A 144,179-nucleotide genomic window follows, 5' to 3' on the forward strand; every position below is an offset into this window, starting at 1 on the left:
CACGTTTGATCCAAAGTTTAATCTATTTGTTCTTTTAGGTTTTGACTTGGATCTCCTGCGGAACTTAACACGTTCGATCCAAATCACCTAAGTTATTAATTCCATTAAATATTAATTTCCATAATTGGTTCCCAGTATTGACGTGGCGAGGCACATGACCTTCTTGGATATGGGAGCAACCACCACCGACTAGACAAAACCTTTTAAGGAAAGCTAATATTTAATTTCCTAAAATAACTTTAGGTTAACCGAAAGGAACAATCAAATCACAAGGAAAAGAAAAAAAAATAAAGAACACTGTTGGTGCAATATCCCTCAGGTCAAGGTTGACCTGGGTAACCAAGCTGAGTCTTGGTTTGGGTTTAGATGTTTGACAATAAGATATTGATTGAAGAAGAGTCAAGTAGGTCAAGGTTGACTGGATACTTGATCGGAAGTCCTAACTGGATGTTAGGCAAATGAAAGTCTTGGTGAGTGAAGCAGGTGAAGTCCCGTGAGTGAAGAGGCAGTAAGGAAGTCCTAGTGAGTGAAGCTAGGCGGATGGAAATCCCTAGTGAAGCCTGTGAAAGTCCTAGTGAGTGAAGCTAGGCGTATGGAAGTCCTAGTGAGTGAAGCTAGGCGGATGGAAAACCCAGTGAGTGAAGCTAGGTGAAAGTCCCGTGAGTGAAGCCAGGGCAGGAAAATCCAGATGGATCAAGGATGATCGGACATCCGTTGGGAAGTCCAAGTAGGTCAAAGGATTGACTGGATACTTGGCATGAAAGAAAAGTCCAAGTAGGTCAAAGGGATTGACCGGATACTTGGCACAGAGAAAAGTCCAAGTGGGTCAAAGGGATTGACCGGACACTTGGTAAGGGAGTCCTAGCAGGTCAAGGGAGTGACTAGATGCTAGGCATGACATACCAACAGGTCAAGGTTGACCGGATGTTGGTTTGGGAGGTTTAGGACTTGGTTTTGGACAAAAACCAAGTGCTGGATCGATCCGTGGATCGATCCAGGCTCTGGATCGATCAGTGGATCGATCCAGACCTGTCCCAGCGAACAGAGAGCTTCTGGATCGATCCGTGGATCGATCCAGATGTCCCAATCGATCAGTGGATCGATTGGGACGCAGCTGCTTCGCGCGATAAGCGCTGGATCGATCCGTGGATCGATCCAGGCGCGTTTCCAGAGCACAGAGGCGCTCTGGATCGATCCGTGGATCGATCCAAAGCCTCCCCGATCGATTGGGAACATTCGAATCGATCGGGATCCGACCGTTGGCGTCGTTTATAGCTGCAGGCGTTCGATGGCTGCGCAAGAACTTCATAGATTCATCTCAGATCTTCACCAGCTCCTCCACAACTCTTCTCAAGCTCGAGATCGCCAGTTCTTGAAGGATCTTGGAGGCTCTTCCAAGTCAAGAGGCGGATCAAAGCAAGAAGAAGAAACTAGGGTTAGGGTTTGTGCACTCATTGTAAGCTTGTAAGCTTGTATTTCTTTACTACCCTTTCTTCTTCTTGTATTGAGTCTTGTAGGGCTTCTCCGCCCTTGGTAGTTACCATAAAGGAGAGTTTTATTAGTGGAGGGTGTGTGTGTAGGTGTGGATCCTTGGACTAGTCACCTCTTGTGAGGTGGATACCAAGTAAACCAACCTTGTTAGCGTTGTGTGATTTGTTTCTGTATTTTCCGCTGCGTATTCTTGAAGAAACAAGCAACGCCAAGCAACGCTGAGCACCGAGCGAACGCGACGAGCTATTCACCCCCCCTCTAGCTTCTTTTGGTCCTAACAAACACAACATCGAAAACAAATTCGAAATACTAGAATCGCATGCCTCTTGTATTTGGTATTATTTCCAAAAATAACTAGTATGATGCGGAAAGGAAAAATACTAATTATACCTTTTAGAAAGACCTCTTGATCTTCTACCGTATTCCTCTTCTAATCTCGGACGTTGTGTGGGCAACGATCTTCCGAGATGAGAACCACCAAGCACCTTCTTCTTCCTTACAAGTTTCAGCCATCAAAACTTCTCCTAGGATGAAGAGGTTCGGCCACCACCACCATGCTCCAAGGGATGCTAGAAAAGAGGCTTCTTTTCTCTCCTTCTTCTCCTTCTTAGTTCCGGCCACCAAAGCTATCTCCACCATGAGAAGGTTTCGGCCACACAAAGGAGAGGAGAGGAAAGAAAGGGCCGGCCACACCCAAGGAAGAAAAGAGGGAGAAAAATAATAGAGTTCTTCTTTATGAAGCCTCCTCTACCCCCTCTTTTATAATCCTTGGTCTTTGGCAAATAAGGAAAATTTAATAAAAACTTTCTTAATTCTTTTTCCATTGAAAAGGAAAATTTATTTAATTAAACATAATTTTCTTTTCATCATGATAATGGCCGGCCACCTTTAATCCCTTAATTAAGGAAATTTTAATTCACACAAGAATTAAAATTTCCTAATTTGCTTCCGGAAATTTATAAAAATTTCTCAAATAATTTTTCCCTTCATGGTGGTTAAAAAAGAAATTTTATAAATTAAAATCTTTCTTTTAAACATGTGGATAAAAAGAAAGTTATCTCTAAAAATTAAAATCTCTTTCAATATACAAATAAGGAAAGATATCAAATCTTTTCTTAATCTTTTGTAGAAACTTATAAAAGAGAATATTTAATTTTTAAACTCTCTTTTAAATAATGAACATGTTTAAAAAGGAAAGTTTTCTTAAAATTTAAAATCCACCTTTTAATCAACAAATAAGGAAAGATTTTAAATTTTTAAACTCTCTTTTAAACATGTGGATGATTTACAAATAAGAAAAGTTTTTAATAAAAATTAAAACCATCCTTTTAATCTACAAATAAGAGATTAATCTCTTCTCTTAATCTTTTGTAGAAAGCTATAAAAGGAAATTTTAATTTTTAAACTCTCTTTTAAATCATGATATCCACATAAGAAATAATTTTAATAAAAAACCCTTTTAATATTCTAGTGGCCGGCCACCTAAGCTTGGGACCCAAGCTTTGGCCGGCCACCTACATGGCTCATCCACTTGGTCTTGGCCGGCCCTAGCTTGGCCGGCCCACTTTGATGGGTAAGAAGGTGGGTATAGGTGGGTATAGTACTCTATACTTAAGAGGCTACGATAGGGACCGAGAGGAGGAATTGATTTTGGTCTCCCGATAAAATTAAGCATCCCGTACTCGCCCCGAACACACAACTTAATTTTATCAATAATAATTCATTCCACTAGAGAACTATTATTGAACTACCACACCAATCCCAAATTACATTTTGGGCTCCTTCTTATTATGAGTGTGTTAGTCTCCCTGTGTTTAAGATAACAAATGTCCACTAATTAAGTAAGTTACTGACAACTCACTTAATTAATATCTAGCTCCAAGAGTAGTACCACTCAACTTCATCGTCATGTCGGACTAAGTCCACCTGCAGGGTTTAACATGACAATCATTATGAGCTCCTCTTGGGGACATTCTCAACCTAGATTACTAGGACACAGTTTCCTTCTATAATCAACAACACACACTATAAGTGATATCATTTCCCAACTTATCGGGCTTATTGATTCATCGAACTAAATCTCACCCATTGATAAATTAAAGAAATAAATATCAAATATATGTGCTTGTTATTATATTAGGATTAAGAGCACACGCTTCCATAATAACTGAGGTCTTTGTTCCTTTATAAAGTCAGTATAAAAGAAACGACCTCTAATGGTCCTACTCAATACACTCTTAGTGTACTAGTGTAATTATATAGTTAAGATAAACTAATACCTAATTACACTACGACCTTTCAATGGTTTGTTCCTTTCCATCATGGTCGTGAGCTACTGTTTATAATTTATAAGGTACTGATAACATGATCTTCTGTGTGTGACACCACACACCATGTTATCTACAATATAAATTAATTGAACAACTACATTTATCACAAATGTAGACATTTGACCAATGTGATTCTTATTTCTAGATAAATATTTTATACTAAAAGCTAGGCTTTTAGTATACATTCTAACAATCTCCCACTTATACTAAAAGACTAAGCTGCCATATCTGCTGCCATACATCTGATTCCCATGCATTTCAAAAAGCTCTTGCCTTAAGGACCTTAGGTTATCATCTGATGCAATCTAGGCGGCAACAACTTCTCCTCGTTATACAATTTCTCGTATTGGGTAGTACTTGCGCTCTATTGTGTTTACTTGCCTTATAGACTCATGTTTTCTTCGAGTTTGCTACTGCACCACTATTATTACAATGAATTGTAATAATCTTTGGACAAACCAGAAATCATATCTAAGTCCATCTTGAGGTTATTGAGTCTTTTAGCTTTTATGGCTACCTCAGAGGCTTGCCATATACTCAGCTTCTATGGTGGAGTCCAGAAAAACACCTATGCTTATCACTCTTCCATAGTTATGACTTTTCCTCTTAAAGTAAACACAAAACCCCGAGGTTGACTTATTATTGTCCCTATCTGATTGGAAGTCAAAATTCGTGCAACCCACAGGGACCTAATTAACTGCCTTGTAAGCTAGCATATAATCTCTAGTACCTCTAAGGTACTTTAATATATGCTTTATTCAATGTCCTTGTCTAGGTTACTTTGATATCTGATAACTATGCCCTTGGCAAAACAGATTATGATCTCGCATAGCATACATTAGGCATCTATTTCAAGCATAAAGAACTGCCTACATGTCCTCAATCTCCTTTGATGTCATCGGAGACATCTCTTTAGATAAAGACACTCCATGCTTAAAAGGTAGAAAACCTTTCTTGGAGTTTTGCATGCTAAAACGAGCTTGTTATATAAAGCTTGAGATAAGCACAACATTCTTTTCTTGCGAACCTTGTTCCCAAGAATATGTGCTTATTTTCCTAAGTCCTTTATAACGAATTGCTTGGACAACCATACCCTTACTTCCGATAACACCTTGATATTGTTTCCAACTATCAAAAATGTAATCTATGTATAGTACAAGAAATACCACCACGTTTTCATCACACCTTTTGTATACACAAGACTTATCCGTTTACTAAATAAATCCATAGGTCTGGATAACTTTGATAAATCAGATTTTCCAAGACCTTTGAAGCTTTGTCTCAGTCCATAGACTGATTGAGCTTGCACACAAGATGCTCTAAGCTCTTTACAATGAACCCTTCTGGTTGCTTTATATGGATGCTTTCTTCAAGACTTCCATTAAGGAATGCTGTCTTGACATCCACTTGCCAAATAGATAAAAGAATCCAGATAGACTTAAGCATGGCTACCAATGAAAAAGTTTCCTTTTTCATCAAGCCTTGCTTTGAAAGTTTCTACCTTCCTGTCTATCCCTCTTTTCCTATTATAGACCTTTTTATACCCAAAGGCTTTTACACCATTTGGTAGTTCTACAAGCTTCCAGATTTTATTAGAATACATATATTCTAATTCTGTTATTCATTACTCTTTGCCAAGATGTTGCATCTTTATCTTGGAATGCTTCGTCATATGTCCGGAGATCAGGTTCATGTCCTCCTAAGATCGAGTCCAAAAACTCTCCCAAAACATGAATCTTTTTAGGTTGCCTAACAACCCTCCCACTACGACGAGGCACTTTCTGCAATTGTGTATCATTTGTGATACGTGTTGCAGTTTCCTTGTGGTATCTCATCTTGTACAGTTGGTACTAGATTAGACATGTCTTTTATTATTTCCTTAAGAACAAATTTTCTTATGGGCACATAGTTTATTACATAGTCCTTTTCTAAAAATCGGTCATTGATGCTAACAATGACCTTCTGATTTTTAAGACTATAAACCTATTTTCATTTCTCTAGGATAACCCACAAACAAGTAAATTCCTGTCCAACTTATCATTGTCTCTCTTCTGCATATGTGTTGGACTACCCGAATCCGAATATGCTTCGAAATAGGCTTACACCTATTCAGCAATTCTATATGAGTAGAGAGTTCTATCTTTGGAAGGTACTATATTCATTTCCGTTTCCAGAGTATATCCTTAAAATGATTTTGGTAATATTCTAAATAACTCATCAATCTACTTATTTCCATAAGAGTCCTATACCTTCCTTTTTCTACACCATTCTGTTGGGGTGTACCAGGTGCAGTTAGTTGGGATTGAATCCCTACTTCTGATAAGTGACTCCTAAATTCTCCCAAGAGGTACTTGCCACTACGATCTTACCATAGTGACTTTTACTTTAACATTTCTCCGCATCAGCCTTGTACTCTTTGAACTAATCAAAGTACTTAGTCTTGCGGCACATTAAGTAAATTTATTTGTATCTTGAATAGTTGTCTATAAAATAGACGAAATATTCAATACTACCTCTTGTCTGGATAGTCATAGGATCACACAAATCAGAATGAACCAATTTCAACATACCTTTGACTCCATACCCCTTAGACTTAAAAGCTTCTTGGTTATTTTTCCTTCCAAGTAAGACTCGCAGGTTGGAAAGATTTCCACTACTAATGAACCCAAAAGTTCATCAGCTACCAATGAATCATACTCAAGTTAATATAACCTAGCCTTAGATGTCAAAGATATAATTGGTTCATTTCCGAAGGTTACTTTCTCTTAAAGTTAGAAGATGTGTTACTAATTTCCATTTGTTGCATCATGAGAGTTATTGGATTTATAAATTGCCAACCAACGTACTAGAACAGATAACTTCCCTCTTTTTCTTAATAACAATTTTGTTATTAAAAGAGATAGAATATCAAGTTCTTTGAATAGTTTAGAAACTAAAAACTAGTTCTTTCTAAACTTGGTGCGTAAAGACAATTACTCAAAAATCCATGTTTTATTCTTATCAAAAGATAAGCATCTCCCACTGCAACAGCTACCATTTTTACAGTAGTGTCCATGTGGACGGTGTTTTAATATTCATTTAGTTGCCGGGTTTCCTGGAACCCTGCAATGAATTGCGGACATAATTAATGACATATGTATCTACACTCCAGGTTCTGGTAGATAACACCACTAAACATGTTTCAACTAATGAATTAAATGTTGGGACCGAAAAGTAGCTAGAGGGGGGGGTGAATAGCTCGTTGCTCGCTAGGTGCTCGTTGTTGCTTGTTTCTTCAAAGATGTGCAGCGGAAATACAAGAAACAAACCACACAACGCTAACAAGGTTGGTTTACTTGGTATCCACCTCACAAGAGGTGACTAGTCCAAGGATCCACACCTACTCACGCACCCTCCACTAATAAAACCCTCCTTTTCGGTAACTACCGAAGGCGGAGAAGCCCTACAAGTTCACACTACAAGAGGAAGGGGAAAGGATACAAAATACAAGCACAAAGCTTACAATGAGTACAAGAAAACCCTAACCCTAGCTTTCTTCCTCTTGCAATAGATCCGCCTCTTGACTTGGAAGAACCTCCAAGAACTTCAAGAACTGGCGTGGAGAGCTCTGTGGAGTTGCTGGTGAAGATCTGAGCTCTGTCGTGGAAGCGATGCCGAAGGAAATGAACGCCTGCGGCTTAAATCGACGCTAACGGTCGAATCCTGATCGATTGGAATCCTCCCAATCGATCGGGGAGGCTTTGGATCGATCCACGAATCGATCCAGAGTGCCTCTGTGCTCTAGAAAAACGCCTGGATCGATCCACGGATCGATCCAGCGCTTATCGCGCGAAGCAGCAGCGTCCCAATCGATCCACTGATCGATTGGGACCTCTGGATCGATCCACCGATCGATCCAGAGCGGTTCTGTTCGCGGGGACTCACCGGATAGATCGGCCGATCGATCCAGATCTTCTGGATCAATCCAGATCTGCTGGATCGATCCACGGATCAATCCAAATCTGCTGGATCAATCGGCTGATCAATCCAGATCTTGGTTTTTGCCCAAAACCAAGTCCAAAGCCCCCTAAACCAACATCTAGTCAACCATGACTTGTTGGTACATAAGACCTAGCATCCGGTCACCCTTGACCAGCTAGGACTCTCTCACCAAGTGTCTGGTCAATCCCTTTGACCTACTTGGACTTTTCTCTTCTTGCCAAGTATCCGGTCACTCCCTAAGACCTACTTGGACTTTTCTTCCTCGTGCCAAGTATCCGGTCAATCCCTTTGACCTACTTGGACTCTCACTAGATGTCTGGTCAACCTTGACCCCTCTGGATTTCTCCTGCCTGGCTTCACTCACCAGGACTTTCCCAATTGCCTAGCTTCACTCACTAGGTCTTTCACCTGGCTTCACTCACCAGGATTTTCCTCCTGCCTAGCTTCACTCACTAGGTCTTTCACCTGGCTTCACTCACCAGGATTTTCCCTTCTGCCAAGCTTCACTCACTAGGACTTTCCTCCTGCCTAGCTTCACTCACCAGGACTTCCTTCTGCCTGGCTTCACTCACCAGGACTTCCTTCTGCCTGGCTTCACTCACCAGGACTTTCAGTCAAGTATCCAGTCAACCTTGACCTACTTGACTTTCCTTCACAATTTTAACTGGTCAACTTTGACCAAACGAAAATTGTATCAACAATCTCCCCAAATGAACAACTGCACCTGCATTGTCCATATCATCTAAACCCAATATATTGTCAAACATCGAAACCCAAACCAAGACTCAGGCTTGGTTAACCAGGTCAACCTTGACCTAAGGAATATTGCACCAACATTAAATACACCTATATTGTTCTTAATTCTAAGAAGATAGTCTACCTTAATGTCCAAGTCCTATTTCCAATCATTACAATTGAGACTACTAAGTCTTTTCTATAGCATGATTACTAGGGGATTGACAAACATTTTAAATCCTAAGAATCTCAAAAATATTTGGTCAAGATCAACTCCTTAAAATCCCCATGAATTTTGTATGCTACGATAGTGTGAACGTATACAAAATCGAAGAGGAGATTTTATTCATTAATTTTATTATCTCGTCAACTTTACTTTATGACGAATAAAATTAATAGTTGATCTGTCTTTGATCAAATATTTGGTCAAAACTTTTTGAATTTAAAAAAATATTGATTCCTCAAACAATATTATTTAAATTCTCCAACACCTCAAACACCGTGAATTTTGCATGCCACGTTAGTGTGGACGTATACAAATTCAACATTTGTAAAAGGAGGGTTTTAACCCATTAATTTTATTATCTTGTCAACCTAACTTTTTGACAAATAAAATTAATAGTTGGTATCATTTGGTCACACAAATAATAGCAGTGACTCCGATGGGGAGGATACTATTAGATGTGTCTAAGTGTATACCATTACTTGACACTAAGTCCATTAATAAGATTATGCCCCTTCCGTTGGGGAAGATCACACGCTCTTAATTAACTTCCTATAGTCATCCAAAAATGGAAGTCTGTTCTAGTGATCCACAAACAAGCTCATCCGTTATGGAGGAAGGCACTCAGAGCCAACGCGCAAGCTTGTTTGCATCACTTACAAACCAGTAATGGAGACCATGGGATTTACTTAAAAATCCCTCTCCCACTTAGTTATTTATAAATGAGGAATTTTAACTATGCTAGCCTACTAAATATGTAAACTAACATGCACACAATATAAAAGCAATAAATAGAAAATCTAATTTTCAACTATTATGGCTTTTATCTCTAGTTGTCCTCCGTGTGTTGTCATCCCAAGCTGCTGCCATATTTGGCCACAGCCACCGGGTCTAGCTGTCGCATCCATCTTGCTCCTAGTTCCGCTGCGCCTCTGGTCCTTAGAAGGTTCCACGCTTTGCAAGATTCGATCCGCGACATAAATAGAATTTTACATTTTGATCCTATATTCCTCGAAGGAATGTACATGTAAACTAGATCGAACATAAAATAAAATTTACATCCATCGATCCTATATTCCATAAAAGGAATGTACATGTAACTAGATCAAAAAATAAAATCCTAATAAAACTAAATACAGCTCCTGCTGTATTTTATAATACAATCATGCACACACAATAAAATGCCCTTAACATGTCCAAGGGTCCAATCACACACATAATAACTATAAGCCATAATAGTTGGATCCTACATCCACAAAGTTAGCACATCCTACTATTAACCTGCCTAAATTATGTATGACATGTGCATAATTAAACTAATACCAAATACACAGAGGCAAAACTCTAGCTCTGATACCAATTGTTGGTTGCTACTCGGAAAACCTAATGGTTCCACTGTACAAAAATTTTGTACAAAGGTCTGAACCTTTTCCTAGCTACCATGTGTTCTTTTAAATTAAACTTGGATCGCCTGCGGAACTTAACACGTTTGATCCAAAGTTTAATCTATTTGTTCTTTTAGGTTTTGACTTGGATCTCCTGCGGAACTTAACACGTTCGATCCAAATCACCTAAGTTATTAATTCTATTAAATATTAATTTCCATAATTGGTTCCCAGTATTGACGTGGCGAGGCACATGACCTTCTTGGATATGGGAGCAACCACCACCGACTAGACAAAACCTTTTAAGGAAAGCTAATATTTAATTTCCTAAAATAACTTTAGGTTAACCGAAAGGAACAATCAAATCACAAGGAAAAGAAAAAAAAATAAAGAACACAACATCGAAAACAAATTCGAAATACTAGAATCGCATGCCTCTTGTATTTGGTATTATTTCCAAAAATAACTAGTATGATGCGGAAAGGAAAAATACTAATTATACCTTTTAGAAAGACCTCTTGATCTTCTACCGTATTCCTCTTCTAATCTCGGACGTTGTGTGGGCAACGATCTTCCGAGATGAGAACCACCAAGCACCTTCTTCTTCCTTACAAGTTTCAGCCATCAAAACTTCTCCTAGGATGAAGAGGTTCGGCCACCACCACCATGCTCCAAGGGATGCTAGAAAAGAGGCTTCTTTTCTCTCCTTCTTCTCCTTCTTAGTTCCGGCCACCAAAGCTATCTCCACCATGAGAAGGTTTCGGCCACACAAAGGAGAGGAGAGGAAAGAAAGGGCCGGCCACACCCAAGGAAGAAAAGAGGGAGAAAAATAATAGAGTTCTTCTTTATGAAGCCTCCTCTACCCCCTCTTTTATAATCCTTGGTCTTTGGCAAATAAGGAAAATTTAATAAAAACTTTCTTAATTCTTTTTCCATTGAAAAGGAAAATTTATTTAATTAAACATAATTTTCTTTTCATCATGATAATGGCCGGCCACCTTTAATCCCTTAATTAAGGAAATTTTAATTCACACAAGAATTAAAATTTCCTAATTTGCTTCCGGAAATTTATAAAAATTTCTCAAATAATTTTTCCCTTCATGGTGGTTAAAAAAGAAATTTTATAAATTAAAATCTTTATTTTAAACATGTGGATAAAAAGAAAGTTATCTCTAAAAATTAAAATCTCTTTCAATATACAAATAAGGAAAGATATCAAATCTTTTCTTAATCTTTTGTAGAAACTTATAAAAGAGAATATTTAATTTTTAAACTCTCTTTTAAATAATGAACATGTTTAAAAAGGAAAGTTTTCTTAAAATTTAAAATTCACCTTTTAATCAACAAATAAGGAAAGATTTTAAATTTTTAAACTCTCTTTTAAACATGTGGATGATTTACAAATAAGAAAAGTTTTTAATAAAAATTAAAACCATCCTTTTAATCTACAAATAAGAGATTAATCTCTTCTCTTAATCTTTTGTAGAAAGCTATAAAAGGAAATTTTAATTTTTAAACTCTCTTTTAAATCATGATATCCACATAAGAAATAATTTTAATAAAAAACCCTTTTAATATTCTAGTGGCCGGCCACCTAAGCTTGGGACCCAAGCTTTGGCCGGCCACCTACATGGCTCATCCACTTGGTCTTGGCCGACCCTAGCTTGGGTTCCAAGCTAGCTTGGCCGGCCCCATTAGATGGTAAGAAGGTGGGTATGCGGTGGGTATAAATCTCTATATACTAGAGGCTACGATAGGGACCGAGAGGAGGAATTGGTTTTGGTCTCCCGATAAAATTAAGCATCCCGTGCTCGCCCCGAACACACAACTTAATTTTATCAATAATAATTCATTCCACTAGAGAACTATTATTGAACTACCGCACCAATCCCAAATTACATTTTGGGCTCCTTCTTATTATGAGTGTGTTAGTCTCCCTGTGTTTAAGATAACAAATGTTCACTAATTAAGTAAGTTACTGACAACTCACTTAATTAATATCTAGCTCCAAGAGTAGTACCACTCAACTTCGTCGTCATGTCGGACTAAGTCCACCTGCAGGGTTTAACATGACAATCCTTATGAGCTCCTCTTGGGGACATTCTCAACCTAGATTACTAGGACACAGTTTCCTTCTATAATCAACAACACACACTATAAGTGATATCATTTCCCAACTTATCGGGCTTATTGATTCATCGAACTAAATCTCACCCATTGATAAATTAAAGAAATAAATATCAAATATATGTGCTTGTTATTATATTAGGATTAAGAGCACACACTTCCATAATAACTGAGGTCTTTGTTCCTTTATAAAGTCAGTATAAAAGAAACGATCTCTAATGGTCCTACTCGATACACTCTTAGTGTACTAGTGTAATTATATAGTTAAGATAAACTAACACCTAATTACACTACGACTTTTCAATGATTTGTTCCTTTCCATCATGGTCGTGAGCTACTGTTTATAATTTATAAGGTACTGATAACATGATCTTCTGTGTGTGACACCACACACCATGTTATCTACAATATAAATTAATTGAACAACTACATTTATCACAAATGTAGACATTTGACCAATGTGATTCTTATTTCTAGATAAATGTTTTATACCAAAAGCTAGGCTTTTAGTATATATTCTAACACCTTAAGTAGAATTCACCTATAACCGATCGAGAAATAGGACCATATGTTTGAGTCTTTTCGAGATTGTCTATGGACGGAACCCATTGAGGGTTCTGGACTTACCCCCTATTCCACGTGTAGGATGATTTAACCCTAAAATAGATGAGATGACAAAACATCTTCGGAACATTAATGGGCAGGTGAAACTGGCAATTTTGTATAGCAATACCAAGTACAAAACTCGGGTTGACAATCATCATCATCACATACTTTTTGAAATCAGAGATTTTATTGGGGCTATTTTAACTTATGATCGTTTCTCTGTTAGCGAGTATAATAAATTGAAGGATCGAAAGATTAGACTATGTGAGATACTATAAAAGTTCAATGACAATGTCTATAGGTTGCAGCTTCCTAGTCATCTGAAGACGTCTGATGTCTTCAATGTGAAGCACTTGATTCCTTATTCGATGGATGCTGATGAGGCTACTATGAACTTGAGGGCGAGTTCTTTTCAACCCGAAGAGATTGATGCAGGATCAATCCCACATAACTCTTTGACCTTCAAACGGTCATAACTTTTGACTTGAGACTCGGAATTAGGCTCTGCTTGTAACCACGCATACAAGATTTGAAAATCTATATTTGTTATCAGGGTATCTATAACTACCAATTTTCGGGCTCAAATTTTACCATTTAGGCCTCATCTAGCCTTAAAAGATCTTATTACTATTTTTAATAATTTTTATTTTTATGATATTTAGGGCATTTCTAATAATTATTGGTTATAATTACTCTAAATCAGTGTTCTATTTTATTAATTTTAATTTCAATTAAGAGACTTTTTTTATAGAAAGATCTCTTTTTTTTACAAGATTAAAATTATAGTCCATATATTAAGATTTCTTTCTTTTCTTTATCTATCTTATCTAGTTATATAAAGATTAATCCCTCGATAAATAATATTTTTTTAAAACAAAATTAATTTTTCATATAAGATGGAGATATACATTTCTTAAACAACTAAGATTCCATTTTATGTAAATAAATATATGTGATGTTTGAATTACTCATAAAATTGATCTAATTTTAATGGTGCGCCTCTGTCAACTCTGTGGATAAATCATGGGCGGCTACTAACCTTTGGAATAATAATTAGTACATAAGGGATGTATTTATCTCGGCTTGGCCGATATTCGAATTCCAAATTTTATTAAGGAAATATCTTATATGCTAGTCACTAGATCCAAAGAGATAATTCATTTATTCATTTTAAAATTAATATGAAGAAGATAAATTATGAATGATTATTAATTTTAGAATAATGACAAACACGTATAAAAAATCTAAAAAACTTCCATGAGTCACTCATAGTTCGGTCAATATGTACTTCTCGATTTATCCCGTGACAGCTGCGAAACTTACGCGAGCCGGCCACGTCTTGGTGAATGAAATACCTGACACCTGGGAAAAGAAAGAAAAAGCAAGAAAGGATGGAGGCTGGTGAGTTCGAACGGCTCTCGCCCTCCCGCTTTGTCTCCTTCGCCTTCCCCAACCCCCAACCCGGCGATCCCTACGCCGATCCCCTCCGAGTCGCCGTCCTCGACTCACCCCTTCCTGGACCTGCGCCGCAGCCTCGCACGGCCGCGATGCTCGTCCCCCCCGGCCGCGAGGACGACTGGGTCTTCTGCACTGCCGCCGGACAACTTCAGCTCCTCATCTCTTCTTCAGGAGATCCATCCATCTCCCGTCTCATACTGATCGGTGGTCAATCCTCGTCGACTCTCCCCAAGTGCTACTCCCGTAACGAGTGGGATCCCGATTCGGATCGTCACCACCGGTTCCAGCAACTCCTCACTCCTCTTCTCCTTGCCCTATCCCCAAAGTCCTCTTTTAGCGATGGCCTCCCTGATATTCCGTTTCTCTCCTTCGAAGACGATGTTATTCGTATAATTCCGGTGGAGACGTTGGTCGGTCCCTCCGTAGGAGAGATGCTGGTAGAGGACGTGGTGCTCGATCGGTCCCAGTCGCCCAAGCTGAGAAGGAGGTTGCGGTTCAAAAGGATGCCGAATCTGGTACAGTCCCAAGTGCATCTTCTTCCCGATTCCTCTTCTTCCAGATTTGGGTCATTTATGCCGGAGAAAGGATCGTTGGTACAGCCGTATCTCAGGCCTATGGTTGCTAGTCTCTCTCTGATTTCTCCGGCGGTCGATCTACAGGTCCAGTCTGGTTTGATGCCACGGGTTCTATGTGTCGGGGTGGGTGGCGGAGCTCTACTTATGTCTCTGAGATTAAAATTTGGTTTCGATGTCTTGGGAATCGAGGCCGATGAGCTAGTTCTTGATCTCGCGAAGCGGCATTTTGGGTTGACTGAAGACGATTTCCTTAAAGTTGGTCTTGGTGATGGGCTTGCATGTATCAAATATTTAAGCATGTTGCAGACTGGAAAGATTGAAGACGTGAAAAATGGTGAAATTAGTCTGGAACTGGTGAAATTGCTGAGAAGATATTCTTCTGGATTTGATGTCGTAATGGTGGATTTGGATTCAGAAGATGCCAGCAATTGTGTCTTTGCTCCTCCTTTGGAGTTTGTTGAGAAAGGTGTTCTTATGGCTTTGCGAACCATAATTAAGGAGCATGGAGTTGTGACAGTAAACGTTGTTCCGTCCTGCATGTCCTTTTACAAGCAAATGATTGATGATTTTGGTAGTTTTTTTTCTGAAGTGTATGAAATAGATGTTGGCAACGGAGAGAACTATGTCCTTGTTGCGACAGCCTCACCTGTTGATATTCTTGAAAGAAATTCAGAGGATCCTTTTTTCAAAGAGTTGAAGGAAGTAGTTGGACAAAAGTATGTAGATGCTTTAAGAAGAATATGTTGAGAAAGTTTCTACTTCTAAATTCTAAGGATTCTGAAATCTGCATCTTCAACTCTGAGCAACTTTTTCTGCTTTCTGGCCATGAAAAAGCACTTGTTTTTATTATGCAAGGAAGTGGAGTTCAGAAAGAGTTTACAGATGCTTCTTGAGGATGTTTCCAACTATCTCAAGAGCTTGGCTAACATGTGGTATCTCTTGACACCTTCTTTGTTCATAGCTTTACCTTATTTTACTATGTCTTTTCTTTCTGTCTAATTTTATGTTTAATTAATTTATAAAATGGTATATTATAGATTGGATAATATAACAGGCACTATACATATTTTCTAGAAATGCAAAAAAAGTCATAGTTTTCGTAATATCACAATACAAACATTTTTCATGGTTGTCAAAATAAGGTGATATTGTACACATAGCCCGGGTTGGACCAACATTGACAAAAGTTGATTTGATGTTTCCTAAGAAATCAATTATCTTATGAAGATTGAAGAGTGAAATTATATTTCAAAGCTCGATCGATCAATGAAGTCCGCTTAAGCTTATCCATTTTGATGAGTAATGCTGCACACTTCATACACATGATCAAATATAAATGTCTAAGTTAAATCACATTGCTAAACCATCAAAAAACACTTGCTTAAGCTTAACCACAAAGAGTCATATTGAACCAATGTCCCAACACTTCCCTTGATTTACATCATCAAAATTGAGGAGGAAGGACACCCATCACAATTCTGCAGACTCAATTTGTAGCCAAATCACATTTACTTAAATTGCGCATAGAGTATACATGACTAGAACCACAGTTAAGTGAAAGAGCTTGTGACCTAATCCATGTGACAGAGAAGGTCTTGTTTGGGTGACTTCAGATCATCATGAGAGAGGGATAAGTAGGCTCAGTACATTCCCTCTACCTATATGTAGATTTCTACTAATATTATTAGTTGTGCATGTACAATCCTCAGGTTGATATATTTACAATTATTTGGTCCTCTGCAGTTATAAAAGAACCAAACTGAACCATGGCCATCTATTGTCATTGAAGATTGCATTTCAGATTCATTTTAATTCATAATTGATCTCCTTAACTGTAATGAAAATAAAAATGTTCTCCCAAGCTTGATAAGACTTTTTTTTCCATGACCAAAGTGATGGAGTCAAACTTCTGGATCAATCTGAAAATTTGCATTTGTTTTATGCACCTCTGGACATTGTACACATCAACTAGCCTCCAAATTATCTGGAATTTTATTGCTGGGTGGTTCAATTTGTTAGGTGTTAAGTTCCTTTTGTCTTATGAAAAAGGATGATAGTTCTTGCACAACCATCAAGTTTATTTACTTGCCCCAGGAGTAGTGGAGAAAACAAACCTTGGAAAGATTTGTAGTTTGACATCCAAGTTTAGTATGAGATGTTTCTTTTTTGTCACATTAAATATATGACTGCAAGTTTCTAGCATATCCCCTTTGATATGATAGTGATTTGTGGTTGAATTGCTTGGTTGGTCTGAATATACATATTAATGTTTCAAAATACTGTCTTTGATCACTTAATTTGATAGCTTGCTATTGAGCCAATAGGAACTTATCAAGACTTCACTACAAAAAATACACCAATTAGTGACCAAAATTTCTGTCACTAACGTTTGGCGACCCATTAGCGACGGAAATTTTTGGTCGCAAAAAATTCCGTCGCGAATCCAGTTAGCGACAAAATTTTGAATTAAAATCCATCGCTAAATTTAACGACAAAAATTAAAATCCGTCACTAAAGTTAGTGACGAAAATTAATACGCCATCGCTAACTTAACAACAGTGTATTAATTTCCGTTGCTCACTTAATGATGATGTATTATTTTCCGTCGACGGAAATAAAATTCCGTTGTTAAATTTAGCGACGGAATTCAAAATGTTGTTGCTAATTAGCGACTGAACTCAATTTTCCATTGCTAATTTTAGCAAAAATTTTGGCATAAATCTCCTTAAAATTAATTCAAATCCTGTAATACATTAATCACAACATTCAATATTCAGCATTTATCACAAAAACAACATTTAACAAAACAAACCATCTAACATCTACAACATTCAACAAAAAGCAACATTCAAATACACTTTTCCATAAAAAAACCAACCAACAATCAACCCTTATCCCACTAGGTGGGGTTGGTTATATGGATTCTTTTACGCCATTGAGCTCTATCTCATATTATATCATTATCTATACTTAAATAAATTTTATCTTGTTTTATTATTACTAACCAAGTCTTTTTTGGTATTTCTCTTTTGTCATAGTTTTACATCGCCTAACTGGAGCATTTATTGGTCGTCTAAGTACATGCCCGTACTATCTTAAATGTGCCTCTTGGAGTTTTCCCTCAATAGATGCAACTCCGACTTTCTCCATAATGCTCTTATTTCTTATTTTATCCATCCTCGTATGTCCACACATCCATCTTAACATTTCATCTCTGCAACTCTCATCTTCTGCTCATGTGCTCGAGTCATAGCCCAACATTCAGCTCTATATAATATAACAAGTCTAACTGCGGTTTTGTAGAACTTTTCTTTAAGTTTTAGAGGTAACTTTACAGTCATATAAAACACCGGACGTTCTCCTCCATTTCAACCATCCCATCTGGCAGCAAGTATAATATGATAGGTTTAACAAAAACAAGCACACACATGATTCAAATTTAGTTAAAAAAAAAATAATATGATAGGTTTAACACTACATTTTCTATTTTAAAACAATCTCATATATAAATCTAATGTTAAGCTATATATTAGTTGGATAATATGGATTATAAAGGGGCAAAACTACTTATCGGAAAAATACATAAACTGATAAACACAAGTTTAACATGTTTTTAAAAAATATACTTTGATGAGAGTTTGAATATATGCTGATGGGGTAATAGAATCCAGGTTGTCAAGTATTGACCTTTCTACATGTTTCTTAAAAAATGTAATACAATTAAATATGCATATAATATCAAAATTAACAAAACCATTTTGCATTTTTTTATGAATAATAAACAAAAACACTAAGTTGAAGGTCAACACATATCAGAAAAATTATTGTTATTATAAGTTATTTATCAGTAGCATTCAGGTCTTGAGTCTGCACTTATTAATACTGCACTTATTAATGGAAAGCGAGAGAAGAATTCTTGTATTTGCCACTCTAATGCCGTCTTGACCCGATTTTCAATCAATTGCTCGTTGACCGTCGACTGCTCTAATACCGTGACTCGATCTCTCAATTCTTGATTTTCTTGTATTAACGCTTCCACTTGAGTAGATGAAGAAATAGAACGACCCATGAGCCTAGGAGTCATCACACGATCATATATGACTTTTGCTTGGAGGCTCGTAGAGGGAATTTTTTTTTCTTCCACTTACAACCTCATAATATATTCATTTATAGTATCATCTGATAGTGTATGTAATTCCTCTCTCTCTATAGTAGGCTGAGACACATGTACAAATCAATCATATAATCCTATGTAAAAAAATATTATTAATATCTAATATACAATTAATAAATATAGTCATTGTTAAATGTAAGTGGTAATAAAGTTTATATTCTTACGTCTATGATCGAACATCGACAAAAGTGTCATCCTTTTTATATATTGCGAAATATCTCCCAATAAGTGGGAGGCCTCTGTAAAGTATCAGTCTGCATAAACAAATTTTTTTATAAAATAAAATAAGTTCATTAATAATTTAAAAATTCTTATATAACTTTATTGTAAACTCACTAAGCCTATTGCATTCTCTACAATGGATCTTGATCCAGTCGTATCCTTTGTGGATCTGGTAGTTCGGCCCGTCAATATTTCTATTGTTTCAAGTAGTCAATGAATTTTGCTGCCATTTTTTTGCAGCTCAATTGTTCTTTCATGCAGCCCAAATCTCATCTTGTACATGAGATAACCTTGTTCCCTTTCTTCTCCACTTGTATAACAAGTTCTTGTATAAGATTTTGACAATAATTGTTTCATGTTGCCTTAAATTTTACCGTGTCCCCTTCCTCCCAAATATATTTTTTTTGTAACAATATAAAAAAATAGTGTAAAAAGATATTATATTATATAGTATCAATAATATTCAAATTACTTATAAAAAATTCTCGATAATAAAAATCTTTAAAATCTTAGTCTATATGCCTCCATGTAAAACTAGAAGCGCACTTATGCTCTTTAATTTTTGTTGGTTATGTAAGTAGATACACTATATGACCATTGGGAGTAAAACTACATGAAAAAAACTTTCTTTATTTTAAAATAATAAATAAAATATTAGATGAATTTTAATTACTAATAACATCAATACTTATCAATTCCTAACAATCCTCAACAAAATCTGGCCACTGTGTATTACTATAATATCTGATATAATTATATCTGTAAAATAATATTATACCACATGCACATTCCAAATAATAATCAAGTCAGAATAATAATGTCTTATATAGTAGAAGTAGTGAGATTTATCTGTAAAAATATGCATATCCTAAAATTTAATGTCATTGTAATCATTAACATTAAGAGTTTTTAAGTCTCTATTAGGGTCGAGAGCTTGTGCCTACTGTAAACTCTCTTCTACTCAATCTGTTGCCTCAAGTCAACTATGGTTCTCTCAATTATTGGTGCTTCAGTACTAGTCATTTTCCTTGGACCTACTGATTGATCTGTCAAAAACAGTGATCACCATGAAGCAGATTGGAAGCATTCTAGTGGAAATGTTCCTGGGACCTACTGATTCCACCTTAATAGAGAACGGAGATGCACTTGCTGGATCATTTTAATCGACTTGTTTAGGCTTGAACACAAGTGAATGTGACTATCTAGAGAGTTGGAATTCCTACTCTTTCACGTGATTTTTTTTTTAAATATCCCTAGGTAAGGTTGGTAATCCAATGGGAGATCCAAACAAATAAATTAGTTTTATTAAATGAACTCTTGGAAGTAGCGAATGTTAACTTTATACATAATGCCAAGAAAGAAAGAATCTTTACTATAATTCTATCTAATTAACAAGTATAAATTAGATTTGATCTTTGATACTTTGTGCTAATTCAAATTGGTAGTTCTTTTGATCTTTGTCTACTCATCTTAGTTAATTCACTGTCCATTTCAGTAGTAGCACAACACTGCAATGCTTTTGAGTTCGAATAAACTGATATGATGTTGGAAAACCAATTTTTATAACTTTTGATAGAGAGAGTAAGATTCAAACAACACAACCTTTGTATAAACTTGAAAAAGCTTGCATGAACACAACTAACAGTCAATGAAATTACATTCACAACGAAAACAGTAGCTCAGGTCATCTTTAAGAAGCAAAAATATAATTAACTACTTCTTTAAACTCCTAATCCAAGTAAATATGTCTAGCTCGTAGTCAGTCAAACTCGCGGCCAAGGTTGAGGCTGCGGCTGAGCTTGCGATCAGGGTTGAGGCCGCGACCGAGCTCACGGCCAGGGTTGCGGCCACGGCTGAGCTTGCGACCGTCCAGTGCCCGGCTAGTGCTATGCGCGCACACTACAAGCCGGCTAGGGCACGAGGCTAAGGTCGTGCTCGGCCTCGCGACCTCGTTGTAAGGCCGCGACCAAGGTGAGACTTCGCTGCGAGGCTGCCACCAAGCCGTCGCTAAGAGAGGAGAGGGAAGGGGAGAGGATTGAGCATACCAACGGGATGCATGCCGGTGCTGGAGATCGGAGAGGAGCGTGCTGGAGTTCGGGGAGGAGGCCAATTGGGGAGGATCTAATTGGAAAAGTTAGAAAGTCAATTAGCGACGGAAATTTAATTCCCTCGCTAATTAAATAAGTTAAATAAAAATAGAGATGGAATTGGTTCTGTCATTAAATTAACAATTTATTTCGGTCGCTAATTAGTGATATAATTTAATTTCCGTCGCTAATTCCGTCACTATTTGAGAGTATTCTTGTAGTGTAAGCTTATGCGCATCAGAAGTGTCAGGACAAAGATCCTACCTAGGAACATGGCCAGCCCCGGCCTAGAGGCCGGGCCGTCATGGGCGATTGCCCAGGGCCCCAAGTTTGGGGGGCCCACAATTGTTAATATATATATATATATATATATATATATATATATATATATATATATATAAATAAATTGATTTAAGAATTAAGTTTTATAAATCTTCATTGTTGCACTTGCTCTTCCGCGGCCGCACAAGCTCAAGGCTCAAGTTCTTGGAGGGCCCACAACTTTTAAATGATTATATATATATATATATATATATATATATATATATATATATATATATATATAAATTGTTTTAAGAATTAGATTTTGAAAATCTTACACGGTTGTCTGTTCTCTTTGCACCTGTTCTTCCGCCGCCGCACAAAGCTCAAGCTCTTCCAATTTCTGTCGACGATCTCCTCTTTTGTATTCTCTCTACTTCTCAGTTTTCTCTTGGATTTTTTGTTTGATCTCCTTTCTACCGCGAGATCACGACGACGTCACAGCAGGGCTGTGCCTTGGCCACTTCTCTACACGGCTGCACCAGCACCTCCGGCACACTCCACCTAAAGGTTTTGAGCTTACGGTGCGGAGGTTTGCTAGTTGCGGCGGTTGCGGGTTGTCATCTACTCATCTTTTTCAATTTTCATCCAGGTGCAATTATTCCAATTGATTTAAATTATAATTTTATTCAGTTTATTTAAATTAGAATTTTGCAATTATTGTAATTTTGTGCATTATAATATGTTGTCTAGAAAACATATTTTTCGATGTGAAAAAAGAAAAAAAAGAAAAAGAATAGATGATTTTAGAAAATCTTGAAATTAATAATATTATAGATGATTTTGCATCTAGAAAAGTTAGAATAAGTCATTATAAATAATTTTTACTTTATGAAAAAAAAATAAGGATCTATTTTGATTGTTTCACCCCGGGCCTCCTGATTGTTAGGACGGGGGTTGAACATGGCTGAACTGCCTTGCATGGTACATATTGGACGTGCAGTTTGCTGTTAGTACTTGTTGCTATCCTGAATGTCTTTTTTTTTTTGTAGCTAATTGACATTTATGAATCTTGAGATTTCTAACATTGATTTCCACCATCTTCCATCATTTTGTATGTCTTTATTCTTTTTTGTTAATTTTTATGTATTTTATATTTCTCTAGACCTTAGGCTGAATCTATTATTGCCTCTGAACGTCTAACTGGGCTACATCAATTTGCTCAATTGCATTCAAGAGTAAATCTGATAGGAATTCTATGAGGTTGGCATTCTTTAGGCCCATTTAAGAAGTAAAAAGGAGTAAAGTAAGAATTACAAAATCATATATGGTCTGATATTTATGTACATTTTTTGTGTCACTTATCTTCCGGACCTTGTGGCAACGAAGAGATGTGGCTCATTTTAGGATTCGATAAAATCTATCTGAACCTTTTTCATCTTCCATATTCCATAATTGCTCCATTTATTTTGTTGTATGTATTGGCGCTCCTACATCTTACTCAGTTTCTTATTTATTCTGAATGTTGCAGTTTGGCTGCTACAACGGCTCATTTGTAAATGATGTGTTCTAACTTGTTCTGAAATTACCACGATTATCATTTGTTGTTCAATAGAGAAATTTAGTAATCGTTCTCTCTCGATGGGTTGATGGAAGCTATTTTTAATTCTCTTTTGTTCAGTATTTTTGACAATATTTGTTGTTATATTGAACAGTTGATAAGGTCATTAGGTAAAGAATGCCATCAAGCTCAATCACTTTCTGAGTCAGGAGCCAAGAAGCCACCAGAATGCTACATCGATTCTAAACCGTCAACTGAGCAAAGTATGGTAAAATGACTTTCTAGCACATATCAAACAGTACTTGTTCCATTCTGATCCTTGTGGTCTGTGATCATAGTCTAATTTGTCTTTTGTAAAAGAAAAAACAGTTTCTCATATGCTTCAGTAAATTATAAACTGACATTGTGCCATACCTATTGTTTGATACCACAAACAAAGAAAGAAAACCATAATTATTTGCTATGTACAATGAAACTGCGGATGTTGAGACAATCTGTTGAACTTTTCCTCAGAAGTAAGCCCATCGCGAGCAGGAAACATTGCAAGCAGGAAACAAGATAAATGATTATTATTAGGGGTAGTTGCCGTTACATCCACAAACTTTTAGAAATTGTAGGTCCTAACTGACTTTGAGAGTGTTAGAGGCAATGATTCAAGTGATTCTCCTGCTAGCTGACTCAATACTCTGGCTTCCCTTTATCGCTTCTGCTCCTGTAGACTTTTTGTTTTTGGGCAATTTATATGCTGGACAGTGCAATCTTGGGCAAAGAGGCTTTGGCGCTCTTGTTGTCCTGTCAAATCCTCTTACACAAACAAATCCTGTAGAACAAATCCAGAAAGAAAACCCTATAAGTAAATTCCTCATTAAATGTTCTGATTCTTAGAACTTAGGAACATTTCTAATGATTATTATGCAATTTCTGAGTAACCATGTATTAAGATGCCAAACCATTGCTATTGTATTATAAAATACTTCCATTTCTGCAAATAGGAATCAAGACCTGTTGCCCTAACTTTGTTTTGATTGCATCTGCATATGCGCTATCTTTAGGGTAGTGCTAAGATTTCTTTGGAGATGTTAAAATGGGTGAGATGATCACATTATAGTCTTTTCCAAGAGCAATAGCAGGACTTCAAGTACTCTTTACTCTTTAGACTTGCAATTTTGGAATCCATCAGAAACTTGTTTATAAGTCTTCTACACGTGCTCCCACATAAAATAACTGCGACTTGAGTAGATTCTATATTTCTTAAAACAGTACAAACTTGAGGAGGCCACTGAATTCAAGTAATATCCCCAGTGATGGCTTGTTAGAATTCTAGATTTCCATCAACGAGATTGGTGATCATCCTCTACATCCTGCTACTGGAAGCCTGATTCTTTGGATGTTGAAAAAAAAAAGCAGTTAACACTAGGAGATGCTAAAGTAAATTACGAATTCAATTTCAAACATTGTCAGAGTTGAATTTCTGTTTCAATGTGTGATATTTCCCTGCAAGTTCATGTTCTCTATTCGTGAGTCCTATCAATATTTTCTGTCATCGTCTTCCTTATCAATCGGCATCCTTCTCCTGTGTGTTTATGAGATATTTCTCACAACTTGCACAATACTTTCAATGCTCCCCCGCCGAGAGTTTTCCCTTTGCAGGGTACATTCCAAACATATAGATGGGCAACCACTTATTCAGCAACTGTACTTTGCAGATGCAAGCAATTGTGATCCTCTACTTTCCAACTGTCCTTGCACTAAACAGATATCAGGTATGTTATCTATTTGCAAGTTCATTAGATCTGTAAAAGTTGTAGATCTCGACTTCCAACCCATTCAATCTTCTCCAAGCTTCTTTCACTACGTCGGATCTAGCTACCCTCGTTCACTTACAGATTGTGACCCTCTACTTCCCTAGGATACTTAAGCTAAACGGGGAGAAAACACATGATCTGTTTGCAAGTTTATTAGATCCACAGAAAAGTACAGCCAACTTACCTAGCCCAACATGCGTCTGACTTTTTGACTTCTCAAGCTTGTCTGGCTCGTTTAGCCAATTTAATCTACTTAGTCCATCCAACTCGCTCATCCAATCCATTTGGATGACCTACTTGATTCATCTAGCCTGCCAATTCATTCAACACATTCAGACTGAGTGGATTGTTGTTCTACATGTCTTCCCTGGATCCAGCATACTGCTCGACTAACTAGATTACTTATCCATTTTGCTAGTTTGATTCTTTAGATTTCCTGACACACTTTCTCTAACCAGTTGAGGTCGATGCTCATGAGTTTAGTGTGGGAAGGAGCTTGATGATGACGCTTAGGACTTCTAAGTCTAAGGCCCTCAAGGTTGGCTAGCGTTTGAGTTTCCAATGGATATTATTTTGCAATTGTTGGATATTGGGGCCTAAATGGACCAATATGATTTTGAGGAGGAAAAATCGGAAGCCATCAATTGTTGAAAGTCGTAATTGACTTCAAAATTGAAATCTACGTTTCGCGTAGATAGATTTAGACTATTAATTTGCTCAAAACCGATTAAGGGTGAATGAGAAATTAATGTTCAAAGTCGGCCCAAAATAACGTTGGTTATTCATTAAGGAAATGCAAGGGAGAATAGTCCCACATCGGAAATTTCCGATGTGCATTCTTTATTAATGATGTTGAGTTATTGGAGTTAACTCAGAAAAGTACCAGGTACTCTCTGCTCAGGGGCGAGCAGGTGCTCGCACCTGTGAGCCCGCCACCCGCCACGTGCGCACTGGGCGCTTTGTAGGCGCACTTTGCACTTTGCACTTTGCACTTTGCACTTTGCACTTTGCACTTTGCACTTTGCACTTTGCACTTCGCATCGTCGCGAGGAGCATTGAGGAGCTTAAATTTATGCTCCAGGTGACATTGCAGTGCCTACATGGCACTCGGGTGACGTGTCAGGCTAGTACCTGACATGACAGTGCCTATGTGGCATCCTCGTGGGCAAAGGGAGATGACTGGACAGTTGGTTGGGCGAACGGATGGCAGCCGTTGATCAACGTTGATCAAAGAAGTATGGTGGATCGCTTGTGATGCGATCTAGAGCGTTGGATCACAATGAGTCACGATCTGACGGCTTGGGATGAGACATGATCTGAAGCATCGGATCAATGGATCCAGATCCGATGGCTGATAGATCTGAGGGTCACAACTCTTAGATCTGATGGATGAGATTAAAGGGGCTATGTGAAGGGTTATAACTCTTCAGTCCGGACGGCCCAGATTAATCCACCCAAAGGTCACACCCCTCCCTAAAGCCTCTTCCTTCTGTATAAATAGAACCCTCCAGATTGGAATCAAATCACTCAACTTAATCTTCTCTTCCTCAAGTATTCACTCACTCATCTTGTGCATTCAAGAGTCCAAGAAGCCTACGAGAAGGTTCGCTGGTCTCGGAAGTCGGAGTGCTACGATTCCGAGACGATTGTCGTCGTTGTATCTTGGGAACGAATTGCAACAATCCGTTAAGCACCGTAGCGGAGCAATATCGTTTACGGAGATAGTGTCGAACACTAGCCTCGACGATCAGTTTGCATGCTCCGGAATTTACCGGTTCCAACAGTAATAAGTCATAGTGGATATATTTTGGTAAGGATGAAGAATTTTTGTTATTATTATTCTATATTTGGGCGAATTCAAAATGGTGGATCAAAGGGATCTCTAATCCTATTCGATTTTCGTCCTTTCTAAATCTTTCCAAGTAACCAATACCATGGATGATTTTTTTAGGCCCTTAAAAAATCATCCTTTATAATTTATCTTCACAATTTTCCATCTAAGTAAGCACGCACTTTATAAAGACTATCCTTTATATATAACTCCATGAACATGAATCTCCATTCATAGTTGCAGTATCTTATATTTAAAGAAAAAGTTAATAATTAATATAGGCATGCCAAAATTAGTCCCTTTGTTTTATTGGTCGATATAACTAATTGAAGTAGAAGATTGTTTAATTGGTATGATACGGACTCTATTGATCTTTGGAGCCACTAAGAAATTTTGATAGCCTATAACTATTTCGACAACCACTAGTGAAACATGAATTGAAATAAGACACTAACTAAAAAAAACGTATATACCTAAACACTTTTCCCATAGATTTTATTACAAATTAATAAATTTGAAACAATAAGATTGTGTAACAGAAGGAGGTGTTGTGATATTAAAAAAAACCTAGATTTGACCTTGTTTGGTTCATTAACAAATTTAGGTAAAAATTCAAAGAAAAGATATTTGTTTCTACTTTAATATAGGAAATCTATATACAGCTATAGAAATTGAATACAACCATGGGCTAACAAAACTTCAAGAATGAGGATTACTTTAAAAAAAGTAAAAGGCAAAATTCAAAAGGTGTCTTTTTCTTTATTTAATCATGGGGCATCCATATTTCATTTATTATCAATAGGATGAATATATTTTATTTTTTAAAATTATTTTTATTTTTAGCACATGATTCATAATTACTACAATATGGATACTTCAACTCTGACTAATATTGAATACTTCATCTCTGATCAATACTGGTCAGTATTATGTTATAGCAACAATTCGACTCAATTCAATACTAATAACATTGTGTTGTAGCACTTGCAGTTCATAAGTCTTGTAATATGGATATTTCATCTCTGATCAATATTGGTCATTATAAGTGAACATCATGTTATAGTAGTTACAAATAACAGTTTATTTCTGATTAATACTAATTAATATTATATTGTAGCAATTGCAATTTCGTAGCTATTACAATTGTGTAACAACTATGAGATCATAATTATTATAGTTGTGTAACAGTTCATATTACAAGTGAAAATCATGTTATAGTAGCTACAAGTCACAGCTACTATAATATAAACAGTTTATTCTGATTAATACTAGTTAATATTATATTGTAACAACTACAATTTCATAATTGTTACAATTGTATAACAGCTATGAGATCGTAACTGGTATAGTTGTGTAACAGTTCATTACAAGTGAACATCATGTTATAGTAGTTATAAATCACAGTTACTATAATATAAATAGTTTATTTCTAATAAATACTAGTTAATATTATATTGTAGCAACTATAATTTTGTAACTGTTATAATTATGTAAAAGTTACAAGATCGTAATTATTATAGTTGTGTAATAGTTATGATCTTGTAGCTACTACTATAATATTAAAAAAATTAGGGATAATTTTGAAAAATAAAATATGAAGCAGTGGGATAGAACTTGTTTGATAATAAATAAAGGAAACACTCCATGATTCTAATAAAAAAAACCCTCTTTTGATTTGTACTCAAATGTAAATTTATCTAAACATTGTAGCAAAAGGCGAATACGCTCATCTCCACCAACCCGTCCCAAAGCCAACACGGAGAAGGTAAATCACGGATACCTACTAATTTTTGGAATAGTGACTAACACATAAGGGAGGTATTTACCTCGATTTTACTGAGATTCGAACCCCAGACCTCATTGTGACAACACCTCATGCACCTATTCTAAAAATAACACCTAAAGTCTGTATTTCAAATAAATCTATATAATTTATAGAACTCAACTCTAAACTTGTTGCGTAATGATTTGGTCCCTTCATAAAATGTTCATAGATATATATATCTTAAAGTTAAAAGATTACTATTAAGCTAGTAGATTTTATTTTAGTAGAACTTTTCTGCTTTATGTTAAAAAATTCTCACTAGGAGTGTTCGGTATGGCATATCGAACTCTAAACCCATATATCATATACTGCATCAAAAAATTTAGTATAAAAAAATTCATATTGACACCATATTAAAATTTTGATATATTAAATTTTTGATATTGTATAAATTTATGTTGTTTATATTAAAATTTTAATATCGGTATAGTATATATAATATACTGATACTAAATATCATATCGATATCAAAAATATCATACTAAATTTTTTAAAATATTAATAATATCGATATAATTCAATATATTTTGATATAATATGTACAATATATCAAATTTTTAATATTTTTCCTACTCCTAAGTCTTAATTTTTGATGGTCTCCTTACTGATTTGACCATGATTGAAGTTTACAAGTTATAACGGGTCAATTCTCAATACTAATTAGAAAAATTAAAAGAATAAATTGAATAATATAAAAATAATGAAATAAGATTGCAACACATTTATTTCATAATTAACAAATTAAGGTATATGTTACCTTTATAATTATTTATGATTTCAAAGCTCTTTTATTTTTTTTTACTACTTATCATCTTCTATTTCCTACTAGTTGACATAAGAAGTTCATGTTATTACTAGAAATAAAATTAATTATTATAAAGTATCTAGTGATAAGTTAACTTATCCTCTTAGGTTCATAATAGAGTTTTTTATGTATAATTAATTTAAACATGTTGTGACAACTGCATGCTTAATTAATTAATTAATTAAAACATTAATTTAATTTTAAGTTATACTATATACTACTTTGGTGAATGAGAACTTCACGTAACTATAAAATTATATCAGATTTGGAGGTCATAAGTTTTAATTGCGAAAAATAGTATCTTACAAAAGAAGAGTCTTCTTTGATAAAAAAGATGATTACAATATATTTTTCCTCGAAATTTTATTTTCACGGGAACTTTATCTGCCCGACTACTTTTTACTGTATGACCTTTTAGTGGAAGATTTTTAATTCTACATCTTTACCTATTGACTTTATCATAAATTAGATGTCAATTTTGGTTCCAATGATCCTTTTAGTGGAAGATTTTTAATTCTACATCTTTACATATTGACTTTATCATAAATTAGATGTCAATTTTGGTTCCAATGATCTCGACGTAGATGTGATCCCCCATCATTCATTAAAATGATTTTTCCTCGCTAGAAAGGATGACTTAAAAGAAATAAAATAAAATAAGATAATTTCTCGAAAAATAGAAGACATTTACAATTATTCTAATACAGATGATACCTCGACAGAAGACGATGAAAACATCATACTCCATGCAAGATTAAAGGGCAAAAATGACCTCCTATGTTGCAATGCTAAACACAACATGAGATTTCTCATATACTCAGGGTTTAAAATTAAAAAAATTAAAAAAAAAAAATTCACCTCCCGTGTTTCAATCATTGATGCTGTTGAACCATTATGTGTACTGCCACTTAGCTTCCAAATTTTCCAATAACCGATAAAAATTTTTCATGAGACTGAATCGATTCCCTTTGGAATTAATTGGATACCCAAATAACTAGATTAACAAAAAAGGACAAAAATAAAGATGACGTCCCAAATTAATGGAATAGTCCAGAAACCACATACATCTTAAAAATACCTTAGTTCTAGCAGCTAATTTCTATAATACATATTATAACAAATAAATTCAACTTAGTCAACATACTATTTATATAACACTTTTATATAATTTTTTAATTAAATTAATCAAAATTGTTTTAACAAATTAAAATCCCTATAAAATTATAACAAACAGATTCAACCATTTATTAAAATGAATTTTACTACATGGCAACGACACTCCAATAATTCTCAAATATTTATGATGTATTACATAGCAAATTCCTTCCGGAGATGACAAATCTAAGATAGTTGTTGGGTGATGAGATATTTATTGACAAGCTGCAGGCACTTAACCAGCTAATCCAGCCCGTGGGGACGGGTGATGAGATATTTATGCTTCCGGATTCAATGGTCGATGAAAATTTTTCATAAATCCAAGTTGATCACCTTCAAGATTAACGAAGAGCTAGATACCTGAGTTTGTAAAAAATAAAATAAAATAAATAAAATGATTCTTACTCTCTGTCTGGAAAAGAAATAAAATAAAGTAAGATTTTATTTCTCTGACAGTAAAGATGAAGCTGTCATCTTGACGATCAAGATTTTATTTCTCAATAATGAATACAAGAGGGGTAATTCTTCCAAAACAGATGATATATCCAACATTAAAAATATAATATTTTATTTATTAGTGTGGAAAATATCCGACGATTGAATCGGTATTTTGATTATGTCAAAGGGTTCAAGTTAAAGGTATTTGTTATCTAACATGTGCGAATGAATTTGTAGGAAAGTCTTAACTGCGATTAGGCAGGAGGGAAACCCTAAGAGGTGGTAACCTTAGGTCCTGAGAGGGTAAGTCTAGGTGGTGGAAAATCCTAAGGAACGGTAACCTTAGGTCTTAGGGGGTGGTAACCCTACGTGGAGAAAAAACCCTAAGGGGCGGCACTATCCTAGGGGGTGGTAACCCTAGGTGGTGAAAATTCTAATGGGGGAGGGGGGGGTAACCTTAAGTCCTAGGGGGAGATAACCCTAGATGGCGAAAAACCCTAGGGGCTGGTAACCCTAGGTCATAGAAGGTGATAACCCTAGGCAGAAAGTCCAGTCGGTCTGGAGGACCAGACTGACATCAGGTATGCTCTCCTGAGTGGAGTAGGTGAGGACGCATTCTCCGGAAAAAGGAACAGTATGTGTCGGTTCGACCTAGGGTTTCCAGTCGAAAATTCAAAGTTAGAACCGGACAGTCCGTGACTATCAAAACTTTCATATTATTATGTTTATTATGTGTGCTAACTTTATTTTGCAGGATATGTGGTTGTGTTGTGAACTAACATATTTTGCAGGGACAAATGAGCAAGATTAGCCTCGGATGAACAGTACCTGAGGCGCCCTCATGGAGCTTGAGGCGCCTCGGGTGCAAAGGTGGGATGGCTGCGCAACGGGCCTGGAGGCGCCCTTAGAGACAGCTGAGGCGCCCTGGACGCTTGGTTGGAGGCACCCTCAATGGTTGATTGAGGTGTCTCCAGGTGGATAACGAGCAGGCAGTGAAGACTCATTGCAGCGCTCAAATCGGGAGTAGGTGAGGACGCGTTCCCCGGAAAAAGGAACAGTAGGCGTCGGTTCGACCTAGGGTTTCCGGTCGAAAATTCGAAGTCAGAACCGGACAGTCCGTGACTATCAAAACTTTCATATTATTATGTTTATTATGTGTGATAACTTTGTTTTGCAGGATATGTGGTTGTGTTGTGGACTAACATATTTTGCAGGGACAAAGGCGCAAGATTAGCCTCGGATGAACAGTACCCGAGACGCCCTCATGAAGCTTGAGGCGCCTCAGGTGCAAAGGTGGGATGACTGTGCAGCGGGCCTGGAGGTGCCCTTAGAGACAACTGATGTGCCCTGGACGCTTAGTTGGAGGCGCCCTCAGTGGTTGATTGAGGCGCCTCCAGGCGAATAACGAGAAGGCAGCAAAGACTCATCGCAGCGCTCAAATCGGGATAAAACTTCACCTTTGAAGCACCTCCATGAGGACTTAGAGGCGCCCTCGACAACCTATTTAAGGCTTCTTCGACCAGCAACTAGTGATAACAATTCTCATGTGATCCTTCTGCAACGTGCTATTTACGAGACACTCCGATTAAGCTATGACAAGTCTCCGACGACCCGGAGCTTTAATTCTTGTAATTCTGTTATCGGTATAGCTTTCTTATTTCTATTTTGTAATACATATTTGTACTTTGCGATCTGATAGTGAATTGCCCAAAGTAAACGCTCAACGAACGTGGACCTTGGAATAGGAGTCGCCCAAGACTCCGAACCAAGTAAAAAACACTTGGATCCTTTTTGTGTGATTGTTTTCTGTTTTATTCTGCTGCTTTACTCGTACGTTTTCGAATATGAAAAATGAAAGTCACGAGCGCTATTCACCACCCCTCTAGCGCATCTCGATCCGATACTATTATAATAAAAGATGATTATGTTCATCTCCTGCATCCCTCATAATTCGTCCCCATATTATATGAAGAGAGGTAAATCACGAGATCAACTTATCGACCACTTAACTAAAGGGTGAGAGAATTTTTTTCCCTAAGACATGCACCTGTTAAAAATTAATTTCTTATTTCATTATAAGTCTATCATCCTCTAATTAATTGTACATTCTGTAAGGAATATCATGCTCCATGTGGCAAAAGGCGATTCGCTCACCCCCAGCGTCCCCGCCAACTCGTCTCTAGGCCAACATGGAGGAGGTAAATCACGGGTGGCTACTAGCCATTAGTGCAAATGGCCAAGGCATGAGGGAGATTATGGTCGGTCACGCCGAGTTTCGACCTCAAGACCTCATGTGGCAACACCTCATACTTTAACCATCGTATCGCACCGCCCCGAGGGGACGGAATATCATGCTCCATGCATGTTATATTAAAGGACAAAAATAAAGATGATAGCTTAAATTAATAAAATCATCAAGGGGATTTATCTGATCGCAAAATATTTTTATGGTCAGTCACTTTCAAAATTAGACGATTCAAAAAATTAAATACTTAGATGGTAAAATAAAATAAATAAATAAATAAATAAAATGATTCTTATTCACTGGCCAGGACGAGGAATAAAATAAAATAAAGTTTTATTTCTAATACAAGAGGGATAATTATTCCAAAACTATGTCCAAAGAAGACAATAAAAACATCATGTTAAATCATGCTAAAGTCATCAAGGGGCACTCTCTTTAGAAAACAAATCAATGCTATTTTTTATATAAAAAAAGCCAATGACACCTTAGTATCTTTGTTCTAATGCTATTTTAACAATTAAGAATAATTACTATGTTAAAATAAACTAATTCATCTCCATGAACAAACTTATACATATAACACTTTTATATTTTAAAAAATCTTTACTATCTTAATTAAAATTACTTAAACCTATCAAAATCGATTAAAAAATATTAAAATCACTATAAAATTATTACAGGTGGATTGGGGGGAGGGAGTTAGTTATACATGCAAGGATTTACACCTCGTCAACTCTAATGTTTGATCTTTTGATCTCTCGATCTCAAATGACAAATCTCTATCCATTTACCTCCTCAACTATGCCCGTGTGAGCATATCAATGATTGCATAGCCACTATGTACATAGTCACCAATTCGCTATTACAATAATGTAATAGCCAATAATGATTATTACAATAATTTTACAATGCTTTTAATATTATTGAAGCGATTTTGATGGAGTTTAATTTTTTTTAGTAACTTGATAAAGTATTTTTTTTATTTAAAGTGTTTTATGAATATTTTTTGATCAACTTGAACTAAAAATAATAATTTATAACACATTGTAACAACTAAGATGTACTTATTACACATTATAGCCTTTACTCCTAGTTGTTACAAGAACATTGAAATAAAAATATTTTTTATAAAGAAATATGTTAAAGTGTTGAACTAAAAAAAAAATAATTTACTCTAATACATTATAACAACTACGTTACAATTGTTACTCTAGCTGCTATAATAACATTGGAATAATTTTTTTTATAAAGAAATATGCTGTGCTCTTTTGATATTTTCTAAGAAAGAAATACCCTTTTAATAATTCTGATAATCGGCCCTTTTAATTTTTTACATTAAAATCCAAATGTTATTATTATTTCATATTCATTAGAATTGACACCCTAACTGTTCCATAAAGATCAATACTCAAAAGGTTACTATTATTTCTCACTAATTGGTAAAAAAATACTTCAATTTAAAATATACAGTTTATTTGAGAGAGAATAATGTAAATTAAGTATTTGCTTTTACAAAAAAATAAAGATTTTATAAATGTTCATTATGATATATATAGTCTTTTATTCAGGCCAAAAAAATAATGATTTTATAAATGTTCATTATGATATATATAGCCTTTTATTCAGGAGAATAAATCAATTTGATAGGTTGTAATTGAGCAATTGTGAAGATAGAATAACAAAATTATTCGGTCATTTTAGGAATAAAATTATTTCATTTCTCTAGAATATTTTCTTTTACATTTGGTTTCAGTTGATGTTTTAAAAGTGGTCTTAATCTCCAATATTATTATTATTATTATTATTATTATTATTATTATTATTATTACCCTTCTTTAATACTTGATGCATACTCTACTAAGAGATTCTTACTTTTCTTGATGAATAGAAATTATGGTGTAAAGAATTAATTTATAGCTACGGAAATTAGGAATTGCCTTCTTACCTCGCCAAAAGCACAGCTGTATTTCTTGAGTTGTTAAACCTATCAATTGCAAACAAAATTTGTTGTCAGTTGTTTCCTTTGGAGCAAAATGTTTTCCATATTGTATGCAATTTAGAGTATTAGTACGCTTCTACCCTTAAATATTGTTGTTACTGAGGTACCAAAATAAACTGTCCTCCTTGGAAGGCTCCATAACCATTCTCTAGGAACATCAATTGGATGACAACTACTATCATGATCTGCAAATACCTGTATTGGACAATTGTTCTTAATTAGGGTACAGACAAATAAAGGTAGGCTGGCAAAAGGTATAATTCTACATGTCTACTATATTGACTGAACAGCCAAAGTACATTGATTCTACAAAACAATGCTTTACTCACCTCGTTGACCTGAAAATAGGTGCCATTGAGTGGGAAACTTCCTCGCATTGCTGTTCTACATGGGATCTGTTCATGATAATGTTTTTTCAAGTTCCACATATTGCTGCACAAGTTCATTATTTTTCTTGTTTTGAATTGGTATTCACTGCTAACTTCAAATGATTCACACTTTGTCAAGAGGAGAACAAGAGAGAAGGACAAGTAGACTACCAAAATTGTGCCTCGAACAGTTTGTGCTTCTGCTTCTTGTTTACTGTCGCAGGCAAAGCAAGTGATTTTGTTGCACAATTTACCTGATTCCTGGTAGTTGCAGAGTGTCTCTGGTGGTTCAATGGATTGTGGCGTCTCACCTGTTTCATGTTCATGCAGATGTCAGTAATGTTAAATATTAGTAACATCAAAGAGTCGAGCTTCTTGCCTGGAGTCCATATAGCCAGCAGATATGATGAAGGATCATCAGATTCTCTTCGGTCCAACTGTTAACAATTGAAAATATAAATTAAGGGCGGACACATTCATAAAAATAACATTCATGGTTTAAATAGAACTCACTCCTTCCAATAAAGGATGTGAATCTGGAAGCTCGTATCTGCAATAAGAAAACAAGCAGGTGTTGTGCCACTTGAAAATTCATTCATAAAAGTATTCCAGTTATGATTAGCCTTTAAATGACACTTGTTATATTGAGAGCTAACATACACATGGTGCTCTGTTCGCAGCCGACTAATATTCTTGAGCTTCGTTGTTGGAATAGAAGCAGCTTCTGGACTTACCACCACTAATGCTTTTGATGTGTCATCTTGCATATAGTCATGCAAGTAGTTGCTGAACTCTTCAAAGTTTAAATTAATAGTAGGGATTTCATCAGGATTTTCACAAAACATATCCTCTATTGCACTTTCTTCTGTTTCTATGTGCTCTGGTGTTGATGGCTCTTCAACAATTGGCTCACAGTTATTGCCATTACTTGTTTCTTTCAGGTCTCGGTTGAACTCAATTTGTGGTACATGCATTGGTTGTAAATTGGATTTACAATTTTCATAGGAAGGAGATCTTGTGGAAATCGTCAAGCTTTTCTCTTCGGGCCCTGGAAGTGCTAGTCTTGCACTGCATCATTCATCACATAAATTAGATAATTACAAATTAGATGCTTGGCAGTTCTTCCAATATTTGGCGCATAAAAAAACATTCAGAAGAAAGTTTTATTGGACGAACTATTAACAAAGTTACTTGACATTATAGTTCCTATCATATAATTTTCACTTCCATTCCATTACATTAAATAACTCGATGTTTATACTTGTTTCGGTCAAAAGTGCTTGATGTGAGAACATTGGGATTGATGATAACTTATTTTCTGCTATCAATAAATATTTTAATCGTCAAATTTTTGATGGGACTCAGTTGGAATCCACAGTTCAATATCTTTAACAAGCTAGTACTAACCTGGCGAATGCACTTGCAAAATGTTTGCATTCACCCCTCATTGGACATGCATTACAGTTCGGTTTGTTTTTTGTGCAGAAAACCTGAATCAAAAGGTTAAACATGCATTTATTATAAAGAAAAATCTCCATATCAATCATACCTTTCCAAAGGTAATCATTTGATAGTGTAGTTCATATCTGCAAAATAAAAATTATAACATGTGAAGCATAGGCACCAGTGTCTTGCATTAGTACGTTTTCAAAGAAACACCAATGTTAGGAGTCCTCTATTGCTTACAAAGTTCGCTGATCAAGCTTACATAGCCGGGGCCAAAGATACTTTTGAATGCTGTCCTGGAATGGATACCTGTAAATATATGAACGAGCAATAAAAAAATTTATACAAAAATTAGTCGCTCCATGCTAATAAAATACTTACATCTCTAGCAAATGCAACTGCAGGGACTCAGGCAGCGGTTGCAAGGGAACCCATCCCAGCCTTACGCATATCCGGCCAACATTAGTATCAACCTTGTTTTTTCATGTCAATAATTAGCCACTCATAGATCAATAAGATTTCTTTGAAGCAGTAAATTAAGAATCACAACTTACAGGAAAGGCTAGATGTTGGAGTGTTAAAAGGCGTACACATTCAACACTTTTAAGTCCCAATCCATGTATGCTTAAGAGATAATCCCTGAATATAAAAATGATACAAGTAAAGGAACTATAACCCGTCAAATGGCTCATGCTTTTTCTTAACTACTGGGAATAGTACTTTTCCAAAACATAATAATGGAGTTAAATTACAAGAATTGTTAAAAGAAACGGAAGATTGCTATTAGATTCTCATTTTAAGCAATTTCATTTGTGTTTATCCTGCTCTATGGACTCCACATTGTCATTTAAAATTTTACACGTTCAAAATTTATATAAGTGCTCATGTTCCTCTCTTACATAAGTAGTAAGGTGTACAACAACAAATGTAGTTGTAAATTGTATCTTACTTTGCTTTATCTGGTTCAACATCCCTTAACCATTCAAGGTCAATGCTTCCATGATCATTCACTAGTCTATTGAGAAAATCCTGCATAAAAAGAAATTAAACAATAGGTGACAAATATTTTTAAAACGTGCCCAATCAAGATCTATCAAAGAATTAGTATATGGTCCTAAATACATCAGAATGCAACTAACAGATCAATGAATAGTAACAAATATCCCTATACATTCAGTTTCAGACCTTTATAATACCTTTATTTAGATTCCACATCAAATTCATTGAGATTAAGGTAAAAAACCCCATAACCATAGTTTGAAAACCTCAGTTCCTACTCTATTGACCTATGAGCTCTTAAAGTAAGTTATCCCTCGAAAAGCTCACTATTTTTCTCCTTATCAGAGGTGGAGAAACCTTGTACGTACAAAAGATTAATCAGAAAAACCGATTGCTGTGAATAAAAAGGATTAAAGACTTAAAGGTGTAATCCTTAAGTTCTAAGCATTAAAGACTAATAAAATAAAATAAGATTTTTTTGGAGCATTGGAATGATTGAGAATTATGGTTGTGCTTTCTCTTTTAAGCTCCACTTCCCCTGTTTATTGGCCTCTAAATCCATGCTTAGATAAGCTTCACCCGAGTGTTTTGTTAATGTCGACTGATATGCAGATCATAGAATAATTATCTATAATTTGAAGCCTCCAATCAACTCATTGGTAAACTAGTCGACTGAAAACAATTTTAGTTTAGGAATCCACCAACTCAAACCTCATCAGTCAAATCCACTAGATAAAATCCTCTTCAAATGGTCTGATCTCCAAATTTAATTGGGAATCCAGCTGAATGCCCAGTCGACTCAATCCCAACCGTTGTGAATGGATTTGTGTCATTCATTCTTTTCTAAAAATTCACAACTACAACTTCTAGTCTATTGTTCATCCATGATTGTAGATACCTATAAGTGTAGCCATGTTTAAGCCAATGACAATAGTGTGACAATCAACTGTGTACTGGATAAGATTCTATTGGTGAGCAGTCTAGCTTGAGTCGACTCAGCACACCAGTCGATTAAGATCAACTTCCAATTGACTAGATCATCAACTACATCTCTAAATCACTTTCCATGGTTGAGTTTTATGCCTAAGTAAGAATCTACCTAAATCCTAAAGTACAGGTCATCCGGATCTCATTACACATTTAAGAATTTACCTTTGTAGCTTCACTTCGCCCATAAGGTTATTTTTTGTCAAATCATAAGTCCTTCATATGCACTAAGTTCTCAGCTCATTTTTTGTGTCCCCCTTCACTCTTTTACATGCGTAGTTCACCTCTTTCGATTGAGTTGTCACATCGATGTTGCTTGTTATGTGGTCTCTCGAATATCTCATACCATCCTTGTCTAATTTCCAGTGGACCTTTGAGTCATCGAGTTACTCTAACTTGGCTTAACCACATCAAATCACAAGCTTTGCGAGCTCCGTCTATATCCTATTAAGTTCCTGCACAACTTAATACACATTAGGAACACCCAAGCAAATCTAACTTAAACACTTTGTTCAACACATCAAAATGTTTTAGTCAAACACCACTACATAAGATATGATCACACTAATAGTTACTACGTGTAATTATATGGCTACAAGATCCTTAAACATGCAGATGCAACTTTAAAGCACCATGAGCATGCCATACACATACCCCCGGAATGAAATAAGAACCTTAGGAAATGGACCATAACTCTAGAATGCATAAGGATTCTATGGTAAATATACCATCTTAGGATGATCTAGGCATAAAAACGACCCTTAAATTATTAAGCTTAACTTGATCCAACAAAAGCAAGACTTCAATAAGGGCAATAAAAAAAGGTTAGATTCAAATATCATAAAGTGTACTTCATCTTTATTACTTGGGATGTAAACAGAAAAAGATGAAAGTGCATGGATTCAAAAACACACAAATTTTATTTCTAAAGATGTTATATTTGATGAGGCTTACCACTCTTACCGAGCGATATAAACAATGAAGATGATAAAGCTAATAACTGTTCATTTATCACTGGTGTTTGTTTTGGCCCTTAGATGATTATAAGCCTACATTTTTTAAGGGCTACAAGGTGTTAAAGAATGAAGGCGGCTGAGGAAATTAAGACTGTAGTTGAAAATGAGAATTAGAACCTTGTGCCAAAGCCTAAGGGTGTAGATTTGGTTACATTTAAAACAAAAGGCAGATGAAAGCATAAAGAAAGATTTGCTGAACAAGAATTCTCACAAAAATTATGAAGAATACTATGAGGAGACTTTTAGTTTCATTAGTAAAATCATTGTCAATATGGATTGGATGTTTTAACAACTTGGTGCTAAAAATGTGTTATTACATGCTTTTAGTCCCACTTGAATTGTTGTGCAGTGAATTTTGATCGCTGTTTCTACTCCAATAGACACCATAAGTGGACCTGTCGGCGATGCCCCTCCAATCCCATTTAAGAGACCCAAATCCTCACTCTCTTAGCTCATTAAAACGTCAAAGCTTCCAAGCAATTCCTTGCCTCTCCTCACTTGATCATCTTTCCTCCTAAGAGAGTTCGAAGGCACAAATGGTTCAATGGTACCTTAGATTTGAAGTGCTACTATTCTGCAAAAGAGTCATTGCATTTGGGAGACGATTGTTGTTCCAACTTGTGTGGCATGGCTATCTCCTCTTAAAGAAAGAAAATCCAACTCTCTCCACTATCCAACGAATTCCATCTCCCTCATCTTCATGACAAGGACCTTCATAGATCACAATGTCAAGGAGATCCCTAATGACCATCCCCTCATCTTAGTGACAAGCAAGAACCTCAAGATTATGATGCCTCGAAGTTCCCTGCAAGTTCATCCCTTGTTTGACCTTTTCTCGATCGTTTGGATCAACTAATGGTCTAAGAGGCATTATTCCGTCCAATAAATTTTAGTCAGGTAGTTGTCATCGATCCTCAAAGCAGATCTATGATCCAAAACTGAGTCGAGACACTTGGGTGCCAACCAAATTAATCTAACATTGATATGACAGTAAAAAATTGTGCACCAGTTTGCAACTATAGAATGGTAGACTAAAGATAAAACATGGCAAGAACTTGAAAATTTTGAGCTGCTTCGACCATACTTGAATCCTCTTTGCTAGCTTGTTGTTCATTCCTCGAACTCTGATGGCTTCAGCTATCTCCTTTACATCTGCTCGTCTTACTGCTTCCCAGTCCAATAAGTCCATTGTCTCTTCTTTTCTCTCTCTTCTTGTGTCACTTGGATTTATCTCTCTCCTCAATATATCCCAGTCACAGGGCTCCTTGCTATCTTTTTCAACTTTAACCAATTTGTCTTCCAGTACACTTGCTGTTTCAGCTGAAACCATCTGTAAAATGCATAACTCATTTTTTAGGCTTAATTTGACATCATGAAACACCTTCGATGTATTTGTTTGTCCATTAGAAAGGTTTGAAACTTGTTGTTGATTGTGTAGTTGAGTCTTAGCTCTATCTGCTTTGTCAGACTGGAGATTATCATATTCTTCTGCCTGAATTTCAACTTTATTGTCGCCATTTAAATGTGAATGCATCCAGTAAATGGATTCACTAGTTGAGACCTCCTTTTCCCTTTTCAGAAAGTCGTTATGATGGGAAAATTGTTCGCAGATTCTAACTTCAGACTCTAAGCTAGTTACTTTCTGTGAAGAAAGTGTGCCAATTTGTGCAAAAGAGTCACCTTCAAGCCTATGGTCACGAACTAGCATTACCTTTGGGTGGACAGTATTCTCAGTTGCTGTGACAAGGGGAAAATTAACTGCAGCATCAATTTGCTTCTCACCATTTGTAATGATCACCTTTTCTAAGCTGCATCTATCACTTTCTAAATTTACACTCATCACATCCGTCAATTCAGATGCTGAGAATTCATGGGAAGAAGATGGTTTGCAAGCAGTTGAAATGCCTAAATTGCCATGCTCTGAACATGAGATTTTCCTTTCTGGGATTATATACTCCTCCCAATCATTTCCACCTTGAAATTTACCTTCTTTCATCATCTCTGCCATCTGTAAAAGCTCTAAGAATGAGGGTGAGTATCCCAAATTGAGTATGCTTTCAGTTATCAAATCTTCATCTTGGCAGATTGACAATGAGTTTAGTTGGATCCCATTATTTACCTGAACTAGTTTTCCTGAGAAGTTTTGAGGTGAAACAACAGAATTAGGCAATGAAGCAATGTCATCAAATGACAATCTGTTATCGGCTTCTTCTAGATGTGTACTTCCTGTCGGTCTTGCTGTCATGCCTAAGTTATTGTTAGGTTCGTGTACGACAATCTGATTCCCGGAGATGCCTGCAATGTCAGCTTCAGTTCCACTAGAGAATGATTTGCTGTCGTAACCTTCATTTACACATATAGGGCCTTGAGAGATTTGGTCATGCAACTCTTTGCTCAACATCTGTTCTTGAAATTTCTTACAATAATCTGGGAATTTGATGCATTCCATTTGCATTTCCATATCTAGGTGACTCTTCTCCACCTGATCTACTTCATTATCTTCTTTAGACTTTGAAGGAAATGTTGCAGCAAGATCCATGAAGGCAGAGCTGCGAAGATTAACAAACTGTTTGCATGCAAATGCTAGTGGAAAATCTATTCATATTGTCTTTATGTTATTCATGTTAATATTACCAAATATATGAACAAGAAAAAACCACCATAAATATCCAAGTACTTGTCATACCTTGAAAGATGATCTGCAACATTTTGTGTAAGGAAAACACCAACAACTGAGTCAACCACTGATCCTTTCCACTGTGAAAAGCGTCTATCCCCTAAATAGCACAAGATTAATAGGAGAATTTCTATTAAAGTAGAAAGCATGGTTCAGATTTGTGACCTGCTAAATTTTAGATAGGAAATTTTCTTAGCTCTTCTAGTTTCATATATTTATTTACAAGGAAAAAACTGCCAAGAAGCCAAAATTTAATTGTGTTCTTTTATTAGATTATTTTTTTCATCATTTTTAAGGTAGAATATACAGTTCCCCCAAATGTATTCTTTTAACGTAATTCAGCCTTATTGGAATAAAATAACCAGCTTAAGGAAAGTGAAGCAAATGCCAATTCATTCATAGTTAGCATAACATGATCGAATGTTAAAAGTCAAAAGTTCACACTTTTAATACCGAGTTGAATCCAAACTCATTCCTCAATTGGTTAGTTAACATGAAAGATTATTTTAACTAGCGTGACATGAATGAGCACCAACAAGTACAATTTGGCAAAACAAAATTTGTCTGAACTACTAGAGAAAGTTTCCTAGGAAACTTAGAATAATTAGAGGAAGGCTCTACGATTCACTAGCATGGGATGAGACTAATGGAAGAAAAATATAACACAATAAAAAGGATTAACTAAACAACAAAAGGATAAATCTGGAGAAATCATCCTCAAGTGTAAGAAAATACCAAATTAAGCTTAACATTCACACACATTGTGAAGTTAAGAAGTTAAGGAAGAATGTAGATCCATCTACTACAGCCACTTAGTTAAGAGAGTTACCAGATTAACTTATGAGGACCAACCAAAAATGTTTTAAGCCCAAGTTAACAGTAGCTCTATCAACTAAGCTTATAAAGTTTCACAATTAACCCATAATCCATAGCATAATAATAGACTTGAGATCTCAGACGACCCTTAATAGATTCATTAACACGCCTAGAAAATTTTGAAATAGGTTACCCAACTCTTTCCTCTATCATCCAAACAGTAGATATTAATTAACATCGAGAATAGGAAATACTACATCCACCTTCAAGTGACCAGCAATAACATGCAATGCTATTATTGTCATGGTAACGTTAGCATAACACCAAAATGTAAAATACCTATGTCAGTCTTTACATTTTGAACCTGAACATAAGGAGACTGGGAGTCCAGATGATGGGCAAAAGGTTAACCATTTTGATGAACTACTAGAATAAAGAAATAAAAATAAAGAAGGAATTATTGGGCTAAGTTGGTACTGCATTTTGTCTAAACCCACATAATCTTCACGATCTTTTTTTAAGAAAGGGGAATTCCGCTTAACTAAAGTCTACTTCTTAGACTCCTAGGAGATTAAGGATGCCTAAAACCCTTGTCCTTAGACATGTTGACCCCTCTAAACAATCCAAGGTTGTGTTTAGTGCATCTGGAATAGTAATAATAGGTACCTTAAGGCAAGGCACCAAATTGCTTTTTTAGCATGACATTGTCACTCCACATATAATGACTTTTACAGTAGGACTATGAGGCATTGATGCTACTACATATTGCCAAATGAGTTCAACCTACACTTTCACTAGGATCAAAATTCTATCTTGTCAAAAAGGAACTACCATATATGCTAGGTTAATAGAATTTCTTTGATTATCATATAAGATATGAGGCATTGGCACTACTTAGTAAGGTTGTGTGACTCACTGACTCTACACCAAATGAATACAAGGTTGATAGTGTAAGGGATCGGTGACCGGCTTGAAGGGGAGTTGGATAGATGACACCCCCAAATCGATAGCTTCCTACACTATTGTTAGCTTACACAGCGGAAATACAAACAAAACAAACAAGCTAAACTAAAACTAAGACAAGAAATGAAATGCAAACCAATACATGTCCGTTTAATGTGGTTCGGAGATTAGGGCTCCTACTCCACGGCTGTCCGTAAGGTGAACGATTCCGATCCTTCAGTGGATTACTCCCCGGCAAACTCTGGCTAGCTCACGTAGCTCCTTGTGGGTGGAGAAACCTCATCACAACCCTCACAAGAACTCCTTTGACGCTAGGGCACAGGTAGACTACTAATAGAGATTAACCATCTCTATTTCATCAACCTCAACCAAGCTTCCAAGACTTGGTTATATAGGCCACGGGTTGGAAAACTCCGTCTACTAGTCGACTGCCCTTTGTGGAAATTTGACCGTTACATCCCAATGGATCGATACCACTTGACTGCTAAAACTAGTAGTCGACTGCTCCACACTGGTTGAGCGAACAGAAGTATTCTGTTCGCTCCCAGTCGACTACACAGCCGACTACACCAGTCGACTGATAAAACATGCAGTCGACTGGTACTGAGTACATTCTCTCACAGCACTCGGACCCTCACCCTTACGACTCATTTGATGCTTCCTTTGCAGCCTTGACCTCTTGCCTTCAAGCCTACTTCCTTCTTTGGCTCTCGTCCCTCGGATGCATACAAGCCCGCGGCTCGTTCCCAATGCCATCCTTCGTGTATGCCTCGAAGTCGCTTCCCTCGGCCCTTGTCCTCGCCTCGGCCCTTGTCCTCACCTCGGCCCTTGTCCTCGCTGCCTTGTCCACGGTCCCTCGGATGCATATAAGCCCGCGACTCGTCCCCAATGTCATCCTTCACCGGACCCAAAGCCGTCAACCTGAGTCACATATGTATCCTGCAGTCCTGCACAACTCAAGTACACATATCAAATACAAGGGTGAACCTAACTTAAACCCTTTGCCCAAACACCAAAATACATGGTCCCACGGACCATTGGGATTGCTCCATCAATCTCCCCCTTTTTGATATTTGACAATACATTTAAGTTAGGGAAAACATAATAGCAAATAAACATGCTAAAACAAATGGACTTACGTTGCCAAGGCCATACACTTGGACTTACACTGCCGAATGAACTTACGTTGCCAAGGCTACATACTTGGACTTACATTGCCGAATGGACTTACGTTGCCAAGGCTACACACTTGGACTTACACTGCCGAATGGACTTACGTTGCCAAGGCTACACACTTGGACTTACACTGCCGATTGAATGCAACAAGCATTGGAATCTATCCCAAGGCTCCCCCTACACCTATGCTCTCCATTAAGCTAGGATTTTCCCACAGGGCTTTTTAAGAACCTATCACAAGGCTCCCCCTACACAAAGGCACTTTTAGGTTTTCCCAATTAAACCTTACTTCTTCTCCTTTGCCTAACATCCAAAAAGTTCTCCAATAATATCCCAATTGTTGAAAACTTGTCTTCCAAATTGACCTTAAACTCGTGTATTCATCCCCCATGGATCTCATACACATATATGAGCTAACTTGGTCACAAACCAATGCTGAAAACAAATTCAGATTGGTATCAGTCGACTGCCCCAGTTGACTGGCCTTATCGAAACAGTACACAGAACTATTCTGTGCTCGATTTTCACTGTTACCAGTCGACTGGTAACTGTACTAGTCGACTGGCACGCTGTTTCAGCCCTTTCAGCATTTCTAACCCAATTTCAAAAATGCGCCAATAATTCCACATACCTCCAAAAATCCCCAAATTTTGTGAAGAGGTATGTTTTACCCATGTCTACTTGGGAAAAATACATCCAAAAATGTATCTATCATCAATCCCAAGATTGACACAAAATCCAAAACTAGCTAAATGGTTCAATTGAACCTTGACCTAAAGTTCTAATTTTGGCATCCTCTTGATGTATCTGCCCATACTAACCCACAATGCATCCCTAGCATTGGTTTATATGGCATCTATACATCTAAAACCAATTATCATGCTATATGACCCCAATGTCATATTTCTAAGCATGAAACACAATCCAATTGTGTCAATTCCCTTGGTTGAGACTCAAGTCCGTCTCCAAACCACTTGGCACAATTCATAACCCAACCTAGACTCCCAAGTAAAATCCACTTGAGATTCATTGGCCATGGGTCCCAAATTGACTCTTTGAGCTCCCCCTAGAGCTCTTAGCCTTAGCCACCTCCCTAGGTGACTTATCCACAATTGCTAGGCCACATCGGTGCACCTCCGATGACACTTGGCCTACAAACCTAACTTTCTTAACCTTGGACACCTTGTCCTTGGTTATTTTCTCCTTACCTTTAAATGGCTTTCTCTTGCCATTTATTGGTTTCTCCTTGCTATAGTCATATGCAACCCTAGCATAAGACTTTCCCTTAGCATTGGAGACACTAGATCGGTATCCCAAACCCGATCTATCATTATTGGGTTTTTGACTACCCAACACCATACCTAAACCTTTAGATCCAACATTTAATCTTTCTAGGGTTTTCTCCAATTTATCAAGCTTTGCCTTCAAAGCTTGATTTTCCCTTTCTAGGTTCCTAACCCTAGAATTGACTTGTCCACATTGGACATTCCTAGACCTACCCTTCCTAGGCATGTGTCTCCCCTTCTTGGGATTAATGCCTAGGTTCTCCATTACCTTCTTCTCCTTAGGTAATGAGAATTTAACGTGTCTAGGTCTATCATGCATAGGTCTCCTAGGGTTACAATCGACATTTACCCTATTCCTATCATGATACTTAAATCCAAAATTTTTCATTTTTACATAATGATAATCATTATTTTTCCTAGCATGCATGGAGGAATTTAAATTTGACTTCAAATTTAAACTAGGGTTTACCTTACCCTTTACCTTTGGAGCTTCCCCTTGATATGAGCCTCCATTCTTCCTCCACTTCTTCTCATCCTTCTTCAAATGCGTCAACTCCTTGATTTCTTTCTTCTTTGGGCATTTAGTGTGGTAATGACCCTGCTCACCACACGTGAAGCACACTATGTGCTTCTTCTCCTTCTTCTTCCTACAACTCAAATTAGATTCAAAATGAATTGAATTGAGTTTAGAAGATACCTCTTTCTTACCCAATGGACATTTACTCTTGTAGTGCCTCTTCTCATTACAACCGAAGCAAATGATGTGGTCCTTTGACTTGACTTCGGTGGAGGTGGTCACTAGGTTAACCTCCAAGACCTCTTCTTCATCCGTCTTGGATTCTTCTTCAACCCTTGAGGATGTTGATGATGCTTCATCTTCCTCATCCACACTTGTGGATGGCCTTTCTTCATCCTTCTCTTCCTCGAATGTTGAGCATGGCTCAACTTCCATTTGCTCCTCCTCAACTTGAGCAATTAAACCCATCTCCTTGGGTTCTTCTTCTTCTTGTGTAGGTTTAGGTTCTTCCCGTAGAACCATCTTCACTTTGCTCCACAAATCGTGGGTGTTCCTATATTCACCTACACCACTCATCACATTAGATGGCAATATATCTATTAAGATTGATATTACCTTTGAGTTTGCCTCCGATCGTGAGGTTTGCTCTTCCGTCCAATGTCGTGGTCAGAGTCTTTTTCCCTTCTTATCTCTTTGGACTTCGAACGAGTCCTTGATCACCATCATGGTGTCCTAATCCGTGTCAAAGAAGACTTCCATCTTCATCATCCAAAATGTGATGTCCCCAAGACTTCCTCCTTCAAACTTTGGAGGTTCAATCAAGTCGGTCATCTTCTTGTCTTCCTCGGCGGTTAGTCTGACGGAGAGCGGCCTTGCTCTGATACCACTTGTAAGGGATCGGTGGCCGGCTTGAAAGGGTGTTGGATAGACGGCACCCCAAATCAATAGCTTCCTACACTATTGTTAGCTTGCACAGCGGAAATACAAACAAAACAAACAAGATAAACTAAAACTAAGACAAGAAATGAAATGCAAATCAATACACGTCCGTTTAACGTGGTTCGGAGATTAGGGCTCCTACTCCACGGCTCTCCGTAAGGTGGACGATCCCGATCCTTCGGTGGATTACTCCCCGGCAAACTCCGGCTAGCTCACGTAGCTCCTTGTGGGTGGAGAAACCTCACCACAACCCTCATAAGAACTCCTTTGACGCTAGGGCACAGGTAGACTACTAATAGAGATTAACCACCTCTATTTCGTCAACCTCAACCAAGCTTCCAAGGCTTGGTTATATAGGCCACGGGTTGGAAAACCCTGTCTACCAGTCGACTGCCAAAACATGCAGTTGACTGCCCTCTGTGGAAATTCGACCGTTACATCCCAACGGATCGATACCACTCGACTGCTAAAACTAGCAGTCAACTGCTCCACACTGGTTGAGCGAACAAAAGCATTCTGTTCGCTCCCAGTTGACTGCACAGTTGACTACACCAGTCGACTGATAAAACATACAGTCGACTGGTACTGAGTACATTCTCTCACAGCACTTGGACCCTCACCCTTACGACTCATTTGACGCTTCCTTTGCAGCCTTGACCTCTTGCCTTCAAGCCTACTTCCTTCTTTGGCTCTTGTCCCTCGGATGCATACAAGCCCGCGGCTCGTCCCCAATGTCATCCTTCACGTATACCTCGAAGTCGCTTCCCTCAGCCCTTGTCCTCAATGCCTTGTCCACGGTCCCTCGGATGTATACAAGCCCGCGGCTCGTCCCCAATGCCATCCTTCACCGGACCCAAAGTCGTCAACCTGAGTCACATGTGTATCCTGCAATCCTGCACAACTCAAGTACACATATCAAATACAAGGGTGAACCTAACTTAAACCCTTTGCCCAAATACCAAAACACATGGTCCTACGGACCATTGGGATTGCTCCAACAGATAGGATTTAAGTATCTCAAGGATGAGTATCCTATTTGTCTTGACTTTGAGACAATCTTTCAGGAAATACAAGAAGGAAGCTATCATAACTAGGTCGACTATCTTATTAAGGATGACTATATTAGGGTATGTGACTTAAAGACTTTTTAATGTGAATTACATGCGGGTGGCTGTGCATCTAACTTTGGAAAAACAACACTGTAACCCTAGTATTTAGTAGATTATTTTGCATCCCTAAGGCAAATATTGCAAATTTTGTATTTGAATAATACTCATACCAAATGACTAAACCATTAAATAGAATATATGTGTTAACATAGCTATCCATTCTCCATAAAGATTGGAAAGACCATAAGATGGATTTTATCTAAGAATGCCCCTAAATAATCGAAATCATGATTCTATTATGGTGGTTGTAGACGAGTCTTCCATGATAGCATTGTAATTCCATGTAGTAAAATTGTTAGGTTGCATGAGTTATGCACATTTGTCGAGTTAGATATGGATGTCAAATTCATTAGTTACTTTTGGAAAAGCTTATAAAAGTTGTTTGCCACCTAACTTAAATATACTTTACAATTCATCTAATAGTTAAACTAATGTAGCTATTACACTACCGCAAGTGCACGGTTACATCGTCAGTATTATAAAAGATTGTCGAATCCACCGAGACTAGTTATAAGCACTAGTGATCTCTCACGTAAAATTAGCTAAACAATTGTCAATTGCAAGTTACGTGCTAAGTAAGAGAAACAATTGTGGCAAAAGGCGAAACGCTCGCCCCCAGCGCCCCCGCCGTACCCGACCCAAGGCCATCACGAGGGAGGTAAATCGCAGCATCCGAGCGAGCATGTGACGGACAGGGTGTAATACGGGGATACGAGATTTATTCCCCAGCTGCCCCGAGGATCGACCCTGCGACCTCATTGTGGCAACACCCGCCACATACCAATTCAGATGACTCGCGGGGTCGCTAAGTAAGAGAAACAAGATTGAGAAGAGGAAAGAGAGAGAGAGAGAAACTTAGTTTTGGAGATGTTCTAGGGGTTCGGTTTCATTGTGATGTTTATCAATGTATCATGGTTCACCAATTACCTATCCTCAATTCACATGCACAAGTGCAGGAAGTTAAATTCATTACTGGCTCTTCCCTGGTCAAGATGGAATGTTATCTTGATCCATATCCTATGCTACTAAATGGTAATGATTCTTATGAAGTCTGGTAATGGAATACACCTTTCACAAGCGTCCCTCGGTCATAAATCACAAGAACACACTAACACTCAATAACATAGAGATAGAAATAACAATTATGTCCAATTTCTCTACTTACTAGAATTGCTTCTCCTTTTAAGGTGATGCCCTAGACATCCGAAAACGGGTTACCCCTATCACTAGGGCCCCTCAATTATACAATCTAGGGCATTTCCCCTTCGGGATCAACAATTCAACACAACCATTCAATCAAACATGAAACTTAAGCTCAATCACAATGTATACACATATAAGATCAAATAGATACAAGGCATGATAATGTCATCTAGATAGGAAATTGGCATATCCATGGGTTCTTACATCAAATCACATTACAATTACTCTCTTAATCCCAAAATAATAGATCTACTCCATGGCTTGAAGAAAAAGATCCAAAGACATAGGGATTGAAAACATCCAAACCCAACACGAAGAGAAAGGGTGAAGAATGCTTATCCGGTTGCGTCGAGTAATCTTCGGATCCAATCCTTTACTTATGGAATCAATATGATGATGGAAACAGCCTCGGATCGTCGAACGGAGAGCATGGAAAGCGTATATCGTCACCAAGATACTCCCAAAGGGAGAACCTTCCTCTCCTTAGAAAGGGGAAGAGATCCCCTTATATAGTACAGGGCATGGGCCTTGCACGGGTCGTGTGGAATCCACATGGCCAACTTCTTCTTGGCTACGGGTCAAGTGACATAGTCGTGTGGCTCCACACGACAGTGTTCTTCTTTGTCTCTGGACAGATGCACGACGTGTTCTTCTTTGTCTCTAGACGGATGCACAACCGTGTGGACTCACACGGTCGTGCTCTACTTCTTCTCTAGTTAAGCCACACGGTCGTGTGGCTTCATACATCCGTAGTCATCTTCTCCTCTGTTTCTTTGACACAACAGTATGGATTCACACGGCCAATGTCTTTTGCCTTCGCTTGCTCTCCAGATCGTCCGCAAACGCCGTTTTCACCACAAAAGTAACTCTTGTAAGCAGAAAAACATACAAATAGCAAATCTCCGACAAAGAAGAGTAATTATGCTGAAAACATAACAAGAGGTGTAAAAATATACAGATCGAGCATAAGTACGTAAATATGCGTCAGAGCATGCATAAAAGTGGATAAAAAATGTCTAGTGGATAAGTCAATCATAGTTTATAAAGCATACTTAAATGTCTAGTGGATAAAAAATCAAGGATTTTTGTATGAGTTATGCACATTCGTGGAGTTAGATATGGATATCAAATCCATTACTTCTGGAAAAGCTTATAAAAGTAGCTTGCCACCCAACTTAACTATATATATTTGAAATTCATCTAATAGTTCAACTGATGTAGTGGATCATAGTTTATGAAACATACTTAAATGTCTAGTGGATAAAAAAATCAAGAATTTGTGACTTTGTTTTGCCAATTATTGGATTTGCTTACAATATTTCTAAAAATAGATCAACTGGTAGATGTCATTCAAATGTTTATGCGCATAAAGTTCACCAAACTATTGACCTGATTTTGAACATATCTCTTTCCAATCATTTGAGTCTGCTGAAAGTTTCTCAGAAACTATTAAAGAGATTTATATTAATGTTAGGAGGAAAATTACAACAAGTAATAAAAATTATAAATACATGTTAATACACACCATAAACATAAGGTGTAGGACATAGGAGACTATATCCTTTTATGCCTACACCTCAAATGCTTTCCTACAATCTCCTTCAAAAAATTTCATGCTCAATCTGATGGATCATTTCCATTTTGGAGAAAAATTGGTACTAATTCTTAGTATCATGACCCATATCAAGAGACATTTGTGTTGGAACTAAAGCATAAAAATAAGAATACCAATTAATTCTTAATATGTAAAAACTTACATTGATCTCCTAAAGCGAAGCAGTCTCTCGAAGATGAAGAATGAATTTCTTACTCGCTCGTTATCGAAAGAGCGATCACAGAATCGAAAAGCTTTCCACAATTTAAACAAACTAAATCCCTCTGCTCTTGGATGTTCTTCTTGTGATGAGAAACGGATCTCACGTTCTTAATCCCCTTCATTCACCCTTAGACATACCCTTTTTAATGAGAATTATCCAAGGGATAAAAGGGGCATTTTGTCCCAAAGAAAGTGGGGAATGTGGGCATGCCCACGTTCCTATTTCCTACATCTTCCACTCGTCCAAGGTAAGTTACTAACACTAGTTAGTCACAAAAACTAAATAAGTCACATAGAGTATATAAGAGTTTAGTCACAAAAATCATATCAGAACATCCAATTCAAACTTAAAGAAAATAATTCGTGCGACAGTAAGCACACTGAGCGATAGTCGCTACGAAGATTGTTACATCTTACATAGCCGCTCTATGAGCGATCAATACTAACAAAGTTGCTACATTTTATTTAGCCGCTCTTCCAAATGAATTAGAGACACTCTCATAATGACACATAGTCTCTCTCCTGGCGATACTATCCGTTATCCATAAAACATTCAATCTCCTAGTGGCATACAACCATTATCTTAGAGATACTCATGTCTTGCTATTTACCCAGATTAAAAAATCTTCATTTACATCAATATGAACATCCCTAATCCCTCATAATGACTATTATGTCAAAAGCATATTCCATACTCAATATTCACAATCATTTCTATACATGACAGAAATGGATCGATTAGTAAATAACATCAAAAGATATAAATCTATTTAATCTTCCTTTTTAGCTAAAATCTATTCATTCTAATCAGTCGCTTTTCTAGTTATGCTCCATAGACCGAATCATCCATAGTCATAGGATAAATGCTAAAATAGCAGTCACTGATTAAAACTTCAAGTAAATAACTAAATAGTCACTTAGGGCAAAACTGAGATTAACTTATAATCTCAAATGTCCCACATAGTAGAGAAATAGGGATTCATTCTCCTATTACCCTTATTGTCGTAACAGCACATGTGATATGAATCACATGCTACGATGTTATTCTTTTTACTAAAAAAAGCACATGTTTTCCTCAAATTTAACATCATGCATATGTTGATCTAGACATACCTAATGTCTAATCCTGAATTCAACATATGAATTCCAATCCGGCCTTCAATAGGTTTAGTAAATGGCGAGTTCATTTATTTCGATCGTTATTAACACATAAATGATCTCATCTTGACACAATTATCAAAGTGACCTTAACTTATGGATATATTTCTATTCACAGCTGTGCAAACTGTCCTATATAAGTAACGGTCTTACCTCTATTTGTACTTAACAAACAGAGATGATTGTCCATGTGAGTGGACTAATCTTAATCTGCCAACATGCTTACCAAGATCCTATATGAATGTAACAAAAATAACATATACAGTGAATAAATTATGGCAAATCACATACTCAAATCATAATATCTTATTGTTATTACAATATTGTTGCATTCTACGAAGTCTCAAAGACTTTACATGTTCTTCAAATGATTCTCTAGTCATTAGCTTAGTAAAATGATCTATAAACATAGCACGTGTAGAGACATATTAAAGAATTATCTTTCTTTTAGCCATAATATTCCTCACAAAGTTATATTTTATAGCTATATGCTTGACTTTGCTGTGATATTTAGGATCTTTGGGAAAAACTATTGTAGCTTGACTATCACAATAGATAGTTACTCCCAATGTCTTCAGCAATCTTTAGATACTTCAGGAACCTTCTCATCCAGACTGTTTCTTGTATAGCCGCTGAACATGCCACATATTCAGCTTCCATAGTTGACAAAGCAACACAAGCTTGTTTCTTGATATTCCATGAAATGTCACCACCATTCAGCAAGAACGTATAGCCTGATGTGGATTTTCTATCATCCAAGTCTCGGTCCAATCTGCATTTGAATAATCTTTCAGACTCATATCTGATCCTTTTTACCGTCTTCCAATGTCTTGATCCTGAGTTTTAATGGAAGCGACTGACTAAGCTAACAATTTTTACACAACATAGTGTACATCAAACTACCAATAGTACTAGCATATGATTTTTATTCATCTCAACTATTTTCTCAGGAGTTCGGAGACACATGCTTTTGCTCAAAACTATATCTGTTACAATAGGTGTATGTTCTACATTGCAATTAGACATGTTAAAATGATGTAACATCTTATTTATATAAGACTCTTGAGACATACCCAAAACTCTTTTAGATCGATCTCTAATCATCTTCACCCCTAAAATGTACTCAACTTCTCCCATATCTGTTGTATCAAATTATGATGACAGCTACTTCTTGACTTCATTCACATACCCTATGTCATTTTCAACTATTAGCACATCATCAACATATATGATAAAATGATATACTTTCTTTTTTCTCTTTTCAAGCAAACACAATGATCCTCATTAATCATCTCGAACCCATAAGATAAAACAACTTCGTTAAATCTTATGTTCCATTGTGTTGACGCTTGCTTTAGCCCATATATAGACTTTTTAAATCTACATACTTTCTCCTCTTGACCTTTAGCAATGAAACCTTCTAGTTAAATCATATAGATTTCCTCATCAAGCTCACCATTAAGGAAAGCGATTTTTATATCCATCTGATGTCATTCCAAGTCATAATGTACCACAAAGGCTAAAATAACTTGTATTGATACAAATTTTACTACCAGAGAAAATGTCTCTTTAAAGTTAATACCCTCCAATTGGGTAAATATTTTTGTAATTGTTAAGAAGAGAAATCCATGTATTAGAAACCACGGAGTTATTGATTTATATAGAGGAGGATTTACAGCATAATTATAATGATACCCTTAGTTATGTTACAATATTCCAATACTCCCCTTCAAGCTGGAGAATATAGATCATATGCACCAAGCTTGTTATATATGTAGTCAATTCGGGGCCTCTCAGTGAATTAGTGAATATATCTACTAGTTGATCATATGAGTTGACAAAACTAGTAGATATTTCTCCCGATATAACCTTCTCTCTAACAAAGTGACAGTCAACTTCAATATGTTTTGTCCTCTCATGAAAAACTGAGTTTGAGGCAATATGCATGACGACCTGGTTGTCACATATAAGTGGCATTTATGTAACCTCCCCAAATCTGAGTTCCTGAAGCAATCGTTTTAGCCATATAAACTCTTAACTAGTTATGACCATAGCTCGATACTCTGCCTCTACATTAGATCTTGCACAACATTTTTCTTTTTGCTTTTCCAAGAAACAAGGTTACCTTCGACAAATATACAAAACCCAGAAGTGGACCTTCTATCAGTGGGAGATCCTGCCCAATCTACATCAGAGTATCCTACGACTCGAGTATGTCCTTTGTCTGCATACAAAAGACCCTTTCCTGGTGCTCCTAGGATATATCGAATAATGCGAGTCACAATATTCTAATGTTCTTTGCATGGAGAGTTGAGAAACTGACTTACTACACTTACCGTAAATGAGATATTCGGACGAGTAATAGTAAGGTAGCTTAGTTTCCCTACTAATTACCTGTACCGTTCAGGATCTGGAAGAGGCTCCCCCTGATTTGGCATGAGCTTGACATTAGGATCCATAGGGTTGTCGACTGTCTTTGAATTTAACATTCCTGTTTCTTCCAAAATATCCATTGCATACTTCCTTTGGGATATGGCGATCCCCTGTTTAGACGGTGCTACTTCTATCCCCAAGAAGTATTTGATTTTTTCGAGATCCTTTGTCTGGAAATGTTTGAAAAGATGTTGTTTCATCTGTGAAATCCCAAGATGATCAATACCTGTGATGACAATATCATCAACATAAAAGTACTACGTAGATGCAACCAGAAGATGAGTGGCAATAAAAGATAAAATGGTCAATCTCGCTCCGAGTCATGCCAAACTGTTGAATTACAGTACTAAATCTACCGAACTATGCTCTGGGTGATTGCTTGAGGCCATATAAAGATTTTCAGGCGACATACAAGACCAGAAGACTCCCCCGGGCAACAAAACATAGAGGTTGCTCTATGTAGACTTCCTCGAGCAGATCACCTTGTAAGAATGCATTTTTGATGTCCAACTGATAAAGAGGTCAATGGCAAATCACAACAATTAACAAAAATAGGTGTACAGAAGACATCTTAGCAACAGGAGAAAAGTGTCCCCATAATCCAATCTGAAGATCTGAGTATAGCCTTTAGCGACGATACGAGCCTTAAGTCTGTCAACCATACCGTCTGGACCAACCTTCACCGTATACATCCATCGACAACCAACAACTGACTTTCCAGGTGGTAAAGGAACGAGGTCCCAAGTCCCACTACTCTGTAAAGTACAAATTTCATCGATCATAATCTGTTTTGGGGTTAGGGTCGTTTTGGTGCTAGAGGGGGGGGGGTTGAAAAGCTCATCGCACGTCTCGTTGCTTACTTCTTGGTGATGATGTGCAGCGGAATGAACAAGAAACAAACTTACAACGCTAACACAAGGGATTTACTTGGTATCCACCTCAAGAAGAAGTGACTAATCCAAGGATCCACACGCGACACACACTCCACTAATCAAAACACTCCTCGGTCGCAGCTGGAGGCAGAGAAGCCTCACACAACAATATACAACACCCACAAGAAGAAAATACAAAAGATACAAATGAAAACTCTTTCTTCTTGCTTACTTGTTGCTTGTTGTTGCCTCTTGAACCTTGGAAGTGTAACTACACTTGTTTCCAAGAGCCTTCAAGAACTGGCTGTGAAAGTGTGGAGAAGCTCGCTGAGATCGCCGCTGAGGTAGCACTGTAGTTGCTGGAGGGGAATTCATGAAGAAGACGCTCGCCAACAGTTATAACCTGCGCAACTGTCAGATCCCAATCGATTTAATGACTCTCAATCGATTAGGGAGGTTTTGAATCGATCGATTGATTCAGAACGCCTCTGTACTCTATGAAAAATGCAAGATTGCCCGATCGATTCAGCCTCTATCGCACGATTTCTAACTTCCTAATCGATCGGCTGATCGATTGGAGTTCCAATCGATCAACTGATCGATTCAGAAGCTCACTGTTCGCTTAGAAACTCTCCCAATCGATTGGGGAAGTTTTGATCTGTTGTAATAAAAGAGTTTAAAGATTCATTCCTTTCCAGTCGAATTACATATGTTTATATAGTCATACAACCCTAAGAATCAACTTATTAACAAAAGATAAAAAGACCTATCTACCCTTGCTTCTCACAACACTCCCCCTCAAGTTGAACATATATATCAAACATGTTCAACTTGCTAAGAGAAGAGTTGAACACAGCTTGGGGTATAGCTTTTGTAAACATATCAGCAAGTTGGTCCTCAGACTTAACATAAGGCAGACATAGCTCTCCAGAATCAAGTCTCTCCCGAATAAAGTGACGATCAATCTCAATGTGTTTAGTCCAGTCATGTTGTACCGGATTATTTGCAATATTGATTGCTGCCTTGTTGTCACAATACAGCCTGAGAGGTAATTCAGCCTTTAATCCCATGTCTGTCAACAGAAAACTCAACCACAACATCTCTGCAAGACCATGTGCCATGGCTCGATATTCTGCTTCAGCACTAGACCGTGCACAAACATTTTGTTTCTTACTCCTCCACGTTACCAAGTTTCCTCCCAAAAAAGTGCAATAGCCAGAAGTGGATCTTCTATCATCTCGAGAACCAGCCCAATCTGCATCAGAATAGCATTCCACCTTCAGATCACCACCTCCTTTAAACAGTAAGCCTTTTCCAGGACATGATTTCAAGTACCTTAAAATCCTGTCAACAGCCTTCATGTGAATAGTCTTAGGAGCATGCATGTACTGACTTACTACACTAACAGCATAGGTGATGTCAGGCCTAGTCATAGATAAATAGAGTAATTTTCCAACCAACCTTTGATATGTTCCCTTTTCCAGATTTGTAAGATCCTCCCCACTAGAACTAGTAAGATCATGATTTACTTCTATAGGAGTAAACGCTGGCCGAGAACCCAGCTTCCCTGTCTCCTTGAGTAAATCCAACACATATTTTCTCTGACATACATAGATTCCTTTTTTTGATCGAGCGACTTCAATGCCCAGGAAGTACCTCAATGATCCAAGATCTTTAATTTCAAATTCTGATGTTAACTTGGACTTAAGAGCCTGGATTTCTACCTCATCATCACCTGTAACTATCATATCATCAACATAAACCAAAAGAATGGTAGTTCTGTCCTCTTTCTTTTTTATAAAGAGTGTATGATCAGCATTCCCTTGTTTAAAGCCAAACAATATCATGACTTTACAAAACCTATCAAACCATGCTCTGGGAGATTGTTTAAGCCCATACAAAGCTTTTCTTAGCTTGCAAACCTTTCCTTTTGTTTCAATTCCAGGAGGTGGTAACATGTATACTTCTTCATAAAGGTCACCATTTAAGAAGGCATTTTTAACATCTAACTGAAACAGAGGTCAATCATATTGAGCAACAAGAGAAAGAATTACCCTGATCGAGTTCAGCTTTGCAACTGGTGCGAAAGTTTCCAAGTAATCCACCCCATATGTTTGGGTGAATCCCTTGGCAACAAGTCTGGCTTTATATCTTATCACTTCACCCTCTGAGTTATACTTGATAGCATAGACCCATTTAGAACCAACCAAGTTCTTCCCCTTTGGGGGATCAACTAATTCCCAAGTACCATTTCTGTTGAGAGCCTCCATTTCTTCATTTATTGCTTCCTGCCACCTTGAATCCCTTACAGCTTCATACTAGGAAGAAGGTATATCGTGATTTGATAACTGTGAAACAAATACATGATATGAAGGAGACAAACGAGAATATGAAATGTGGTTGGAGATAGGATGTTGAGTACATGACCTGACGCCCTTTCTAACAGCAATAGGAAGGTTCAGCTCATCCATATTTCGAGGTGCGGTTGGCTCAACTGATGAGGATAACTGCTTCACAGGATCAGGAGCCGGAGCATCCGATTCAACTAGCCGATCAACAGTAGGTCCTTGCTTGTGTCGTCGTCGTTTGTAAGTAATAATATCTGGTGAAGACTGTGAGCCCAGTGATGGAGCATCTTTTCCATTTTCCATGACATCCAGTGAAATAGGAGAAGGAATCACATGAGGAACCACTTGAGGTACAAAGGAAGAGGTAGTATTCTCCCCCTGAGGACGAGACTGAGGAGAATAATAGGACTCGGACTCAAAAAAGGTAACATCCTTCAAGATATATCTTGTCCTAGTAATAGGATCAAAGCACTTGTAGCCTTTCTGGCAAGTGGAATACCCTATAAAAACTCCTCGTATAGAACGAGGATCAAGTTTAGAGGACTTGGGACTAAGAACATGAATAAAACAAAGAGAACCAAAAACCCGAGGTGTAAGGGAGAACAACTCTACGTCAGGATGAAGAATAGTGAGAGGACACTGGTTCCCGAGACCTTTAGATGACAATCGATTGATGAGATAAGCAGCTGCAAGGACAGCATCAGCTCAGAAATATTTGGGTAAGTGACGTTGAAATAATAGGGCACGGGCTGTTTCAAGGATACGACGATTCTTTCTTTCGGCCACTCCATTTTGTTGTGGTGTGTAGGGACAGGATGACTCATGAAGAATTCCTGAATCCTCAAGAAAAGTATTTAGAGACTGTGCAAAGTACTCACGGGCATTGTCAGAACGAAGAGTCTTCACCTTTGAGCTAAATTGGGTTTCAACCATTCTACAAAAATTTTGAATGAGACGAGGAACTTCTTCCCTAGATTTCATCAAATAAAGCCATGTACAGTGGGTGTAGTCATCAATAAAAGAAAGAAAATATCGATAGTCATCCAAAGAAGTCACAGGAGAGGGCCCCCACACATCCGAATGAACAAGATCAAATGGAGACAAACTCTTCTTTATAGACTCGGAAAAATGGGTTCTACAATGTTTGGACAACTGACAGATTTCACATTGAAATGACTGAAGAGAAACAGAAAAGAAGAGACTAGGAAATAAAATTTTTAAAGACTGAAAAGACAAATGTCCCAACCGAGAATGCCATAAAAGAATTTCTTGATGCTTATTTTCCAAACACTTGGCTGCAGATTTCAGAGCAGATGTTGTTTCAAGCTGATAATAATAAAGACCCCCTACTTCACGGCCAGTCCCAATCGTCTGCTTGGTCTCGAGATCCTGGAAGACACAATGATCAGGGAAAAAGGTTACGGAGCAGTGTAGTTGTTTAGTAATGCTACTAACAGAAAGTAAATTAATAGAAACGGAAGGAACGTGAAGTGCAGAGGATAGGAAAAAATGATCTGTAAGTTTTATGGAACCTTTGCCAGCAACAGTGGCTTTGGTTCCATCTGCAATGATCACTTTCTCCTGCCCAGAGGATAAAGAGTAAGAAATAAAGGAGTTAGCAGCATTTGTCATGTGATCTGTAGCTCCTGAATCAATGACCCAGGGACTGTAAAAGCTGGGACCAGTAACACTTAATCCCAAGCTACGAATACCTGTGTGCGCTTGAGCTGGAGTAGAGACAGAAGATGAAGCCTGAAGCCGAGAGAGAAGATGCTGGAGGTTAACAATATCAGTAGAAGACAATCCAGTGGTAAAAGGCACAGAGGAACCAATAATCTCTTCATTTTCTAACTTTTGGGTAGCAATATTACCACTATTAGGAGCCTTCTTAGCATTATGTTTAAATTTTTCAGGTTTCTTTTCTGGATATTTTTTCCAACAGAAATCTGAATCATGATTAGTCCTCTTGCAGTGCCGACAAAATCTGTCTCCTCGTCCTTTAGTTCCCCCAGGTCGGAACTTGTTTGCAGAACCAATAAAGACAGAGGTCTCCCCAATCGGAGGGCTTATAGTGGAAATCCCCTTGTTGTTCATCGTCCTTCTTCTACCTTCTTCACTAAGAATTTTGTAGTAAACTTGTTCTAGAGAGGGAGTAGGATCAAGACCAAGGATTTGCCCTTTTAAATTTTCAAACTCTGCATTAAGTCCATCCAAAAATTTAATAATTTTATCTTTTTCCAGAAGCTTTAAATATCTCTGATGATCATCAGTGGAACTCCAATTTTCCATCCGATAGTAGTCAAACTCATCCCACAGCCCCTTCAGAGTAGCAAAATAATTGGTGACTGACATAGAACTTTGTTCAAGTTTGAAAATTTGACTGCTGAGCTGATAAGTACGCAGCATATCATGTCGACGTCCATACATCTGCTCCAGTGTCTTCCACATGTCATACGCTGTTTTGTTATGAAAAATGACTTGTTTAATGACAGAACTAACAGAGTTAAGTATCCAAGTCATTAATTGAATATTGTCACGCCGCCAAGTGCGAAAGCTAGGATCCTTTTCATCTGGTTTTACTTTAGAGCCGTGAAGAATATCAAGTTTATCATGTCCTTCGACATAAAGTTCAATAGCAACTGCCCAAGATGCATAATTTGTCTCGGACAATTTTTCTGATACTATCTGAAGACCGGACCCTCCTGTGCCTGTCATTGTGAAAAATGGTTGTACCTGTCCTGAAGACGTCATAGGATTCACAGAAATCCCCGAGGTTTCACTAGCGTTATCCGCCATTACACTCACAAAAAAAACGCTAGAGAAATCACGACAAAACAGATGCTAGAGAAATCACAACGTCGAGAGATAGCCGCCTGCGCCACACAAGGGGATCAGAAGAGGAACTGCCGCCTGCGCCACACAAGGAGATCAGAAGAGGAACTGCCGCCGACACTGCACAAGAAAGAAGGTGGCGGCGTCGGGGAAGAAAGGAAAAAGCAGAGATCGGCGAAGGAGGTGGAATCACGGCGCGAGATGAAGAGATTGGGCGGCGTCGCGAGATGAAGAAGGAAGGAAAAACGCCGCCGCTGTGCCCTAGACGCCGCTGGAAGAAATCGCGAGCAGTAGAAGACTCCGCTGGAAGAAATCGCGAGCAGCAGAAGGGGCGAGGGAACGCCGCTGTGCCCTAGACGCCGCTGGAAGAAGTCGCGAGCAGCAGAAGAGACGTCGCCGCTGGAAGAAGTCGCGAGCAGAAGAGGAAATGAGCTCGGGAAGAAGTCGCGAGCAGGAGGTGCGGCGGGGAGAAAAGCGTTAAGAGAAAGAGAAAGAAGATGAGGCGGCGTCAAGAGAAAGAGGGTGCGGCGGCACTAGGGTTAGGGTTGCTCTGATACCATGTTGTAATAAAAGAGTTTAAAGATTCATTCATTTCCAGTCGAATTACATATGTTTATATAGCCAAACAACCCTAAGAATCAACTTATTAACAAAAGATAAAAAGACCTATCTACCCTTGCTTCTCACAACATGATCAATTACACAATCGATCAAGACAGTGTCTGTACAAAATTGTGTCAACCAATCGATTGGCTGATCGATTGAACCCACCAATCGATTGATCAATCGATTGGCAAGTAGAAAAATGTGTAGAGCTTGAAATGAGCTTCGTTTCGCATCCGAGATCACCTCATTCCGATATTCGAGTCAAAAGTTATGGCCTTCGGAAGTTTACTACGTCCGAACTTCCTAGTTCCATGCCAACTCCCTATTGAACTTACGACCGCTAAGTGTTCGGTCAACTTTTAACCCATCAGGACTTTCTCTTTGCCAACTTCTTGTTAGACTTCTGATCACCAAGTGCGGTTCTCCTTGACCCACTTAGATTTACCGTCTCATGTCAAGTGTTCGGTCCTCCATGACCGACTTAGACTTCCTTCCACCAGATGTCCGGTCACTCTTGCCCCATCTGGATTTCCTTGTGCCAAGTATCCGGTCAATCCTTTGACCTACTTGGACTTCTCGATACCAGGTGTTTGGTCAACCTTAACCCACATGGATTTTCACGTGTCTGGCTTCACTCACCAGGTCTTTCCATCTGCTTAGCTTCACTCACTAGGACTTCTCATCTACCTGGCTTCACTCACCAGGACTTCACCTAGTTTCACCCACTAAGGTTTTCATCTGGCTTCACTCACCAAGATTTTTCCATTGTCTGGCTTCACTCACCGGGACTTTCACCTGTCTGGCTTCACTCACCAGGATTTTCACCTAGCTTCACTCACTAAGATTTTCCAACTGTCTAGCTTCACTCACTAGATCTTTCACCTAGCTTCACTCACCAGGATTTCCCAACTGCCTGGTTTTACTCACCAGGACTTTCAACTACCTAACCTCCAGTTAGGACTTTCCCAGTCAAGTATCCGGTCAACCCTTTGACCTACTTGACTCTTCTTCACATCTAACTGGTCAACCTTGACCAGAGGGGAATTGTACCAGTAATCTCCCCAATCGGACGATTGTACATGCAATCTCCATATATTGTCAAACATCGAAACTCAAACATCAAGACTCAAGCTTGAGCCAACTCAGGCCTAGTCAACTTGGTCAACCTTGACCCAGGGGATATTGCACCAACAATCTCCTCCTTTTTGATGTTTGATAATACCTTTTAAATTAAGCTAATCCATAGCCTCAACTTCTTCCTCATGCCAAAGTATGAATGAGGGTTTCCTTCATTCTCTCCCTTTCCTAAAGGGCAAACTCCCTCTTTAGGTAATGAAGGTCTAACTTAAACCCTACATTCTCCCCCTATTGGCATACATCAAAAACTCTCCTCCTGAAGAGTTACTCACCGCTGTTTACAACTGCACTTGTTGTGTTCAACACCATAATGAAGGTCTCATACCCTTCATTATATCTAATGCTCATCCTTGAGCATACGCAACTAAACAATAAAGATATTCATTCTCCATTGTGTTTAAATGCTCAACCTTGAGCATGTACGCTAAGAAAGGTTGATCACCTTCTAAGGTTTATGAAAAATTAATTTTCATATCCTTAAAGAGTAACTCCCCTAAGGGCATGCTCGTAACTTCTGTCATTGCACCAACAATGACTAGGAATCCCTAAATCTTTAGGAAACCCAAATTTAGAAGTTTTGAGGTTCAAAACTTCAATATTGAAACCAAACCTCAACCTAAACTCCTACTTAGTCTCCCTTAACCAATCTATTCGTGTTTTTATCATGAAAACTCCCCATAAATGTATACAAATACGTGTCAAGGGGTTAGAAATAGTTACCTAGACTAAAAATGGTTTAAAATGCTGAAACCAGGCTTTCCCACCCAAAATCAGCATTTTCAATCGATTGAAGTTGGATCTCAATCGATTGAAACCATTTCACTGATCGATTTCGCGAGCTTCTGTTCGCAGAAATTGCCCTTGAATCGATCGGCTGATCGATCAAGCATGGGTCAATCGATCGGCTGATCGATTCCACGATATTCTGGTCACGAAAAATACATTCTCAATCGATCGGCTGATCGTTTAAGACCTTCCAATCGATTGGCTGATCGATTGGATTTCTGATTTCCTAAAATCCAATTTCAAGGAAATTCAAAAATGCCCTAGAAATTCTATAAAATTTAAAAAATAATGAAAATTCATGTAGACATTACTTAGGGTATATACTATCATGGAAAAATAATTTTCTATGAAAATACTTCATATTTTCAAAGATTGACACAAACTTGAAAACTTGTAAAAACTTCAATGTTTTCTTCCAAATTTGTGTCTAATAATTACTATAAAAAGATAGTTTTCACCAAGGTTTTCCAAAGTATATTTAAAATGTTCTTCAAAACTAATTTCCAACCATGTTCTTTGGGCTCAATGCACATGACTTGTACATTAGCTTTCCCAATGATTGGAAAACACATAACTATGCGTTTTGATGAACCTAAAACTCAAAAAAAATGCACTAAATCAACATTTTGAGTTTTGTTCATCATCCTAACATCTCACTTGTATCTAATGTGTACTAAAACATATACAAGTCATCTTATAGTTCTTTGTGAGATGTAAAGTTTGGTTTTGCCCTAAACTAAGGATCATGTATATCCACCTAGGCATTTTGGATTATAAACATCCACCTAGGATGTTACTTGTTAGTAAATTCCATTATCCTTAATTGCAAGTAATTAAAAATAATGCATGATGAGTTATGACGTACATCAAAATGAATAATTTTCAAAAGAAAATTTGCTATAACTACATGATGTATGTATGACATGACATGGTATTTTTGTGTTTTTCATAATAAAGCATGAATGTAAAATATGATGTCACGCATATGATGGGCAAACAAAGCATGATAATTTAGCTTAAATAAAGTACCTAGATTATCTATCTAAGTATCCTTAATCCTTAGTTAACTTAAAATTAAATCCTAGATTGCCTACCTTTTTCTTCAAGAAAATGTCAAAACCCAACTTGACATTTCTTTATCTCTTGATTAATTATGTCAATTTAAAATTAAGCATATTTCTCAAATTTTTGACACATTTTACTCTTCCAAAGAGTACTCATTTTAAATTAAGGTCTAGATTAACCCTTAACTTCCTAAGAAAATACCCAAGTCCCAACTTGGTATTTCTTATGTTTTTCCCAATTGTGTCAATTTAAATTGAATTCCAATTCCTCAAGTTTTGGCACATTTTACTCTTCCAAAGAGAAAATGATAATCCACTTCATTTTCAAAGGTTAACAATAACCTTGAAAATGCTCTCCGAGTGTCAACTTCATCAAGGTTGGGTTAACTACCCTTCCAAATAGAGTTGACATTCTCTAGCCCATCTAAGGGGTAGAGAAAATGCTCTTAGGAACCCAATACCTATTGGTGCTCCTTGGATACTCTAGGTACTCACTAGGAATAACTTCCCTAGATACCTTCCTAATGACCTTTTTAGACTTCTTAAAGTCTTGGTCACTTTCACTAGGTCAACTTTATGGATTGTCTCCCTTGCAAAGATACTCCCAGGGATAACTTCTCTTGTATCCTTGACTTGACTCCTAGACCTAGGGTTAGTCCTATTACTATATGGAACCCTATGATAAGAAGAGACATCCTTTTTGGCTTTGGGTTTGTATGCCAAACCTCTATAAGTTTGGCATATTGCCATAGGATGACTTTTGTGTTTTTATCCCTAGGTTATGCTCATTTTACCCCTTAAGAGTATTTTCCATTCTTTTTAGGGTCTTTTCAATGTTATCAAGCCTTGACCTCAAGGCTTGATTTCCCAACCTTAAGTCCTTATATTTGAATTTTTCTTTAAATCCTTGAGCATTTCTATTTTTAGGCTTGTATCTACTATCCTTAGTGTTCTTGCCCAAGTAGTTATCTACCTTCCTAACCTTAGGTGAGGTAGTTTTAGCATGATAGGCAACATAACTTTCCTTAATTTTATCATGGCTCCTATTTTCATGATAAATAGCATTGAAATGATATAAATTTGAACAAGCATACTTTTTACCATGACTTAAAGGGATAGACTCAATAAATAATACCTTGGGTTTTACCTTGGAAGCTACCCCTTTACTTGTGCTTCCTCCTTTGACTTTAACCGACTTCTTCCCCTTTGGGCATTGGCTTCGATAATGTCTTTTTTGATGACACAAGAAACACACAATGTGTTCCTTGCTCTTCTTTGTTGTGGAGGCGATCTCCTTGCCCTGTAGTGCCGGTTGACTCTTTTTCTTGGTCAACTTAGGACATTTACTCTTGTAATGCCCATGTTCCCTACACTCAAAGCATATAATATGATTTTTATTATTAACAATTGAAATTGCTATACCTTTACTTGTAGGAGTGACATCTTCTCCTTTTGATCCTGATGTAGAGGCTTCCTCTTGATCCGACAATGATGGTCCACGCTCCCCCTCAATCCTAGAGGTGGAGGCTTCTTCCTCTTCATCCTCGAATGTTGAGAATCTCTCAACTTCTGAATCCTCATGCACATGAAATAAGGAGTACACTCCTTTACCTTTATCTTCGTGCCCTCTGAGGATGGACTTTCCTCTCCTTCTTCCGATGTTGAGCACCTCTCAACCTCGGAGATCTCTTTCTCTTGGTCTTGCTCCAACGAGTTGCCCTCTTTGGATTTGTCTTGATTTGGTACAGTGGAGGGTTCTTTATAAAGCTTGGCCAATTTACTCCAAAGCTCTTGGGCATCTTTAAATTTTCCAATTTGAGTCAACATATTGCTTGGCAATAAATTGACCAATTGTTGGGTCACCTTGTCATTTGCCTCGCTCCTTTGAATTTGCTCTTGGCTCCATTTGCTCTTCTTGAGGATTTTGCCCTTTGAATTTGTTGGAGCTTCAAAGCCTTCCATGAGAGTAAACCATTGCTCGATCTCCATCATCAAGAAATTTTCGATTCTTGATTTCCAAGAATCAAAGCTCGTCATTGTGAATGGTGGAGGCACCCTTGTGTCGAATCCGAGTCCATCTCGGAATTCCATCTTGAAGTTGAGCTCTTGATGAAGTCTTCGACTTGATGAAATTTTGCTCCAACTTCTTCACCCTCTAGCCTTTTTGCTCCTTCCGGAGATGATTCTGGTGAAAAGCGACCTCACTCTGATACCACTTGTCAGGGTCATTTTGGTGCTAGAGGGGAGGGGGGGTGAATAGCTCATCACGCGTCTCATTGCTTGCTTCTTGGTGATGATGTACAGCGGAATGAACAAGAAACAAACTTACAACGCTAACACAAGGGATTTACTTGATATCCACCTCAAGAAGAGGTGACTAATCCAAGGATCTACACATGACACACACTCCACTAATCATAACACTCCTTCTCAGTCGCAGCCGGAGGCGGAGAAGCCTCGTACAAACTCACACAACAATATACAACACCCACAAGAAGAAAATACAAAAGATACAAATGAAAACTCTTTCTTCTTGCTTACTTGTTGTTTGTTGTTACCTCTTGAACCTTGAAAGTGTAACTACACTTATTTACAAGAGCCTTCAAGAATTGGCTGTGAAAGTGTGGAGAAGCTCGCTGAGATCGCCGCTGAGGTAGCACTATAGTCGCTGGAGGGGAATTCCCGAAGAAGACGATCGCCAACGGCTATAACCTGCGTAACGGTCGGATCTCAATCGATTGAATGACTCTTAATCGATTGGAGAGGTTTTGAATCGATCGGTTGATCGATTCAGAGCGCCTCTGTGCTCTATGGGAAACGCCCGAATTGATTGCCCAATCGATTCAGCCTCAATTGCGCGATTTCCAGCTTCCCAATTGATCGGCTGATCGATTGGAGATTTCAATCGATCAACTGATCGATTCAGAAGCTCACTGTTCGCTCAGAAACTCTCCCAATCGATTGACTAATTTTGATGGATTACACAATCGGTCAAGACAGTTTCTGCACAAAATCGCGTCAACCAATCGATTGGCTGATCGATTGAACCCACCAATCGATTGATCAATCGATTGAACCCACCAATCGATTGATCAATTGATTGGCAAGTAGAAAAATGTGTAGATCTTGAAATGAGCTTCGTTTCGCATCCGAAATCACCTCATTCCGATATTCGAGTCAAAAGTTATGGCCTTCGGAAGTTTACTACGTCCGAACTTCCTAGTTCCATGCCAACTCCCTATTGGACTTACGACCGCTAAGTGTTCGGTCAACTTTTGACCCATTAGGACTTTTTCTTTGCCAACTTCTCGTTAGACTTCTGATCACCAAGTGCGGTTCTCCTTGACCCACTTAGATTTACCGTCTCATGCCAAGTATCCGGTCCTCCATGACTGACTTAGACTTCCTTCCACCAGATGTCCGGTCACTCTTGCCCCATCTGGATTTCCTTGTGCCAAGTATCCGGTCAATCCTTTGACCTACTTGGACTTCTCAATACCAGGTGTCCGGTCAACCTTAACCCACCTGGATTTTCACGTGTCTGGCTTCACTCACTAGGTCTTTCCATCTGCTTAGCTTCACTCACTAGGACTTCTCATCTGCCTGGCTTCACTCACCAGGACTTCACCTAGTTTCACCCACTAGGGTTTTCACCTGGCTTCACTCACCAGGATTTTTCCATTGCCCGGCTTCACTCACCGGGACTTTCACCTTTCTGGCTTCACTCACCAGGATTTTCACCTAGCTTCACTCACTAAGATTTTCCAACTGTCTAGCTTCACTCACTAGATCTTTCACCTAGCTTCACTCACCAGGATTTCCCAACTGCCTGGTTTCACTCACCAGGACTTTCAACTACCTAACCTCCAGTTAGGATTTTCCCAGTCAAGTATCCAGTCAACCCTTTGACCTACTTGACTCTTCTTCACATCTAACTGGTCAACCTTGACCAGAGGGGAATTGTACCAGCAATCTCCCCAATCGGACGATTGTATCTGCAATCTCCATATATTGTCAAACATCGAAACTCAAACATCAAGACTCAAGCTTGAGCCAACTCAGGCCTAGTCAACCTGGTCAACCTTGACCCAGGGGATATTGCACCAACATATGGATGGTGGCTCAGATAATACAACACAATTGAGCGTCAACCTTCTTCCATAGAGGATGATCGGCGACTTGAATAACATCTTCAGTTTGAATGAGATGTGTTCAAAACTCTGTCCAACAAGCCAAAGCTCAATGTGAGATGCCCAAGAGATGTAATTTTTACCATCCAACTGCTTGGAAGAGAGGGGTGCAGTGATGTGGTTAGTAAAGATTGAGGTATCTGATTTTGGGACGCCGAATGTAGCCATTGATTAGTTTGAAAAGAACTATGAAGAAAGACTCCTGACTGCCAGAGAAAATTGTGTCGGAGAAGACGAGGGTTGTGGTTGCACCTGAGTCTCCGGTGAACAGGATGTGGCTGGTGCGTGGATCCACGTCTTCAAGCTGCCTCGCGAGACGCGAACACGCGCGCGAGAGGGAAAATTAGGAGGCGTGAAGTTGCCTTCTCGAGGAGGCCGGAGATGGGGTCGCAAGCAAAGGAGTGCTGGTACAGCAGAGCTCTGGAACTGAAGGTCCGTCTTGAAGTCCTAGGCAATCTCACGGACAATACGTTGGAACGGGAGCTTGCGGATCAGAAGCTCTGTGCTCTTCTGGTACTTGCGGATCTCCCGCAGCGCCACCGTGCCAAGGCAGAATTGATGGGGCTTCATTACACCGTTGGTGGCCGGCGTTGATTTGCTAGCTGCCTTGGTCGCGAGTTGTTTGCGCGGGGCCTTCCCTCCGATGGATTTTCTTGCCGTCTACTTTGTCCGAGCTATTGCGTTGGATTTCGAAATCGGCAGGAGGAAGAGAGAACTAGGGTGTCGCTGATCCTCAGTGACGGCGGCTACAGAACAGCGACGACATGTCTGCGTGTGAAGAACGTCGGAGGAGAAGGACTGCTGTTTCGCGGCGAACGACACTGTGTGTGCACGAGAGAGGAACGACGGCGCAGGAAATTAGGGGTTTGGCTCTGATACCATGTTAAGAAGAGAAATCCGTGTATTAGACACCACAGAGTTATTGACTTATATAGAGGAGGATATACAACATAATTACAATAATATCCCTAGTTATGTTACAATATTCCAACAGTAATCAAACGAGCTTTGTATCGGTTAATCAATCCATCAGCTTTCCTTTTTATTTCGAGAATCCATTTATTCCCAATAGTCTTTCGGTCCGGAGGAAGATCGACTAAGTTCTAAACATGATTCTGATTCATAGACTCCATCTCTTCAACCATTGCAGCTTTACACTTTTCTCTAACTCTACATCCCAATGCTTCTTCATTATATTAAGGGGCATCATCGTTAACTGGGAGTGTCATTAATGTCTCATTCTTAATATCAAACTTCTTCTTAGATTTGATTTTACGAACACTTCTTCGTAAGTTAGGCTGTTGAGAAGTCAACTCATGACTTGACAAATCACTCCCACTCGGTTGACTAGACATCCCTTTTAACACCTCTTTTGTTGATAATATCTCATCCTTTTCAAAAAGAGGAACACTTTTATCAACATCACCTCTGGTTGGGAACTCTGCTTCGAGAAAAGTCGCATCTCTCAAATTTATTTCGAAATTTATTTCGGAGATGATTCCATCTAGTTGCTCACCTATGAAAACATAACCTTTGGAGGTCTCATTATATCTAATAAAGATATATTTCTTACCCTAAGTCCCAGTTTTCCATACTTGTGAGAATTATCATGAACATAAGCAGCTGACCCCAGATTATTTAAGTCCGAATTTCTGCCAGTCCAATGTTCATACAGGATAGATGGAACTGTCTTTGAAGGCACTTTGTTAAGTATATAGGCCGCAATTAATAATGCATCTTCCCAATAGGGGATTGACAAATTAGCCTGCGCCATCATAGACCTAACCATTTTAAAAAGAGTCATATTTCTTCTTTTAGCTACCCATTTCGTTATGGAGTTCCAGGGATTATCAGCTGTCTAATAATCCTTCTATCATTACATATTGTCTTGAATATATCAGACAAATATTCCCTTCGGTCAATGCGCAAAGTTTTAATTTTACGTTCTGTTTGATTCTCAACTTCGTTCATATAATGAATGAAGCAATCTGCTCTAGATTTATAAAAAATCAAATACACATGACCGAAATAAGAGAAATCATCAATAAATGTAATGAAATAGGAAGCTCCATGTCTAACCTTCACATTCATTGGACCAAAACTATCCAAATAAATTAATTGCAATGATGATTTAGCTTTAATAGTCTTACTAAACGGTTTCCTAGTTGCTTTTCCAGCAAGACAATGCTCACATATAGATAAGTGAATCTTAACCTGAGTGCCTAATAGACCCTCTCTAGCCAACCGATTCATATGTCGTGTCCTAATCTAGCATGCCAAACTTCATCAATTATACTTGCATCAATAGTTAGCACAATATTTGAAAAACAACCATCAATAGCACAATTGACATCTGGTTTTACATCAAGAATCATAGAACAATTTGATAAAAAACCGTATCTGATTGACACTGAGTCAATGTTAAGTTCAACACATCACCTATAAAAATTAATACAATACTCTAAATCAATAAGACATGTAATGGAAACAAGATTCCATTAAATTTTAGGAGCATACAGGACATCATGTAAAAACAAAACACTACCACCACAGATGTTGAGTTTACAAGTGTCGACTCTTTGACTTCAACTCTTGTATTATTTCTTACATAGATCTATTTGTTACCAGCTGAAACTCGATGGTACTCTACAAATGTAACTCACTCCCGAGCTATATGATTGGTTGCTTCCGAATATATAATTCACAAAGAATAAGAATCGGCTAACAATATTGAACTAGCAATAAAATGCTCAGGAAAATAATGCACACTTGGATTTACCTTTTTTTTTTGGCTCGATGCACTTCTGAGCGAAGTGACCCTTCTTGCCACATTTAAAACAAGTCAACTTGCTTTTAGGTTTCTCTCCAGGCTTCTTTCCTTTCTTCTTAATTGGGCTTGTCCCATAGTAGCAGCTCCTGTCTTCTTTCCCTTCCCCTTCTTGAACCATTTCCTTTTCTTAGATCTAAATAATCCAACAGAACCAACAGTCACATAGGCTAGTCCAGAAATCCTTGCGGATTCTACTCTCTCCACTTCCAATTATATGGCATGAGACATCACTGAAAGTCTTAATACTCTTACTGTGAGTTAGGGTCTGCTTCATGGTCTCCCAAGAATCTAGAAGGGAACGAATAATTGCTTGAACCTGTTGTTCATCGGTCAACTCATAACTAACAGTTTTAAGATCTCGAATCATGTTCAACATCTTCTTGAGATGTTGAACCATCGAAATATTCGGACACTTCTTGTAGCCGTCAAACTTGATTGTCAGCTGTTGACGCTTGCTCAAACTTACTCCACTATATTTCTCCTTAAGAGCTACCTAGACTGCGACTCATACTCAAAAGTTAGGTCATCAACCATTGAACTAATTAATATACCCTTCGCAATGGAGTCCTTTTTCTTCCATACCTTATAGGCATCAAGATCTCATCTATTCTGTGCAGTGGGACTATCTACAGGTTCTACCATAATCTGATTTATAGCTTCCAAAACTTCTTGTTTCTCAAATACATACTGTATCCCGAAGTGCCAGATTTTATAGTTATCCCCATTAAGTTTCTTTCCCTTATTGAGTTCAGCTATAATGTTCTTGGTTGCCATGAGCTAACATAAATAAACACATTATTTAGTATTCAGTGTAATTCATATGCATGCAATTTATGATTGACTCGATGTTAATTTGAGTTGGTTTACAAAATCAAGTGATAACTTCATTTCCCACTCATCATTTGTATGGTCAATCAAATCAACATTGATCAATACTATTACACACATCCCAAACAAATGAACTAATCATTGAATGAATAAATCATTAAAGAAACATGAACTAGTCATTTTCAAGTTTGTTAACACATAACATAACTTTTCATAAAATAACTTTATTTGTTCATAACGACAACAATTATTACCTAACTTAAAAACCAAATGAACTAATACTGTTCGTACATAACGACAGTAACAATAACAAAACTCTAAAAAATTAGATAGGCTAACACCCACTAGGACAGACGCTAGTATAGTGGTTAACATAATCCATTTCAACCTGGACTCATTTGGGGCAATCTCAAATAAAACAGCTTTAGGATTTTCCATCGGATCCACAATCGGATCCTCTTCTGGATCTTCCTCAAATTCTTTAGGATCATTTTCGAACTCTTCAGGATTCTCTTCATCCATATAGGGAAGCAGTTCCTCACATAACTCTGAATATGTGACACGTCTTTCTTGGCACCCCCATACATAGTCTGCTACCACCTTGGGATACTCCGGCAATGAACGCATCAAAACCTAGATCCTGTAATCATCCAGGACTGGAAACTCTTCCCTCTAAAGGTTTCCAGAATAATCTATCAAGTCGTCCAATGTGTCCATCAACTCCATAAACAAGGTAATACTCGATCTCCTGAATCTGCTCCCATAGCTCATTCTGTCGCACTTCGCGACGAGTCAAGGTGGTAATCGTGTGTCATCTGTAAATTGAAATTAAATAAGTCAGCACAAAACCAACTAACCATACAAAACCAGCTTAATTCAATTTATACAGGCATACAACCAACATTATTAATCAAGAAAAACAAACCTTCTCAATTTTCAAGAGTCTAAGTCAACTGATCGATAGGTCGATTATGAATCTTGTCCATTGTCCTCAATTAGAATTGATCTAATTGGACATGGATATGCTATACCTATGTTTGGTTATTGTTTAATCTAAGTCCATTTAACCAAATTTGACCCATTAGCTAATTTGACCCAATTTTAATTAAATATGGTCTATTAGAACAAATCTAGCTCATTTGATCAAATCTGGAAAGATCCAGCCTAATAAATCAAACTGACCCAATTATATAATTAGCCTAGACCCTTTTAATCAAACCAATTCATATTGGTTCTGGTTTAGATCAAACTGATATAGTTAAATCAACTAATGACTTAAACTAGATTGAGGTCTAATTGGACCAAAACTGGTCCCGTTAAACCAACCATGTTGGTTTAGTTGAATCAAATTTGTTTTAAGTCAAACCAAACAATTAATTAAAACTTAGCTCAATTAATTAATTGATATGCCATGCAATGCAATAAAGTTCCATTTGCATTTAACATGTAAAAAAAAATGTTAAAACAAATTATGTTTTATTAATATATTAATATGCATTTAACATGCAATAATAACAAACATTATTTTGCTTTTCATGAAACCTAAAGTTTCGTTTATGTTTCTTTTTCTCTGAGCGCTGTTTTTTTATGCGGTTTGATTTTTTCAAAAAACAAAAAAAACTTTGCCCACGTCTTCTACCCAACGTCGAAGCACGCCCGCTTCTTCCATCGAAGCCATGCCCACGAACATACCGACGTTGTTTCTGTCGCCCCATGTAGTGGCGTGGTTGCCGACTACGACAATCAACTATTGATCTTCCAGCGCCGTTTCTAGCGCTAGCTGGCCAAGGACACCGATGGCTATTCTCCCGACTTGGTCGCCAATGGTTACAACCGTTTCTACGTGACAAACATGTGGTTGGCAGTGGTTGCCAGTTCTTTCCGACATGGTTGGTAGCACATAACACAACTGCCGACGCATGATTCAGTCGTTGGTCCTCGCAATGATTTTTCACAAGCCATTTGTTGGCTCAGGAGGAAATTTCCGACACAAAGTCACGATTTCTTAAAGCATGGAAACAAGAATACCAATTAATTCTTAATCTGTAAAAACTTACCGTGATCTCCCGAAGCGAAGCGATCTCTTGAAGACGAAGAACGAATTTCTTACTTGCTCATTGTCGGAAGAGTGATCATAGAATCGGAAAGCTCTCCACAATTTCACAAATCAAATCCCGCAACCTCGGATCTTCTTCTTCCACGGTGAAAACAAATCTCCCGTTCTTAATCCCCTTCATTCACTAATGGGAATTATCCCAAGGTTAAAGGGACATTTTGTCCCAAAGAAAGTGGGTAACGTGGGCATGTCCACATTCCCATTTCCTACAATTTGCTGATTTTTTCGAATAAGTCATGCTCCTTCTAGTTTTAATGCCTACGCCTCCTTCTACATCATGTTCCTCTATAGGGACACCTTGAATTGAACACATAATACACAAGCATTTCTAGACCCTATGGAAGCTATGAATGATGCCTCATCCGTTAGAAGAAACTCAAGTATATATTATGATAGGATCATCAAATAGCCTGTGAAATGTTCTTTGATATTCAAGTGCTAGAGTCAACCTCCCAAGGTGCCCCTTGACAAACCCTCTATGCCTATGTTCGACGTAGGAAAGTCTCATTGTCCTGCTTCCTCATTCGGCAAAATTGAGTTGCTCTTGGTGGAGGAGAAAAATATAAATTTAAAATATATAATTAGGTTTAAAGTTTTTAATTTAGTTTAATAAATTTATTATGTTTTTGTTAGTCTTAATAAGAAAGTAGGTAACTTGAGGCTATTTAGGAGAAATTAAGTTATTATCGAGTCTATAACAAGGATCTCAATTCATCTTGTAAAATTATTTGGTTTTTATAGAATTTTTCTGTTTGTGAGTTTTGATTTCTTTAAGTGTTGCATCACTTATACTACATAATCATTAACTCTATAAGCTCTAGGAAAATCAAGTTAACTAGATTTAAAATTTTATGATAATCATATATAATAACACATTGTCACACTTATACACCATTAATAATTTGTCGGGAGAATTCCACAAGAAAGTGACTAGAGGTGTGTATAATAGTTCAATAAAATCTATAATTATGTTTTTAATAGTCATATTAGGCATAGGCAAGTAACTTGAGCCTATTTAGGAGAATAGGTTACTATTGGATCTATAACATACATCTCAATTCATCTTGAATTTTGCTCTTTGTGAGTTTTGATTTCTTTTAGTGTTTCATTTATACTACATAATCATTAACTCTATAAACTCTAGCAAAATTAAGTTAATTAGATCTAAAAATTAATGATGATCATATACGATAACACACTGTCACACTTATAAATCATTAATAATTTGTTTGAAGAATTCCACAAGAAAATGAATAGAGGTGCCTACAATATACTGACAATTGACGCGATAATATTTTTGTCATATGTTGGTGAAATCAATCACTTAGTGGTCGTGTTCGATCAAAATGTTTTGATGTGTTTAGGAAATGATTTTTAGGTTAGGTTTTGCCTATGTTACTAATGTGAGTGTGGAGTTTATAGGACTTAGGAGCATGCACATGGATCTCACGGAGTAAGTTGGTATGACTTAAGGCTCAAGAGGGGAGTTCAAAGGATGACATGGGACATCCGAAAATCCAAGGAGGCGAGGACTGCAAGATAAGGAGATTAGAGCTCGTTTGTCAACTTTGGTTGGAATCATAAGAGGTGGACTTTGTAGGTGATAGTGAAGGGTGATATATCGAGCAAGCCTTTGACTTAGTGCATCTGAGGGACTAAAGACCTGACAGAAGGTGGACTCTTGGATGATGTATACTTGAGACAAGTAAAAGACGAGACTGTGTGACTTGCAATCCTTAGGTTCACGATTGTAGGTTAGATAGGCTTAATTGAGAGCATTAAATAAGGGAAGATGAGTTCTTAGTCGTAGTCTAAACATGAGCTTCATCTTGGAGATTAGAAGAGCATACAAGCTAATCAAAATGAGAAATTAAATCTACTCATATTTGTGTTAGTAATGCCAAATCAATTGGAATCTTTGCTCAAGCAAAGACTTAATCTTTATTTGATTTAAGTTGACTTGAATGTCAGTTGAGTCGACTCATATTATTGGACCCCAAGGTTATTTTGATATGATCAAACAAGTTAAGTTAGGTCCTGTGGTGTTTTAACTCAGTGTCTAAGTGTACAGGAACTTAGGAGCACAGGAAGTTAAGTGGAAGACACAGCTAGCGAGAAGGACAGTACGGGAGAGAGCCGACGGACTCGGTGAGTCTGAGGGACGAGGCGCTGTGGAAGAGTACGTCGGCGGACGAGAAGGAAGCGTGCGGAGTTTCCAAGGGACGAGAAGTCGGAGCGGAAGATTGCTCGAGCAGCAAGAGACACAGCTAGCGAGAAGGTCGACACGGGAGAAAGCCGACGGGCTCGATGCGTCCGAGGGACGAAGAGCTGTGGATGGGTATGCTGGCGGACGAGAAGGAAGCACGCGACGATTCCGAGGGACGAGAAGCCGGAGCGGAAGCCTGCTCGAGAAGGTCGAAAGTTGGGTTCGGGTGAGCCCTATTCCGGATGGCTGAGATCACCCAAGCAAGCGGAGCCGGAGCGGAAGACCCGGACCGAGGCGAGCTGAATCGGAGCAGAGGGCCCGAACCAAAAAAAGTCAACTCTATTGACTTTCTGGGTCCGGGCGCCCGAACCAGTCCGGGCGCCCCGGACTTGGATGCTATCCAGATCGCGGTCAAACGCGATATATGCGAGAAGGGATAAAGTTTTATCCCCTCCCAGGCACCTGGAATCCTTCCAAGCGCCCCGACCAAGCCTATAAATATAACTATGGTCCAAGAAGCTCAACAAGACAAGCAATTCTGATTACAACACTTGTATGCTTTCATTGTTAGTTTAACTTCTTATTTTCTCTGTGCTTGAATGCTGTAAGAGGCTTCTCCGCCCGAAAGGAGATATCTATTGCGCTTCATTCTCCTTGGATTAACAATCTCCCCGGTTGTAACCAAGTAAACTCCCTTGCCTCTATTCTTTTAGTTTATTGCTTTTAAATTAATGCAAGTATTCTTTTGAAAGTCCGAGAAGGGTTTGCTTTTTAATTTTGCAGGCTATTCAACACTCCCTTCTAGCCGGCCTAACGGTCTCCAACAAGTGGTATCAGAGCAAGGACGACTCAGGAAGACTAACCGCCGACTGAAACAACGAGATGACCGGAACGAACATCTACCCACCAACGTTCTAGGGGGAGTTCGCTTTTTGGGAGCGACGAATGCAGGTTTATTTTAAAACTGATTTTAATATGTTATTAATAATGGCGTATGGTTATGAAGCTCCAAAGGATACAAAAGGAAAAGAACTTGAGGAGCATCAATGGACTGACGAGCAGCGTGATGAATTCATGACAAACGGTAAGGCTGAATCCCACCTTCTGAGTGTACTACCTACCCAGGATCTCGAAAGAGTCGGAAAATACAGAAGCGCAAAAGAACTTTGGGAAAAGTTCTTGAAGCTCTACGAAGAACCATTTGAAGCCGACTTCTCGATGGACACCGAGCCTTTGTCAGAAGAATCCGAGACGGAGGAAATTGCCGGGATAGCCCGAACAACCGAATTCCATCCCGAGGACACTGAAAGCTCATCCCAGATGAGCATCGATAAAGGGGGAGAGTCTTCGAAAGAAAACAACTCAACAGGGGGAGAATCAACAACCGACAAGGTAAGTCAGGTATGGCCTCCACCTCTTGATCAGTTGACTAATTTAATCAAAACATTGTCAAAAGATTTTCGCGAAGGAAAAATTATATTGTCGAAAAAAAATTTTGAATTGGAAATTATATTGTCGAAAGATTTTTGCAAATTAAAACCTAACAAGCTATTAATAAAGAATAGTGAGTTAAAAAAAAACTCAAGCAACAGTTTGGCGATTAACGGATTTCGACAAACTAAAAATAGAAAATGACATGTTAGAGGAACAAATACAGAGTTTTAAATTTTCTGTATATTCAAAATTCTCTGCTTTAAATTTGAGAAATTATAATAGACTAAAATGGAAATTTAAGTATCACAATGAAAAGAATTGACAATAACTTAAAATTTTCTTGTTTTCAAGAGTACGCTAGCATTATTCTTTTCACAATTTTTTTACTACAAAAAAAAAATCATTAAGTTTAGACAATTACTTTTCGTTTAAAATCTTGAAAATGTATTTTCTTCTATCAAAATGCATGTTCTATTTTTTCAGAAAATATTTCAAGATTTCAAAAATTGGCTTAAGGCTTTCACTATCATTTTTTTTACTTGTGTTTTATATTAACAATTTTTTCAAGTCATTTTAACTTGATAAATTCAAATTTTAAATTCTCTTATTTGTCTTGAAAAATGTACCCTTAGATGTTTTAAGGAACCCCATTTTTTATGTGATCGAAGGGGGAGAAGGGAATATTAAGTCTAGAGGGAGGTACCTTTACAAATTTTTATCTTTTTGCACTTTCATGCAAAATTTTATTACTCTTAATTTATGTTGATTAACCTAGCTTAACTTGGGTTGCTCACATCAAAAAGGGGGAGATTGTTGGAATCCCAAGGTTGTTTTGATGTGATCAAACAAGTTAAGTTAGGTCCTGTGGTGTTTTAACCCTGTGTCTAAGTGTGCAGGAACTTAGGAACAGGAAGTCGAGCGGAAGACACAGCTAGCGAGAAGAACGGCACGGGAGAGAGCCGACGGGCTCAGTGCGTCTAAGGGACGAGGCACTGCGGAAGAGTACACCGACGGACGAGAAAGAAGTGTGCGGAGTTTCCGAGGGACGAGAAGCCGGAGCGGAAGATTGCTCGGGCAACAAGAGACACAGCTAGTGAGAAGGTCGGCACGGGAGAGAGCCGACGGGCTCGGTGCATCCGAGGGATAAAGAGCTGCAGATGAGTACGCTGGCGGACGAGAAGGAAGCACGTGACGATTCCAAGGGACGAGAAGCCGGAGCGGAAGCCTGCTTGAGAAGGTCGGAAGTTGGGTTCGGGTGAGCCCTATTCCGGATGGTCGAGATCATCAAAGCAAGCGGAGCTGGAGCGGAAGACCCGGTCCGAGGCGAGCTGAATCAGAGCAGAGGGCCCGAATCGAAAAAAAGTCAATTCTGTTGACTTTCTGCGTCCGGGCGCCCGGGCGCCTAGACCAGTCCGGGGCCCCCGGAACCCTTCCGGGCGCCCGGACTTGGATGTTATCTAGATCGCAGTCAAACGCGGTCTATGCGATAAGGGATAAAGTTTTATCCCGACCAAAGCTATAAATATAGCCGTGGTTCAAGAAGCTCAACAAGACAAGCAATTCTGATTACAACACTTGTATGCTTTCATTGTTAGTTTAGCTTCTTATTTTCTCTGTGCTTGAATGTTGTAAGAGGTTTCTCCGCCCGAAAGGAGATATCTATTGCGCTTCATTCTCTTTGGATTAACAACCTTCCCGGTTGTAACCAAGTAAACTCCCTTGCCTCTACTCTTTTAGTTTATTGCTTTTAAATTAATGCAAGCGTTCTTTTGAAAGTCCGAGAAGGGTTTACTTTTTAATTTTGCAGGCTATTCAACCCCCCCTTCTAGTCGGCCTAACGGTCTCCAACTCATATGACTATTGGACAAGATAATTTTATTGTATTGGCTAGCTGAGTCGATTAATCCATTAACTATGATTGAATCGATTTGATCCTCGTGGAATCGACTAAAGATAAAGTCATTGGTGGATAAACTTGTGATCTTATCCAACTTAGTTGTCTATATGCATATTAAGTAGATCAGTCGATTGGATGCAGACTTAGCTGACTATATACTAGCTGTTGGTTGATGAAGTTATCTCATCTGGATTTTAGTCGACTATTGGACATTTGAGACAATTGTTTTCCACTATTTAAATGCACTCTTGTAACTAATAAATAAGGGTGCAAGGGGATCTCAAATACACAACTTGTACATAGCAAGTATTCGCTTCTCTATGCTCATTTTGAGGCATCTAGTGCTCACATTTAATAATATCTTCCTTGTACTTATATTTCTTATTTGTAATAAAATATTCTATACGAGTTATCTACCTCAATCAAAGGAGTTTCATTCATAGTAGGAAATTTAGGCTTAGATTCACCTACCAGATCATTAGGTTGTGGAGTAAGACTTGAGATCCGGACCATGTTATATTTCTAAATTAGCAAATTGATTTTTGTGTTTATATTGATCTTATATTTCTGTTGGCTAACTTGTGCTTTGACTTTGTACTAATCTAAGCAAAAGAAAGAAAAGATTTTATTTGCAAGTCAAAGTGCTACTCACCCTCTAGCATTCCGGTACTATGATCCACGATCCCTCCAACATCATATTACTATCTTAAAATGCCAAGCATTAGAAACATGAATTGCTATCTGATATAGCCTTTTAAAGTTTGAATTACTTATAAATTTTCAGGAAGGTAAGATGAATTTGACTTGATGAAAGTTTAAATGGATTCAGATGAAATGATTTACTTATTTGTCAAACATCATGATTCCTAACTATTTACAGAAAGATAGTGGTTGGTCTGGACCTAATTATAAAAACATAAAAACACAAGTTGATATTTACTGAGATCTCAAAATACCACACATTAGTAAACTTGCTGACTCAAATAACATAGAGAATGGAGACTAACCTTGAACTAGATGCATCCTTGCAATGAAAGATTCTACCCGTCCATGGAAAACCTTCCTTTCTTCTTTCCACCAGTTCTCCTTTTCACTATCTTGTTTATCTGCACCAGCATTGCCTCCTTTTCCCATCAATAGATTCCATACTTTGAATGTCTCTCCATCCAGATCAACCTTGGGTCGATGGCTTCGTTTCTTTGAAAGATTAATCTGTCCATTGAATGGAACCATTACACCAACCCCATTGTAAGGAATTAGAGCATTTTCAGATATTTCTCTAGCATTCGCATGGGTCTCATTTATAGCTATATGTCTAATCTCTTCAACTATATCACCTACAGGATCTCCACATGGGTCCATTTCTAATGGAATCAAATTGGAAGCAAATGAGTTTTGAAAACTTATGCCAATTTGACATTTTGAACAACACCTAAGATGGGAAATGTTCTCTGTTTGATCTCTGGAAAGCATTGCTGCAGAATCAGGAACCTTTAGTCCTAAATCAGACTTCCATAGAGGCATCAGATGTCCTTGGAAATCTGCTTCATCCCTACTTGTTGACTGAGAAGTACCCCTTTTTGGTATTGCTATATAGCTGGGTTTTTCAAGATGGGCATCATTGCAATCCCGAATCTCAAAAATCAAATCTTTAAAACTGTCATTACCTTTAAATGTCTGCATAGAACTGCAGATTCCGTGGCTGTTTAGAGGTTGTGCTTCATGAAAGATGTCACAAGATGAATTATTTGTGTTTGGATGATGATTCTGAACTGTTACTCCTGATTTCCCTTGATCTATTTTGTCAAAAGGCTGAAACTGTTCTGAAATTTGTGGGTCATCAAGCGTCACATGAACATTATTCAATGCCATAGTGTTTTCTCTGCAATTATTGCCAGGAATGCACAGCTTTTCAAATGAGGCATCTCCTGTGCACTCAATGTCGCTATTTTTTATTTTCTTCTTGAACCTTGCTGGTGAATGCAAGTCCTGGTTACTCATACCACAGGATTCATTAAGCTGATTTTTCTTATCAAAGGCATGAATCAGATTGCCATTGCTTGAGATACAAGCACATTCAATGAAAGTGCAGACTCCTTTTTTCTGTTTGAACATCATGCATGATGTGCTGATTGAATTGGACAGGATTTTGCTTCTATCTTGGTGTCTGTCATTAGTTGTCTGGTCAATACAATCATCAGATGCCAATTTACCTTTGGCAAACTGAGGTGCACCGCATTTTTGTAGAATGGAATCAGAATGATCTAATATATGTTTAGTCATTAAATTTTCACTGCTAGAGAATTGAGTTGCACTTTGACTTATTGAGGATCTTGTTTGATCGACTGAATAATTGAGATCAAATGGCATTCCATTTTCTAGGTTATGCACAGCTGGATCACACAGTTGCGAATGCTGAATGGTCGACATTGTACTTATATAATTCATAGATTCCCCATGATGTGAAGCCAAACTTTCAGGTTGACCATAAGTTGTAGATGCAAATGCTGATCCTTGACATACATCTCTTGCTTCCAGAACTTCCAACTCAAAGTTCAGACATCGTCTGACTGATCTAATATTTGAATTATCCAGGTCAGTAGCATCAGTTAATGTGGTGGATGGAGACTTATAACCTTTTACAAATTTTTTGCGCACATATTTCCTCTTTCCAACTGGACTTCTTTCATCGGTTACAGGAGTTTTTGGCTTTGGTGTCCTCACTGACTTGCTTTCTTGGACGACTTTGGGCCTGTGTTTTCTCTTCCTAAGGTTCTGCTGCGGTGTTTCATTCAAATATATAGCTTGATTTTCTTGCTTTCCCTTCCAGGATTTTAGTGGTTGATCATCAGACTCAAATAAAGATGGTATTAGAGAATCTGATAAACTCACTAAAACAGGATCACAAGCTGTTAGTATTGCACTGTCTGTGAAAGATATAGCCTCATTTTCTCTTGGAGGTTTCCACTCCACAGACACATTGGCCAATACTTTTCCTGCTTCATTCTTTGCCATATTAGTAGGTGTAGATGATGGCATGGCAGCAATCTTATCCACAGTTACCGTATTCTCTGGAGATGAGAAAAATATGGGTGTGAAGGATGCAGCAGATGGCACAACTAAACCACAAACATAGAAACTCTGGTGGCTGCTAGTAACGTATACAACTATAAGATTGATCCTATATAAAAGAACTTAAATAAATAAAAGGACAAGTTCTTAGATTTTCAGTGTTGATGAATTAATACCATTCAGAAGGCTGGGATTTTGGAACAGCGACTCATCTACGGGAATAGGGCCTCCATCAGAAATTTGAGATTGCCAAAGGACTGTGAAGAAATGGTTCCCCTTCGAAGCAGCCATATCATTCCAACTAACGGATATCGTGGAAGGAGATCCTTCTCCTTCAGAATTGAATCTCCGCACAGCTTCGGACCAATTTAATTCAGATTGGTTATCGCACCTCGGACCATTGCTGGGAATCCATCGTCTTTGCACTGTAGATGTTTTTGCAGGCGTTACAGGAAAAGGAGGCTGGACTTTGATATCCTCATGCTCATGCTGCGACGATGAAGAACTTTCCTACTTAAATCCATTCCGAAACCCATACGCTCAAATATTCCTACTTCAATGGCCGTCTCTCACCTCCTCTGCAACAAGAACCGCCCCAAAACTATCCGGCGATGTTATCAGCAAGTGGATTCCAGTTTATCCAATGTGCCATCGTGGTGTTGCTAAATTTGGAAGATCTCTCCCTACCTCGCTCCAGAAAGCCAAAAAAAAAAAAAAAAACAGGAAAGCGAGGAACTTTCCTCCTTATCAACACTTCAATGTATCAAACTCGATCTGTCGCCAACAAAAGAAACATTCGAACAAAAGAGAAGCAGAAACAAGTGAGTGGCTTTAGGTGCAACGACAGAGAAAATCTAAAAAAACAAAAAATAAGCTAAGAACAAAAAAACACAAATTCTAGCTTCAATCCGATTCTTCATCCCCGAATAGATTACACTAAAAAAAAGGGAAGAAATCAATGCTGAAAAACAACAACAATAACAAATCTTACTCCATTTCCCAACAACCAACGCTACGACTGCGAAAAGGGTTCCACCTTGAAGCATCGGAGGGAAGAAGAAGACACGATCGTGGTTGCTGTCGTTCTCCACGCTTTAAAATTAAATCGACACCCGAAGCGAAGTAGCGAACAAAAACTGGTAGACCAAGCGAGATAAGGCAACACTTGTTCTGCTACTGGAGTTTTTCTTACTCGAAATCTTGCCTCCCTCGTTCCGCGGAAAGCAGCATCATTCAGTGGTCTGAAGAGGTGGGGTCTATGTGGGTGTCAATTATTTGACGGTATGTCGACGCACCTTAAGCGAGAAACGCCGGGGAAGCAGACGGCAGTTAGCCCGAACTGTGCTAGCCCCCGCCACGTGCGCAGGTGGAACCCGCGAATTGGAGCACACGTGTCTGTTCCACTCAAGACGGCAAGTAGACGCCAAGTTCACGCAGTTAAAAATAATTAAATAAATTTTATAATGGAAATAAATAATTTCAAATTTATCATGACGAAAATATTAAATGTTAAATTTGTTACTGATCGTGATTTGTTGATATAAACAGAAATGCGTCTCTTTTATGATTTTCTAACTATTCTCAAGGAATTAAAAATTGGTAAGCCACGACTTGATAATTTACAAGTTACGAAGCAAAATCTAAAATAAAAATTAAAAAGTGATTAAGAAAAAAAATGGTAAGCCACAACTACGTATCATTTTTTCTTAATCACTTTTTAATTTTTATTTTAGTTTTCGCTTCGTAACTTGTAAATTATCAAGTTGTGGCTTACCAAGAGGTTGATAGAAGATAGTATATTTAAAATACGATTTTGGATTATTCAATCAGTTACTTAATCTTATTTAATTATTTAGAGTTAATTTATTCCATTCAATTAGAAAATATAAATTTAAGAGTGAAAATGTCTTAAACTTTGTTTCAGATTTTAAAAGATTGAGAAATTTTGTTACGTCACAAAGTTTTCTGTCTTCCTCCTATGTTTGGTACTTGGTAGTACACTGGACGTTAAATTATATTTTAATAATTTATTAAAATAAAATAGGAGTAATTTATTATTTATAATATTAAGATGATAAATATTAAGAATAACTGAATTTTTATAAAATTTATTTGGTTGGAGCATTTATTTTATATTATATTTTTAAAAAGAATTATTTTAGTTCTATTAATATATAAATATATAAAATAAACAAATTAGCAAAATTGATCAAATTGATTGGACTGATTGAGCTAATCAAACTAATTAACACTAAAACCTAAAAGAGTTGATCATTTAACTTTAGTTCATATTTTAAATTAATAACAGACAATCTAATTTTGATGTGATAATTCTATGGCATTATTTAGTGAATAATAATTTTTTGTCCTTGCATAACATTTGCACTGAAATTATAATAATTTTATCTAGATATTTAAATAGATAAATTAAAAATAAAATAATCTAGTAAAAGACGTAACTTCTCTCAGTGGAAAAATGATGATAGACACAACAGGTACAGATACTGGGTAAATCAATTGCCAGAACCAAAACAGAAGGAAGACCAAAAGATTACATTCTTTAATTACCAAATAAAAAATTGTTTAAAAAAATTAAAAGAGATAGATGGAGAGAGGAGAAGAGCAGCAAAACATTGACAACAGTAGAACAAGATCATTACCTTGCTATACTGGTGGGGGAGGCAAATCCAGCAGGAGCCAAAACCCCACGCAGTCTTCTGAATCTAACTCCTCCTGGATGGCAAGAAAGTGTAGGCCTCCACATGCCTTCTTTGCAGCTTCCCAAGCTTCTGCCTCCTTCGTTGTTGATGCGTTCTTAGGATAGGTAGCATAGGTATACCTGGTAGAGACCCCAACTGATAGAATCAAGCAAGCCCGGGAAATATCTGCTTCCACTGAACAAATCTCCAAGCCGTTCATCCAAGCTGGTAATAATGCATTTGGTCAAGTATAACAAAGTTTCCATAATGTTCTAATTAATGAATGACAATATCACACAAATGATCAAATAGAAACAAAAAGATAGAGATAATTGACATCTCTATAAATCAAGACTCAGTTGATGGATGGTAGTTGCCGAAAGTATTCTAGAAAATTAGCTACCTGCCAAAGGTTTAGCGCGCGAAGATGCAACAGCGAGCCCAGGGACCAATGTGTTGTCGTCTATTTCAAACCCTAACAGTTCCAAATCTAGGCTTCCTCCAAAGGCATACCTCGTCTCAAATGATGACATTTCTTCAACAATAGCTGAAAGTATATTAAGTCAGTTAGAGATATAATCAAGACAATCTAATGAGAACTACTAAAAACGAAGATGAGAAAAATGAACAGATATGACATTTTTGTGTTGCAAGTTCCAACTAAATTTTGAGCTTAAGTCTGGCAAAACATAGCTGATACAAATGTTGATTACCAAGTTTTCTTGAGGGTATGCCACCTAATATCCCCAGAAAGTAGAAATTACATTCGTAGACAATGAGGCACCTAAAAAGGAAATAACATAAAACTTCAGCTGGCATACAGTAGGAAAAGTGGAGATGCTATACCTTAGTTTTAGATAAAATTAAACTATGTATAATTCTTGATCTGAGGCACAATTCAACTTGTTTTGGCAAATTGAGTTTATCATGTGTTGGATAAGGTTCCAGTGCATTTTGGGCTCAAATCAGGTTTGAATAAGGGCTAAACCTGAGGAATTTAGATAGACGAAGCAGTTCAGTCGAATCAAACTAGACCAGGTTCAATTATAATAGGAAATCAGATAAATGGGGAAATTCTATTCCATATTACTTTCTCCTTCTACCCCCTCGCCTGTGAGGTGAGTCCGCTGCCTTCTTTTTGCATTCTCACACCCAACACCGCCTCTCTCTCCTCTGATTTGTGGTTTTTCCCTCTCTCCAGTTTGAAAGGCCAAACTCATAAACTCAGATATGTGGTTTTCTCAGTGTACTAAGTCATATTAAAACTAATAAATACACCAGGAAATGAAAGAATACATAATCTAAGTTGAACACTGCAAGAACCCGTCCAACCACAATCATTTGCCTAATTGACTACGTGGAATTCTATTAGAGAGTTTTCATTGATTCCACCAACATGGAAAGAACATGCCTCTGAATTCCAGGTTTAGACAGAATAAAACAAAAACATCAAATTCTTCAGATGATAAAGTTGCTTCATGCTTGTGCAGCTTGCATGTTTCTTGATTTGTAAACGTATTCATATATCTTGCAAACTCCATAATTTTATTGGCATTCATGCTTGTGCAGCTGAAGAAGATAAGAAGTCTTCCAAGGCTTCGTGATTAGCTTTTTGCAGTTTCAGGGCCTGTTTTTCCATTCTATCACACTATTATTCTTTCCTCAGCTCCTACTTCGTTCATTTCCATTAGCTTGATAGTCAAATTCCCAATCCAACTTGTCAAATGTCTAAGTCACTTGTTGGAAATGGGGAGAGTGGGGATGTGGGAATATGGCCCTCGTTCCCCACGACTCATAATGGAAAAGTCCATTATGTCCCTGGTTTATTTCCCTATATAAAGGGGTGCATCCAAGGATCATTCGTGGGTTAGAGACGAGAGTAAGCGAGGAAAATATTCAAGGCGGTGGGATTTGGTTTGTGGAATTGCGGAGGGCTTTCCGATCCTGTGATCGCTCTTCCAACAGCGAGTTTCACCATTGCCGATTGCGGATCTACGGGAGATCGCTGTAAGTTTTTACCGCTTTAATTTAATTCCTCTTTTCATGCATTTAGAATTATCTACATTGGTATCAGAGCTGTTATTTCTAAATGCATGATAAATCCCTAAAACCTTGTGTTGAAATCGTGACCGAGTCATGACCGATGTGTTACAAGAAAAGCCAAGGCCGGTGACTCCGTGTCGCGGCAAAGGCTTACCGGCGACAACATCTCGAAAGAGAGATGTAGTCAGCGACAAAGTCGCTCGCCGGTGGACACATTGCTGCTGCTCCGATGGAGTTTGTTGCCTGCTGCCAACACATGGCTAGATCGCATTCATGTCGCGATCTTCCCCAATGGCCGACACCATAGGCTTTGATGGAACGGAGTTTGTCTCCGATGGTTACCGACAATAAGGTCACAGAGAGACTTGCGACTGGGTTGCAGTTCGGTGATCGAGTCGTTTTGCCAATGTTAGCGTTGTTGCCCAGGATGGAAAATCGCGACGGTTTCGTGATTTTCACTAGAGCCGACGAAGGTATTCTGGCTGGTCGACGATGCATCAGTGGCCTGCCGACGACCGTGTCCGTCGTGGTTGCGTGGCATGCGCGGCGTGTGTGGCTTGCGAACGTGGGCAGCATGCGGCGGAGAAAACGACGATGCGAAGAAATAACAAAGCACATTAACGTGAGGGAAAGTTTGATTTAAATAAATCAAATAAAAAAAACCGTGAGCAAAATGTTGTTGGAACCCCAAGGTGTTTTGATGTGATCAAACAAGCTAAGTTAGGTCCTGCGTTTGTTTAACCCTTGTGTCTAAGTGTGCAGGAGCTTAGAAACATAGGAAGTCGAGCGAAAGACGTGGCTAGCGAGAAGGACGGCACGGGAGAGAGCCGACGGGCTCGGTGCGTCCGAGGGACGAGGTGTCCGCGGAAGAGTACACCTGTGGACGAGAAGAGCGTGCGCGACGCTCGAGGGACGAGAAACCGGGAAGGAAGGCTGCTCGAGGAGAAGGCCGGAACATGGGTTCGGGTGAGCCCTATTCCGGAAGGCCGAGATCACCCAAACTAGCGGAGCCGGAGCGAACAGACCCGGACCAAGACGAGCCGAACTGAGACGAGCTGAACCGGAGTCGAAAAGTCAACTTTGTTGACCTTAGGGCTCCGGGCGCCCGGGTTCGATTTTCACCAGATCGCAAGCTGACCGTTGGGGGATAAAATTTATCCCCCCGGGGGCGCCCGGACCAGTACTATAAATAAAGTACTGATCCGTACATTCAAGGAGAACGAACTTGTAATCAATTCCTTCTGTGCTTTCAATTCTGTTCTTTTTATTTGTGCTGTCAACGTTGTAAAGAGGCTACTCCGCCCAGAGGAGAATCAGATAGTGCGCTTACATTCCTTGGATTAGCAATCCCCTGATTGCAAACCAAGTAAAACTCTGGTGTCTGCTTTTCTTTACTTAGTCTCTTTTATTTATTTATTACAAGTGTTCATTATATAGTTGAAATCCGAGAAAGGTTCGAGTTTTATTTTGTAGGGCAATTCACCCCTCCCCTCTTGTCGGTCTGCAAAGGGACCTACAAGTGGTATCAGAGCTAGGTGCTTCAGGAGGACTAACCGCCGATCGAAGCAACAAAGATGGCCGGACCAAACATTGTTCCACCAAAATTCGAGGGGAACTTCGTAGACTAGAAGTGTCGAATGGAGGTATTCCTAAAAACAGATTTTGAAATTCGGTTTATTATGAAATATGGCTTTGTAGCTCCAATAGATAAAGATGGAAAAGAAAAAGAAGAGAGCGATTGGACAAAGAAGGAGCAGAATGAGTCGGTAGAAAATAACATCACCTGCTGAGCGTGTTACCGCCTCAAGAGGTTAACCGTCGGAAACTATTTATCCGCTAAAGAACTTTGGGAGAAGTTCTTGGAACTCCACGAAGGCACGTCCGAAGCTCGCTAGAAGGGACATCCTCCGCAACAAACTGATGAACATCCGTCTGGAGGTGAGAAAGTAGCCGGTCTACATGCAAAGGTAAAGAACTAGTTACCGGTCTCGAAAACCTTGGTGAAACGGTAACAAAACTATACGCTACGCGCTTAACGCGTTTCCAAGAACTCCGGAGTGGACATCAATCGTCGATGCTTACTACATCTCAAAAGACGAGGTAAGTACTTTAGAAGAGTTGTTTTCACCCTTGAATTACACGAAACTAGATATGCAGAGATATCAAAGGACACAACCTGGACTACTGAACGCAACCAACAAGGATGAACTCGAGTCGGACTCAGATTGAAGCGTACATGGTAAGAAACTTTAAAAAGTTTTTAGATCTAATAAATTTAAAATGCGGAATAAAAGAATCAAAAGGTAGAAGAAAGGTACGGTGCTATCGATGTCGAAGGAGGGACACCTAAGGGAAGAGCCAGAACTCAAGAAGGTCAAATGAAGACTCCCAAGAAATACAACCTAAAAGCAACTTGGGATGACACTTCTTCATCCGAATCGAAGCTCAAGAATGCGATTGATGGCAAGCCACGAAGGACAAAGTACATCGTAACCTAAAGGGGGAGTGACCTCGGATGGAAGTAGTGAAGCGGGGGAGATTCGGGCTTCAAGTCTGATATGGTAAGTGAGGTATGCCTCTTACCCCCTGATGAACTTTACTTTGGTATCAAAGCTATGACTAAATCCATGTATAAATTAGAAAATAAAAATGCCAAATTAGAAAATGAAATTTTAGAAACAAAGAGAAATTTTGGCAAAATCATGTCTTATAGAGGATTTTGAAAAACTGGAAATTGAAAATGAAAAACTAAAAGAAGAAATAGAAAGATTGAAAAAATCTAATGGTTCAAATCTTTCTACTTTTAGATATTATAGAGGTTTAAATTGGTATTATAGATTTCATCAAAGTCAAATAAGAAATATATCAAAAATCTATATACCTAGGAAATACTTGGTTAATCCTGTAGGTAGGAACCTCTATTGGGTTCCAAAAACCTATTTAATCTAAAATTAAAATTAGACTTAGCATTTTCAGCAAGGAAATTAAACAACTAATTTCTTTATGAGGCTTTGTCTAAGGAAGTGGTTGTTGCTCCAATAACCAAGAAGGCCTAGTGTCTCGCCATGACCTGGAAGCCAAGTATCGAAATGAAAAGTTTAATTGACTAACTGAAAAAGCATTAATTAAAATTACTTAATGCTTCAAAAGAGTTATTCAATTTGTGTTAGAAAATATTTTTAACTTAACTTAGAAATTCCTTTTTTTTCTTAGAAATTTTTATGAAAATTGACTTAGATTTTTTTTATATAAAAGTTAACTTAGAGTTTTTTAAAATTCTGTTTTTTAAAAAAAAAAAAAAAAAATTAAATCTTAAAAACTTAGCAGAATTTTTAAATTCTGTTTTTAACCCGGAGCTTCAGTTTTAACTTAAAATTTTTTTTTAACACTTATGACTGTTTTATCTGAAAAATGTTTTACTTAATTTTTTTTTTCTCTTTCGAAAGAAAAATTCTGAAGAGTGTCTTTAAATAAATTGAATTTTACTTAGACATTATTAAATATTTTACACTTAAAGTTTTTGTTTGAATTTACCTTAGACTTGTTTATAACCCCAATTTTTATGTGATCAAAGGGGGAGAAGTATGTTAAGTCTAGGGGGAGGTACTATAATTTTTCAATTGAAAAATATTTGGACTTATTGGAATATAAATCGTTTTTATTGCATATAGTTACTCTAACTTAACTTGGGTTGCTCACATCAAAAAGGGGGAGATTGTTGGAACCCCAAGGTGTTTTGATGTGATCAAACAAGCTAAGTTAGGTCCTGTGTTTGTTTAACCCTTGTGTCTAAGTGTGCAGGAGCTTAGGAACACAGGAAGTCGAGCGGAAGACGTGGCTAGCGGAAGGACGGCACGGGAGAGAGTCGACGGGCTCGGTGCGTCCGAGGGACGAAGTGTCCGCGGAAGAGTACACTGGTGGACGAGAAGAGCGTGCGCGACGCTCGAGGGACGAGAAATCGGGAAGGAAGGCTGCTCGAGGAGAAGGCCGGAACATGGGTTCGGGTGAGCCCTATTCCGGAAGGCCGAGATCACCCAAACTAACGGAGCCGGAGCGAACAGACCCGGTCCAAGATGAGCCGAATCGAGACGAATAACCAGAGCAGAGCTCGACCGAGTCAACTTTGATTGATAGTCGGCGCCGGATCAACCCGGCGCCGGGGTTCATATTGACGGATCGTCGATCGCAGTCGACCGTTGGGGATAAAATTTATCTCCCCAGGGAGGTGCCCCGACCAAGATTATAAATAAAGCCTCGATCCGTACATTCAAGGAGAACGAACTTGTAATCAATTCCTTCGTGCTTTCAATTCTTCTTTATTTTGTCAACGTTGTAAAGAGGCTACTCCGCCTGAGGAGATCTCATAAGTGCATTACATTTTCATTAGCAATCCCCTGATTGCAAACTAAGTAAAACTCTGGTGTCTGCTTTTCTTTACTTAGTCTCTTTTATTTATTTATTACAAGTGTTCATTATATAGTTGAAATCCGAGAAAGGTTCGAGTTTTATTTTGTAGGGCAATTCACCCCTCCCCTCTTGCCGGCCTGCAAAGGGACTTACAAATGTCGCATGCAATTAAATAAAAAAAACGAAACTTTTTTGTTTCGATTTTTTTTCATGCAGAAATTTTTTTTAAGCTTACGTGTTTGAAAAAAAATATTTATATATAAATAATGCATGTTAGAATTAATTAAAATTATGATTATTAGTCTAATTTTAATTAATCAGATGGGCTTAAATTGGTTGGTCCAATTAGACCCGGTTTAGATTAAACCATTGGGTTTAATCAAACTAATTTGATCCAACCCCAAATCTTAATTAATTAGGTTTGGACCAAATATGATCAAATGACCAGATTTGTTCTAATGGGTCAAATTTGATCAAATGATTAGATTTGTTCTAATCAATCAGACTTAAACCAATGAATATTGGTTTGATCAAACGGACCTGAGTTTGATCAATAAGTCTGAAATTGGTCGAAATGAACTTAGATTAAAAAGTAACAGAACATAGGTATAAAAATCCCTGTCCAATTAGATTAGTTCTAATTAAGGACAATGGACCGAGCTTAGGATCTGGATCCCTAATCAACCGATCCAATGGATCTGACCAATTAGATTAGTTCTAATTGTCGACTTGAACTCCTGAAAATCGAGAAGATTTGTTTTTCTTGATTTATTATGTTGGTGCTATGCCTGTATAAATTGAAATAAATCGGTTTTGTACTGGTTAGTCGATTTTGTACTGACTTATTTATTTTCAATTTTTCAAATGGCACAGACGATTACCACATTGACTCGTCGTGAAGTGCGACGAAATCAGCTCAGGGAGGAAATTCAGGAGATAGAGTATAACTCTACTTATGGAGTCGACGGACACATTGGACGACTTGATGATCTGTGAAGAGTTTCCAGTCCTGGACAGTTATAGGATATGGGCTTTGATGCGTTCATTGCCAGAAAATCCAAGGATGATAGCAGACTATATTTGGGGGCGTCATCAAGGACGCGTCACATATTCTGTATTATGTGAGGAGTTGTTTCATCATATGACTGAAGAGGATCCGGAAGAGTTCGAAGAAAACCCAGAAATGATCGAGGAGGAACCAAAAGAGGATCCAATTGTGGATCCAATAGAGAACCTTGAAGCTGTCCTGCCTGTGATTACCCCAAATGAGTCCAGGCTGAGAGGGATTATTTTGTCCACTGCACTAGTGTCTGTCCTAGTGGGAGTGGTAGTTGCCTATCTAGTTTACTAAAGTTCTGTTATTGTTATTGTCGTTTTATATGAACAATATGTTAGTCCATTTCATTCATGTCAGTTTGTTATATGTTAACAATTTGCAGCATAATTTTATGTTAATGATGTGTTCATTTATTTATGTTGTTTGCTTGACATGATGCATGATTAGTTCATGAAGTATTAAATGATTAGTTCATTTAATTAAAAAAAAAAGAATTCATGATATTATAAATGATTAGTTCATTTGTTGGGATGTGTGTAATAGAATTGATTAGTATTGATTTGATTGGTCATACGAATGATGAGTGAAAACATGGTTGTCACTTGATTTTGTAAACCAACTCAAAGTAATATTGAGTCAATCATAAATTGCATATATATGATATACACCGAATACTAAATAATGTGCTTATTTATGATAGATTATGGCAACCAAAAACATAATAGTTGAACTCAACAAAGGTGAAAAACTTAATGGGGATAACTGTAAGATCTGGCACCTCAGGATACAATATGTTCTTGAGAAACAAGAAATTCTAGAGGCTGTAAATCAGCTTATGGAAATACCTGTAGATGGTCCCACTGCACAACACAGACGAGATCTTGATGCCTATAAGGCATGGAAGAAAAAGGATTCCACTGCAAAGGGTATATTGATTAGTTCAATGGTAAACGACCTAGCTTTTGAGTATGAGTCGTATCTTTCGGCTCATGCAGTCTGTAACCCTTAAAGAAAAATACAGTAGAGTAAGTCTGAGCAAGCTTCGACAGCTGACAATCAAGTTTGACAGCTACAAAAAGTGTCCGAATGTATCAATGGTTCAACACCTCAAGGAGATGTCGAACATGATTCGGGAGCTTAAAACTACGGGTCATGAGTTGACTGATGAACAACAGGTTCAAGCAATTATTCGTTCACTTCCAGATTCTTGGGAGACCACAAATGCACCTTAACTCGCGAGAGTATCAAGACTTTTATCGACGCCTCACGCCACGTAGAATCGAGGCGGAGAGAGTCAATCTGCTAGGATTTACGGCCTATGTGTGGTCAGAGGTTCACGCATCATATGGATCCAAGAAAAGAAATGGTTCAAGAAAGGGAAGGAAAAGAAGAGGGAAGCTGCTGTTGTGGACAAGGCCCAATCAAGAAGATAGTAAAGAAGACCGGAAAGAAACCTAAAACAAGTTGACTTATTTTAAGGTACTTGCAAGTCTTCTTGAGTCACACTGAGCCGAAAAAGGTAAATCTAAGTGTGTCTTCTTTTCAAGAGCATTTTGTTGCTAGTTCAGTGTTGTTAGCTGATTCTTATCATTTGTGGATTATAGATTCGGGAGCAACCAACCATGTAGCTCAGGAACGAGTTACATTTATTGAATGCCATCGGGTACCAGCTGGCAACAAGTGGATCTATGTGGGAAACAATGCAAGAGTTGAAGTCAAAGGAGTCGGCACTTGCAAACTCAACCTCCGTGGTGGTAGAGTTTTGTTTCTACATGATGTCCTGTATGCTCCTGAAATTCGACGGAATCTTGTTTCCGTTACGTGTCTTCTTGATTTAGGGTATTGTATTAATTTTTACAGTCGGTCTGTTGAACTTAAGATTGACTCAGTGTCAATCGGATATGGTTTTTTAACAAATGATTTTATGGTTCTTGATGTAGAACCATATGTCAATTATGCTATTGATGGTTGTTTTTCAAACATTGCTTTAACTAGTGATGCAGATATAACTGATGAGGTTTGACATGCTAGATTAGGACACATAGAACAAGAGCGTATGAATCGGTTAGCTAGAGAGGGTCTATTGGGCACTCGGGCTAAGATTTAATTGTCTATATGTGAGCATTGTCTTGTTGGAAAAACAACTAGAAACCATTTGGTAAGGCCATTAGATCTGAATCAACATTGCAGTTAATTCATTCGGATATTTGTGGTCCAATGAATGTGAAGGCTAGACATGGAGCTTCCTATTTCATTACATTTATTGATGATTTCTCTAGGTTCGGTCATGTGCATTTGATTTCACAAATCAAGCATTAGATTGCTTCATTCGTTATATACGAACGAACTCGAGAATCAAACGAACGTAGTTAAGACTTTACGACCGTGGAGGGAGTATTTATCCGATATGTTCAAGATAATATGTAATGATAGAGGATTATTAGACAGCGACAATTCTACCACAGAGAAAATAGAATGAAGAAGAACTATGACTCTTCTTGAAATGGTTAGGTTTATGACGCAAGCTAATTTGCCGATCTCCTATTGGGGAGATGCATTATTAACTGCATCTATATACTTAACAAAGTGTCTTCAAAGTCGGCCCATCTATCCCATATGAACGTTGGACAGGCAGAAAACCAGATTTAAGTAATCTGAGACACTGGGGTCAGATGCTTATGTTCATGATAGTTCTCACAAGTATGGAAAACTAGGGCCTAGGGGTAAGAAATGTATCTTGATAAGATATCATGAAACCTCCAAAGGTTATGTTTTCATAGGTGAGCAACTAGATGGAACCATCTCTGAAATAGACTCGAGAGATGCAACTTTTCTCGAAACAAAGCTCCCAATCAGAGGTGATGTTGATAAAAATGTTCCTCTATTTGTGGAGGATGAGATATTATCAACAAGAGAGGTGTCAAAAGGGATACCTGAGTCTAGTCAACCAAGTGGGAGTGATATGCCGAGTCATGAGTTGACTTCTCAACAACCCAACTTACGGAGAAGTGTTCGTAAGATCAAACCTAAGAAGAGGTTTGATATTGAGAATGAGGCATTGGTTACACTTCCAATTGACGACGACGAACCTCAATCCATTGAGGAAGCATTGGGATGTAGAGTTAGAGAAAAATGAAAAGCTGCAATGGTTGAAGAGATGGGAGTCCATGATTCAAAATCATGTTTGGGACTTAGTCGATCTTCGTCCGGGTCGAAGAGCTATTGGGAATAAGTGGATTCTCAAATTAAATAAGAAAGCAGATGAATCGATTAACAGATACAAAGCTCGTTTAGTTGCAAAAGGATATACCCAAATGGAGGGTATTGACTTTGAAGAGACATTTTCTCCCGTAGTGAAATTTATGTCAATACGAGTTATTTTAGCGTTTGTGGCACATTATGACTTGGAATTACATCAAATGGATGTAAAAACCGCTTTCCTTAACGGTGATCTTGACGAAGAAATCTATATGGTTCAGCCAGAAAGTTTCATTGCTAAAGGCCAAGAGCAGAAAGTATGTAGACTTAGAAAGTCTATATATGGGCTAAAGCAAGCGTCGACAATGGAACATAAGATTTAACGAAGTCGTTTTATCTTATGATTTTGAGATGATCAATGAGAATCATTGTGTTTTCCTGAAAAGGGAAAAAGGAAAATATGTCATTTTATCATTATATGTTGATGATATGTTGATAGCTGGAAATGACATAGAATATGTGAATGAAGTCAAGAAGTGGTTGTCATCACAATTTGATACAACAGATATGGGAGAAGCTGAATACATCTTGGGGTGAAGATCATTAGAGATCGTTCTAAAAGACTTTTGGGTCTGTCACAAGAGTCTTATATAAATAAGATGTTACATCATTTCAGCATGTCTAATTGCAACATAAAACATACACCTATTGTGAAAGGTACTGCGTTGAGCAAGAGTATGTGTCCTAAAACTCCAGAGGAAATAACTGAGATGAATAAAAAACCATATGTTAGTGCTAGGTAGTTTGATGTATACTATGTTGTGTACACGTCCCGATATCAGCTATGTTGTGGACTTGGTCAGTCGCTTCCAGTCAAATCCAGGACCGAGAAATGGAAGACAGTAAAAAGGATATTCAGATATCTGAAAGCGACAACAGATTATTATCTCTCTTTTCAAGGATCAGATATAAGTCTGAAAGGTTATTCAGATGCAGATTGGGCTGGAGACCTGGATGATAGAAAATCCACATCAGGCTATGCATTCTTGCTGAATGGTGGCGCCAGTAAGAAACAAGCTTGTGTAGCTTTATCGACTATGAAAGTTGAATATGTGGCATGTTCCGCGACTGTGCAAGAAACAGTCTGGTTGGGAAGGTTCCTAAAGCATTTGAAGATTGTTGAAGACAGTGGGAGTCCAGTAACTGTCTACTGTGACAGTCAAGTTACAATATCTTTTTCCAAGGACCCCAAATATCATAGCAAAGGCAAACATATAGAGATAAAATATAACTTTGTGAGGGATATCATGGCTAAAAGAAAAGTAATTCTTTAGTATGTCCCTACACATGCTATGCTTGCAAATCCTTTTACTAAACCAATGACTAAAGAGTTATTTAAAGAACATGTAAAGTCTTTGGGACTTCGTAGAATGTAACAACATTATAATTACAATAAGATATTATGATTTGATTATATAATTTGCCATAATTTATTCAGTGCATATGATTTCGTTACATTCATATAAGATCTCGGTGAGCACGATGGCAGGTAGAGATTGGTCCACTCGCATGGACAATCATCTCTGTTTGTTAAGTACATATAGGGGTAAGACCGTTACTTATGGAACAACTATGTAGCTGAAATTAGAGACGGATCCATAAGTTGAGGTCGCCTTGATAATTGTGTCAAGATGAGATCATTTATGTGTTAATAATGATCGAAGTAAATGAACCTACCATTTACTGAACTCGTTGAAAGTTAGATTAGAATTCATATGTTGAATTCAGGATTAGACATTAGGTATGTCTAAATCAAAATCTATACGATGTTAAATTTGAAGACAATATGCCTCTTTTTAGTAAAGAGAATAACATCGTAGCATGTGATGCATACCACATGTGCTATTGCGACAATAAAAGTAGTAGGAGAATGAACCCCTGTTTCTCTACTATGTGAGACCTTTAAGATTATATGTTAATCTCAATTTTATGCCTTAGTGACTATTTAGCTGTTTACTTTAAGTTTTAATCAGTGTCTGCTACTTTAGCGTGTATCCTATGGCTATGGATGATTCGGTCTATGGAGCATAACTAAGAAAGCGACTGATTAAAATGAATAGATTCTAGCTAAAAAGGAAGATTAAATATATTTACATCTTTTGTTGTTATTCACTGGTCGACCCATTTCTGTTATGTATAGAAATAAATGTGAATATTGGATATGGAACATGTTCTTGACATAATGGTCATTATAAGGGATTAGAGATGTTCATATCGATGTAAATGAAAATTATTTAATCTGGGTAAATAGCAAGACATGGATATCTTCAAGATAAAGGTTGTGTGTCACTTAAAGATTGGATGGATCCTGGATAAAGGCTATGTGCCACCAGGAAAGTGGCTAAATGCCATAAAGAGTGTGTCTCTAATTTATTTAAGCAGCTAAGCAAAGTGTAACAACTTTATTAGCATTGATTGCTCAAGGAGCGGCTAAGTCAAGGTGTAACAATCTTCTTAGCAACTATCGCTCAGTGTGCTTGCTGTCGCACGAATCATTTTCTCTATGTTCTCATATGGTCTATGTGACCAAACTCTCTAATAGTCTATGTGACTTATTAAGTCTTTGTGACTTACCTGAATGAACAAGTCTTAGTGGCTTACCTTGGACGAGTGGGAGATGTTGGAAATGGGGAGAGTGGGGATGTGGGAACATGACCCTCGTTCCCCACTACTCATAATGGAAAAGTCCATTATGCCCCTGGTTTATTTCCCTATATAAAGGGGGTGCGTCCAAGGATCATTCGTGGGTTGGAGACGAGAGTAAGCGAGGAGAATATTCAAGGCGGTGGGATTTGGTTTGTGGAATTGCGGAGAGCTTTCCGATCCTGTGATGGCTCTTCCGACAGCGAGTTTCGCCATTGCCGATTGCAGATCTGCGGGAGATCGCTGTAAGTTTTTACCGCTTTAATTTAATTCCTCTTTTCATGCATTTAGAATTATCTACATGACTAGCATATACCAAAACATGAACTTAAGAGGTATACAAAGAGGGATGAAGGATATCAGACAATAAATCTATATATCAAAGCATCAAACTTATATAGAAAAAAAATGAGAACAATGTTCACTAAAATAAATCTCATGGTAACTCAAATTAAGTAGAACTTCTTCCTAGGCATATATAAAAAATATTGCTCTTCCATCATATTACCAATTGTTGTGTTCAAAATACATATATTATTAGCATCACCATTTCACAGTTTTACTTGTAATCATAACGCCAAGAAGCAGACCTAAATATAAATCTGAATCAATGTGGCACATCAACCAGCTTTAATTTTTAGGAACATTTCAGAACTTACCTGAGAAAGGTAATTGAACAAATGCCCACTTTTCTCCAAAGAGGTTATCTGGAAGTTCCATAGGAAATGGATTGTCTAATGTTAATAGAGGCCTTGATCCTTGTTGAAAACCAGGATGGCGGGTATACACTGTCTCATATCGCTCCTCAAGCCATAAAATAAGTGATAGACACTGCAAAGAGTAAGATAATAATCAACACAAGACATTGCATACGATGATAATTTTAGCAAAATAGAACAAGCAATTAATGTGTTCATGAATCTATATAAGTTAACTAAACCATCAGCATATCCCGGGTGTCTGAGAAGGTATATGGATTCATCCTAGATGTTGACATTCGCCATGCCAAAGATAGAACTATAATGTCAATAATTCTTGACTTATCTGGAAATATTTGTTGCCTTTCATGCTAACATATCATCAAGCATACATGAATATTTTACGTTATGGTCAAATAATAATAAATAATGGGACCTAATGATACGTGGCCAATGCCAACCTAATAGTAGGATCTAGCTAAAGGAAATGACAAGGTTTGACTAACCAATTACACAATTCCATTAAGATGTATGGGAAATGAGTCACTTCGTATGGCCCGCCAATATGACGAATAGGGTAAGGCCCTTGAAGTTGGGGTCGAAGTCAGGAAGGCCGACTAATGTGGCGGTCAAAGTTAAGGACACTCGGGGCTAGCACGGTCGTATGGATAGACCGAGTGGTCTACCCGATCAGATTGCGAGTCCCCCCGGCTCGATAGAACCTCAAGCCGTATTAGTGCGATTCGGAGCCGAGTCCTCTCGGTCTAATTGGATATGCTAGACGAACGGCCTGACCGAACTCCTTAGCTGAGCAGAGGTCGAGTCCTCAAGGTGGTCAACATTCCTTAGTTGACTCAACCCCATCCAAGAATGAGGTCCGACCAGAATCCTTGGCCGAGCAAAGGCCGAGTTCTCAAGGACGCCGAGTCCTCAGATAGGCCGAATCCTCAAGGTGGTCAACATTACTTAGCCAACCCCGTCCGAGAATGAGGTCTGACCGGACTCCTTGGCCGAGCGGAGGCCGAGTCCTCAGAGAGGTCGAGCCCTCAAGATGGTCAATATTCCTTAGCAGACCAGACTCCATCCGAGAACGAGGTCCAACCGGACGTTAGAGGGGACTCAGTCGGCCTACCATAAAAGCGTATTCAGGGCCCACCAGCCTAACAACCTAATATTCCTTTTTGGCGTTTTGTATAACTGTTGTTAGAAAATCAAGAGAATATTTCATGTACAATCTGTATGAAGGAAGCTTCTACTAGGGATGTCAAAAATGAACCCAACCCGACGACCCAACTCAAGTCGACCCGAAAAAAATCAAGTTTGGGTGCGCATTTTCGGGTTCAGGTCGAGTTCGAGTTGGAGGATTTTCGAGTTGAAAATTTTCGGGTTAGGTTCGGGTTGACCCGAATTTAGGGTTAGTGAGTTTTTTAGGGTTAAATCGAATTTTATTTTGAAAATTAAGATGTTTTTATGTATGTTAATATTAATGTTAGTATGATAATGATGAAGTATTGAGATAAAAGTGAAAAATTATAGAAAAATAATAAAAAAAAAGTCATTTTGAATCGGATTTTCGGGTTATTCGGGTTATTCGGGTCAGGTTTGGGTTGGTTGGGTTCGGGTATAGGGGTTTTGGGTTGAATTCGGGTTCAGGTCTGGTTCGGGTTGGGTTTAAAAAAAAATCTAACCTGACCCATCCGAATTGACACCCTTAACTTCTGCAAAACACAAAAAAGGTGGGTCTATTTTAGGAAAGTTGGCAGAATGCTAGAATAGTCGGTCCTTTTTTTTTAATGCATCGATATTCATGCACAAAGAAAAACTAGCACTATATAAGGGGTCTCCTCCTAAAGGCGCTGGTACACATGATTAGGCACTCGAGCTCATTGTTCATTTTTACTGTTAGTCGCATTCCATTTTCTCCCTACCACTTGCCTGACTTGAGCATAGAAGTGCCTGTGTCGGGAACCCCTCCTAACCTGATTGCTAACATTTTCTTCCCTCTACATTCTTTTTTGACACCCAGGACCGCTCGACGCCATCTTCCTTCAGCTTAAAGTCTTTTCACATCAACGTCGAAGTCACCTAACCTGCTGTTCATCTTTTCCGATTTTAGACAGGATCATGGACTATATCAAATTATCAATCCGAGGTGGTGACTTTGGAGGTGGCTAGAGGACTTAGTCACTTTGCTCTCCAAGTGGTGCCTAGACTACAAGATCCACATTGCCTCCTATAAGACATGGCAATATATGACTCTTGGTTGATTGTGGTTGTCGTTGTATCGCCTATGGCTCCATTTTATAGTTTCTTTCTTAAATGCATGTCTAATTTTATCCACACTAGAGTCGTATATTTGTCTTTGAATGTCTCTTTCAAATACCCTATAAATGAATTGAATGAAATACAAAATGGTTAAATTGCATAAATCACCTCTGAAAATTTCCAATTTTCCACTTGATACTTCTAACGATCTTAAAATTGCACGTAGCATCCTTAAATGTTGATGTGGCTTGGACAAACTTGGACAGTGGTCCAATGAAGCTATAGTGGCAATCTTGCATGGCTCCGCAGTGCAAAAAGGCTTGATTGTAAATATTGACGTAAATGACAATTAAGCAAAAAAATGATAACTTCTTATTCGTGGAATGCACATATAAAAATACTTTTTTTTACCAAATAGATCATTCAGGAGTGTTAGATGCACTTTAAAACCTAATATACAACGGCAATTGGATGTTTTAGGTGCAACTATAATTGTATTCCTCTGTTATTAGTATTTCTAGGAATATAGACTAATATGATGGACGACGCTGTCATTTGAATTTCACTCTCTACGGCAGTTCCATTTGATAGTTTGCAGTTTCTAAACATCAAAATCATTCTGTGATAACTACAGAAGCATGAGTATTGGATATGATTTCTCATTTCCATTAAGAAAAATACCAATGTTAGTTGCATTGATAAACATCGTGATTATATTGAATTTCACCTCTAATGAACAATGTCTTTTCTTCAGAAAAAAAAAAATGTTCTCAGTTTGACAAATGATTAATAGAGAAGTTGGAGAAGGATGAAGGTGACGAACCCGCTTGCTAGGAATTGGTTTGATTCCGAGCTCGTTACAAGCTCTCGTTATGATTGTTTGCATCTGTGACCTACGAAAGAGAGAATAACATCAGCAATTTGAAAAGGGAAAAAAAAATGAAGTCAAAAAAGCGAAGGGGAGAAAAAAAGACGGAAAAGCAACCTAAAAAACCGAATCCTCTCAGGCAAGGGCACGCCTAACTTGTCACTGATAGAGGCGATGGCATCCTTGAGGGTTACGCTGTTGATAACGTTGTTGGGGAAGAATCGAGTGAACTGGAGAGACAGGGTGCTATCGCAGACGACGAGCTCCCACAGCTTCTTACCCCGGTCGTCGAGGATAGGGCGGGAGCAGAAATCCAGCTCCCACTCCGTGATGCTCCCAGGCTCCGTAGCCCGATCGAGGAACCTTACCTCGACAGTCGGGTCCCCGTCCTCCTCCTCTTCCGCCAACTCTTCCTGGAGGCCTTCCTCGTCGTCCGCCGCAGTGGAAGCCGTCGAGATGGAGCTGGGTGGCGCTGGAAGCAGCCGATGCGGCGCACTGGAGGTGGAAGGGGACAAGAGCAGTCGGGAAGAGGACAGAGCCTTTGTGAGATGGAATTGAGAGGTGATGAAGGGCGTGGCGGACTTTGGCCTAGCGACTCCGATGCCCGGAGGATAACAAAAATTGAGGCCAAGACTGGACATTTCTGCAGTCTGCTTGCCCTCAAGCCGCAGCAGCAGCCGGCTCTCTCTGGCTGAGGACGAGGAGAAGAAAGAGAGCCGAAAACATTATCCACCCGTTTAAACAAATTCATGAATTTCATGCGTTGAAGAACTTGATCCAGCTAAAACGCAGTGATTTGACCTAACCTGACAATTTCACGAATCAGTTCCATTCAAACAGGGACCACAACACATTCAATGAGAAGCAATATACGAGAGAAATAGACCAACGGTTAGAAGGTCTCAAACCGACATCGACGTAGTCCCCGATGCTATGTCAGAGTCGCAGAAGAAAACATAGAGATAGTAACTTTGCAGTAAATTGAGCATACTAGCCTCCAGTCTTTCGCTTACTTCACGCGGTTTCTTTATGCACAAGTTTGTGTAATTTCGACAGCTATAAGGTGGTGATGTTTATTTTAAAAGTTTAGAAACGTGGGAATAGATTTATTCTTAAATTTTATGTTTGATTGATGAGAATGAAATCAAGATTTTGAAATAAAACTTAAAATTTTAGGTATGGATGAAACTAATGCCTTCCTTGGATTTTGATGGAATGGGAATAAAAATTAAATTTAGGACGAAAATGCACTTAGTATATTTGTTCAATTTTTCTTTCATATCATTCTCTCTCCTTGTTCTCTCTCATCATATTTTCTCTCTCCTTATTCTATTATCACATTTTCTCTCTCAACATAATTTCTCTCTCTTTATTCACTCTCATCATACATTCTCTACCATTTTCTCTCTATATTCTCTCTTATCATACACACTCTCTCTCATATTTTCTCCTCTTCATACTTTTTCTCTCTTCAATCTCTCTTACCATACTCTCTCTCTCCATATTTTATTTCATCACACTTTCTCTCTCTTCATTCTCTTCCATCACACTCTCTCTCATCATTTTCTCTCATCACACATTCTCTACCATTTCTCTCTGTATACTCTCTCATCACACACACTCTCTCTCATTATTTTCTCTTTTCATTCTCTCTTCATTTTTTATCATATTTTCTCTCTCCTCAATCTGTCTTACCATACTCTCTCCCCATATTTTCCCTCATCACACTTTCTCTCTCTTTATTCTCTTCCATCACACGCTCTCTCCTCATTTTCTCTCATCACACTTTCCCTCTCTTCATTTTTTCCCATCACACTTTCTCTCTTATCACATTTTCTCATCATACTTTCTCTTCTCAATCTCTTATTTTCTCTCATCACACTTTCTCTCTCTTCATTTTTTCCCATCACTCTTTTTCTCTCAACACACTTTCTCTCTCATCATACTTTTTCTCTTCTCAATCTCTCCTATTACGCTCTCTCTCCTCATTTTCTCTCATCACACTTTCCCTCTCTTCATTTTTTCCCATCACACACTCTCTCTCTCTCTCATCACACTTTCTCTTTCATCATTCTCTCTCATCATATGTTTCTCTCACATTCAACTTTATCTTCCGTCTAATTTTTTCTCTTATTTTCCTCTAAGGGTAAAAAAGGAAATTTAAGTCTATTCCGATTGAAAATATTCAACTAACCAAAAATTATTTTTAGGAATGATACTCATTCTCATTCCACAATACTATGATACTCATTCTCATTCCGATTCCTAGGAGAGAATCAAACGTCACCTAAGTGTTGTAATCGACGCATTTCTCTCTTAGCACCATTAATGTTGATAAGATAACTGGCGTGCATTTTGATCCATTGTTATCCGTTGATGTCGCTAACTCTTGGTGCCTGCCTTCATCCTCGAGAATGCTAGATACTCAGGCGCTACAATATTCAAGAGCATCAGCCACTTGAATTTCACCATTGACTCAAGAGTGGTACAGTACTCAGGCGATATAATAGCATCACCCACTCGGGCTCGAGAGCTTGGACACTTAGGAATGCTATAATACTTGGGCGCTATAGCAGCGTCACCCACTCGGGCTTAATACCACGGGTATCAATGATCGGGATTCGCATTGACCAAGTTAAGAGATCTCCCACATGAACTCTACATTGATCGATAGTAGACTATATTGACTGAGTTAAGGACATGACACGTGACATTTTACTTACCTCTGCATCATCAACCGTCCTAAATGAGGATCTTTTAATGAGCAATGATTCCACCTTACTAAGCATAGTCCACATGGTGGCAAAAGGCGAATACGCTCGCCCCCAGCACCCTTGTCAACCCGTTCCAAGGCCAACACGGAGGAGGTAAATCACGGACGGCTACTAGTCTTTGGAATAATGACTAGCACATAAGGGAGGCATTTACCTCGGCTTTGCTGAGATTCGAACCCCAGACCTCATAGTGGTAACACCTCATGCGCTAGCCACTAGACTAATCATGATCTTACTGTTGGTGTAGGGTGTACCACAATCGAACCTATATTTTAATATTGTTAAAGGTTCAAAGTTAAATCGTGTTGTGATCTAGTATATTTACCAAATGTACAGACTAAAGGAATTGATGAATTAGAAGACTAGACATCAGGCTGAAGTCCAGTTAGTTCAGGAGAACCTGATAACTTGCAAGAAGTCCAGATAGATCAAGAGGACCAGATAACTAGCAGAAAGTTCAGATAGGTCAGAGAGAATCAGATATCTGGTAGAAAGTCCAGTTAGGTCAACAGGACCAAACGACTAGTTGAAGTTCAGATGAGCATCTAGCAGAAAGTCCTAGTTGCTCAAAAGATTAGACGTTAAGTAGACAAATTTGCAAATGGTAAACAGATGTAGGAAACTGGAAAGAAAGTTCCAATGAGGACGAGTTTCAGTGGGATTGTAGACGTTGGTCCAACTTAGATCCAACTTGAAAATCTAAATTGGGACTAAGACTAGATCATGGTCTTGGTTAGATAGGATCAATTCACAAACATATAACTGTTCATGTATTTGTGCTGACTCTGTTTTATAGGTAGTTTTATTATTGGACTAACATGTTTTGCAGGAGCTTGAAGTGAAAATTCAAGCTATAATAAGGTGAACAGAGACGCTTCGGGTATACAAAGGTGCCTCGGATGAACAGAGGTGCCACACACTGAATAAGTTGCGAGGATAGACGTCAGCACATCAAAGGCACCCGGGGACACTAGAGGCACCTGGAATAAGAAAAACGTCGGCGTCATCAAATCAGATCAACATGAATGGAGGTGCTCCTGATGAACCAAGTCGCCCCCAATTCCTTATAAAAGGACTTTTCATCCATAGCTCCAAACACAACTCTTTACCATTCGATTCTTCGAGAAATACTGTTACTCCCTCATTATGTGTCTATTGTGTCAGACCTTATTACGTTGAACTCACACTCAAGCAAACTTCTACAGTAAGAACAACACCGACATCGAGCTCCAATTCTCAATTGAGATTATTGTCGGTAAAAAAATATTATTAATTGTTATAATCCTTGCATAAGAAAGATAGTGTGTTACACTTTCTTCATCCTTGTATCCGACCTTTCTGTTCGAAAGTTCTTTGGGAGAGAATTTTAGTGAATTTCCCAATCAAAATTCACCAATGGAGCGTGAGCCTTGGAATAATAGTCGTTAGGGTTACGAACTAAATAAAAATAAAAGTGTTCTTACTTTCTGTTGTGTTCTTCCTATTTTGTTTTTCCACTGCATATGTGTTTTCAAAAAAAAAAAATTAAAAGTCAAAAAGAAAAGATTTAAAAATGAAATTCACCCCCTCTCACGTTCGTCTCAATCCAACAAGTGGAATCAGAGCTAAGTCTGCTCAATTGTTGTGCAACCACAAACTTGAGCAAAATCAATTTCTTTTTCAAAATCTTTTTTTTTATATTTTTTCTTTTAATTACTTCTTTTATACTGCACTACTTACCTCAAGACTAAGTCTTGTAAACTTCTCTAGAGTTTTTTACAAGAACTAAATATTGGGACCTTTGACATCGGCTAAAGGGGATGGTTACCCTCTTCGATAGTTTTCTACATTTATTTGCACAGCAGAATACCAAAACAAACAAAGGAAAATTAAAACTAATTAGAGGCAATAAATAAAATAATCAAATCTCTAACACATTGATTTACGTGGTTCAGAGATTAGGACTCCTACATCAAGGTTATCCATAATATGGACAATCCCTCAATCCATTGGTGGATCAATTCCCGGCAAACTCTAGCTAGTGAACGACTCCTTTTTAGTGGAGAAAGCTTGCCATAATGTTGATCGCGAACACTTGGATCAACAAGAGCTTGGAGACTCTAATTAGGGGTTAACTACCTCAAATTTCGTCACCCAAGCTAACCATCCCAAGCTCCAATATATAGAACTTGGGAAAAAAACATCCAAGTTATTTTCCAGCTACCAATCGACTGGTAAAGTCACCAGTCAACTAGACTCCGTGGAAAATCAACCGTTACACTTCAACGACTCGATACCAGTTGACTAATGAAGACACCAGTCGACTAATCCACTTCGGTTGAGAGAACAAAAATATTATGTTCTCTCCCACTCGACTGTACCAGTCGGCTGATGAGCATACTAGTCAACTCGTCATCCTAGGCTGAGCAAATAGAAGCTCACACTTGTTGCTTCTCAACCACCAGTAGACTAGGACATATACCACTGATTGGTAAACCCTAATACTAGAATTTTTACCCTAAGTACAATCACTCAGCATTCGTCCTCGCCTGCACAACTTGACCTTGTCTTTTAGTCTCCTCCATCAGTCTTACGTCCCTCATATACTTTCCCATCCTTCACGCTTTATTTTCAAGAGTTTTCTTCGGCCTTATCCTTGTTGTCGGGTCTTCCATTGTCAAGAGACTCCTCACCTCTGGATTTCAACTTTGCCAAGAGCTTCTTGCACCGGGATTTCACTTTTGCCAAGTCACACTTGGACTTATGCCACCAAGATTCCACACTTGGATTTTCACCTTTGCTAAAATCATACTTGGGCTTTCCTTTGTCAAGATAACACTTGGATTTTCCTTGTAACTATTACCTGCACATTCAACAACGTATAGCAAATACAATAATGACCTAACTTAAATTTTTGCCTAAACATCAAAACCTAGGATCACACTGATTGCTCCAACACTAAATAGCCTAAAGCGAGAGATACAACACTGCTCGTCCTCCACTTTTCAATAGGGACGACTTCTCATACCGAAAGAATGGAGATCTATCTAAACACTGACATCAAACAATGGCTCAGCATTCGACGAGGGTACACGACTTTGACAAATGAATTCGGTATTGTGTTCCTCGACCCTAAAAAATACAACTCAAAAATGAAGAAGAAAGCCCAAAATGACTTCAAGGCATTAAACACCCTCTAATGCTAGCTAACAAATGAGGAACTCAACCAGGTTGAACCCTTCAAAATTTTGAAGGAGTTTTGGGACAAATTGATCGAGCTACACGAAGACACAAACGACTCCAAGGTATCTAAATGAGACTTACTACTTAATAATTTGCTTAACATTAAAATGTAGGATGGAGAAACTGCAAGCTAACTGCATGCGAGGATCAAGGACATCCTTAATGTTAGGATCTTGGGATGGCTAGAGAGGGGGGGATGTGAATAGCCTCCACTAAAAGTCAACAATTTCCTCACAAAACTTTGTTAGCACAGCGGATATAAACAAGAACAAAAACTGATGCAAGGAAAGAAAACCAACCAACACTAACAAAATGATGTACGAGGTTCGGGGATAACTTGCCCCTACTCCTCGGCGTGTCCGTAAGGTGGACGATCCCTTGATCTTTCGGTAGATCACACCCCGGACAAATTCCGGCTAAGAATCTCTCCTTCTCGGTGGAGTAACCTCTCCACAAAGATCACAAAAGTAGATTTGAAAGTGAAGCACAATTACTTACAGAGTGTGGGTAAAGGATTGAACAGTTTAACTTACAGCCACGAAGCAGAAAAACAAAGACCGAAGGAATCAGCCAAGAGCTCAACAACACACACAACCTCTTGCTTGATCGACAGAGAGAGTTTTTCCAGAACCTTAGCAAACTTCTCTTCTTCCTTCTTCTTATTCTGCTTGCTTACCGTAGAGAATCGCTGTCACCTGTATCGGATCACTACAACCAAACCAGGCGTCGCCAATCACTCTTGCTCCTCACCTGGTTCTCTGAACTCACACCAATACCATCCATGGTCTTCTCTGGTGTCTCTGAGCTCGAACCAATGAGCAAGAGTCCAACTAATCGCAGTCAGTGAGCGTTGAAGCTTGAATTGCATCACTTGCAGCGAAATACAGCATAAAGATCACTTGTTCTTATTCTTCTGATGGGGCTTCATTTGAATTTAACCAATGGCATGATACCTGCAACCTGTAACTTAAAGATCTCACAGCAGATAATTCGATCGTGAATCAAGTGAATCGTGAATCAAAGAAAATCGAGAAGCAGACACAACGACATGTTGTGGATCGGCCAAGCATCGATCCATAGATCCGGACCGATCGAGATTTCTCCCGATCGATGCGAAGGAGTCCGATCGGTTTGTGGACCGATCGACTATGGGTGGATCGGTGCACCGATCCCCTCGATTCTCGAGCTCATTGTTGCCGATCGGTCGAGACCGATCGATAGCCCACGAAGCTTCACAGAATCGATCGGTCCACGCATCGATCGATAACCCACGAAACTCTGTGTGGTTTCGATCGGTCCATAGACCGATCGAGACTTCATATCGGATCGATCGGCGTCGACCGATCCACACACTAGTATCACCGATCGGCTGACCAATCCAAAGCTTTAGAGCTTCCCACCCTAAACTCTAACGTCTTCTTGGTCCGAGAACGAGCCGAGCCCTCTCGACCTAGGAGAATGAGCAGCCGAGCCCTCTCCGACTTCGTCCCGTCCGAGAACGAGCCACCGAGCCCTCTCGACCTAGTCCGGAGAACGAGCCGAGCCCTCTCCGACTTTGTCCGGTCCAGAACGAGCCACCGAGCCCTCTCGACCTAGTCCGAGAACAAGTTGCCGAGCCCTCTTCGACTTTGTCCGGTCCAGAACGAGCCATCGAGCCCTCTCGACATAGTCCGAGAACGAGCCGAGCCCTCTCGACTTCGTCCGGAGAACGAGCCACCGAGCCCTCTCGACCTAGGGAGAACGAGCAGCCGAGCCCTCTCCGACTTCGTGCCAAGTATCCGTACTTGGACTTTTCCTCTCCTCATGATCAACCTTGATCAATAATCAGTCTGAGTTTAATTAATATCTGATACAAACTTAAATCAGTGTCAACATCAAAACAATAGCCAGGTCAGACTGTATCAACAATCTCCCCCTTTTTGTTGTTTGACAATACGATTTAAGTTTAGATCAGAAATGTTCATATTTCCCTAATTTTAGGGGAATCAAGGTCCTCCCCCTAAGACAGATACAATACCATGTAAGGATAGGGGAATCAAGGTCCTCCCCCTAAAGCCAGACTTTCATTTAATTCTAAACTTAGTTACCTTCTCCCCCTTTGTCAAACACCGAAAAGGTGCGAATTAGGTAAGAGAACGTTACGGACTCCCCCTTAACCCATACTGGCTTTTTCTTAATTCACTTAGAACACCCTCTAAGTGTATTATAAGACAGTGATAAATGAATAAGAGACATACAAGACAAGGCATATGAGTAGCATATTAAAAACCAATAAGGAGCGAAACATAAAGAAAGAAAATAAACAGCAAACATAGATGAAATGAACAAGCATCCAGGTCAGACATAAAATATCCAACAAGCAACATCCAAAAACATAGACAGTCAAAATAACATCATAGAACAATGTATATCACTCAGCCTCCTCATCATGAGGAGCATCAACATCATCAACGGGAGGAATGGGTCCCTGAGGTGGCACGCCGCTGCTCGAGGATGGATAACCCGGGAAATCCTGCGGAGGTGGGTATCTGGCCATCCAATCCATAATCACCTGATGTGTCGCTAGCTGCTGACTGCGTAAATCATCGTAGCGCTGGTCAATCCGGATGCACAGCCCGTGAAGCTCAGCAACCAGCAGCTCATCGTGTCGATCAAAGCGACTCTCTAGCTCGGCGATCTGCCAGCGCAGATCAGGATCGACCTCTCCATCGTCAGCAGCAGGAGGAGCAGCAATGGGAGCAACCTGTCGTGGAGGTCCCCGTGGTAACTCACCTAGTGCTCTCCCATCCTTCCACCGGACGCCCCCATTTTGTCCTATGATTCCAGACTTGGAAAATGCCCGCTTCCCAAGTCTGCAATCCTGTCTGACCATCTTGATTATTCTACCCTTAGAGACATCAATCTGAAGGGTCTCGAGCCAATCTGTAATTATATACCCATAAGGTATATAAACAGTGTAGCCGCTCGGCTCACTATAGGAGATGATCGAAGAGTAGATGCTAGATACGATGTCAAAGTCGAGACGCCGACGCAATCCATAAAGCATCAGACAATGATATGGACGGATCTCAGACAATGGTTTAGATGTGATAGGCAGAAGACAGTTTGTGACAATTTTAAAAAGAATGTAGTCTTGAGGAGATAATCTCAAGGCTGCAAAAGTAGGAAAGTCAACATCTAGCTCATCAAGGCCACCCGGTCTAGGTTGTCTGAAGAAATACTCATAGACTGAGTCAAGTGTGACATCAAAAGGTGAGGGTAGGGGGTCTGGTAGATCAGGAAATATCGAAAAGACATTACCGGAACACCTTCGACAATCGAGATACTCAAAGAAGGATGAGAAACTGAAATCAATAGTCCGCTTAGCAACTCTTGTTTTATAACCTACATCATTAGCAGTCTGATGAAGGTTGTTATAAAACTCAGAGACCAAGTCATAGATGATATCCCGTTCTAAGTAGACAAGTGAGTCAAGATTGTAGTAGGAAATAGTTTCAAACACAGTTGGACAAAACTCGTCCATGAATTTACGATCTACAGACCTACACGGGAGTAATTTGAAGGTTCTTTGTCTAAAGGCTTCCTCAAAATTGTGGTTCGGGAATCTCCCGGAAATAGATGGTTGAGGATGGGAAGGGGCCTTTGACTTCGACTTCTCAGGTGACTTAGAGGTCCCCTCACCCACTGGTTTCTTTCTAAGATGTTAACAATGGGATACAATGGGAAGTAAATGAGCACCGGAGCCGCCAGAAACAAAAACCACAGGTATGTGAGAAATGAAATCGAAATGCCAAAGTTCTAGAGAAATAGGGAGTTACCTTGGTGCCATTGAACTTTTGGCTAGAGCTTCGGAGGGCTAGAACTTCGGCTAGGGTTCCGGCGTGCAAAGAGAGGAGAAGTGGTGAGGTGTAGGGAAGAGTCGGCTAGGGTTTCGCGTGAAGGAGGAAAAGAAAGGATCGGGAAGTTTTAAGGGTTACAGATGGGTGTACAGTGAAGAAATGATCGGACGGTTGTCCGATCAGGAGGTATCAGGAGCCCCCTGATCGGTCCATGGACCGATCCAGGAACATCCTGATCGGTCTGTCGACCGATCAGGAGACGATCAGTACTCTCTTATCGGTCCCTGGACCGGTCAGGGAGCTTCCTGATCGGTCGGCAGACCGATCAGAGAATGATCAGTGGCCTTGTGCCGGATTGATCTGATCGGTCTCTGGACCGATCAGAAAATGATCAGTGGCATGCCAGGCTGACCTGATCGGTCCGTAGACCGATCAGTGTCTGATACTTAGATTTCTCCAGTAATTTCAGTAACTGAAATTCATAGAGATGTTCGATAGTTCGTGGAAGTTTCTCTAGGAAAACTTCCAAGTTCAGAACCTAGAATCTGGAGGATCTACAAGCATAACAATTACCTAAAAATTATGGTCTGAACTTGTTTGTAGCCGTAAAGTTAGAAAACAAACAACTTAGGGCCTGAAAACTGAAATTTTTGACCTTTGTTATGTTCAGTTTCAAGTTTGTCAAAATATAACCAACTTGCTATCATTCTTTCAAGGACTTGTCCTAGTATCAATCAAAATCATGACAAGTATCGTTCAAGTGTATCAAACAGTCCATCAACCAAAGTTTCATAATTTCTAGGTAAAGGTCCAACCAAGTTTCCTTGGTTGGAATATATGAGTAAGATCTAGGAACCAAATACACATGAATTATGTAATGGTCTTCCCCATACTCAATTTATGTCTCTTCAACCTAATTATTCAAGGGATGCATGATACATATTGAATAATTCGGCTGATCCTAGCATCTCACCCCATTTCTAGCAAACAAAAATCATTTGTTAAACCTTATAGTTTGTGTGAGATGTTCCCAAGTTGCCCAAATTAATTTCTCAATTTATCTTGTTGTTTTAATTGTCCTTATTGATCATAATGAGGTCCTAATGGCCTATTGAGCCAAACACATTCCCAATTCTCTCCTCAAATGACTAAATTCATTTTCCGGAAGAGATTTGGTGAAAATATCGGCTAAGTTTGACTTGACTCAACATAGGTGAGTGCAATGTCTCCCCTAGCTACGTGATCTCTAATGAAGTGGTGACGCACTTCAATATGTTTGGTCCTTGAATGATGGACTGGGTTTTTTGTTAGGTTTATTGTGCTGATGTTGTCACACAACACATGCACTCCCTTATACGAGAGTCCATAATCTTCTAGAGTGTGGATCATCCACAACAATTGTGATACACTCTCTCCCATGGCAATGTATTCAGCCTCGGTCGTGGAGAGAGCAACACAATGTTGCTTCCGACTTGACCAACTAACTAATGATGAACCTAAAAATTGGCAACCCCCACTAGTGCTTTTCCGATCCAATTTGCACTCAGCATAATCGGAGTCGGTATAACCTATCAAGTCAAAAGACTCCGTGCGAGGGTACCATAGACCTACTCGAATTATGCCCTTAAGGTATCTCAGTATTCTCTTAACTGCAATTAAATGAGATTCCTTGGCACAGACCTGATATCTAGCGCACATGCCCACAGCAAAAAGTATGTCCGGCCTACTAGCTGTGAGATATAGAAGACTACCAATCATGCTTCTATATTGCGTTAGATCAACTGGTTTTCCACTCTCATCATTGTCAAGGCGAGTGTTTGTCGCCATTGGAGTGGATACTTCCTTAGAGTCACTCATTTTGAATTTCTTGAGCATCTCTTGAGTATATTTTGTTTGATGGACATAAATGCCATCTCGAGTTTGTTTGATTTCAAGTCCAAGGAAGAATGTCAATTCTCCCACCAGACTCATTTCAAATTCACTTTCCATGTGAGTGATAAATTCATTCAAATAACCCTTGTTATTTGAGCCACAAATTATGTCATCGACATACACCTGGGCTACAAATATGTTTTCACCATCTCTACGCAGAAATAGTGTTGGGTCTATTTGACCTCTCACAAAATTCTTTTCTAATAGGTAAGTTGACAACCTTTCGTACCAAGCTCGAGGTGCTTGTTTAAGCCCATAAAGAGCTTTCTTGAGCTTGTACACGTGGTTTGGAACTTCGGTATTCACAAACCCCGGTGGTTGTTCAACATAGACCTCTTCTTTAATGAAACCATTTAAGAAAGCTGATTTGACGTCCATTTGACAGAGCTTGAAGCCTCTATGTGCAGCAAAAGCTAGCATTAAACGAATGGACTCTAATCGGGACACGGGAGCATAGGTCTTGATCCTGTCCGAACCAGTGGTCAACGAACGCTGGGGATGTGGCGCTCCCGGCTGGATCCTCGAGTGCTCCGGCCAACCTGCAACAAAACCGAGCCGGGGGGGGGTGTCCCGGCGACGGCCCTCCGACGATCAAGTCAGGCGAGGGAATAGATGAAAAAAGTGGCTGCAGGATGAGGACTCTCGTACCTTCGGTTGAAGAAGTGGAGGCCTTATATAGACCTCTCAAAGGAGCCTGGGCACACCAATCGAAGCAATCACCTGCTTTCGACCATACCCAGGTATGGGTCTGTCAGAAGGGCATCCATAAGGCCATACCGCTACTGTATCAACCTCTCCATGATGTGACGGCGAGATCCTTTATCGTGAAATCTTGTGTACGGCATAATCATCAGACTTGCCTTTGCTGACATCCCATATCCTGAGCCGAACGAATAGGCCGCTCGGCTAACCTTTGTATCCTCGCCCTTATCCTGGCCGAACGGACCACCCGCTCGGCCATTCAGTCCTCCCGCCTTGGCGTCGGAAACCCAAGCCTATGGCTGGGTTATCTCTGGCTCCGCTCGGACCTGCTCAACTGCTTGACGCGGCCATTACCAGCTTAGTCAGCCCTCCATCCGTCCTCAGGCTGGGACCCTTCAGGAAGTGGGTCCCCCATTCTTACCGCCGGATCACTTGCCTCTCCTTCAAGTCTAGTCGAAGGAGGCAGTGAGTCCGACTGACTGGACTATGTGTCCGAGCGGGCGGTCGTCGCCTTACCGTCGCTTATAATATCCCTTGAGCCGTTCGGCCCTTATGCCAAATTCAGCCGCTCGGCTCTTCATTTTGGATGTCTTGGCGCTCAACGTGGATGTTTGCTTGCCCACGGCTGCGTCGTTCCGGCTATCCTAGTTATTGCCTCTTGGTGGTTTTCGGCTTTCTAGTGATCCTCTCCGTTCATCTTCCCTTAGTAAGCTTCTCCCTTCCTTTCGTTCGGCCTTTCCCTTTCGCGGGGAACTCCTTTCGTCCCCTTGCTTGCGAACTTTTATCTGTCCTCCGTTTCCGAGTTTCTTTCGGCTTCCTTCTTTCTTTTTCTTGGTACTTTAGTCATAGCGAGCACTTCCGTACCCGCTGTTGAGGTTCATGGTCCCTGGTATATGACCATGGAGAGTAAATTTGACGAGGAGCGCGCTCGGCGTCTTGTTTGGACGTACGGGATCCCGGACAACCATGAAATAGTGGTAGCCGACCCGACCGACCGGCCCCATAACCCGCCGATCGGTACCATTTGTTTTTTTTCTGGACCAATTCCAGGGCGGCCTTAGATTTCCTACCCATCCGTTTATTTTGGAAGTTTGTAATTATTTCCGCATCCCGCTCGGCCAACTTGTGCCGAATTCCTTTAGGCTACTGAGCGGGGTGGTCGTCCTCTTTAGGCTGCACAGTATCCCCCTCGACCCCAAGATATTCCACTACTTCTTCTACCCCAAACAATCCGAGTTGGGCACTTTTATTTTCCAAAGTAGAATAGGCTTCAAATTTTTTGATAATATGCCGACCTCTAACAAGCACTGGAAGGAGTTCTTCTTCTACATACGACTTCCCGAGCGGCCAGCATTCCGAACCAAATGGCAGACCGCTGTGCCGACCCAGCCGGAGCTCGGCAAATTCAGAAGCAATCCAGCCTACCTTCATGCGGCAAACTGGTTGTCCGGTCAGCGGTACAAAATCGACCAGTTGCTTCTCAAGGGGGTGTTGTACATTTTTGGATTATCTTCCGTTCGGGCCAATCTTCCCTACCGCATGGGTAAGGACTCTTTACTCACTTCGCCTTTTTTGTCTAACTGATTTTAATTTTTTCTACTGCAGCTGAAATCATGTGGCGCTCCAAGGCTACTGATCATCTAAAATTGAAAGCTGTGGAAATTGAGGCGGCTACCAAAAAAGAACTCGCCGAGCGGGGTCTAATCCCCAGCCGCCCGGCAGCTACAGGAGAGGGAGGGACGCAGTCCGCCCCTAAAACAGAAGTTACCCCAGCCGCTTCAACGTAGGTTGAGGCGGATCCTATTTCCTCTGCTCCAGCAGAGCTGGGAGTCCCCCCGACCGGGGATTCACCACTGGAAGTTCGGCGGAAACGCCGAAGAGACTCTAGCCTCCCGCCGACCCAAGAGGGCGAACCACAGGCGCCGATCGAGATCGCTTCGCCAGATCGCACGCCGTCGCAGATCAGGACCCCCGTGGCCTCGCCCACCGCACAGCCCTCTGGCTCTCCTCCACTGACCCTCGGGCCAGGTGACTGCGGCTGAGGAAGTGCCAGCCGGCCACCCGACCGTCAAGCCTACCCTTCGATTCCCATCGGAGGAATATTTATTGTCTGTCGATCGGCCATCAAGCCCCGTTCATGAAATAACCTTGACGGGTTCGCTCGCCAAACTTTTCGAGGACGCCCAGATTCGGGTGGCCCTCATGACGCCTAAGCAGCTCGGCGATAACCACATGCAACAGGCCACTCAGGTAGGTTCATTTTTCTTCTTGTGCCCTGCTACTGTTTGGTTCCTGATTTTATTATTTCCCTTACAGCATTGGGCCGAGCAAATCGCCACTAGCCATCGGCTAGCCGAGCTGGAGGATCTCATGGAAAAACTCCAAGTCTCGGGGGGTCCATCGGCCGAGCGGGAGAAACAAGCCCTCGAGGCCGAACAGAAGAAGTCCGCCGACCTGGCTACAGAGGTGGTCCGACTTGGAGACTTGGTGAAGAAGCACGACGGAGACGTGAAGCGCGCCAGTAGCCGGAAGAAGCGGGCGATTGCTGATCTGGACAAGATGAAAGTTGAAGTCCGAGCCCTAGATCAGCAATCTAAGAAGCTAGAAGCCCAACTAGCTGCCGAACGGGATGAGCGCTCTGCTGAACGCACTAAAGCAGAGGTGGACCAAAAAGTTCTCCAAGATTCACTAATCGCCTCCCGAGCGGCGCTCAGAAAGTACAAGGAGGGGGAGCCGAGTCGCCTAGCAGCAGCGCGCCAAGAATACCTCCGCTCGGAGCGGTTCGGCGAAAAGTTCGGTGGCGACGTCTCCTCAACTTTCGCCGAGGCGGTCAAGATCACCATGGCGTACTTGAAGAAGGGTGGCCACCTCCCGGCGGAAATGCACATTCCCGCCTCCGATCTGGCGACCATGATAGACAACATCCCGGACGGTTTCTTTAACTTTGAAGACCCGGAGTGAGGCGAGTTCTTCCAAGTACTTTCTGTATTTCATCCGCTTTGCGGATGTAAAATTTTTGTACGCGCCGTTCGGCATAGTTGTGTTCCTTTGCTTGTATTTTTGTTTGCCCTTCATTGCCCTTCTTTTGTCTGTTTGGTGCTTATCCGTAGAGTCAGTTAAGCTCCACGTGTTTCCCACTAGACGACCGATCGGGTCAATCAATTGACTCGATTTCCTTGAAATCGTTTAGCGATTGGCTATACTGTTTGCATTCAGTGAATGCGAAGTATTGGCAAACCGATAGCCGATCGGACTTAATTAATTTAGTACTTGCGAACGCTCGTTATTTGGCGTCCTTAGTTCCATCCAGTAAGTTCACAGTCACGGGTCCGACGTGGATATTTATAGTCGATCGGCGCGGCTCTCGATTTTTAACGACGGAGCTCGTCGGCGCGGATATTTATAGCCGGTCGGCGCGGCTCTCGATCTTTAACGACGGAACTCGTCGACGCGGATATTTATAGCCGGTCGGCGCGGCTCTCGATTTTTAACGACAGAGCTCGTCGGCCGTCGGTCTTCTACTCGGGGATTTATAGACACCGGCTCGTCTCTACGGTTTAACGTCTGGGCTAGACGGTCTTCCGCTCGGAGAGTTTATAGACGCCGGCTCGTCTCTACGGTTTAACGTCTGGGCTAGACGGTCTTCCGCTCGGAGAGTTTATAGACGCCGCCTCGTCTCTACGGTTTAACGTCTGGGCTAGACGGTCTTCCGCTCGGAGAGTTTATAGACGCCGGCTCGTCTCTACGGTTTAACGTCTGGGCTAGACGGTCTTCCGCTCGGAGAGTTTATAGACGCCGGCTCGTCTCTACGGTTTAACGTCTGGGCTAGACGGTCTTCCGCTCGGAGAGTTTATAGACGCCGGCTCGTCTCTACGGTTTAACGTCTGGGCTAGACGGTCTTCCGCTCGGAGAGTTTATAGACGTCGGCTCGTCTCTACGGTTTAACGTCTGGGCTAGACGGTCTTCCGCTCGGAGAGTTTATAGACGCCGGCTCGTCTCTACGGTTTAACGTCTGGGCTAGACGGTCTTCCGCTCGGAGAGTTTACAAACGCCGGCTCGTCTCTACGGTTTAACGTCTAGGCTAGACGGTGCGGATATTTATAGCCGGTCGGCGCGGCTCTCGATCTTTAACGACGGGACTCGTCGGCCTTTCAAGGCTAACTCCTTACCAGGTCGAGCGACCTTGGCCTTCGTATCATATCCCGCGCTAGAACAATATTTATGCCCGGCCGAACAGCACGGATCATTCGCTTACGAGTTTAAATATATAACCCTCCAGGCCGATCGGCTCGGGGGCCTTCGTTGGTCGAGCGCTTGGCTCGGTTATTATACCTCCGGCCGAACGGCTCGGGGCCTTCATTTTTTTTTTGAGCATTTTGCATGAATAATTTACCTCCGGCCGAGCGGCTCGGGGCCTTCGTTTTTTTGTTGACGATGCCTTATATTTGTTCTCTTGATTTTTCATTTCTACATTTCAAGTATTCAGTCGAAAAAAGTACACAGGATGATTTACATTGGCACGCCTTTCACCCCGCCCGGTAAGGCTGGAGATGGTTCGCGCTCCACGGCCTATCTAGCTGCCGACCGTCCTCATCCTCCAAATAATACGCGCCCGAGCGGAGCTTTTCGATGATTTTGAAGGGGCCTGCCCACGGAGCTTCAAGCTTGCCGACGTCGCCGACCGGCTTGACTTTCTTCCAGACAAGATCGCCGACCTGGAATGATCTGGGAATGACGCGCCGGTTGTAATTTTGCTTCATCCGTTGACGGTACGCCATCAGCCGAACGGATGCCTTGGCCCGCTCTTCATCAACCAAATCCAGCTCCATGTTCCTCCGCTCGGCGTTGCCTTCATCGTAACATTGGACCCGGACGGACTCGACGCCGACTTCAACCGGAATGACGGCTTCGCCGCCGTACACCAGATGAAAAGGTGTGACGGATGGCCCATAAAACGCCCGGCACTTCATCCGGCCAACTTCCTCCCAGGTGGTCGAGCCGAGCGCGCAGAATACGGAGAATTTCCCGATTGGCTACTTCGGCTTGACCGTTGCTTTGGGGGTAGGCCACGGACGTGAAGTGTTGCTTGATGCCGTAGCTTTTGCACCAATCTTCTAGTACCTTCCCCGTGAATTGCCGCCCATTGTCGGAGACCAATCGGCGAGGGATGCCGAACCGACAGATGATGTGTTGCCAGATGAATTTTTTGACCATCTGCTCGGTGATCCTCGCCAGCGGTTCAGCTTCCACCCACTTGGAAAAATAGTCGACGGCCACTAGCAAAAATTTCCTCTGCCCGGTCGCCATCGGAAATGGACCAATGATATCCATTCCCCATTGATCGAACAGGCATGAAATGGTGGATGCCTTCATTTCTTCGGTCGGTCGGTGGGAGACGTTGTGATATTTCTGGCACGAAAGGCATGTGACTACCATCCGAGCGACGTCGCCTGCAAAGTTGGCCAAAAATACCCGGCCAGGAGGATCTTCTTGGCTAACGAGCGTCCGCCCGGATGCCCCCCGCATGATCCTTGATGCACTTCTTGGAGAATGTAAGCTGAGTCTTCTGAGCTCACGCATTTCAACAGCGGGCGAGAGAAAGCCTTTTTGTACAGTTGATCGCCGATGAGTGTGAACCGACCGGCTCTTCTCCTCAGCAACTGGGCTTCATTCCGGTCGGCTGATGTAGCTCCTGAGCGGAGGAACTCTATGATGGGTGTCCTCCAGTCGCTTGGAAATGTGAGGCTTTCCATCCAGTCGACGTACGCCACCAGCAGTATTTTTTCAATTGGTTGCTGAATGGCGACCGGCGTTATAGAACTTGCTATTTTGGCCAACTCATCGACTGCCTGGTTCTCCGTTCGGGGAATCTTCTGAATAAGAACCTCTCGGAAAGTAGCTTTAAGTTTTTCGAAGGCCTCAACGTAGAGTTTAAGCCGAACGCTGTTGATCTCAAAGGTGCCAGAAAGTTGCTGAGCGGCCAATTGTGAATCCGAATAGAGAGTCACCCGACCGGCTCCCACATGCCGTGCTGCCTGCAATCCGGCTATGAGGGCCTCATACTCTGCTTCATTGTTGGTGGCTTTGTAGTCCAGCCGGACGGATAGGTGCATCTTTTCTTCTTGGGGTGAGAGCAGCAATATTCCAATCCCACTTCCGAGCCGAGTGGAAGACCCATCCACATATATTTTCCACATAGCTTCCGGCTCTGGCCTTTGCACTTCGGTCACAAAATCAGCCAAGGATTGCGCTTTGATCGCCGAGCGGGGCTGGTATTGGATGTCAAATTCACTTAGTTCTGTCGTCCACTTGATGAGCCGTCCGGACGCTTCTGGATTCAACAGTACTCTTCCTAGTGGACTGTTCGTCCGGACAATGATGGTGTGAGCCAAGAAATATGGTCGAAGGCGCCGAGCGGCTAGAACCAAAGCAAAGGCCAACTTCTCGAGCCCAGTGTAACGAGATTCGACATCTTTTAAAATGTGGCTCAGAAAATACACCGGTTGTTCCTAGCGGCTATACCTTACAAGTGCCGAGCCTACAACATGCTCAGTTGAAGACAGATAAATATAAAGTGACTCACCCCCGATCGGCTTGGCTAGTATAGGCAGAGAATTAAGATATGTCTTCAATTCTTCGAATGCTCGGTCGCATTCCTCGTCCCAGTGAAATTTAATGGCCTTGCGCAAAATTTTGAAGAAAGGGAGGCTCCGGTTGAGATGAATCGGGACAATGCGGTTATCCGACCGGCCAAACGCGCACTTCCCTTGTATTTCTTGGAGGCGGCATGTCTTGTAGAGCTTTCACCTTGGTGGGATTTAATTCCCGCTCGGTCACTATATACCCCAAGAAACGCCTCCTTTTGCTCCGAACAGACTTCGGGATTTAACTTGACTCCATATTTGCGTAGGCTCGGAAGGTTTCTTCCATGTCCTTGAAGAGATCGGCCGCATGGATTTGATAAGAATGTCGTCCACATAAACTTCCAGATTCCGCCCGATCTGCTCCCTGAACACTTTGTTCATTAAGCGTTTATAGGTGGCCCCGACATTCTTCAATCCGAACGACATCACATTATAACAATATGTGCCGTCGACCGTTACGAAGCTTACTTTTTCTTGATCTTCCCGGGCGAGCGGCACTTGATGATAGCCTTGGTAGGCATCGAGCATACAAATTAATTCGCAGCCGGCCGTAGAGTCCACCAGCTGATCTATCCGGGGCAAAGGATAAAAGTCCTTGGGGCATGCTTTGTTCAAGTCCCGAAAATCAATGCAGACTCTCCACTTGCCGCCCGGCTTGGAGACTAATACTACGTTAGCCAACCAACTCGGGAACTGTACTTCTCGTATATGGCCAGCCTCCAGAAGCTTCTCGACTTCCGCTCGGATGATGGAGTTCTGCTTGGCACTGAAATCTCTTTTTCTCTGCTTTATCGGCCGAGCGTCCGGTCGGACATGCAACTCATGCTGCGCTATGCTTGGCGAAATTCCGGGCAACTCATGTGTCGACCAGACGAATACATCATGATTTCGTCAGAGGAATTGGATCAACTCCTCCTTCGGCTTCTCCTCCAGATCAGAGGCAACAAAAGTCGTGGCCTCCGATCGGGTCGGATGAATCTGCACTTCCTCTTTTTCTTCATAAATTAAAGAGGGTGGCTTCTCCGTGATGGCATTTACCTCGATTCGAGGCGCCTTCCGAGCGGAGTTGGATTCTGCCCGGACCATCTCGATGTAGCATCGCCGAGCTGCTAACTGATCTCCCCGTACTTCTCCCACCTTGTCTTCGACGGGGAACTTCATCTTCTGGTGGAAGGTTGAGACGACCGCTCGGAATTCGCCGAGCGCCGGTCGTCCCAAAATGACGTTGTAGGACGAGGGAGAGTCGACCACCATGAAATTTATTGTCCTGGTCCTCCTGAGCGGCTCCTCTCCCAGCGAGGTAGCCAGCCGGATCTGTCCGACCGGCTGAACTTCGTTTCCCGTAAAGCCGTAGAGCGGGGTTGTCATGGGAAGCAGCTCGGCTCGATCAATTTGCAGCTGGTCAAACGCCTTCTGGAATATGATGTTGACCGAACTCCCTGTGTCAACAAATATGCGATGAATAGTGTAATTTGCTACTACCGCTTTAATGAGCAGAGCGTTGTCGTGGGGCACTTCAACTCCTTCTAAGTCCCCGGGCCCGAAAGTGATTTCCGGTCCACATGCCCGCTCTTGGCTGCAACCGACTGCGTGGATCTGGAGCTGCCAGACGCCCACCTTTCTGGCTCGGTTGGAGTCTCCTCCGGTCGGCCCACCAGCAATAACGTTAATCTCGTCCCGGGAAGTATTGCTCCTATTTTCCTCTTCCCGAGTGGACGGTCGGGACCGTTCTCTGGACGCCCGGCGATTCTCCTGCCTTGAGATCGTGCCGACGGGCTCGGTGATGTTGCCTCTCTGCAGTCCCGGCTTCATGGGTCCTTTGTCTCCTCAATGGGAGGAGACCGTCGCTCGGCATTCCTGGAACGGGATTAGCCACGAAGGAAGATTTCGACAATCCCTTGTGTTGTGCGTATCCGTCCGGTGGAAGGAGCGAACATAGGGTCCATCTCTTCTTCGCTTGGGCAGCACCACCTCTTGACGTGTGATCCGCGTGGGGATCGGATTGCTTCGCCCTCGGTCCGGGCGGTGATGAGCGGCATGTGCTTCCGTCGGCATGAATAGGTGCCCGCCGGTTGGAGTTTTTCCCAAGGCTTGCGCTTCTTCCACGCTTATGTATTCGTTGGTCCGATGTAGCATGTGATCATAATCTCGGGACGGCTTTCGGATGAGCGACCGAAGAAGCCCCCATCCACTAGGCCTTGTGTGAAGGCATTCATCATGGTCTCCGATGTGGCGTTGGAATATCCATCGCCACTTGGTTGAATCGGATATAAGCTCAAGCGATTCACGGCTTGCTTGATAGCGAATGACTAACGCTAGTTTTTGATATCGCCAACCGCTTGCAAAGTGGTGGAGGAAAGCCATTCGGAAATCTTTGAAGCTGGTGATAGATCCGTCCGCAGCCTCCGAAACCACCGCTGAGCCGATCCCAGAGAGTGGTAAGAAAACTGATTTTACTCCATCCGTATTGATGGAGCAGAAAGTTATCAAACTTACCGGATGATCATCCGGTCTGTTGTTCCATTGTACTCGCCGATCGTCGGAGGCACGAATGCTTGGGCAGAGGGTCTCGTAGAATAGCCTCCGAAAATTGACGATTGATCCGCTCGGGAGATGAATGCGGGGCTTTTCCCTTTCTGTCATCTCGCCTAGGCATCTCGTCTGAAGAAGATCCTCTATCTCTTCGAGCTGGTACGGCTTCAGGTGCGAAATAAGGCTCGATGGAATGCGACGGTGGCCGGAGGTGCTTCCGCTCGGCCACCCTGCTCCGGCCGCTCGGCTACTACTTTCTGCTTTTTGCTCCACAAGTTTGGCGGCCTTATCTCGACCAGAGCGTCGAGTTCTTCCGTGGAAAGCGCCACCGTGTGTTGTCGCCCAACCTCGTCCATTGTTCCCGCTCGGATGCAGGTGCGTTCAGACGGCGCCAAATTGATCATGTCCAACCGATGGTCAACGAACTGGGATGTGGCGCCCTACGGATCCTCGAGTGCTCCGCCAACTCAGAACAAAACCGAGCCGGGGTGTCCGGCGACGACCCTCCGACGATCAAGTCAGGCGAGGGAATAGATGAAAAAAGTGGCTGCAGGATGAGGACTCTCGTACCTTCGGTTGAAGAAGTGGAGGCCTTATATAGACCTCTCAAAGGAGCCTGGGCACACCAATCGAAGCAATCACCTGCTTTCGACCATGCCCAGGTATGGGTCTGTCAGAAGGGCATCCATAAGGCCATACCGCTACTGTATCAACCTCTCCATGATGTGACGGCGAGATCCTTTATCGTGAAATCTTGTGTACGGCATAATCATCAGACTTGCCTTTGCTGACATCCCATATCCTGAGCCGAACGAATAGGCCGCTCGGCTAACCTTTGTTTCCTCGCCCTTATCCTGGCCGAACGGACCACCCGCTCGGCCCTTCGGTTCCAGCCGGGCAGACACCCGCTCGGCCATTCAGTCCTCTCGCCTTGGCGTCGGAAACCCAAGCCTATGGCTGGGTTATCTCTGGCTCCGCTCGGACCTGCTCAACTACTTGACGCGGCCATTACCAGCTTAGTCAGTCCTCCATCCGTCCTCAGGCTGGGACCCTTCAGGAAGTGGGTCCCCCATTCTTACCGCCGGATCAGGTCTCATCATAATCGAGGCCTTCGACTTGACTATAGCCCTTGGCTACAAGTCTTGCCTTGTTTCTAACTACTTCTCCCTTTTGGTTTAACTTATTTTTGAAGACCCGTTTGGTTCCAATAATGGTGGTCTTCTTAGGTCTAGGAACTAAGTCCCACACTTGGCTCCTTTCAAATTGACCTAACTCATCTTGCATAGCTATGATCCAATCAGGATCATGCAATGCCTCATCAACTAATTTTTGTTAGATTTCTGATATCAAAGCGACCTCATTAGACTCATTTTTGAAGAATGACCTAGTCCTAACCCCTTGTTGAATGTCCCCCACAATCTGGTCTTGGGGATGGCTAGAGGCTATCCTAGATTGCCTTGGTGTTGGCGGTGCCTCATGAATGGTCTCACTAGACACAGGCAAGGGCTCAGTATTAGGTAAAGGATCAGACTGAGTCCTCTCTTGCCTTTGCTCATCGTCATCGGAGTTAACTTCGACTCTTTCTATGTTTTGATCATTTAAACTTAGATTTCTAAGTTCAATTTGAATTTCTCCTACATCCCTTGATTGATCATTTGACTTAGGGATTTCTTCAAATGCTACATCAGAGGACTCTTCAATCAATTTAGTCCTATTGTTGTAGACTCGATAGGCTTTGCTGGTTAGAGAGTACCCGACTAGTATCCCTTCGTCAGCCTTAGCTGTGAACTTTCCAAGATGATCCTTGGTGTTCAAGATGAACACCTTACAACCAAACACCCTAAGATGTTTAATTGTAGGGGGCTTCCCAAACCAAAGTTCATGGGGAGTCTTTTCTAAAAACCTATGTATCAAGACTCGGTTTTGCACATAGCAAGCGGTATTTACCGCTTCAGCCCATAAGTAGCTCGGTACTTCGTGCAACCTCTTGTAAGACTCGGTTCTTTCTCTCCACAACCCCATTTTGTTGTGGGGTCCTTGGAGTAGAGAACTCATGTCTATATCCTTTTTCTTGACAAAATTCCAAAAATCTATGGTTTTGAAATTCTCCACCATGATCACTTCTAATTGTTTTAATTGTTGTTGATTTTTCATTTTCAGTTCTTCTACAAAAGGAAATAAAAATATCTATGGTTTGGTCCTTATTTTTCAAAAAGAAAGTCCATGTAAATCTAGTAAAATCATCAATGATTACTAAGCAATATCTACTTCCATTCAATGAAATAACATTACTGCAATCAAACAAGTCCATATGCAATAAATCTAAAGCAGTAAATGTACTTACAATGCTCTTACCTTTATGAGGCGCTTTTGTTTGCTTACCCTTTTGACATGCATCACATAGTTTTGACTTTTGGTACTTGATGCTTGGTAGGCCTCGCACTAATCCTTTGTTGACCAGCTTTCGAATGTTCTTCATGTTTATGTGGGCCAACCTCCTATGCCAAAGCCACGATTCTTCTTCTTTTGACATGAAACACTTAGCAGAAACATTAGTAACACTTTTAAACGATACTTGGTAAATGTTATCTACCCTTGTGCCTACTAGTACCGTGTCAAGTGTGTCAATGTGTTTGACCAGGCATTGACTTGAATGAAACTCAATTGTGTAACCCGTATCACATAATTGGCTGACACTTAGGAGATTAAAAGTCATCCCCTTGACTAGAAGGACATTTTTGATTTGAAGACATTCGGATATTTCAATATCTCCAACTCCTATAACCTTAAGGCTACCATTATTACCAAAAGACACATTAACTCTATTTTTATTTTGGAGGGTGGTAAAGAGTGACTTGTCCCCGGTCATGTGCTTGGAGCATCCACTATCAACAAACCAAGTTGATAGATGCTCCCCCTCGACAAATGCCTACAAGACACGAAAGATAGATGTTTTAGGTACCCAAATCTTGGGACCTAATGCATCTACAATGAAAGACCTAGGAACCCATGCCTTGGTCACACCCTTCCTAGTCTCATGAACCCTAGAAGCATGTGATCTATGAAATTGGGTTCTAGACACTAAGGAAATGAAACTAGACTCCTTAGGTTGGTATCCTAATCCAGCCTTGTTGTAGACCGCCCTTTGGGCATTTAGAATCATATCTACGGTCTTAGAGCTAGTTAAGAATTTCTCAAGCATTTTCTTGAGTTTCTCAACTTCACTCTTTAGGGCATTATTTTCATCCTCAAGAAGCTCTTGATGAAGGTCATCAACCTCATCTTCCCTAAGAGTCTTCAAGTGTTCTACTTCTTCTTTTAAAGATTTAATTTCTGTTTTTGATTTCTTAAGCATGGTAGACAAATGAGCAATAGTCCTATAGCATTTTTCTAAATGTGGGGAAGTTACCTCTTCATCATCCGAAGATGATGAAGCCGCGGCTGATGTATCACTTCCGGAGTCCGATTCCTCCCTTGCCATGAGTGCTAATTGACGAGTGCTTTTCTCCTTCTCTTCCTCCGATGAGCTTGAGGAGGATTCATCCCAAGAAGCTTTGAGAGCTTTCTTCTTCTTGGCCCTTTCTTCCTTCTTCTTGAGTTTTGGACACTCGCTCCGATAGTGTCCTTTCTTGCTACACTCATAACAAGTAACGTTAGTCTTATCAATATTTTGATCAATAGACTTACCTTTCCCTTTGTATCTCCGGCTTCTTCTCATGATCCTCCTTACAAAGTTGGCCATCTCGCTTGATGATGATCCGCCTTCATCATCGGACTCGGAGGAGGATGAGGATGTAGGGATCTCTTTCTCCTTCTTCTTTTATTTCTTTCTTCTTCCATCCTTGCTATTTTCTCCTGCAACTAAGGCAATACCTTTCTCTTTTTGACCTTTGTTAGCAAGTTCATGAAGTTCCATTTCACAGAAAAATTCATCTAACTTAACAATTGAAAGGTCCTTGGAAACCTTGTAGGCATCTACCATAGATGACCACAAGGCATTCCTAGGAAAAGCTTTGAGTGCATACCTTACGAGATCGCGATTCTCTACGCGTTCATCCACGGAATGAAGACCATTGAGGATCTCTTTGAACCTTCCGTGTAGTTCACTTACCGTTTCGTTCTCCTTCATGGTGAGGTTTTGTAGTTGGTTTAGGAACAAGTCTCTCTTGGCGATCCGAGAGTCTTGGGTTCCTTCTTGGAGCTCGATGAGCTTGTTCCACAAATCTTTTGCCTCAGAATGGACCTACCTTGACGAGTTGATCTTTGGCTAGCCCACATTGTAGGGTTACCACCGCCTTGGCATCGGCTTGTCCTTTGCGGGTTTGCTCGGCGGACCACCTTGACGAGTCTAGTTCCTTACCTTCTTCGTCCTTTGGAGGTGTGAACCCTTCCCTGACCGAGAACCACATGGAGATGTCGGTCTTGAGGTAATACTCCATGCGGCTCTTCCAATATTGGAAATCTGCTCCGTCGAAGTAGGGTGGACGATTGGTGCTAAAGCCTTCCTTCATAGCCATCTTCTTGTTCTTTAGGGTGTTAGTCCGGATGAAGAGCGCCAAGCTCTGATACCACTTGTTAGGATCTTGGGATGGCTAGAGAGGGGGGGGTGTGAATAGCCTCTACTAAAAGTCAACAATTTCCTCACAAAACTTTGTTAGCACAGCGGATATAAACAAGAACAAAAACTGATGCAAGGAAAGAAAACCAACCAACACTAACAAAATGATGTACGAGGTTCGGGGATAACTTGCCCCTACTCCTCGGCGTGTCCGTAAGGTGGACGATCCCTTGATCTTTCGGTAGATCACACCCCGGACAAATTCCGGCTAAGAATCTCTCCTTCTCGGTGGAGTAACCTCTCCACAAAGATCACAAAAGTAGATTTGAAAGTGAAGCACAATTACTTACAGAGTGTGGATAAAGGATTGAACAGTTTAACTTACAGCCACGAAGCAGAAAAACAAAGACCGAAGGAATCAGCCAAGAGCTCAACAACACACACTGCCTCTTGCTTGATCGACAGAGAGAGTTTTTCCAGAACCTTAGCAAACTTCTCTTCTTCCTTCTTCTTATTCTGCTTGCTTACCCTAGAGAATCGCTGTCACCTGTATCGGATCACTGCAACCAAACCAGGCGTCGCCAATCACTCTTGCTCCTCACCTGGTTCTCTGAACTCACACCAATACCATCCATGGTCTTCTCTGGTGTCTCTGAGCTCGAACCAATGAGCAAGAGTCCAACTGATCGCGGTCAGTGAGCGTTGAAGCTCGAATTGCATCACTTGCAGCGAAATACAGCATAAAGATCACTTGTTCTTATTCTTCTGATGGGGCTTCATTTGAATTTAACCAATGGCATGATACCTGCAACCTGTAACTTAAAGATCTCACAGCAGATAATTCGATCAGGTGAATCAGAAGTGAATCAGCAAAATCAGAGAAGCAGTAGACACAAACGACATGTTGTGGATCGGTCAACAGACCGATCCATAGATCTCTGGACCGATCAGGATTTCTCCTGATCGGTCTGGAAGGAGTCTGATCGGTCTGTGGACCGATCAGACTATGGGTGGATCGGTGCACAGACCGATCCCCCCCTCGATTCTGAGCTCCGTCAATTGTTGCTGATCGGTCAGGAGACCGATCAGATAGCCCACAGAAGCTTCGGTCCACAGACCGATCAGATAACCCACAGAAACTCTCTGTGTGGTTTCTGATCGGTCCATAGACCGATCAGAGACTTCAAGTATCACTGGATCGGTCTGTTGACCGATCCAAAGTCCAGTTTTAGAGCTTCCCAGCCCTAAACTCTAACGTCTTCTTGGTCCAGAGAACGAGCTGCCGAGCCCTCTCTGACCTAGTCCGGAGAACGAGCTGCCGAGCCCTCTCCGACTTCGTCCGGTCCAGAGAACGAGCTACCGAGCCCTCTCTGACCTAGTCCGGAGAACGAGCTGCCGAGCCCTCTCCGACTTTGTCCGGTCCAGAGAACGAGCTACTGAGCCCTCTCTGACCTAGTCCGGAGAACGAGCTGCCGAGCCCTCTCCGACTTTGTCCGGTCCAGAGAACGAGCTACCGAGCCCTCTCTGACCTAGTCCGGAGAACGAGATGCCGAGCCCTCTCCGACTTCGCTTGCCAAGTATCCGTACTTGGACTTTTCCTCTCCTCATGATCAACCTTGATCAATAATCAGTCTGAGTTTAATTAATATCTGATACAAACTTAAATCAGTGTCAACATCAAAACAACAGCCAGGTCAGACTGTATCAACACTTAATAGACTCCACTTGATCGACCATCGGTTAGAAAATAGAGATGTAAAAAGGTATGCCCTAAACTCTTTTCCTCGAAATGAACCGTGGACATCTATAATAGATGTCTATAAAGTTTTGATGAATCTTTTAAAGTTAAAATTAGACGAGCTTTTTTGTTAATTAGAACTACACGAATAAACTAATTTAAAACAAGTCGAAAATGGTATAGTTTGTCTTACAGGTTTAACGAAGGAGATGAAATCAAAACCTCACACTAAACCTGAATCTGAGGATGAGAATCAGACGAGGAGGAACTGTAAATACCTCGAGTTAGTTTTGATATTGATCAACTGAGTTAAGTTAGATTCTGTATATTTGAAGTCTTACGTCTAAGTGTCCAGGGACTTAGAAACACAAAAAGTCGAGCGGAAGACACAATAAGCGAGAAGGATGACACAGGAAGGGAGTTAACGGGCTCGATGCATCCGAGAGATGAGGAGCTATAGAAGAGTATACCGATGGAGTGAGAAGGATGGACACGGTGCATTCGAGGGACGAGAAGACAGGAGGAAGGCTACATGAGGAGAAAGCCATAGTTAGATTTGGGTGAGCTCAACTTCATACGACTGGAGTATCACTCAAGCGAGTGAAACAAGGAATGGTCAACTGCTATGGTTGACCATTCTAGGTGCCTCTTATTGACCGGAAGCGCCCTGATGAAGTGAAGATCTGAAGAGCATCTTATGGATATGAGGTGCCTCGCATGCAGTGAAGAATCATTGCTATCTATGGGACTTGAGACGCCTCTAGGTGCCTTTAACTACTCTAGGCGCATCCTAAGAATTGGAGTCATTGCGGAGGAGATAAGCCATGGAGTCCAGCTCATCTGAACTAAGGTGTGATCCGATGAATCGAGGCACTTCCAATGTGCCAAAATAGCTGAACGTTGGTAGCGATAAGGATACAACTTAGCCTGCTGGAGGTGCCCCCAATCAACCGAGATGCCTTCGAAGTATCACGTCAGTAAAATGGTCTTTTCCTCTAAGTTAAGTAACACACTTGTATTAACTTCTATAATTTCATTTTGAACTTCCAACTGTTGTAAGGGGTTTTTCCACCTCTAACATTGTCGAAGAAGGAGTTCGTTAGTACTTCTAATTGCCTTGAATTAATAATCACTCAAATTGTAGCCAAGTAAATATTTAGAGTCCCTACTTTCTTTTTATGTTATTTTTATCTAATCTATAGTGTGTCCTTGCTAAGTAGAAAGCAAGAGATCTAAATTTTAATTTGTAGGCTATTCATCTCTTTCTAGTTAATCCACCCATCCAAATAAGAACAACTAGTGAACATGATATGAAAAATGTTCACTAGAAGAAAAAAGAACTTCACCAAAAAATGTTCTAAAGAAGATAATCTAATCCACACCAAGTAAAACCAAGGCGAGCATCACCTGCTATAGATGCAACAAGAAATGTTATTTCAATCATGAGTGCTAGAACCTAAAAGAGGACAACCCCAAGATGACAAGGAGAAAGAAGACCTTGAAAGTAACATAAGATGAGTCTTCATCATCAGATTCAGATGCGGAGGAACCAAAGCAAACAAGTTTCATGGAACTAATGGTGAAGGAGCAAGCAGGTGAACCCAAGTTCGAGTATGAGGCAGAATCAAGTCAAGAAGATGAATCTGAGTTCGATAATGAGTCAAGTCATGGATCCATATCCGATTCAGAAGGTTCAAACAAGGTAAACTCTAATCTTGAAATTAAATTCTTTAAAATTATAGCATGCTTAAATAGAAAATTAATTAAATATGAGGAATAAGTTAAACTATTCCAAAGCTTATCTAACCAAGTAAGTAGGATAAAATTAATATTATGTACCTAAAAGTGATATTCATTATTTAAACATAAAACAAAGATTTTATGATTCAGGCAGAAGTGAGAATTTGATGGTTACCTTAACAACTTAACTTGCATGCTTAATTACCTGCTTGACACTTAGGAGTAGAAAGGTTAAAACAATAGCACTAAGTTAGTTCTAACTTGATCAAAAGTATCAGAAAAGGTTGAGGTGATAGTATATTAGAGAAGCTAACTAGTTAGACTAAAATATAGTATTAAGTTCTTTGGGCAAGACAATTTTAAAAAAATTTATTTTAGGCACGTGGTTACTTTAATGATATCTAGGTGACTCATCACAGTCTGAAAAATTATTTCAAGGAAGCTTACTTGGCGAACCTAAATCTAAATTTAAATCTAACCCAAGTTAAAACCGCCTTGATTAACAATTATTTAACTCAACATTAAAACTAAATTCATCTCACACAACTATAAGTTCACCATGTTTAACAATCAAGAAATGATGAGATGAATTAGATAATTAAATTTAAACTAATTAACTAATTAAAATAATTAATAAATTAAACTTAATCTTAAACTAATTAATAATGTTAAACTTAAACTTAAACGTAAGTATCAACCATAATAAATAGCTAAAACTTAATTCTAATCTAACTTAATCAAGTATACTTAATTAATAAACATAAACTCAATTACTTAAAAATTAATAATTAAGCATAATATTTAATTCTTAATTAATCAATTTAATTAATCCAAAATTTAATAATTAATCAATCAATCTTAATTTAATTAACCAATTTAATTAATCCGAAATTCAATAATTAATCAATGTTAATTTAATTAATCAATTTTAGTAATCCAAAATTTAATAATTAATTAATCAATCTTAATTTAATTAATCCTAATCTAATAAATCAATTTTAATTTAATTAAAATAATAATTAAATTAATATGAAAATAATTAATAATTAATTATAATCTAAAATTAATCTGACATTAATTTTAATCTAATTAAATTAATAAAAAATTAAATAATAATAATAAAGAATAATTCATTTTAATAATTTATATTAATTAACTTAAAATAATTTTAATTTAGTCCAAAATTAATTAACTTAAAAAAATTAATCCAAAATTAATTAACTTAAAAAAAAATTTAATCAAAGAATAATTAACTTGAAACAATTTTAACTCATAATTAATTTAAACAATTTTAGTTTAACCAAATTAATACGAAATTAATTTAAATTAATCGGAATTCAAATTTAATTAACAAATTCTAAGTTAATTAAAAATTCTATCTCTAAATAATTTAAATTTAAAAATTATAACTTCAATAATTTAAAACATTTTTTTTAATCAATGTTTAATTCAAAATTCAAAAGTCAAAATTAAATTAATTAACAAAGAGTCTTTGAGATAAAATTAACTTGAATAAATCTGATTTAATCTGAATAAAATTAAGAATCAAAATACTATCTTATCCAAATCATTGAATTAAACATCGTTAAACTCCTAAAATTATCATGTTTAAAAATTTAGTATGATTGAGATGCTAAATAAATTAATTAAAAATATTTTAATATTTTTTTTATAGATGTTTTATTTTAAAAAATTATGCATGCCTGAATACTTGGATACTTTGTTTAAAGGATAATACTTGTCAAAAGAGTATGTCTAGTTAAGGGAACCTATATTTTTAAAAAATCTTTTTCTAACTTTTGAAAATGTTTTGAAAATTTCTATTTAAAATTGCATTTCAAAATTGTTACATTCATTATTACTACATCAAAATTCTTCTGAAAACGTTCTTATAAATATTTATTATTATCTTCAAAATTCTTTAAAATTTCTTCTATTCTGTATAAACAATTTTTGAAAAATTATTTTTTATGTCATCTTTTAAAACCTTGTTAAAAATTCTCTATTATAAAATCTTTATGCTACAATTTTTTTTTGAAAATCTATTTTTCTAACTCTGAAAAAAATAGCCTGTGAATACTTCAGTATAATTTTGTAAACATTTTTTTAATTGAAAAATATTATACATACACTATTTTCAAAGCATTTTTTATTCTTCAGTTTTTTTTCTTTATTATGCATGGAATTTTTTTGTTTTGAAAAATGCTTCGTTAACTTTAAAAATACTTGTCAAAATAATTTTAATTATGCTATGATCCCCATGTTTTTTTTATGTATATGAAAGGGGAAAAGTGTGGTTAAAGTTTAAAGTGTTAAAAAAAACTCCTTTAGTATTCTTAAAAATCTCGGTAATGTTAAATTCAGAGGAGAGTTAGATTGGGAAATTTTAAGAAGTAATTATTTAATTTAATTTAATTTTGAACTATGTTATTAAATATTAAAAATAGAGAGATTATTAATGTAGAAGTATTAGAATCAAATCTATAGTTTGATATTGTCAAAAATTTAAAGTTAAATTTTGTTGTGATTTAATATGTTTATCAAACGTGTAGATTGAAGGAATTGACGAGTTTAGAGGACCATACATTAGACTGAAGTCCAATTAGGTGGATCAAAGACCAAGTTGAAGTTCAATTAGATCAGAAGGATTAAATATAACTGACATGAAATCTAGATAAATTAGAGAGGACCAGATATCTGACAGAAAATTTAGTCGGGTTGTAGGACTAGATGACTGCCAAAGTCCATATTGGTATATGGCAGAAAGTTTTGGTGTGTCAAAAGATCATACGTCAAGGAGATGTATAAGTATGCAAATGATAAGTTAAGGTAAGAAACTAGAGAGAGGGTTACAGTGAGGTCTATCACAGTGGAATTGTAGGTGCCGACCCAACTTAAATCCAACTTAGAAATTTAAGTTGAGATCAAAATTAGATTTTGGTATTGGTTAAACATGATCTAATTCACAAATATATAATTGTTCATACATTTGTGCTGACTCTGTTTTATAGGTAGTTTTGTTATTGAACCAACATATTTTGTAGGAGCTTAAAGTGAAAAGTTAAACTATAATGAAAAGTTCTCTAAGCACCTCGTGGAAATAGACAGGGGCGGCTCCACTAAGGGCTAGATAACTGACATTAAACCTAGATAGATTAGAGAGGACTAGATATCTGGTAGAAAGTTTAGTCGGGTTGTAGGACTAGATAACTGCCAAAGTCCATATTGGTATATGGCAGAAAGTCTTGGTGTGTCAAAAGATCAGACATCAAGGAGACATACAAGTATGCAAATGATAAGTTAAGGTAAGAAACTAGGGAGAGGGTTACAGTGAGGACTATCACAGTGGGTGGAATTGTAGGTGCTGGTCCAATTTAAATCCAACTTAGAAATTTAAGTCGAGATCAAGACTAGATTTTGGTCTTGGTTAAACATGATCTAATTCACAAACATATAACTGTTCATATATTTGTGCTGACTCTGTTTTACAGGTAGTTTTGTTATTGAACCAACATATTTTTGTAGGAGCTTAAAGTGAAAAGTTAAACTATAATGAAAAGTACTCTAAGCACCTCGTGTAAACAGATAGGGGTGACTCCACTAAGGGGCAACCCCCCCTCCCCAAAAAAAATAAATAAATAAAATTACTATATTTGAGTCTCTTCGGCGTGCTCAACTTCGTGCATGGATGGGTTATGGTCGTTGTGCATTGGGGAGAGGCTCATGATCTTCACCATGAACCACTCGGAGCGATTTGACGAGGCGCTGCTTAGGGTGGGGCGGATGGATTGGAAGATCCACCTCTTGTACTGTAGGTTGACAGCATTCCAAATACTGGCAAGGAACTACGAGGCGCACCCACGAATGTTGGAGGCAGCAGCGCTACTAGTGAAGGTGGAGATGACGCCTGTCGATATTGCAGAGGCGTTCACGAGATGCGACGCCAAGGGAGAGGGCTGACTCTACGATGAACTAGGTGGTGGAGGAGATGCAGCGATGAAAGGAGCAAATCGTCGCCTGACAAACTGATAACAACAGAAATAGAATGCGTGGAAAAATTAAAGGTCAAGAGTGTTTTTATAAATTACATTTGAGAAAGAGGAATATGAATTGACATGTTAGAGATCACAAACTTGAGATATAAAATTATTATAGCACCCTTATATTTTAAAAGTTTTACACATAAATTACAATTAATAAAAAATTTACACATAAAAATTGTACACGTAAATTTCATTATTATATTTTAATTTTTATTATGGGATGATTTTATATATATATATATATATATATATATATATATATATATATATATATATCAGAATTGTATTGTTATCTTACGGACCTTTTTCTACAAACTCAAGCGGCATATCTTTCTCATTATTTCTTATCGCGTCATCCTATTTTTCCTTATTTTCTTTTCCTCTCGTCACTGCCGAAGCCTCGCAATCCTCCTTGTCGCCGCCACAGCAGTCTCTCGCTGCGCCGCCTCTCTCTCTCGCCGCGATCCTCCTTGCCGCCACAGCAATCTCTCGTCAAAGCCTCACGATCCTCCTCGCCGCGCCTGCTCTCTCTCTGGCCTCAGCGGATCAAAACTGTGCCCTAGCTCGCCACGAACAAGACAGGCTCGCATGCCTGCTGAGCCGCCCTCTCTCGAGGTCCTCCCGGTGCGCCAAGACTCGCGGCGACAAGCTAACAGAGGCGTCGTCGAAGCTAGGGTTCGCAGATGAGCCTTGCCCTCTCCTGTTGGAGTTTCGCGACGTCGTGGTTTCACAACGGCGGGATCTCCATAACTATTCTACCAGTATTCTTCTTCTCCGCTTTTTAAATTTTTTGTTTTGTTTTGTACTTCAATTTCAATAGATTTCTTGCAATTACAATATGTGTGTGATTGTGTTTTCAACTTCATCATTTAGCTTCAATTGGATCTAAGATATTTAGAACAGACCATGCTGGGCAGTTATTTTAGATAGTGTCGGAAAGGGTTTGCTCTATTTTAGAGGGCGAGCAACATTTTGTTGTTGCGAATTGGGCAAAAATTAGGGAATTTATAATCAAACATTAGTTTTTTAAGTTGGATTTCTGTTGTTGTTGATTCATGCATAATTACTCTTGCGTTGCTTCTGTGTTTTTACCTATTACCTATTGTTATTTGTCACTGCCAAGATTATAAAAATAATCGACTCTACCCATTTGTGTTGGAATTGTCCGAAAATATGAAATATGGTCACCTTTAGCACTAGGCCAGTTATGAAGCATGACCATTTTCATCATTAGATCAGTTTAACATTTTTTTAGTTTGAAAAACAATTTTGGTTAACGGGATAGCTACTTATTATAATTGCATGTTCTCTATCCTTGGATTGTCCAATTGCACATTGTAAATCAACATGTATTTTACAAGCGAAGACATTATCTAGACAAGAAAATCAAGATTCAAAGATAGTCAAGATCTAAATCAGTTATTTTTTAACCGTGCAACACTGTCAATCTTTTGACTATTTCATTCTTTATTTCTCTTTAATTAATTTCTACTCTCTTCTGGTCTGAAATGATTGTCGCCTCAGCAACTGCTCTCTCCCAGGATCGAGTGCAGAGGTGAGCAGCATCGAGTGGGAATTTGTTGACATGTCAGAGGAGGAGGAAGACCTTGTTCACAGGATGTATAGACTCGTCGGAGACAGGTAATTAACGCTAGCACTCTCCTTCCCTGGCCTGTCAGTTTTCATTCGTCGTCGATCGGACTCCTTTAGAGTTAATTTACAAGTCCCCAAACTCGTTCCTTAAGTTTTGATCGTATGTCTTCAGGACACTAAAATTAATGCACGCTGAGTGTGTTTAGGTGGGGATTGATAGTTGGTCGAATTCCTGGGTGAACACCAGAGGCGATCGAACGGTTCTGGAAAATGAATTATGATCCTTGTTTTGTTGAAAGAAGGCTGAAGAGGAGGAGGAATTAAGAGAACATGCATGAAGTTTATGCTCTACGCAGATGTCCTGCAGTACTCGACTCTTGATATATTATGTACCTTGTACTCGTTATCAGTGATTAAATTTACTTGTATTTCTTCATGAATTTTTATTAATTTCTAAGCAAGCTAAGCATATCATGTGTTTGATGAGTGCATGCTTAGAATCTCTTAGAGAAGCTTAATTAAAATGAGATAAAACTTGAATGAAATATCGATCAGCAGATCAGTGGAAGTCGTCTACAGATTTGAAGAAACATAGTACTTCAGGAAAACAAAAATGTACGTACATAATTTATCTTTGCAAAAAGAAAATCAACTTGAATGGGAAATTACTAGATACGAATGCATTATGCCACATGGAATAAGCCTTTATTTATATGATGAAACACAAAAGATAGCAGAAATACAATATTAACCAGACAACCCAATTCCAAACGTAACAAATGTTTCACAACATATTAAGATAAAATAACATAACAAATGTTTCACAACATATTAAGATAAAATAACATATGTTTCAAATTCGATACATCACTTGCAATACTATTATAGTATTATTTCAACTTTAACTCAGGTTAAAAAAAAATAACAACACAACCACTGAACATAACATATGCCTCCTTTCTACTTTGAGCTACCATTAAATTAATAACTAAGCAATGATATAAAGGTAGCATTACAATCAGCCCACTTTTTCAAGAGAAGCACTTAAAAGAGATGACTTGAGGGAATAATAGTCTCTTCTATTGAGATTGTATTTATAATAATTTACAGTATAATTATAGCTCAATAATTTACAACATAATCACTGATTTAGACAAACAATTAAGAATAATTAAAACTTACTAAGAATAACCAAAACTTGCTAAGAATAATCAAGACAGCAAGATGGAATAATTTACACCTCAGAATTTTCCTAAATAATCTATATTCTCGACACTCCCCCTCAAGCTGGTTTAAATATATCTTCCATACCCAGCTTGCGTACTAAACATTCAAACTGTCTCTTGTGTAGCCCCTTTGTAAGTAGATCAGCTACCTGTTCAATGGTAGGGATATCATCCACACTAATCACATGATTGTCTATTTTTTCTTTAATGAAGTGCTTGTCGACTTCCACATGCTTTGTGCGATCATGAAGTACTGGATTGTGTGCAATTGAAATTGCTGCTCTGTTTTCACAGTGCATCTTTATTGGCGCCGACTCTGATATCTTCAATTCCAATAATAGTCTCTTGATCCACAAAACTTCACATATCCCATGAGCTAAGGCTCTAAACTCAGCCTCTGCGCTGCTTCGAGCTACTACATTTTGTTTCTTGCTACGCCAAGTGACCAAATTACCACCCACAAACAAGCAATATCCCGAAGTAGACCTTCTATCAATTAGACTTCCTGCCCAGTCTGCGTCAGTGTAAGGTTCAACTTGTAGATGTCCCCGAGTTTTAAACAGAAGGCCTTTTCCGGGTGTTCTCTTCAGATACCTTAGGATCTGATACACAGCGTCGAAATGTTCAGACCCATGCGAGTGCATGAATTGGCTAACTACACTTACTGGAAATGTTATATCAGGTCAAGTGTGTGATAGATAAATCAGTCTCCCGACAAGTCTTTGATAGCGCTCCCCTTCCTTTACTGATTCTGCCGCTGCTGGTTGTAGCTTGACGTAAGGCTCCATAGGCGTCTCAGCTGGCTTACATCCTAACATACCAGTTTCGGTCAGCAAGTCAAGGACATATTTTCGTTGGTTGACAAATATATCTTCCTTGGACCTTGCAAACTCCATGCCAAGAAACTATTTTAACACTCCCAAGTCCTTGATTTCAAATTCTTTTGCAAGCTTTCCTTTAAGTTCTTCAAGTTCCTTATAGTCACTCTCTGTTAGGATGATATCATCAACATATACAATAAGCACAACTGCTTTACCTTCCTTTGAGTGTTTGTAAAACATGGTATGATCAGCTTGACTTTGAACATAACCAAGTCGTTTCACAGCTTTGCCAAAGCGTTCAAACCATGCCCTTGGGGATTGCTTTAGACCATATAAGGCCTTCTTCAGTTTACACACCTTTCCGACTCCGAACTTTCTTTCAAAACCCGGAGGGAGGCTCATAAGTACTTCTTCATCTAGATCTCCATTTAGGAAGGCATTTTTAACATCCAACTGATATAAGGGCTATTTGAGATTGACCGCAAGTGACAGAAGAACTCGAATTGAGTTAATTTTTGCGACAGGAACAAATGTTTCCTAGTAATCTATTCAATATGTCTGCGTAAAGCCCTTTGCTACAAGCCTTGCTTTATATCTCTCTACACTCCCATCTAGTTTACTCTTTATAGTGAAGAGCCATCTACACCCTACTATCTTTTGATCCTTAGGTGCTTCAACAATTTCCCAAGTACCATTTTTCTTTAAGGCATTGATTTCTTCAAATACTGCTAATCTCCAATCCTTGTCCTCCAGTACTTCTTGAATGTTTCTAGGTACAACAAGTTTTGAAATATTAATAGTAAATGTCTTATGTGTTTCGGATAAATGATCATGGGTTATGTATCTGGCAATGGGATGTTTGGTACAGGTTCGGGTACCTTTTCGAAAAGCAATGGGAAGGTTAAGGTTGTCAAGGTCATTTTCTTGCGGAACAATTGAGGTTGGACTAGTAGACTCAAGAATAATAGGTAAAGTGGAGTTTTCATGTGAGTTAGGGGAAAAAGAGGTACCTGGAGTATTCAGAGTTCCTTCGCCCGGGGCTTCCAATGAGGCTTGTGCTGGAATGGTTAATTCATCTCTACTTCTTCCAAGGACATTTCTCCTAGAATAAACCAAAGGTTCAAGAATATTTCAATTTTTTTTCCATTCGAAGTATTTCCTTTTCTGATAGATCAATTTCATGGTTGACAATTATGGGTTCGGACTCCCCATTATTTTCATTTTGAGATTTTGGAGATTGGTCAATAACCAAATTTGGAAGAGTTCTAGTTATATCCCAAAAATTTGGTGCCCTTAGATTCTCCCCCTGAATCAAATTTTTGGTAAAATATGGTATGGTTTCCATGAAAGTGGCATCCATTGTTACAAAGAACCATTTTTTTAGAGGATTAAAGAATTTGTAGCCTTTGCGATTTGCAGCATAACCTATAAAAACACATTTTTCTACCCTAGGATCCAATTTTGACCATGATCTCTTAGGTATGTGTACATAAGCGGTGCAACCAAATACTTTAAGGGGTAAATCAGAATTGATGCGAGATTCAGGGAAGTACTTTTTCAGGCATTGCAACGGAGTGATGTATTTTAAAACTCTAGTAGGCATCCTATTAATCAAATAAGTTACTGTTAGAATTGCATCTCCCCACAAGTACTTTGGAATATTCATGTAAAACATTATGACCCTAGCAACTTCAAGTAAGTGCCTATTTTTTCTTTCAGAGACTCCATTTTGTTCTAGAGTATCAGGACAGGTTGACTGATGTAAGATGTCTTTTTGTCTCAAAAAAATTTCTACAGATTGATTGAAATATTCTGTGTCATTATCTGTTCTCAAAATGCTCATTTTTGTTTGAAATTGGTTTTCAATCAAATTGTAGAATTCTTTAAAAAATTTCTCAACCTCATTTTTGTTTCTCATCAAAAATACCCAACAGAGTCGAGTATGGTCATCGGTAAAGTTTACAAACCATTTTTGTCCCGATGATGCAGTTACCTTTGAGGGCCCCCACACATCACTGTGGAATAAGTAAAAAGATTTTGATTCAAGGTAAGGTCTAGAGACATATGCTTTACGAGGACTTTTTGCAAGAATACAACATTCGCATTGAAAATCTAAGGGGTTCATATTTTTAAACAAATCAGGGAATAAATGTTTCATATATGAAAAACTAGGGTGACCCAAACGGCAATGCCAAACCATTATTTGATCATAAACAAAAAGAGAACTAATACTACTAAGTCCTTGAACAATTTCCTTACTAGGTAAAATGTCCTCAAAGTAGTAAAGACCATTCACCATTTTAGCACTGTCAATCGTCTTCCCCGAGCTCCGGTCCTGAAAGGTACAATGAGAGTCACAAAAAACTACACG

At 39.3% G+C, this 144,179-nt stretch overlaps 3 protein-coding genes across 11 annotated transcripts; 1 reads left to right on the forward strand and 2 right to left on the reverse strand.

Moving 5' to 3' along the window:
• Positions 1-14,227: 14,227 nt before the first annotated feature.
• Positions 14,228-23,627, forward strand: LOC122020523 (eEF1A lysine and N-terminal methyltransferase-like). Its single transcript, XM_042578485.1, has 3 exons — positions 14,228-15,627; positions 15,767-15,843; positions 23,371-23,627. The coding sequence occupies exons 1-3, from the start codon at positions 14,270-14,272 to the stop codon at positions 23,388-23,390; spliced, it is 1,455 nt and encodes a 484-aa protein (XP_042434419.1). The 5' UTR covers positions 14,228-14,269; the 3' UTR covers positions 23,391-23,627.
• Positions 23,628-23,659: 32 nt separating this feature from the next.
• Positions 23,660-85,759, reverse strand: LOC122020521 (protein ROS1A-like). 9 transcript variants are annotated; one of them, XM_042578477.1, is made up of 20 exons: positions 85,498-85,752; positions 85,080-85,280; positions 84,683-84,995; positions 82,442-84,505; positions 42,822-42,912; positions 41,220-42,684; positions 38,083-38,162; positions 37,688-37,772; positions 37,515-37,606; positions 37,374-37,442; positions 37,237-37,273; positions 37,095-37,177; positions 36,348-36,755; positions 36,201-36,237; positions 36,067-36,124; positions 35,859-35,998; positions 35,649-35,714; positions 35,400-35,514; positions 35,266-35,304; positions 23,660-24,036 (listed from the first exon to the last, which is right to left on the reverse strand). In XM_042578477.1, exons 3-20 carry the CDS (start codon positions 84,795-84,797, stop codon positions 23,870-23,872), a joined length of 5,211 nt encoding a protein of 1,736 aa, XP_042434411.1. In that variant the 5' UTR covers positions 84,798-84,995; positions 85,080-85,280; positions 85,498-85,752; the 3' UTR covers positions 23,660-23,869. The 9 variants fall into 9 exon arrangements, 8 of the variants coding, with proteins under 8 accessions (XP_042434411.1, XP_042434413.1, XP_042434415.1 ...); XM_042578479.1 differs by having other exon boundaries at positions 41,220-42,143; positions 42,255-42,684; positions 84,683-85,280; XM_042578481.1 differs by having other exon boundaries at positions 82,442-84,582; positions 84,683-85,280.
• A 1,281-nt stretch (positions 85,760-87,040) lies between these two features.
• Positions 87,041-105,209, reverse strand: LOC122021240 (protein TAB2 homolog, chloroplastic-like). The gene is made up of 5 exons (XM_042579334.1): positions 104,562-105,209; positions 104,400-104,469; positions 101,273-101,444; positions 87,609-87,752; positions 87,041-87,430 (listed from the first exon to the last, which is right to left on the reverse strand). Exons 1-5 carry the CDS (start codon positions 105,083-105,085, stop codon positions 87,171-87,173), a joined length of 1,170 nt encoding a protein of 389 aa, XP_042435268.1. The 5' UTR covers positions 105,086-105,209; the 3' UTR covers positions 87,041-87,170.
• Positions 105,210-144,179: the final 38,970 nt, after the last annotated feature.

Source organism: Zingiber officinale, chromosome 9A (assembly GCF_018446385.1).
Source record: "Zingiber officinale cultivar Zhangliang chromosome 9A, Zo_v1.1, whole genome shotgun sequence".
Classification (NCBI taxonomy): domain Eukaryota; kingdom Viridiplantae; phylum Streptophyta; class Magnoliopsida; order Zingiberales; family Zingiberaceae; genus Zingiber; species Zingiber officinale.

What these genes read in the sequence shown, in the direction of transcription:
- LOC122020523 (XM_042578485.1), top strand. Translation starts at nt 14,270, where the DNA reads ATGGAGGCTGGTGAGTTCGAACGGCTCTCGCCCTCCCGCTTTGTCTCC. An exon ending in AAGGAAGTAGTTGGACAAAA is followed by an intron (nt 15,628 to 15,766) that starts GTATGTAGATGC and finishes TTATTATGCAAG; the next exon opens with GAAGTGGAGTTCAGAAAGAG. An exon ending in AAGAGCTTGGCTAACATGTG is followed by an intron (nt 15,844 to 23,370) that starts GTATCTCTTGAC and finishes TATATTGAACAG; the next exon opens with TTGATAAGGTCATTAGGTAA.
- LOC122020521 (XM_042578477.1), bottom strand. Translation starts at nt 84,797, where the DNA reads ATGGCTGCTTCGAAGGGGAACCATTTCTTCACAGTCCTTTGGCAATCT. An exon ending in GTTGCAGATCATCTTTCAAG is followed by an intron (nt 42,685 to 42,821) that starts GTATGACAAGTA and finishes TAATCTTCGCAG; the next exon opens with CTCTGCCTTCATGGATCTTG. An exon ending in AGCTAGCAAAGAGGATTCAA is followed by an intron (nt 38,163 to 41,219) that starts GTATGGTCGAAG and finishes CTTTTTATGCAG; the next exon opens with GATTTTCTCAATAGACTAGT.
- LOC122021240 (XM_042579334.1), bottom strand. Translation starts at nt 105,085, where the DNA reads ATGTCCAGTCTTGGCCTCAATTTTTGTTATCCTCCGGGCATCGGAGTC. An exon ending in AACCAATTCCTAGCAAGCGG is followed by an intron (nt 101,445 to 104,399) that starts GTTCGTCACCTT and finishes TACTCTTTGCAG; the next exon opens with TGTCTATCACTTATTTTATG. An exon ending in GCGCGCTAAACCTTTGGCAG is followed by an intron (nt 87,431 to 87,608) that starts GTAGCTAATTTT and finishes CATTATTACCAG; the next exon opens with CTTGGATGAACGGCTTGGAG.